Raw genomic sequence first — 107,427 nt, 5'->3', positions numbered from 1 at the left:
TCTTGAATATTTAATAGGAAAGCTGTCTCAGTTTCCTTCCTTTTGTTGCTATATCATGTATGAATTGAATAAATTGTTCCAGAAATGTAAAAATTTTATTAAAATATTATAATCTTCGTGTTATGCTATTAATTATAATGGTTTTAAGGATCACTTATGTTAATATTCCTTTTAAACAAAGGTGTTAAAGTTTTGGACCATCATGTATTATCTGTCAATATATGTAATAACATTTATTTGTCCAAAATTTTCCAGAATCTGAAATACTTTAAGGGCCATGCTTGTATTACTGTATTACTATATTATTTTGGGTGAGAATAGTTTTAAAGTTGATCTCTGCAATCTTAGAGAATTCTAATCAGTTTTTTGTTGTCTAATCACCGAGTTATAGCTATAAACTGCTTTTATGACTCTGCTGTCCCAGAAGTGTTGTATAAGTTTAGATGTCTTTACTTTAAATGGCATTTTACTTCAAATATTTTTTGAGAGTTTTTAACCTGCTTTTTATTATTTCCTAGGATCTTTCTGTAGTGTCAAATGTTGTTCCTTTCTGAGCCTGCCAGCTTTAACTTTTCTTTTCTTTTTCTTTCTTCTTCTTCTTTTTTTTTTTTTTTTTTTTAAAATAGAGACAAGGTCTCTGTATATTGCCCAGGCTGGTCTCAAATTCCTGGGCTCAAGTGATCCACCCACCTCAGCCTCCCAAAGTGCAAGGATTACAGGTGTGAGCCACTATGCCCAGCTTCTAATGTTTTTTAGGATTAAAAACAATTTTAATTTTAGAGCATGTACCTGAATAAAAATTCTAAACAATTCAGATGGATAGAAAATAAAAGTACAAGTGTTTCTGCCTGCCATCCACACCAATTTCACCTCTTAGAGGTAACAGCACGTTTCTTGCTGCTATTTCTTATAATTTAAGCCAAATTTGTTGTTTTATGAATGATAAGCAATTTATCTCACTTCATTCCTTCTCACCATTTTTGGTTTTAGTTCTTCATTAGTTCTCCTTTATAACTTCAGTTAATAATTTTTTTGATCCATTGATTTTAAATATATTTCCCTAACATTGAGGAAATGACCAACCTTGTACTTCCCTTCCAACTCATTACTGTCCTTTACTGCCTAACTTCTATTAAGTTATACTATTAGTTTATATAATAAGTTTTAATAGATGTATAATGTTTTCCCTTTATATTGTATATTTATTTGTATATTGTATATACCGTATACTGTATATTTATTCTAAAAACTGCAAATCAGTAACTAGCAATCACACTATGCAAGAGTATGCACAGTAAAACCAGGTGATTTATCTCCTTCTCTGTATCTATCTTATATCCTTAAGTCTGTGCTGATTTAAGCAGAATGTTTTCACACATAAAGACCAAATGGATTCTTTCATAGCAAGCCGTCAACTTCCCCAAATCATGCCATGTGTCATTTGCTACATAATTGGGTCATGGCTTCTGCAGATTTTAATGGTTCCTGGAGTACGTAATTGCTTTTCTTTCTTTCTTTCTTTCTTTTTTTTTTTTTTTTAAATCTTCAAATAGAGACGGGGTATTGTTATGTTGCCAGGACTGGTCTCAAACTTGTAGGCTCAAGCGATCCTTTCCGCCTCGGCCTCCCAAAGTGCTGGGATTACAGTGTGAGCCACTGCATCCAGCCTGATTTTATTTCTTGACAGAAGAAAAATGCTTGCTTTACTGTAGCTTCTTTTAATCAACTATTGAATTACCAAATTTGTTCAGAGTGCTTTTAGCTCTCATCATGAGATTCCAGAACTATATTCTCGTCTTTATTTATTTTTCTTTGACAGAATTGACAGGAAGAAAAAAAACATGTTCTTCACTCTAACCCCGAGATCATTTTATGCTTCTTAATCAGCTTCATCAAATTTGGACAAAGTGATTTTTAGCTGTCATCTCGGGATGTATTTCCTTTGTACTCCTTTTTTTGTTGTTGTTTTGCCGCACTCTTTCTTGAATTTGTCTTTTCTGTTTGCTAAAGTATATTTACAGGTGCCTTTTTTTCCCCTAGAAAGGATGGGTGGGAGATAAACTAGGAGTCCTTGTGTGTCTGACAAGGCCTTTATTTTTTCCTCACACTTTATTTTTATTGAGCCTGCAGCTCTAGGTTCAAACTCATTTTTCTTGAGAATTTTGAGGGCATTTCACTATTACCTTCAAGCATCCAGTTTTGCAGTAATCCGGGCTAGAAAGATTCAGACCAGGATAGAAACAATAGAGATGGTGAGATATGGTTGGATTCTGAATATATTTTGAAGCAAGAGCTAAAGGAATCTGCCAGTGGACTATGAAAAGAGTAGGGCCTGAGCAGCTGAATGATGGAGCGCCTTCAAATGAGATTGAAATGACTCCATGTTTTTTCAGTGAGTTCCTTCTATTGGATGTTGGTATTGTTAATACAGTAGTTATTAAAATGTCTTATAATGTCCTGTTAACGATTAGTACTAATGCTTCTGTACTTGGTGATGGTGCTCATAGAGTTACTACTAGAATAAGAAGGCCAGAAGACTTCGTATTTATCTAAGTAAAGTCCCACATAACTGTCTAGAAAATTCCAGATTATGTAGCTTTATATGTTAGGGGGTCCCTGAAAAGAATTTAGTTTCCAGACCACAGATTGACTTTGATGGTTAGGATTTTATAAATACATCAATTTTTAGGTACTTTGGCATGATAAAGTTGTATTATGATTAATAATAGCAAGTCTTGATTCGAGGCTTACTCACCTGAGGACTTTGGTATAAAAATGCTCTTTTGCTCTTTTTCCTGACCAATTTTCATTTTGAATGCAATAAGGGCCACATTTGATAAACACTGAAATGCCACAAGTCACATTTCTTGATTGCATTCTGCCTCAGCCAGAAATGGACTTGTTAACTCAGGCAGAAATTGAATTATTGAGAAAATAGTGTATCAGAAGGAAGACTTTTGGGTGCTGAAAGTCTTTTGTATTTTCGTCCAGGTGGTGGTTTCATAGGTGTTTACATGTCAGGTTGCATCCTTAAGATTTGTGCCCTTTATATGTCATCCCTCTATTTTTTTAATGGGAAAGCTTGAGAAATAGACTTGGAAAATAAACAGAAACTAAGAGGGGCTAGGTCGTCAGAATGACAGCAATCAAGGCTGTGCCTGGTTACGACGCCGCTGTTGCTGTCACTGTCACTAAGCAGCCCCACGTTCTCCCCACTGGAGTGAGTGAGAAAACATCCTCACTCTGCATTATTCCTGACTGAGAGTTCCGGACAGAAGCATGAGTTTGTACTCCAGCTTCCAGGAGGCAGAGAGGAATTAGCTTGCATCCTTTCTTAGAACTTACATAGTAAGTAGATTCTATGACTGCAGAAGGAGATTTGGATGCTGAGCTGGCAAAACAGTGACACACACAACACTTTCCTAATCTTCCATCTGAACCCTGTTGCTGCAAAATTGGAGTCTTTCTTACCCCATCCCTCCAGTATATCCCAGCCATCAACAGGTCTGAGTGTTGTGTGTCTGAAACTGTATTGGAGTTTGTCACTGCTAACACACTAGTCCAAGCCACCATCATCCCTCAATCTCCTAGTTCTTCTCTGCTATCACTTTCCCCTCTCCACACCCACGATCCAGTCTCTTCATGGAAGCTAATGTGAAAAAGATAAACTGCATCATTTCCTAGGCCTTCTCCCTTGTTGCCCAGCTCTAGCAACACTGGGGACCCTCATTCCTGTCTGAGGCTCTCTGCTCTTGCCATTGACCCTGTCTGGAAAGCTCTTTATCCAGATGTTAGTTAGGTAGCTCCTTTTTGTCATTCGCTTCTCTGCTCAAATGTCACTTCAAAGAGCCTGCTTCTGAACAGCCTGCTCTGAGAATAAGGGGAAGAAGCAGATGGAGAGTTCTGTTTCTTGTAACAAATGCTATTAATAAACACTTATGGTACTATCTGACTAAACTGCAGATATTTATCACTTTGGTAAATGTTTACATTTAAACCAAATTTAAGAAAAATATTTGAAGAACTACACCCACATCCATTGTCACTTTTTGTCATATCACCTGGGCTTATTTTCATCAAGGCTTTATCATTATCTGAAATTATCTCATTTATTTGTTTATTCATTTATTGTCTACGTCCACTCTTCTAGAATGTAATCTCCATGGCAGCAGGGACTTTGTATATCTCGTTCATTGCCATATGCCTAGGGACTATAACATAGAAGCTGTTCAATTAATTGTTAATCAGCGAATGACTGTAACAAGACTTGAGAATGGTTGTCTTTTTGTTAGGAAAAGACTAAGTATTATAATCACAATGTCTACATAATTTTAAAAATATTCGCTCCTGAGTAATAAATTATTTGTGATTAAGAGAGTAATGTTATTTCTTTTTAAAAAACGACTTGTCTTTTTTTTGTAGTTAAAATGGTCTTGGGAAAATTAGTGACTACAAGTAGGTGGGTGGGTAAATTTGGGATGATTTTTTGTAGTATTTCTTTGCTGCAGAATGCAGTCTAAACATTTCTGTGATATGTATATGAAAATGCACATCTCACCGTAACAAAGGAACATCTTTAAGAAATATTTTGTTAAAATGCATCATTTCTTTATAGAAATCATAAAGAGCAAAATATATCCTCTTAGTTTTGACCTGATTTACTTCATATACACTTTCTCTGGAACTGGAAAAAACTATTTTTCATTTTGTTAAAATATTTTCATAAAACTTGAATGAACCCTGTAAGTAGAACTCTTCCTTATTAGAAAAAATAGCAGAGAAACCACTTTGAGGGACAGGCACTACATTTAATGTTTTTATTTTCCTCAATGCCAAGTGTTTGTTTTAAGCAAGTGAGAAAATGCGTAAACATTGGCCTTGGGTTGGGTTAACTTCATTCTTATTTGTTTCATAAGGCCACTTGACATGCTTTTAAGTTGTTTGGGTTAATCTTGCCTTTTTGCTTAATGGAGGTATAGATGTGGTAGAAACTTGGTGTTGCCCTCTATTTTCTATATACTTTGGAAATTCCACTCTTCAAAATAATTTTCCAAAGAGAGTTTAAAATTTCAGCTTCAGAAAAGTGCAATCCACATTAAATGAAGAAACAGGAAAGCCCCTCACATTCAAGACTTTTTTTGTGTGAAAGTTATGAAACAGCATGCCTGCAGCTCACATTTTTTTCACACATTGAACAGTGACCCCTTGTTCTTGACTTTTGTTCAAGAAACGAGATGCAGGTTGCCAGCCTGTTTGCGTCTGTTCTTGCCTTTTTTCCCCCTGTGGCCATTGTAAAACCCACTCTTTAACCTAAGAGCAAGTTTGAAACCTTAGGTAAGTGAAAACTACTTGTCTCGGTTGGTAGATAAGAAATGTCAGAGCATAAAGTGCCATCTGTCCAAGGTTATAAATCTACATTTGATCTGTACTCTATATCAAACTCACCTATAAAGCCAAGGAAATATACATAAAAGAAGGCACACAGTGTCTTTTCCCTCAACATTTATGAACACTTTCAACTACATAGAAAAGTTGAAAATTTTATGGTGAATACCCATATATCTAGCATCCAGATTCTATAATTTATAAGCTTTTTGTTAATTTGCTTAATCACATATCTATCCATTATTTGTCATACTTTTTTGTGCATTTCAAATTAAGTTGCAGGTATCAGGACATTTCACAGTAAGTGTCATTTTGGAAGCCAAAAAAAAGATTCAATTGTTGGTGAACTTTGTGTGATTATAATTAACCTCTAAAAGATCTGTGGTATTAATTCATCACAAATCTTAGAATTCATCACTGTTAGAAAGAACCAACATTGCTATTAATAGCCTCTAAAAAGTAATGGATATTTTGAGTATCTTGTAATTATTATTATTATTATTTTGAGTCCTGTTGTGTCACCCAGGCTGGAGTGTAGTGGTGTGATCTTGGCTCACTGCAACCTCTGCTTCCCGGGTTCAAGCAATTCTCCTGTCTCAGCCTCCCGAGTAGTTGGGATTACAGACGTGTGCCACCACACCTGGCTAATTTTTGTATTTTTAGTAGAGCTGGAGTTTCACCATGTCGGCCAGACTGGTCTTGAACTCCTGACTTCAGGTATATCTTGTAATTCTTACCACATTACTTTTAGCTATCCTAGACTTCCATCATTCACAGACAACCTGCACAATTTCTACCATATTTAAATACCATGTGTAATATTACTTTCTTATTTTCTTTAAAGTTATTTTTTCAATTGAAAAAAATTGAAATGTAAAACTTCACACTGTTGCCATATGTGGAAAACCAGTATCAATTGTTATTAACGAGTTAAACAGTTTTTTCTATACACTAAAATGAATTCATAACTATTAAGATAATTAAGGTGTGAGCTCTATGTACTGTTATGTACACCTTAACATGCATACCACACTTCGGGAAATACTGAGTTATAATCTCTGCTATGGTCTGGATATGGTTGGTTTGTCCCCAGCGAATCTCTTGTCAAAATTTACTCCTCAGTGTGGTGTTTTGGGAGGTGAAAGTTGTTTGGGTAACAGGGCAGATTCCTCATGAATAGATTAATACCCTCCCTGGGAGGTGGAGTGAGGAGTTCTCACTGTATTAGTTCCAATAGAGCCAGTTGTTAAAAATAGCCTAGCACCTCTTTGCACACTCTCCCTCCACCACCACCCCTTTCTCGCCATGTGACCTGTGCATATGCTGTCTGTCCTTCACCTTCTCCCATGAATGGAAGCAGCCAGCAGCGCTCACCCAATCTTCAACTTTCTGGCCACCAGAATCATGAGTCAAATAAACCTTTTTCCTTTATAAATTACTTAGCCTCAGGTATTCCTTTGTAGCAACACAAAATTGACTAAGATAATCTCCATCTTTTGTATCACAAATGTTGGGCACAAGAAAAGTCAAAGCTGCATTGAAAGTTGAACACATAGATAACACCAGTCTGTTTTCTTTTTAAGGGACAAAAGCACCTTGTCCAGGTAAGACACTGGACTAGCTCCCATCTGGAGCTGGCGATGGCGAGAGTGAAAGGTCTCCTAACGCAGGGTTGGGGAGGGTCTGTCTGCAGTCTGAGATTGTGTCCCAAATGGGGCCCATTCTTCATGAACCCTGTAGGTGCCACACTGGCAGGAACAGAGCCAAAGCCCAATTCTTACAGCCTGCATTTCTGCCTTGAGGACTTCTCAGTGCTGTTTCCCTGAACACATTTTATTTTCTCATTTTGTTTCCTCTCACACTGTTAACCCTCTCCAACCAGCATATTTTCCCCTGAACTACCAACATAGGGTTGGTAGGAAATTAACAAAAACTTATCTTTCCTTCCTAAGATTAGAACCAGGGCATAGGAGCCAGACATAGAGATCAAAATACCAAATTTACTTTTGATAAAGATAAGCCGGAGAATATGGCCTGAGTCTATGGCCAAGTGGGCTTCTTCATACATCCTCTGTGATCTGATCATCCCCACCTAGTCACTGGTGGAGTTAATGGAAAAAGGCCTCTCCCGGCATGGGCAGAGCCTGTCAGCACCATAAAAGTATGTATTACCAACAGGCTGGTGTGTGGTGAAAGAATGCAGAAGGCCCCTAGCCAAGCATGCTCAAGTTCTTCTCAATTCACTACTCAGATGAGTCATTCTTTGTGACTTGGGGAACAGTAAATGAGGGGTTTTTTTTTTTTTTTTTTTTTTGAGACGGAGTCTCGCTGTGTCGCCCAGGCTGGAGTGCAGTGGCGCGATCTCGGCTCACTGCAAGCTCCGCCTCCCGGGTTCACGCCATTCTCCCGCCTCAGCCTCCGAGTAGCTGGGACTACAGGCGCCCGCCACCACGCCCGGCTAGTTTTTTGTATTTTTAGTAGAGACGGGGTTTCACCATGTTAGCCAGGATGGTCTCGATCTCCTGACCTCGTGATCCACCCGCCTCGGCCTCCCAAAGTGCTGGGATTACAGGCTTGAGCCACCGCGCCCGGCCTTAAATGAGGGGTTTAAAGAGAAGCTGGAAGTGGTTCTCTCATGCTCTTTTACCTTGAGAAGCAGCGAAATCCCCTCCCTTTTATGGAAATGGTAAAAGTACAGGATGTTATCCTCTAAAAATGACCTCCTATTGTTTCCTCTTAATAAAGGACCAAATTGTCACAAGATAAACTTTGGGACCCTTCTGTAAATGGAGTAGGAAGTGGAAATGCTGAACTGCACATAGGCAGCCAAAAAAAAAAAAAAAAAAAACACATAAAGATTTTCCAGGTAATCACTAGGCAATTGCTGCCATGGGGCACCCAGTTAATTTGCAAAGTGGCCAAAACAGCATATTCTCACCTCTCTTGGTAAATCCTTTCCCCTCAGGCCCCCATGGCCATGTGCCACCTCTGGCTGCCTTGGGCCTCAGATATCCCAATCAGTCTTGCCTTTCCTTCCTGTGCCCAACAGAAACTGTCTCCTCCTTCTCTACCTCCAGGGAAATCTTGCCTTCCATTTGGTTTTATAATCTTGCCTGGAAGAATGTGGTCTTATCACCTGATTCAAATACTAACGTGTTAATGATGGATAGGGTTTATTTGTACTTTATTTTAAAACGGAAGCATATTAAACTATGCCTAAGAAAGTGCTGGGGGTACTCCTTAGGTTCTCCTGGTTCTTTTTGCTAACTGTGGGGTCCCTTGATGCTCCTGCTACAGTTCCATGTTATGTTCACCTCTGAAAGACTGTTGGCTTTTGTATTAGCCATCTCAACTTCTCAGGTCTACTTTCATCCTCAGCCAGTAGGGAACAGTACTTAAGCCATTATCAGCCATATCCTTAATGCATTTAAACAGGGCCTAGGTCACAAGGGGGTTGTTGGGCTTCTGACAAATCACCTAGTGGAAATTCTATGAAAGTCAGAATTGCATATGTAAATTTTTTAAATATACATACGCATACGAAGGACTAACCAAAACAACTTTGAAAGAGAACAAAGTTGGAGGACCAACATTATCCAATTTGAAGGTGACTTATAAAGTGACAGTAATCAAGATGGTATAGTAATGGCATCAAAATAGACAAATCAATAGAATAATAGTTCAGAAATAGATTCATACATATATAGACAACTGATTTTTGATGAGACAATTCAGTGAAGAAAGAATAGTCTTTTCAACAAATGCCACAACAGTAGAATATTTCCATGAAAAAAATGCTTTAATCCACATCTCATACCATATGTGAAAATGAACTCAAAATACATCATAGACCTAAATGTAAAGCCTAAAAGTATAAAACTTCTAGAAGAAAACCTTGGATTATGCACAGATTTCTCACCAAAGACATGACACATAAAAAAAATTTTTTTTGATAAACTGAACTTCATCAAATTTACAAAAGTCTGCCCTTTGAAAGACCCTGTTGAGAGAATAAGAAGATAAACCACAGATTGGGAGTATACATTTGCATATATCTGATAATGGCTGACATCTGGGATGTATAAAAAAATTCCAAAACCTCAATAATAATTTAAAAAACACTCCCCTTGCTCCCTGCAATGAGCAAAATACATGAACAAACACTTCATGAAAGAGTGTATATGAATAGCAAATAAAGACATGAAAATTAACAACTATCATTAGTCATTAGGAAATGCAAATTAAAACTACAAAAAGATAACACCACAGGGCAATTAGAATGGCTGAATTTTAAAAGAGCGACCCTACGGGAAGAATGTGGAGGAAATGAGACTCTCATATACTGCAGGTGGGAACGTAAAATGGCACAACCACTTTGGAAAATATTTAGCAATATCTTAAAAAGTTAAAAACATACATACCACAGGATCCAGACATTCCATTCCTAGATATTTATCCAAAAGAAATGAATGCATATGTCTGTAAGGAAAACTTGTACAGAAATTATCATAGCAGACTAATTTGTAGTAGCAAGATACTCATTTGACAAAGGTCTAATATCCAGAATCTACAAGGAATTTAAACAGATTTACAAGAAAAAAAAACCATCAAAAAGTAGGCAAAGGATACAAACAGACACTTCTCAAAAGAAGACATTTATGCAGCTGACAAACATATGAAAAAAAGCTCACCATCATCACTGATCGCCAGAGAAATGCAAATCAAAACCACAATGAGATACCATCTCACGCCAGTTGGAATAGTGATCTTTAAAAAGTCAGGAAACAACAGATGCTGGAGAGGATGTGGAGAAATAGGAACACTTTTACACTGTTGGTGGGAATGTAAATTAGTTCAACCATTGTGGAAGACAGTGTAGCAATTCCTCAAGGATCTAGAACCAGAAATACCATTTGACCCAGCAATCCCATTACTGGGTATATACCCAAAGGATTATAAATCATTCTACTATAAAGATACATGCACATGTATGTTTATTGCAGCACTATTCACAATAGTAAAGACTTGGAACCAACCCAAATGCCCATCAATGATAGACTGCACAAAGAAAATGTGGCACATATACACCATGGAATACTATGCAGCCATAAAAAAGGATGAGTTCATGTCTTTGCAAGGAGATGAATGAAACTGGAAACCATCATTCTCAGAAAACTAACACAAGAACAGAAAACCAAACACCGCATATTCTCACTCATAAGTGGGAGTTGAACAATGAGAACACATGGACACAGGGAGGGGAGCATCACACACCAGGGGGCCGGGGGGCTGGGGGGCTAGGGGAGGGATAGCATTAGGAGAAATACCTAATGTAGATGATGGGTTGATGGGTGCAGCAAACCACCATGACACGCGTATACCTAGGTAACAAACCTGCATGTTCTGCACATGTATCCCAGGACTCAAAGTATAACAAAAAAGAAAAAGAAAGTATATTATCTAGATGCATCCATTTAAATTTAATGGTTATTAAATTTATTAAACATACTTACAAAATATAAGTAAGACATGAATTAAAAAAAAAAAAAAAAAAGAACAGTGCCTGACACTGCAATAAGAAATGATAGCTATTACTATTAGGAGTGTGGCATCTATTAACAGTTTCCACCAGTAAACACAACCATTGTCAAATAATAAAGATCTGTTATAAAAATATTCAAGCAACAGAGATCTATTAAAAGTTTTATCTTTGCTTCAAAATAATCTGGAGTGAGGAGTATAGATTAAAGATTAGCCATGTACTGATCTTTATAAATGCTGGGGCTGGTAAAATCCCCTCTTTGCCTTTCACACTTCTCCCTTCTCCCATTCCATCCCTCAGAAGTAAACATAATGAACACATTGATGGCTACACTTCCAGACTTTTCTATACATACAGAGAAATGTGAATGTTGGTACAAATACACATACACAGTTTTACACAAGTGGGTCATATTGGATATATTGTTTTGCAACTTGATTTTTCCCTTGATAATTTGTAAACCTCCTTTCTTGTTGGAATGAAGAATGTTCCTTATCACAGCTGAAGAGTAGGTACTTGTCTGATGAACATATTTTGCCATTTTCCTAGTGATGGGCATGTAGATCCCTTCCACACATTACAATTTTGTTCTGGTTAATATTTTCTTTTTTTTTCTATTTCTTTTTTTAATCATCTGTTTCATTTTTCCTTTATCTATTTTCTCTCTTTAGTACTAGAAGTCTACACTTCTGTCAGCTTCTAGGTTAGCACTCCCCACCCACTGCTTCCTTGAATGCTCTGAAGACCAATGAATTCTTTATTCTATGAGCCCGACCTTTATAGGCCAAAAAAGAGAGAGAGAAATAGCCAAGTGAATTTCTACTACTGTCACATTTAAGTCACAGTGCAGGCTACTTTTGCTTTCCTGAGAAAGTATGTCAAGTATTTTTTATATTCTTCTTTAAAAATTATTTTCTTTAAAACCTTATTATTTTCTTGTTCTTTTTTCTTTTTCTTTTTCTTTGCCAGCAGAAAGTGAAGGAGACACACTTTCAAGTTTGCTTTTTAATTCACAAACTCAACATTTTTTCTTTTCTGTTTACTAAGTCACACAGTTTCCTTGGAGGCAGACCTTTATGAGTCCCTTTATTAATGTTTTGTCTTTTATTTTCCATATAAAGTAGTAAACTAATAAAATCTTTATTAGAATTTCTCTCCAACTTTGGAATCTTTTTATGAGGTTGTAGGAGCCTGAATAATGGTCCCAAAGCCATCTGTGCCCTAATCCCTGGAACCTGTGAATGTTACCTTATGCGGCAAAAGGGAGTTGACAGATTTAATTAAGTTAAGGATTTTGAGATGGGGAGATTTTCCTGTATTATCTAGATGGAGCCTAAATGTGGTCACAGGAGTTCTTCTGAAAGGGAGGCAAAGGGAGATTTGACTAAAGAAGAGGAGAAGGCAGTGCGCAGGTGGAAGCAGAGATTAGAGTGATGCGGCTATGAGCCAACAAATGCCCACAGCCCCGGGAAGCTGGAGAAGGCAAGGAATGGGTTCTCTCTCTCCACTGGAGCCTCCAGAAGGAACTAGCCCTGCTGGTTTCAGACTTCTGGTCTCTAGAACTGTGAGAGAACAAATTTCTGTTGTTTTAAGGTACAGAGTTCATGGTAGTCTGTTAAGAAATGAATATAGAACTCTATTCACAATGTTCGGTAATTAATTTTGCTTTTTTTTTTCAATTTGTTGCTTGTTATTGTTCTTGTTAATTGATTTTCTTCCCAGTAGTTTGCAGGCCTCAAAACAAAGTTATATATTTAAAACTGATGATAAACAATGAGTTTATAATAGCCTTTCATAATATAAGTAGGGGCTTGCTTAACTCCTCACCTCACCTGTTTTTGCCTTCCCCACTGGCACTCTAGCTGCACCAAACTCCTAGGGCTTTGCTTTGATACGGTCCTGAATCTGCAGTCCCACTCACTAGAGGTGGTTTCTGCTATTTAGAGTTTTTTTTTTTTCTTTTTCACCTTTATCAGTTTTTAAGACATGTAGCACTTATTTCCTGTTTTCTTTTCTAGGTATTTGAGTACACAGCTTATTGTGTCTGCTGGATTGTATGTATTAAAGGCAGGGATTTACTAGACACTATACTTCCTTATCATCTTACCTGGAACAAAGTAGAAAGAAACTATTTGGGAGGTAATTTCCCAAATAATGGCCCCAAAGAGATTCATGCCCTAATCCCTGGAACCTGTGAATGTTACCTTAAAGAGCAAAAAGGATTTGATAGATTTAATTAAGCTAAGGATATGGAGAGGGGCAGATTGTCCCGGATTATCTAGATGAGCCCTAAATTTAGTCACAAGGATTCTGCTGAAAGGGAGGCAAAGGGAGATTTGACTATAGAAGAGGAAAAGGCAGTGTGCAGATGGAAGGAGTTATTGACACATTATAGGTATAATAACTAATATTTACTGAGGATCTATGTTTCAGACACTGTACTATGCATTTTATATATTCTGTCTCAGTTTATCCTCACAAGAGCCATGTGAAGTGGTTTTCCAGTTATCCATTGCTACATAGTAAATTGTCCCAAAACCTGGTGACTTAAAATAATGATAGCATTGGCCGGGGGCGGTGGCTCACACCTATAATCCCAGCACTTTGGGAGGCTGAGGTGGGCAGATCACCTGAGGTCAGGAGTTCAATATCAACCTGCTCAACATGGTGAAAACCCGTCTCTCCTTAAAAAAAAACAAACAGCCAGGTGTGGTGGCGGGCGCCTGTAATCCCAGCTGCTCAGAAGGCTGAGGCAGGAAAATCACTTGAACGCAGGAGGCAGAGGCAGCAATGAGCCGAGATCACACCACTGCACTCCAGCCTGGTTGACAGAGCAAGGCTTCATCTCAAATATAATAATAATAATAATAATAATAACAACAACAACAACAACAACAATAAATGACAGCATTTGCTTTGCTCACCAATCTGTGTTTGGACAGGTCGAGGCAGGGAAAGCTCATCTCTGCTCCGCTCAGCGTCAGCTGGGGTAGCTCGAAGGCTCAGGGTTGGAATCAGCTGAAGGTTCATTCACTGACATGCCTGGTGGCTGACACTGGCCATGGGCCGAAACCTTATTTGGAGCTGTTGACTGGAACACCTCCATTCTCTGTCTCCACGAGCTGCCTCACAATGGTGGCTGGGTTCCCAGGGTGAGTGCCCAGTGAGAGAGCGCCAGGTGGAAGCTGTCTCACCCTTGATGACCTGGCTTCAGGTGAGATGCAGCGTCATTTCCACGGCATTTTGTTCTTTGAGGCAATCACAAAGTGCCACCCAATTTCTAGAGGAGGGGAAATGGAGTCTGTCTCTTGATGGGATGTGGCAAGAACCTGTGGAATGGGAAATGTTGCTCCACTTTTGAGAATTCCTTCTGCTGCAGCAGAAGCTTGTCATGGTTAAATGATTAAAGCTTGTACGTGGCTGAGTGCTCAACATTCTGACTGCAAAGCCCAGACTATGATTCAGATATTTCTCTTACTATGTGACTTTTAAAACTGTTAATATCACATGATCAATTCCTTTTATAAACTCTAAACGAATTCTTATATGCACTCTTTATTATTTTTAAACAAAAATTTTTATTGATGCACATAGATGTACATAGTTTCAGGGTACATATGATCATTTAATACATTTACATAATTTATAAGATTAATCAGTGCATGTGGAATATCCATCACCTTAAATATTTGTCTTTATGCCCGAAACACTATTCTCTTCTAGCTATTTTGAAATCTACAATAGATTATTATTGACTATAGTCACCCCACTAATCTATTGAACACTAGGTCTTATTTTTTCTATCAAACCATATATTTGTACCCATCAATCAACTTTTCTTCACCCATACCACCCCCTCACCTTCCTGGACTCTGGTAACAACCAATCGATTCTCTATCTTCATGAGATCCACATTTTTAGCCCCCACAGATGAACTAGAACATGTGATGTTTTTTTGTGCTTGTTTTATTTCATTTAACATAACCTCAAGTTCCATCCAAGTTGATGTAAGTGGCAAGATTTCATTCTCTTTTATGGCTAAATAATATTCCACTGTGTGTACCACATTTTCTTTATCCAGTCATCTGCCGATAGGCACTTTGGTTGATTCCATGTTTTGGCTGTTGTGAATAGTGCTGCAGTAAACATGGGAGTGCAGATGTCTCTTTGATATATTGATTTCCTTCCTTTTGAGTGTATACCCAGTAGTGGGATTGCTAGATCATATAGTAGTTCTATTTTTGGTCTTTTGAGGAAGCTCCAAACTGTTCTCCATAGTGGTTGTACTAATTTACATTCCCACCAGCAGCGTATAAGAGTTCCTCTTTCTCCACCTCTTTGTCAGCATTCATTATTGCCTGTCTTTTTGATAAAAGTCACTCTAACTGGGGTGAAATGATATTTCATTGTGGTTTTGATTTGTATTATTCTGATGATTAGTGATGTTGAGCATTTTTTCATATACCTGTTGGATTTGTCTTCTTTTGAGAAATGCCTATTCAGATATTTTGCCCATTTTTTAATCCGATTGTTGTTTTGCTATTCAGTAGTTTGAGCTCCTTACATATTCTGGTTATTAATCTTTTGTCAGATTGGTAATTTGCAAATATTTTCTCCCATTCTGTGGGTTGTCTCTTCACTTTGCTGACTGTTTTCTTTGCTGCGCAAAGCTTTTTAGCTTGATGTAATCCCATTTAGTCTATATTTACTTTGGTTGCCTGGAGCGCTGTTCATTTTTCCATAGGAGGACTATATATGAATTATTTTTCAAATGTGTATAGATACTGTTGTGCTGCATAACATACTAATTCATAGAGCATTTTTGAATTTTTGGTAGTTTTTTTATCCAGGGAAAGGGAATAGCATTTTCAAGGAAGCAGAGGTGAGAGGGTATAGCATGTGTGGAAAACAGCGTGGAGTGAAATGGCCAGAGCAGAAGTAGGGGAGAGCAAGGCTGTAAGAGATGAGTTTACAAGCAAGCAGGGCCATGCCACAGGAAGGGAAAGAGCTTAGACCCAATCACCGAGGCAAGGAGGAGCCATTGAAACGTTGTAAGCAGGGAAGTGATGGAGTTCAGGCCTGATGTGTGTGTGTGTGTGTGTGTGTGTGTGTGTGTGTTTGTTTGAGACAGAGTTTCACTCTTGTTGCCCAGGCTGGAGTGCAATAGCTGGATCTTGGCTCACTGCAATCTCCATCTCCCAGGTTCAAGCGATTCTCCTGCCTCAGCCTCCTAAGTAGCTGGGATTACAGGCGCATGATACCAAGCCCGGCTAATTTTTGAATTTTTAGTAGAGACGGGGTTTGATGATGTTGGCCAGGCTGCTCTCAAACTCCTGACCTTGTGATCCACCCGCCTTGGCCTCCCAAAGTGCTGGGATTACAAGCGTGAGCCACCGCGCCTGGCCTTTGATTTTTAAATGACCACTTCAGCTTCAGTGTTGAGAATTTAAAAGCATAGGATTTGGAGTGATATGTAAATCTCAATTCACCCACTTACTGCATAATTTGAATTTGTTTAGAATATTTTATGCTCTTTCACTTTGTAGACGCAGGTGATTTTCAATTCAGGAAAGGTTTTTTTTTTCTTTTGATATCTTTGGCTTTTTAATTTTCCTGGCATCTTATTAACAGTGCATAGATTTAAGTTCAAATCCTGGGTTCCAACTGAGAGTTGGGCACATCTGTTCTAGTAAGACAGAGTGCTCTCCGATCTGCCCAAGTTCATCGGGAGGGGCTTAGCTAATGGCATAACAAATAAAACCTGAAGTCTCGGTGGTTTAATATGATAAAGGGTTATCACCTGCTTGCGAAAAGTCTGATACAGAATGAGAAACTATTCTCTACTTTGTAAATTATGGCCTCTGGAACACATAGCAGGGGGAGATAAAGCTGGAAGTTTCCATGAGATGAGTTAAAGTCAGGCCTGGAGTGGCTTCTGTCACTTCCACCCACATCCCGTTGGCTAGAATTCAGGCTCCAATCTGACTGCAAGGAGGCTGGCAAATGCAGAGGTGCACGGGGGATATTTGACCAGCACAAGTGGTTTCTGCCATCTCCCTCTTCATCCAGATTTTCTGTTACTCTCAATCAATTAAAATTGAGATTCTCATAATGAACGGATGCAGTTTTTTTGTTCCAAATTCTGTCTACAGCATATCATTTCTGAGGACTAGACGCCTCTCCAGTACTCCCTACTTACAGCCCAGGTGTTTTTCTGGAGTTTGCCCTCTCCTGATGCTAAGGTACCTGTTAGAGAAATGCAGACAAAATTCCAACAGTCTTAAAAAATAAAGTGTACGATTGAGTAATGGCTACATGGTTCCCTGCTTGACACGGATGGGTTGAAAGGAACATACAAAGTGTCATCCTGCCTTTTAAATAGGTGGATGTCTTTTATATGACCATGTCTAATATTTTTCCCTTATTTCTAAGTTTCAGACTTTAAGATCCATAAAATTGTTTTTATTTTTTATTTTTTTCTACTCTCATCTGCTGAAGGGACCCACATAATTATTAAACTAAATTAATTAGCTACTAATACATGTAAATTATTTATCTAGTAGAGTAAGAGAATGGATATCTTGGTTAGCTGATTTTTTGGTAGGTACAAAGTTTCACCATGTTGGCCAGGCTAGTGTTGAACTCCTGACTTCAGGTGATCTGCCTGCCTTGACCACCCAAAATGCTGGGATTACAGGCGTCAGCCACCAAGCCAGGCCAAGCTGACTGTTAATTAAGCACTATCAGGAATTACAATGTAATAAAAATATACTACAATAAATATAATTAAACTTCCTTTGATAATTCAAAAGTCACCTCAGAATCCCAAAGCAGTTCAACATCTATGTAAAATATTTTAATATGTATTTTACATATTTTTAAAGCACTTAGACTTTACAAAGTACTTTCATATGTTTATATCTTATTTAATCCTTATAATTCCATGCAGTGGGATTTATTATCCCCATTTGTTGGATGAAGAAATGAATCAGAAAGGTTATTTACCCAACATTACAAAGCTTGAGACGAGCTGTCTTTATACTGATGACCATCAGTAATTATTGTCAGTCCTGCAGACATGACAATCTGGCAGAATTCTGACATTTGGATGGACCTTGAATTTAGTTATACATCTGATGATAACTCCTTAATAAAAAGTTGCTTATTTGTCTTTTGTTGTCATAAGTGTTCATTACAGAACTAGGAAATAATGAAGTTCTAGCTATTGGTTGTTAGGATTCTGGATAATTGGGAGTTTATTCTGTTTTGTTTTGTTTTTGAGACAGTCTCATTCTGTCCTCCAAGCTGAAGTGCAGTGGCACAATCTCAGCTCACTGCAACCTCTGCCTCTCTGGTTCAAACGACTCTTGTGCCTCAGCCTCCTGAGTAGATGGGATTACAGGCACACGCCACCATGCCTGGCTAATTTTTTTGTATTTTTAGTAGAGATGGGGTCTTGCCAAGTTGCCTGGGCTGGTCTTGGGGTTACTGGGGTGAGTGACCATGACTGGCCTGTTTTTTGTTATATTTAGATCCATACAAACTTCATTATAAATGAACAACTGGTACCAATTCAATTGTTAATTTAGCTTTTTTACTAAGGCTGAAATAAAGTACACACTTTCTTTTCTTTTTTTTTTTTCTTTTTTTTTTTTTTTTAGACAGAGTTTTGCTCTCATCACCTAGGCTGGAGTGCAGCGGCACAATCTCGGCTCACTCCAACCTCCGCCTCCCTAGTTCAAGCGATTCTCCTGCCTCAGCTTCCTGAGTAGCTGGGATTACAGGCGCCCATCACCAGGCCCAGCTAATTTTCTGTATTTTTAGTAGAGACAGGGTTTCACCATGTTGGGCAGCTGGTCTTGAACTCCTTACCTCAGGTGATCCACCTGCCTCAGCTTCCCAAAGTGCTGGGATTATAGGCGTGAGACACTGTTCCCGGCCAAAGCAGACACTTTTTGTATTTTAGATTTTACTTAGCATTATTTTCTAGAGTTTTTTTTTTTTTTTCCTCTAAAGGGAATTATTATTCTTAAAAATATGGTTCCTAAGAAGTACTGGAAAATGCATCTCTAGTTAACAGGGAAGAATGTGAAATCTTCTATTTTACATATTCCTTTTCCTTAAGAAAAAAAGAATAAAAACATCTCAGAATTTCACATATACAGATGAGTTTGGGAAAGCTTATTTTCTGTCTTTAAGTTTGGAGCATTGGCATTGTAGAAAAACACAACCTATATTATCTGTCATACTCACCGTCTATGTTTTCTATGTCATATTTGTTAACAAGAAAGCATTCAAAAGCAATTACACAACTTTTAAAAATCCATCGTTTCCCAATAAGCTCCCAAGGCTGGTTTTGCTGGTGTGCAGGGTTCTACTCTGACAGTGTGCGCTGTTTCACATTAGCTCGTGGCCCTCAGAGAGCTCATCAGCCATGGCAGGAGGAAATTCACCGCACAGGGGTTCATCGGCCCTTCACTAACATATTTAATTTCCGTTGTGAGGACCTTGCTCAGTTGCACAGATCTGTCCTGGCAATGGCAACCTAGCAACCCGGTGGAGCGGAACCAACCCTGGGCAGTGCTCCGAGGTAGAAGGGTGCAGGGAGACGTTAATTATTTACAGTGCTGGATTAGTGAAGCTGTGAAGAGCACCTAGGCCACCATCCACTGGAGTTAATTGCCTTTTCATCTGAAGCGCACACACACAATATGCTTATCTGAGGACCTGAAAATATGCTGGTTTAATTACCTGTTTCTTGACGGATAAAAAGCAATTTGTAAAGCTGAATGATCATTAAATTTAATATAAATTAATCAAATATTAGAATGATCAATTTTCTGAGTAGCATTATCAGTTCTGCAAAAAAAAGCTGTTCAAATTTATTTAAAATTTATGTTAAATACTATGTCCAACACTTGTGGTCTCATATTAAAATGATCAAAGGCTAATATTAAACCAGGCATGGACAGTCACTGCTTAAGTTGCATTTGAGTCTGGGAAACATTCCTGTTATTATTAGTAGCAACAAAAAGTTAAAATCAGAGATTACTACATAGAACAAAGAGGAAACACTATAGTTTCTCTGGGGGGTGTGTGTGTGTGTGTGCGCGCGCGCACCTGTGACCAAGCAAGAAAAGGCAACAACATTCATTAAGCCAACTATATTCCAGGTGCTTTAAATACATTGTCTTTGTGCTAGGTATTATTATTATCCACACTTACAGACAAGGCATCTGAGACTTACGGGATAGTGCAGTTTGCCCAAGGTGATGAAGCTGGGATTTGGATTCAGGTCTGCCAGGACCTGAAGACCCCTGTCTTTTCACTACACTGTAGGCCAGACCAAATGACTTAAGGTCCGAAGAAGATCAGATTGGCTCACAGTGGGTGGTAGGGGAAAGGGTTGGAGCTGTGGGGATTGGAAGGAGGCGTACCGGTTAACTCCACTTTCATTCACACCTGATATTCCTACATCTTCAGTACAGGTGGTTAGCATCTTCACTTGAGCCTCAGCTGTGTTCTTTACTGGGATTCAGCATGCCTGGCCTTGTCTGCCAAATGGAAGGTCTGGGCCAAACAAAAGGACCTTAGCTTAAGGGGTTGAGGAGCCTCGGAGAGAACTCATCCCAGAGAAGGAAGAGACATCACTATGATTTTGTCTGTTTCAAAGTCTTAGTGTCAAAGAGAGGTATCATGAATAATTAAATCATGCTGAGTGGTCTGAGATGAATCCTATCATCTTCTGTCCTTTCCTCTTTCCTTCCATAGGTACCAGACCTGCATGAGCTCTGAAGGCTCTCCCTTGCTTCTTGCACCTCTGCTTCTGCCTTGGTGTTTGCTTCTTGCTGAACTTGAACTAACCCAGAAGCACTGTCCCAGCACCTTCCCCCATGTTACAGGCCATTAGGTAGCTCTAGCATTTTTGAGAGAATGGAGCCCTGAGTGCCTGGTGGTTGTGGTCTTGAACATGTGTGACTCCACCTTCATCCCAGGGGCCACTGGACACACTTGGGGGCACTCTGCAGAAGGCTAGGCTACCTGAGAAGCAAGTGGGGCAAGGTCCCATGAAACCTGGGCTATGGCTGCTTATGTGACTGCATGGTGGACACAGGTGATGAGACTCAGGAAAACCGAGGTTATAAACACACAATGAAAATACCACACCAGGTCTGGGTGTGGTAGCTCAAGCCTGTAATCCCAGCACTTTGGGAAGCCAAGGCAGGTGGATCACTTGAGGTCAGGAGTTCAAGATCTGCCTGGCCAACATGTGAAACCCTGTCTCTACTAAAAATACAAAAATTAGCTGGGCATAGTGGCACATGCCTGTAATACCAGCTACTCAGGAGGCTGTGGCAGGAGAATCACCTGGGAGGTGGAGGTTGCAGTGAGCCGACATCGCGCCATTGCACTCCAGCCTGGGTGACGGAGCGAGACTCCATCTCAAAAAAAAAAGAAAAAAAGAAAAAAAAAATCACACTGAACTGATAACAACTGCTATCATAACCATAAGGAGCCCCATGTTTAGTTTCTATAGCAAGAATGTTACAACCATTTTGTATTTGTAAATTAGGCAAAACATATTTGCTGCTTGCCATATGGTAGCCACTATACTAAGCTTTTTATTTGCTAACCCTAAGGCAGACACTTATTCAATATCCATTACTCCAGTCCTTTACTCTAACAACACCCTGCTTTTATTTGAGACAACAATGTGCTCAGCCTCTGGTCATGGTTTATGACACTCAGTCATGACCCTCCTGTTCTCTGTAGTCCCAGCTTCTTTTCACGAAGGGAGGGAGACTGGGTTATGGAACACACTTCTAGAAGACTACAGGTGAAACCCCTCATGCCTTTCAGGACTTTGCTCAAGTGTCACCTTCCCTTACCATCCTGTTTAAAATGATAGGCCCTGGCACATAGAAGGCACTCAATATATTTTTTTAAAGTCAGGTGTGGTGGCGTGTGTCTGTAGTCCTAGCTACTCAGGAGGCTGAGGCAAGAGGATTGCTTAAGCCCAACAGCTTGAGGCTGCAGTGAGCTATGATTGCACCACTGTACTCCAGCCTGTGCAACTGAGTGAGACCCTGTCTCTAAAGACAAACCAACCATTTTTTAGAGTGAACTCATGAAAATAAAATTAGAAAAATCTCTGGAGAAGGTACTGAACAGCAAGCACAGATGCCCAGGGAGAGGAAGATGCCTGGCATGTTTGGTGAACAGGAGGCCAGCATGACTGGGATGGGGTGATGGAGGGGAGAGGAAGGAGGGATGGGACCAGGTGACAATGGAGGGCCTGCCTGCACAAGGGTTTGCAGGGCACAGAGAGGCACTGGGATCATACTCTGAGTGATCATACTATGAGGCTGAGGAAGGACTCTGTGCAGAAGGATGACAGCATCTGACAGCATCAATTTAAAATTACCATCTGGTTGTGGCTGAAAGAGACTGAAAATGACAACACAGAAGCAGGGAGAACAGGAGGCTGCTGCAAAATCCAAGTTGGTGATGATGCAGCTTGGACCATGGTGGTAGCAGTGAGGGAGAAGAGAAGTGATCAGGTTTCGCATGCATACTGAACGTGTAGTCAACAGGACTTGCGGACAGATTGGATGTGGATTGTGAAAGAAAGGAGATGAAGGATGACCTTAAGGCTTTTGCCCCAAGCAGCATCATGGCTGGGAGGACTGCTAGAGGAATGGCTTTTGGAGGGAAACATCAAGCACTCAATTTTGGACATGTTTAAGTTTGAGATGCCTATTAAACATCCAAGTGGAGATACAAAAGGTCAAACAGATACACATCTCTTGATTTTAGAGAGAAGGTCAGGTCACAGAGGTAGTATTTAAAGCCTTGAGAGTGGATGAATGCACCTAGAAAGTGAGTGCAGAAAAAAGAAAGAATAAAAGAAGTTCAAGTGTAAGGATGAGCTCCGGGAAACTTCAATCATGATGACAATAATATGTGCCAGGCACAGGCCCCTTATCTGCAGGTGCTCATTTGCCCCTTACGTAAATGCTGCAAGGTAAGTTCTCTCAACCTGACTTGATGGAAGGGGAATCTGTTTCACAGAGCTGGGTCATCTGTTCAAGGGCACACAGGTGGTTAAGAGCTAAAACCTACCCGACAAAGTTTTCTTTCCTCTAGCAATCTAACTGATAAACCTTGGTATTATCCTTTGTCTTCCCTTCCCCATCCAACCAGCCATTCATTTCTACTTTCACAATAAGCTTTAGTACAGGGCATCCTAATCCTTTGCCCTGAACAATTCCTCCTGCCTCCATTATAATAGGATTTCTTGCCATGAGACTCTTCCCCGCTCTAGTTCATTCCTTGTTTCCTAAAAATAAAGCTGTTCGGGTCAACTTCCTGTTTAGTCCTTCTATTCATTCCTCATAAATTCTAATCCAGCTCCTTAGCTTGGTAAACAGGAGTCTTCACAATCTGGCTCCAAGCTCTTCTGTGTCTCAGTTTCACATACTGTTTTTGCTTTTTGGTGCCTACGCTAGGCTTGACCAGCATAGGCAGAAAAAGGCAACTGCAGTACATGATGTTAGGCACCTGATGGTGTGCCCTGTGTCTTGTTCCACAACTCAGAGGAAAGCTTTCTGCTTGTCACCATGAAGTATGATGTTTGGTGTAGTATTGTTTTACACACCCTTCATCAGATTACAGGAATTCTTTCTGTAGATGCTAAGAATGTATTGTTATTATCATGAATGGATGTCAACTTTTATAAAATGTTTTTCTGCATCAGCTTGGCATCATAATTTCTCTCTTTTGATTAATCACTGATTTATTTTCTACTCTTAAATTAACCTTACCTTCCTTGGATAAACTCAACTTGGTCTTCATGTGTTAACCTCTTTAAAATATATATATATGTATATATATATATTTTTTTCTGGATTTGATTTGCTAATATTTTGTTTAGCACACAGCCCTACAGTTTGTGCAGTGACCCAGGGGAAGCACTTGTTTTGGAAAGGTGGCCAAAAGCAAGCTGATAAGTAGGAGCAGTTTGATTTCCCCTTCTGCCTGGGATGAGGACCTCTGCGTGGATGGCAAGGATTGGGATGGAGGGGACATCCAAAGTTCTCTATTATTATAGGAAAATAAAAATTTTGTTATTGAAAACATTCATTAAAAAAAGAACACTTTCATATTCAGTACAAAATTCGGCACATATTTGGTACAAAAACTGAAATAGATCTCATTGTTAAAATTCAAAAATTTTAATAGCAGGGAAATAAAAGTCTATAAATAAGCCTTTCTCTATACACACACACACACACACACACACACACACACACACACACACACATATATATATGTTCAGCTTGCCAGTTCACCTGACATAAAAAAACAAATAGAAAAAGTCCCCAAAACACCCCTTCAGGAAGCTTTTTTACATCACATCCAAGTATGACCCCTTCTCTGTGACTTTGATTAGGCCAAGGTTGATAAGAACGGTCTTTTCCAGTTCCAGATAACTCTCATAGTCCATTTTTAATTCAGCCTCCATTTGTTCTTTTGACTTCTGATATATTTTCTAGGGGGGGAAGAAAAACAAGACATCCTTATAAAACACTGATATCTAAAAATACCAAAGGATGAGAAGGGGCTGTTTGTGAATAGTTGACCTGGCTGCTGTTTTCTGGAAAGGATTGGATGGAGGGCAGGAAGGCAGGAGGGCAGGTGGGTGGGAGGCAGTCAGATGTGCTGGGAAAGGAGGGAGTGGAGGGAAACATGGTCCCCAACCACTCTCTCTCTCTCTCAAAAACAAATCCCTTTTTCCAGCCTTCTTCCCTTGTTTCCCTTATGTAGACTGGAGGGTGACTAATAGCCTAGAGGTTGCAGAATTCTTTTGAGATCCCCCTCTTCTGAGCCCCATATGAAGGGCATAGCTTGTGGATCACACGGCAATGATTACTCTTCCCAGGCTGAGTCTCCAGCTGAAATTCCAGTTAGGAAAATTCCCATTTCATATGCGATTAGAGCAGTGATTATTATTATCCTTTGAGGAGGGAGCTGTATCCAGATTATATGTTTACAAAGAGATGGATGTATGATTTTCCTGAAATCTGTGTTGAACTGTACAGCCTCATCCTGGCACCTGCTGAGCACTCATACAGGCCAGCCTTGCTGGATGAACATGTGAACACTTTCTATGTGCCAGTCATTGGCTAAGTGCTGTAAATATTTTAACTCATTTAATCCCCATTGCAATCTTCTGAGGTTGTTACTGTTTCCATTTTCCCCTTTATCAGCCATTGCTTAGAAGGAGACATTTCTGACTAACATTAGTTGTTTTTACTTAGTGACTTTTTTCTTGTTCTAAATGTAACAGAGGAACCCTTTCAAATTCATTCACATATCTACAATCTATTAATAGTTCCAGCGAAAATTTGAGAAGTGGTGGCTTTACTTAAAAGAGGGCACCATATCAAATGGAAATGAAGTAACAAGAAGTTGGGAACGTTTTGGAAATTGAAAAGTATAATACAATTTAAGGTATTATTATTACAATATTCAGGTGTTTAAAAAGTATTTCACATGCAAATTATTTTTGGATTATCCACAATTCTACTTGCTCCCATTGATGTAGATAATTAGGAGCTGTTGCTATGGTATTTAAACACTCATAATAGTCATGGATAACTGCTGGAGAAGGGGAAGGGTGGCAGATTATCTCCAATAATAGAATCTCAACAAACTAACATTTGTTAAGTGTGCAAAAGAACAAAACTAAGATCAATTTGTTTGTAGCAGTGGAATGGAAAGAAAGGTTAATAAATTGGCATTCTTTTACACTTTGTCTCCAAACATGTTTTTGAAATGAGATCCTCTGCTTTTATTGCACTAATTAGTATCTATCAATAAGTGATAATGTTAATCTATTTGCTAATGCAGCACATTACAATATTTCCACATGCTAATGCTTTTCTTTTCTTTTCTTTTCTTTTCTTTTCTTTTGAGACAGAGTTTCACTCTTGTTGCCCAGGATGGAGTGTAATGGCAAAATCTCGGCTCACTGCAACCTCGCCTCCCGGTTCAAGAGACTCTCCTGCCTCAGCCTCCCGAGTAGCTGGGATTACAGATATGCGCCACCACGCCAGGCTTATTTTGTATTTTTAGTAGAGACAGGGTTTCTCCATGTGGGTCAGGCTGGTCTCGAACTCCTGACCTCAGGTGATCCACCCACCTCAGCCTCCCAAAGTGCTGGGATTACAGGCGTAAGCCACCGTGCCCGGCACCACATGCTAATGCTTTTGAGACTGAGGGCCTCATGTGAGTAACTGTGTTTGAGGATGTATGTATTTGGCTATATGGAACCTACAGATGGGATCAATGATGAAATGTTGGTAACAAAAGAGCAAAGGAGAGAGAGAGCAAGAGGGAAACAGAAATTGAGACTGAGGTGATCTCAAGTGAGAAAGACAGAAAAGCCTAATTCACAGAATGTTTAAAAGCCCAAAATTCCAGTGGGCAAGGGAAGACCAGCAGAGTCACAGATTTCCTATCAAACAGGGAGAAGCTGAGAAAGAGGGGCACGGGGTGCTTTAGAGCTTAGGTTCTTTTTTGACAGAGTTTAGGATGGATGTGCCCTGTACCAATCTCCTCTATTTCAAGTTTCATAGCTTCAGCATATTATATACAGTAAAATTCACCTCTCTCTCCACCCCCTCATATCTATCTATCTATCTATCTATCTATCTATCTATCTATCTATCTAATCTATTTATTATTATAATAGCTCTATTTACTGAAAGTCTATTTGTCACATTCTTTAACTGACAGCCTTACAGTAATCTTAGTTACTAGTATTCCCATTTTCAAGATAAGAGACCTGAAGCTCAGCAAAGGTGACAGCCTTGCTCTAAATCTCACAGCTAGTAAGTGGCAGAGTTGGGATTTGAGCCCACGTGTCTTGATTCCATATTCAACTCCTTTTGCACCACCTTCTTTAATGCATTATTCACCAGATATTAAAATTCTATAATGAAAGCATTCAAATTTTGCATTAATGTACCTGTACTAAAGGACTTTGAAATTATAGAAAATTTCAGAAGCTTAAATTGGACAGAATCTCACTAGTTGTCTAACTGGCAGTGAGCTAGGAAATCAAAGAAATGCACTTGACTCTCATGAGAACAAGAGAAGAATGTGAAAAAGTATAACTTTTCTACGGAAACTGTGGATTAAGCCAAACAAATATATTTCCACTGGTGTTCAAGGAAAACATCTTTCATTTCTGAAATTTAACTTACAACTTTTTTCTTCGCCATTTCTTGTTCCATTTCTTTCTTTTCTTGCTCACGAATTTTTTTGCGCTGTTCTACGTATTCCAGATGCTTGACTTCTCTTTCAAAGTAGTGGTTAATACTTGTCATCTGTTAGAAACAGATGCCTGTGAGAGGGTGACATGCAGGAAGCCCCCATGACCTTTACAAGGCTCTGTTAGAATTTCTGCTGCTTGTAATTAGGTAGACGACCTACCTAATTTACCTCCCTAATCTACTTGATCATTATCTAATGATCATCTACCTAATTATTATGTAGATATCTATTTTGTGATACTTTAAATCTCTTAGGTGAATATAATTTGGAAATTGTACTCACAGGTCTACTACCTGAGGAGCTGGCACAATTCAGGGGCTACTGTGCTAACGTTTAGGGCTCTGTGACTTGGAGGTTTCCAAAGTAGGGCTGGAAGGAGAGAGCTGCAATTCAGGGGTTGCTTTCCCCCCCATTTCTTCCTTCTTCCTTCTAAATCTGAGGGAAGTTTCATATCATCAATCAAACTTAGAAAACCCAGATGAGGATCTCAATGTAGATCCTAGAGGGACTGGAAGCAGAGCTGAGCTCCTGGTCCCTGGAGGGCTTCACGTATTGGCATAGAATAGAAGCAGGAAAGTCAGCAGAGACCTCGGGGAAGGCAACCAGGGGAGAGACAGCCTTTTGCCTGCCAGTAACTAGGCCGATGTTTGGACTTGCAGCAGGCTGAAATCTGTATGTTTAATGTTCATTGTATATACGTTTATATATTTCTATTCATTGATCTTTTTAAAGCCTCATTGTTAACATTGTTTGAAACACTTGGGTGGTGGGTACAGGGTGGGGGGTGTAGAACACTGCCAGTTCAGCTGTGTTGCCTGCTATATTCCAACTTGGGTTGGGAACCGGTGGGGATGGGTGATGGAGAGATGCATGAACATGTCAACTGGGCCCTCAGGGAAGGGTATCACTGAAATCAGCATCCTACACTTCGGTTACAATAGGAAAAGTGACATTTTCTAATTATGAATCCCCAAGTCATTATTCTCTCAGAGTCTGGACTTCATTTACTTGGTTTCCTTCTGATGTCATGTTTGGGGCTTTTTTTAAAGCTTCAAACTATTAACTCATACAACAGAAATACATCCTCTTATTTACTGTATGAGTCTTTTGTTCTCTTACAGAGGAAAAATGCTGTCATTTCTTTTTTTTTTTTTTTTGAGACGGAGTCTCGCTCTGTTGCCCAGGCTGGAGTGCAGTGGTCAGATCTCAGCTCACTGCAAGCTCCGCCTCCCGGGTTTACGCCATTCTCCTGCCTCAGCCTCCCGAGTAGCTGGGACTACAGGCGCCCGCCACCTCGCCCGGCTAGTTTTTTGTATTTTTTTTTTAGTAGAGACGGGGTTTCACCGTGTTAGCCAGGATGGTCTCAATCTCCTGACCTCGTGATCCGCCCGTCTCGGCCTCCCAAAGTGCTGGGATTACAGGCTTGAGCCACCGCGCCCGGCCAATGCTGTCATTTCTAACATTTTTTTAAAAGACACATCTCGGCAATATCTGGTCACATTAATTCTCAAAGTCATGTTACTAACCTCATTGGTGGAAGGGCGACTTAATGTCCAAGGAATTTCTAATATATGCAGTGTTCCATAATAATCAGCTATGGCTATAAATTGCTGTTTAGCTGAAAGATTTAAAATAAATGGGAGGAAAAAATCAGCAAACAGAAAACCATCTTAAGCAGTTAAACATGAAATATGTTTTTGTTTTGTGTTCTCCCAGAGGACCTACTGTGATTCCAATGATCTTGGCATTTTCATCAGATGTTCATGGCTGGACCATGTAAACATGTACAAGTCATTTTTTCCAGCTGATGAAATGAAAGCTAAGACTGAGCCTTTGTTGGCCCCCCCTGCTGCCTCAAAACTTGTATTTCTGGTGACTGTATAAGGAATATGGCTCCTGGCTGAAGTTGACTATCTCTGTGACTGGACCCACTGGGCATATTTGAGAAGAAAGCAAGGAGAACACATAGAAAGATTTTCAAAGAAAAGTCATGAAGTTCATTTTCACCGAACACAGAAAGGGCTAAAGGGTACCATTATCCAGAAGAATTTCAAAGATGTAGCCAGAACCACAGGTCTTATTGTAAAAACAAGTAGCTTCCTTTGAACATTTAAAATGGGTATAATATGCAAAGTGTTTGAGATTTTTAATCTTCTTCTCCTTCTTCCTTCTTCTACCTTTTTTTTTTTTTTTTTTTTTTGAGACAGGGTCTCCCCCTGTGGCCCAACCTCCTAGGCTTAATCAATCATCCCACCTCAGCTTCCTGGGTAGCTGGGACTACAGGTGCATAGCACCATGCCCGGCTAATGTTTGTTTTATATTTTTTGTAGAGACAGGGTCTTGCCATGTTGCTCAGGCTGGCCTTGAACTCCTGGACTCAAGTGATCTTCCCACCTCACTCAGCCTCCCAAAGTGCTGGGATTAGAGGTGTGAGCCACCATGCCCGGCCTGAGAATTTTAATTTTCTATCTCACTGTGTGTGTGTTCTTTTCCTTTTTAGTAGGTCTGCTTCAAATTGCAAAATCCTGGATTCATAATCCCTGTAGGTGTACAAAGCAATGTTTTACACCAAAGTGGGAAAAGATACTTGGGTGGTACATATGGCTAAGCAGTAGTCTGAATGTGACACTCAAGATGCTGAAGACTGAGTTTCCAAATCTAAAATTTCTGAGAAATGGATAGCAAGAGAATTTCATGCTGTATACCTTTGGAAACAATGGAAAACTTCTTTTAAAAAAGGCAGGTGGGTTACAGTGATTCACCCCTATAATCCGAGAATTTTGGGAGGCTGAGGCAGGAGGATTGATCACACCACTGCACTTCAGCCCAGGCAACACAGCAAGATGTCATTGCAAAAAATTAAAATAAAATAAAAAGAGGCAAACATACTGGATTTACATAGAAATTACTACTTGGGTGAAACAGAAAAAAAAAATGGAGACAAAAGACATACATCACATTTCTATAGACACATCCTTGAATTTATGCTTGCTTTGTTATATAGTACTTTTTCCTCATAGTTGGTTCACAGGTTAAAGCTTAATACATACATATATAACCCCAGATAATAATTTTATCTTATGAAGAGAATTGCTTGATATTAGCCAGGGGAGAACCACAAAAGTGATATAATATTAAAAATATGATTTGTAATGAAAATTAAAGAAACAAAATTTATTCCATCTGGGAAAAAAAACAGCAAAAGATCACAAAGATCTAGGGCTCACCCTGTCTGACCCGGAGAAGAGGAGAAGGATGTTTCCCATTGTGTGGTTCAAAACCAGCCTCTGCCTGACACATGTCTCAGAAATCATTCTTGATGAGGCAACAGTGAGAAGAGCTCAGGTTGTGTCCAAGGTTTGAGAGCAAGAGAGAAGGAGAAGGAAGAGGAAAGATGGGAAGGAAAGGGAAGAGAGGAGAATGAAAAGGAAAGGAAGAGAAGGGAAGGGATAAGAAGGGATGAGCAAGAAGAAAAACAAAAAACTAAGAAATAAACATTGGAGGCTTTTCGGATGAATGTCAAGATGTTCCTGAGTTACCCAAAAATGACTTAGTTTATTTAGTTAGAATTAACATACGAGAAAAGATCCAGGGTTTGATGCAGGTGATCATAGTTATGCAAATGTTTTGAGACTGGGCCGGTTCATGGGTTTTCTCCAGAAGGTCCCAGATATCAATATATCCATCTTCTCGGCCGATATAGAAAACTCCGGGCCGAGTCAGGGACCAGTGGCCTGAGGTGTACCTTTTTGGTGCACAGCATGACTGAAGGAGAGGTCCAGTCTTTAAACAAATTTTTAAAAAGACAAGATTTTGTTATTATCTGAGGGAAATTCACTATGAAGCACAACTCAAGCTAGCTATGATCATATAACAACAAAATTATGCCCACAGGAAGTCTTACTTCTCTTTGTTGTAGGGTTTTTACATAACACCAGCTTTTCTTCCCTGTTTTCATAAGCCATTTTTAGTTGCTTTTCAGAAAAGTTTAAACATTCCAATTAAGTTGTTGAAGTTTCTAATAGTCCCGCTTCTAAACCCACTACTGCTTCTAACCTTACGACTATTTCTGTGGAAATTGGTGGACATTAGACAAGTAAAGATTATAAGGACATTCTGCTTATGCCTTTATTTTGCTGTCAGATATCTGCTTCCCATGGAAACAGCTCAGTAAACAGTAGAGAGTAAAACAAATGAAAAGTCTGCCAGTTCCAGCTGTGTACTGCATGTTGAAAATCGACAGCAGAATTGGCAAATTCTCATATAAAGTGACTTCAGATGGAAGCAGTTGATAGCCTATAAATACACTAGGAAGAGATTTTAGACCATCTAAGCATCATGCAATCATCCTCTCTTTTCTCTACCATGGGGTAATCTGTCTTCTTTGGGAGGTTTTCAAAAGTAAGAACAGAATGTGCTTTCTACCCACTTCAGGCTTCATCTACTGACCAGGGGTGCTCCTTTGCCTACTTATATCTGCAGGGACTACACTAAATCATGGAGCTGTCTCCCACCCTCCAATATATGCATAAGAGACTTTCCTGTGAAGAAACAATGTCACAGATTCATGGACTCTGTGGAGGTGACATTTCAAACTTGTTCTTCTTGTCTACTTCTCCCAGCACCTTGAGTTTCTATAACCAAACTCCTGACCTGGCATAGTCTTTGGACAATCATGCCTGAATTTCCTTTTTCTTTTTCTTTAACTACAAAACTTACTAATTGTAGGAAAAAAAAAAAAATCAAACATACAGAAGTACATTGGCATAAAGCAGAAGTTCTTCCGTTGATGGCCATTTAAGTAGTTTCTAAATCCTTTTCAATGATAAATATACAGTTTTTGAGTATTTTTATATGTTAGAGTTTTAGAAGTAGAACTGTTAGGTTAAATATATATGTATATTTATTTAATATGTATATATATTTAACCTAACAGTTCTACTTCTACATATATATGTATACCAACTTTGAAACATATATATGTGTGTATATATATCCACATTATATGCCTATATACATACACACATATATGTCAAAGTTGGTATACATATATGCACATATCCATATATAATATGATATAATGAAATTATATGCATAAAAACATATATATATAGTTTCAGGCTTTGATAATCTCAAATGGCTCACCAAAGAGACATGTCAACTTACAATCCCACCAAAAGTACTGATTTCCCCACACCCTTGCTTCACCGGATTTTATCAATCATTCTAGGTTTTGGCAGTTTAGCTCCTATCTGCCTAGATCCAGCCCCTCTCCTAATCCTGACCACACTCTTGCTGCCTCCCTTTAACCACTGTTTGTCCCTGGACAGGCGAGGCTCTGCCTGCTGACATACCCTCAGCTTACTCACTCCCACTTTCTGAACCTGCTAACATATTCCTGGTGCAGAGGGAAAGATGACAAACCCAGAGTTTCTCCTTGCATTTCAATCAGAATTAGGCATCGCATCTTGTATTTTCCAGGGAGGAAAAAATGCAAGTCAAGTCTAGGTGTGGTGGCTCACACCTGTAATCCCAGCACTTTGGGAGGCCGAGGCAGGTGAATCACTTGAGCCCAGAAGTTTGAGACCAGCTTGGGCAACATGGTGAAATCCCTGTTTCTACAAAAAACGCAAAAAAATAGCTGGGCTTGGTGGCGTGCACCTGTGGTCCCAGCTACTCGGGAGGCTAAGATGGGAGAATCACCTGAGCCTGGGAAGTCGAGGCTGCAGTGAACAGAGATCACGCCACTGCATTCCAGCCTGGGCCACAAAGTGAGACCCTGGCCCCCACCCCCCCAAAAATGCCAGAGAAGTCAACTGCCCACAGTAGATATTCCAAGACTGTTAAGTTTCAGAGAACAAGGAACTTATAAACTGTTTTCTCCCCTCAGGAAGGAAAAACAAATGATTGTGTTTTCAAAAGGATTACAGTGGCTCTGCTGACAAGCTGGTGTCCCCGCCATCTGTTCTAATTTCTCTAAAAAGTGTCCCAAAGGTACTATTATGTCAGAACATAACAGTTGCTCTTGTCTTTCTCAATAACAAAGGATCACACACCCACACCTCCATTTTGCAGGCAACTTACCATAACACTTTCTTTCCATATGGCCACGTTCCAACCCCCAACCGTGAGAATAATGTCATCGTAGAAAGGTGATCTCTGAATAGTGTGGACAATTCCGTCATGAATGGTGTGGAGGTTCACTGGCTTCTTTGCTGTTGGAGTGAAAGAAGGCCATCTCATCTTTAATAACACTATTTGCATTCCTGCAGTGAAGAATGGACAGACCTCCAATGGACAGACAGGGCCCCATGAATGGCGTCTGGGAGTGGAGAACCAGAGACCAGCTGGGATGAATAGATCTGTCAGGGGATGGCTCCTTCTGTTATTATGGAATGTCCAGGGAACATCCCATCAAGGCCAGTTTTCAAGCTCAAATGAATACTTTGTGTTATTCATTTACTCATTCATTAATTCACTCAATTAGTCAATAAATATTTATAGATTGCCTACATGTAATAGCAGGTACTGTAGCTGGCTGGGTAGACAACAGTTAGTAAATGAACATGATTTTGCCCCCAAGGAGCTTGCAGTCCAGTGGGAAAGATAGAATTTCAATACACACATCTGAAAGTATACAATGTAAAAATTGTGAGAAGTGTTGTGAAGGAAAAAATATTACAAGTAAGAATAACAAGGGGATTTGTAATTTAGACTGAAGGGTCAGAAAAGGCTTCTGTGAAGATGCGTCATGTAGGCCTGAATAGCAGTTGAACATGGGAAGATTTTGGTGTGAAGGAACGTTCCAGACAGTGGAAACAACATACACCAAAGTCCTGAGGAGAGAAGTGTTTAGTGCTTTTATACACTTGAGGAAGGCACCCCGACTGCAATCTGGTCATCTTAGAGTGAGACATGAAACAAACAGGGACCAGGAGGGTCCAGGCCATGCTGGGCCTTGTAAGACAGGAATTCAGATTACATTCTAAGTGTTGTAATGGGTCCTTTAGGTCTCCAAGTGAGACAATTTGACTGACATTTCTGAAAGAGCCTCTGGCTGTTGTGGGGAGAATGGATTAGAGGCAGGTAAAAGCAGAGGAGGCTGCAGTGGCAGTTCTGGTGAGAGAGGATGGTGGCGTGGACTAAGATGCAAGGGAGAAGAAGGGATAATCAAGAAATATTTGTGAGCTAGAATTGACAGGACTTGGAGACAGCATGAATAGGAAGACAGAGATGAAATGCTGAGAATAACAGCCACGTTTCTGACAAGAGCCACAGCCCTTCCATTTGTTGCAAGTGGGAAGCCTTACAGGTTCAAACGTTAAGATCAAGAGTTCACTTTAGCCTCTGCCCCAGGTCCCAGGGTCTTCCTGCTTCTCTGGTCTCTTTACTCAGATAACAGGAGGATTCTGCTTGGATTTCCTCTCCCTGAGAGTTGGCTGCAGAACTGAATCCTCCTAATTTCTTGTTACCCACAACCCTATGCCCCAGGCATGACCATAAAAACATATGGCTGTCAAGGCCACACCACAATGTCCAGCCACTTTATACTAATGTTTTCTGAATTTTATCATATTAATTGCTATGTGAGAGATGGGGTTTTTCCTGCAGAACACTCATGGCACATTAAGCAGAAAAAGATGTACTAAATCTTGTAAGAAGCTTGTAAAGTAGGGTTTCAAACAGGTATTTTTCCACTCAAGTTCACAGTAGCATTATTAGCAATAGCCAAAATGTGGAAGGAATCCAAGTGTCCCTTGAGGGATGAATGGATAAACAAAATGTAGTATATGCATACGATGGAATAGTATTCAACCTTGAAAGAGAAGGAAATTCTGATCCATTCTACAACATGGATAAAGCTTGAGGACATTATGCTAAATGAAATAAGCCAGTCACAAGAAGACAAATACTACATGATTCTAGGGTAGTCAAATTCACAGAAACGGAAAGTAGAATGGTGTTTGCCAAGGGCTGGGGGACCAGGGACAAATGAGGAGTTAGTATTTAATAGGTATGGAGTTTCCATTTTGCAAGAAGAAAAGAATTCTGGAGATTGAGTGCATAGCAACGTGAATGTACTTAACACCACTGAACCATACTTTCGAAATTGGTTGAGATGGTAAGTTTTATGCTTATGTTTATTTTACCACAGTTAAAACATTTTTTTAAGTAAAAATAAATAAAAATTGTAGCTTTTCTGGATTAAAAAAAAAAAGGCTAATTTTCCTCCAACCAAACCCCTTGCTTGAAGAGAGCACAGAAGACATACTTCTGAGGCCATCTTGAAGTGATCTAGAAGATTCCTGGTAAGGCTCAAGACCCTTGGAAACCAGCAGCTTTCTTCTTGCTGCTGCTTCTGTTTCTCAGAGCCTGGGTTTGCCCTCCGCGTTAGTGAGGCTTCCTTAGACACCACCTCACTCCAGGGAGCAGAGCCCTCTAAGAACTGAAATAATTACCAATGATAGCAATGTTGACAATCGTTAATGTCTGCACTTTAAAATAACGTTAGATGCTCTCAGCCCATAAAAACTTTTTCTTTCTTTTGTCCTTTGAAAGACCTTAGTGTCATTCAGCAATGAATGGAGCTGTCCTTAAATTATTAAATGGACTGCCAGAGCCTCCAGACCAGGTTATTATTAAAAAATGAAAAAGCCATTTTTCAAAGCCATTATCTAATGCTAGAGGCAACATAGAGCAAACTAGCTGTGTTCAAATTCTAGTAATGCCACCTACAGTAGCTACCCACAGGGCTGCTGTGAGGACTACATGAGTTATCCATAGAAAGTGCCTAGCACATGACATGTGCCGATTTGTGAGAACAGTATATGACATGATTATGTCAACTGCCATCATTCAGCCTGCATTTATCTTGGCTTGTCACTTAGAACATCTGGAAAGTTTGTTTGGGCTTCCTTATCACACACATCTCAGTTAAGGTAATCTGTCTCTTAGAAGTTTCTTCTTAAAAACCTGTTTGTCATGGGCCCCCTCTAAAGCAGTTTAGAAGTTGGCTGTAGGATGAAGTGGCACCCCAAGAAAATCTCTGAGGCCAGGAGGAATCAGTGTCCCCTGTGCACAACCAAGTCATGGCATCAGGTCCTCAGCTCATGTCCCAGGGGCATGGTAAGACTGCTCTCATGTTCTATAATGCCTAGCTTGCAGTATGTGTACAATGAACACTCATTAATTGTTGAATAAATAGATATATGAGTAAGCATAAAAGAAGTTGAATGTAATTCATTATATCCAATATCTAATTTTGAGTTCAGCTTTAAATCATGAAATTGGGATTGAATGGAAAGTGGAAAATCAGTCTCTGTTGTGTGTGCACTTGGCCCTCCCTAGAATCCATCTAATCCTCTCTCAATGCCTCACTGTTGTCAACAACACACATTTGAGGTTCCAGTCAGGGAAGAAAGTGGGAGTATTTTGGCTGCAAGATTAAATGGCTACCCTGGAGGCACGACTGAGAGTCTTCTCAGATCTTATGACAGACTCTGATTTCTGGTACCACACTCAGTAGGAGTGAGGCCAGGAGGTTACAGGTGAAGACCTGAGCTCTAATAACTGTCCCCTATAGGCTGTGGCTCTGACCTCTGGCCCCTGTCAGTCACTCACACTTCCACTCACATGATTGACCAGATACCCTTCTGCAAAGAATCCAGCTGCTCTACCACATTGCTCCCTCACGGTGTTCTGAAGCCTTCTTGCCAGCCTTTGTCTGCCTAGCAGTCCCAGGAGCTACCTCTTCCTTTGCTTATGGTTATCCCAAACTGTGAAATGCATTAAAATATATTTTAATGCTATGACAAAATTCAAAGCTTTAAAATGAGTAGTTATAATTGTAGTGAACCCCAAGGCTCTGAGCTTGCTAGAGATAGGGAGCTTTGCTCATTGGGGTGCCTGTATTCCTGACTGCAATTCCTTCTCACACCTGAATGTGACCCACATGCTTCTGCTCGCTTTTCAGAGGCCCAGGTCCTGGGAGCAGCAGACATAAAGACACAACCTGTCCTAGCCTCAAAGGAGGGTCCTGCAGTCCCTTTTCCTGTACTCTGCTGGGGTCTTCTAGATTATCATACATTTTGCTTGTAATCTAACTGACTCAGATTTTCCACATAGATGAACTATCAAGTTATTGAATTATTGAAACAGGATTTTATTTTTAAATTAAATCACTCAAGTTTCTCAGTCATTTAAGCAACATATAGGTCAGTGCTCCTCAAATTTTGCCATGAAAACAAACACCCTGGAAAATGTTATTAAAATCCAGATTCTGATTCAGTAGGCCTGGGGTAGGATCTAAGATTTGTATGTGTGTTTTCAGAAGTTCCCAGGTGATGACTATGGGGCTTATTCAAGGCCTTCACCTTATTAGTCAGTACCTTAGGAGCCCTCCCTCCCATTAGCAAGACCAGGCTGATTCTGTACTGCATAAGATTCCTTTCAGTAGTTTAAATTAAAAGGAACATCTTATTAATAACAGGGCAATCACAAAACTTACGCATAAATCGGCCAGTTTCAGGGTCTCTTTCCATTTTCCAATCTGTGTATATCACTTCGCCTTCCTAAAAATATTACAGGTTCCTGATCAGTACAATGACAACTTAAGAGACAAAAGACCTCACACTCATGTGCTAAGATTGACTGTTAACCAAAACAACTGCAAAACAACAAGTCAATTTAATCAAGTAATTTGATCCAGTGGGGGAGAAGGAAAGCCTCAAAATAAGTACTCAATTTTATATTGAAGAAACAATGAGTTTGTTGTGTCTTTATCCACATATAATGATGTGGAGAACATGTTAGTTCTGCAGATACTCCATCTGGGACAAGAGTCCCAACCACCGGGCATCCAAAGTTTTTGTTGTTGATCCATAAAGGGAGGGATCAGCCCATGTTATTCAGTGATTACTTTTCAGCCCATTAGAAAGTCAATTGTTAATAAATATTTGTGGAATAAGCGAGAAAGTGGGACTATGAATGCATACATGGTAGTAATTACTACTTTTCAGGTTGAGAACAGGAAACACAAAGTTCAATCTAAATAAAATAGCAAGTTATATGTATTCTTGTTCTGCCTCATGGCTGTTTTAAGGAGTGGGGAAGGCAAATGAACCTGATGTTAAGAAGAGGAAGAAACAGTCATGCAAGGGGGAAAGACAGAGAGCACCGATGAATTACAGAGGTGGGAGAAGTTTATAGAAAATAATTAGTCCCTTGCTGTTATCGGATGGATGAGGAAACTGAGACTTGGAGAGGTTAAATGACTTGCTCTAGGTCACCCCATGCAGTCTCCTAATTCTATTGTTTCTTCACTGGATGAGAAGAGAAAAACACAGGAGTTTGTATAAAATGGGGGATGGATTGGGATCTGTAGCAAGGAAGGGGAGATGACAGCACATTTGATTTATGCAAAGTGAAGGATAAACTCACTGGGGACAAGGTCACTCATTCACCCATCTGAGCTTTTATTCATCTATGCTAATTCATTTAACAAACAAGGACTGTATTTGGTGTTGGAAATTCCAAATCCAAGGACAAGCCCTTTCTCCACTAACGGTCCTCACAGTCTAAGGAAGCAGACAGATGGGTACATGTTTTGCTAATCCATGGCCATGTTGCACATCACCCTCAGGGATACCACTTCTTGAGCACTCAGTGCTTGCCAGCGTTCTTAGGAGCTTGATGGATGTGACCCTCAGCCCTCACCAGAATCCTGTAAGAGAGTTACTCATATCTCCTGGGTCTCATAGCCAGTACATGAAACAATGAAATTGAACCAAGTCAACGAGGACTAGCTGGAATCAATTTAATAAATATGTGTTGAAGTAACCTAGCTGCAAACCTTTACATCCTTCTCTAGCCACTTCTGTAATTCTGTTACCCAACTCCACTTCCCCAACCCCTGTGTTGACATTCTTGGCCCCACTGCTCAGGCCCTTTTCATTTCTGGGCTGGCCCACCTGAAATCACCGCCTGCCTGGCTTCTCTCCCTGCAGGGTTCCACTCCCTTCCCTCGCCCCATGCCAGCCAGTCGAGACCCTAGAGAGGCTTCCCTGAAGATCTCTATCCAAAGTAGATGGATCAGCTGCATCACAAGTTGGTAGAACCTTCCACTGGAATGCCAACCCCACGAGGCCAGGGAATTTTGTCTGTTTGTTCACTGCTATATCCCCAGGGTCAAAACCAATGCCTGGCATATATTAAATGCATAGTGAGTATCTGTTGAGTGATGAGTAAAGAAATTCCAATTAGGGCAAGGCCTCCAAAGGCAGGCAAGAGTTTGTATTAGGAGAATGAGAAAAAAAGGCTGGGCATGGTGGCTTGCGCCTGTAATCAATCCCAGCACTTTGGGAGGCCAAGGCGAGTGGATCATCTGAGGTCAGGAGTTCAAGACCAGCCTGGCTAACATGGTGAAACACTGTCTCTACTAAAAATACAGAAAAAATTAGCTGGCCGTGGTGGCACACACCTGTAATTCCAGCTGCTTGGGAGACTGAGGGAGGAGAATTGCTTGAACCTGGGAGGTGGAGGTTGCAATGAGCCGAGATAGTGCCACAGCACTCTGGCCTGGGTGACAGAGTGAGATGCCATCTCAAAAAAAAGAAAAAAGTAAAAAGCAGAGCTGCCACAGTGAGTGAGAGGGAGGTTGGTGCAGATGAGGTAGAGAGATAGGCAGCGGACAAATCTTATAGGCCATGGTGTGAAGAGTCTGGATTTTATTCATGTTGTACTGAGTTGTCACTGAAGAGTTTGAGCAGGGGGTATCATGCTTTAATTTCTGCTTTAAGATCTTGCAGTCATTGATCTTTCTAAATCTGATCTGATGGTGTCATTCCCCTGCTTTAAAAACTTTGGTGCACAAAAAGACAAATATTGTATAATTCCACTTAGATGAGGTATCTAGAATAGTCACATTTGTAGATACAGAAAGTAGATGGTGGTTACCAGTGGGTGGGGAAAGAAAGGAAGGGAGAGTTATTGTTTAGTGTGTACAGAGGCCCAGTTTGGGATGAGGAAAAGCTCTGGACATGGATGGTGGTGATGGCTGTACAATACGAATGTACTTTTCCAACAGATTATTGACCTTTGGGAAAGGAGTTTCTTAATACCACTGAATTGTACATTTAAAAATGGTTAAGATGATTAATTTTATGTTACATATATTTTACCACAATTAAAACAATTTTTTAAACTTTGCTGTGAAACCCAAGTTATAAAGCACATATTTATTTGGTAGTATCCCATTGCTTACTAAATGAAACTCAAATTACCTAACACAGCAGGAAAGGCCCTTCAGTATTGGATTCCAACCAAGCATTCTAGACATACCTTTATCTCTCACACCAAACTATTTCACTATCTCCAGACAAATCCTGGACTTTCATAACTCCAAAATATTGTTCAGGCTGTTATTTCTGCTTGAAATTTTACTCTCAACCCGATCTTTGAGATTCCTTCTCAACCTCCAACGTCCAACCAGCCTGTGAGTCACCTTCCCCAACCTCCTTCTTCCTATTGGAATGGCCTCTGGACTGGTGTTGATGTTTAACATGTGTCTGCTCCTTGACTAGGCAGAAAGTGCCTTGAGGAGAGAGGGACCATGCTATTCACTTCTGATCCCTGCACCCAGTGCTATGCCTGAGACGCAATCATGTTCTCCGGAGCTTGTGGAATTGATTACTTTCCTCTTCATACCAAAGGGTGGACGTAGATTGCATTCTGGTGAGACTGAGCTATGACCTCTTTCCATGGTGACTTGACCTGGGAAAAATACTCTGTGTTTCAGGGAATGAGAGTCATGAGTGAAAAGAGCATCTCTGCCTCTGTATGACTGTAGATAAAGTTCTGAGACTCATTTCTTCATTTATAAAATGGCAATAATAATATCAACCTTACAGGATTACTGGGATTAAATGGGATATAATTTGGAAAATAACTTGGCACAGACACTGATACATAGAAAATGTCCAGTAAACGTGAGCTCACTTTGGTTATTATTACAGTATGTCCTTAGAAAATGGTAGCCATTATCATTATCATATCCAATTGTTATTTATCTTTTGAATTGAGTGAGTTTTTTACTGTCTTTGTAAAAAGACAGTAAACACAATCTCCGTAGATTGTGTTAGCCCAACAAAGCAGTATAGTTTCTTAGTAAATCTCTAACACTTAGTATGGTTTCTTCCAAATGATAAAGGTATTTGATGAATATTTATAGATAGAACAATATATTATTAGTTTAAAAGTATGCAGTTTTACAGATTTTTCCACATGTGTTCAGGAACATTTTAAAGGTGAATTTATGAGGTATCAAAGTTAAAAATATTTAATGCAAACAAGCATATTAAAATATGAAAATGGTATAACTTTTATGTCTTTACATAGCAAAAATGTACAACAGATATTGTTATAATATATTTCAGTATAAATAAGTATTAATTTTAAAAGCAGATAATCCAAATTTACCTCTGTTCCCACGAAGAACTTTGTGCAGAAGTCATCTATTGGCTTGAGAAGATTGGCCACCCCACTTTCCAGATTATGGTATGGGTTCATTTCTTCTGCCTTCGCTGTTTTGCTCTGTGCTAACATTTTGTCTTTCAGAGGAGTGTGGGTAGAAGGAGTACATACTTATAGTGAAACATCTTTTAAAATGTAGACAGTTTACATTTTCTGCCCCTTGCCACCTACATTTGCCCTATTCCTTTCCCAATGTAGTAGGCATAAGTCCAAGCATTTTTAAATTTCTAATTTAGCAAAAGAACCCTTTTTTGTTCCAAACCAAACATCAATGACTGTACCGTATTATAGCTCTAGCTATACACGCACATAGTGTAAGAGCATCGCTAATTCAGGGGCTGAAACCAAACATCATCAGCAACCTATTTCTTTTTAAAAGTATTTGATACTACTCTGTTTTAAAAGTCTTTTTGTAATCTAAAATTAATAAATGTTATTTATTTAAGCTTTGGAGAACAGAGAAAGGCGTGAGTAAAAGAACAAAATCATCCATTATTATGTCTCCCAGAGATAATATTAAAGTATTGTGACTTTTCTTGTGAATCCACTTTAAAAAAAGAAAATTGGATCATCTACTATTTCAGTTTTACATACTGCTTTTCTATTCTCTTAAAGCTATGTCCTAAACATTTTTCCAGGTAACTTACTAGTTTTTCAAAAATATGATATTCAATTCCTGGGAAAGATGGAAGAGAAATATATGCTCATAAAACCCTCCTCTCATCACACTTCTTCAATATGTCTTCTGAGTTATATTACCCAAGAGGAAACAAAAAATCATGAAACCAACCAACAAACAGGCAAGTGAAAACTAAAACAGGAGAATAAAACTTCAGCTGTACTAAAAAGACATATTACATTAAAAAAATCTTTAGCATAATTCTGGACAAAACTAAAAAATGATTTAGTTGGTATAGTCAACCAATACTTTCTTTGTTTGGGATCTACACGTTTTGAGAGGTATCTTTTCCCACTAAGACAGACATCAAAAACGAGTATCAAAATGAGCCAAACATCGAACTAGATCTTTGAATAGCTGTACTACAAAGTGTAAACCAAAATTTCAAACATGACTGGGCATATTCAATCACAGTATTCTCATTAAAAGATATTATTTATAATACATGTAGGAAGAGCAAAAAGGCATTTTGTACCCATTTAATATATACAATTAAAATCATTAAAATATTTATTTCAAATTCTTCACTCTCACTCGGTATCTGTTCCTCTCTTTTTAAATCATGTACACAAATATATTAGAGAAGTAGAATATATATATCATTTATAAATACATATACATACATTGAGAATCCGTACTTAAAAATGTTAAATGAGGGGGTATAAGATTAGAAGTGTGGAGCCTTCTGGTCTCACAAGGGGAGACAAGACCCTGATCTATAGGGTTACAATTGATAATGAAAAGGAAGAGGCAAAGGTGAGATAAATGTAAAGGAAAACATGATTATCTTGAGTGAGAGACTGGAAGTGGAGGCCTGAAGAGAGAATCAGGAATGACTCAAGTTATCAATCCTGTTCTGGACACATTGACTTGGATAGGGTAGACTGGGTTCAAACCCAGGAGACAGTAAGTGTCAGATGGAGAATTCTCGGCAGAAATAAAAGTTAGACCCGTGCAGGTAGACTGTGTTACCAATGAGGAAAGCACACAGCTGAAGTTAAAGTTCAAGGTATATTCATGAGTAGATGGCAGCAAGGTGAAATAGAGCCAGGAAAGGAGATAGAGGAGGAAAAACAGAAGAAGTAGCAGGATAGGAAAATCACAAATGCTAAGAGAAGTGTGAGCTCCAAGAAAACGGGCTGAGTTAATAGCATTTAATGTGTAGAGCAGGGGTCTGCAGCCCCTGGGCCACAGATACTGGTCCATGGCCTGGTAGGAACTGGTCAGCACAGCAGGAAATGAACAGCAGGCGGGCGAGAGAGCATTACTGCCTGAGTAGTATGTCCTGTCAGACAGCAGCAGTATTACATTCTCACAGAAGCGCGAACCTTATTGTGAACTGCACATGCAAGGGATCTAGGTTGCATGCTCCTTATGAGAATCTAATGCCTGCACCCCCACCTCCCCCTACCACCCAGTGGAAAAATTGTCTTCCACAAAACTGGTTCCTAGTGCCAAAAAGGCTGGGGATGGCTGTGGTAGAGTCAAAGAAGGTGAGGCCAGGGAAAAATGTTATTAACTACGTTTATTCAGAGTTGACAGGAATAACTTTGGATACTTAGATTCAAAATCATCCTCATAGGTCATGGATTTCCCATCCTTTGAGATAGTAATAATAACAGCAACTGACATTTATTGAATGCTCACTACATGCCAGGCACTAAAGTGTGTGCTTTATAGGAACCATTTCATTCAATCCTCACAAGCACTTCCAAGATGGTTATGCATTGATCCTCCTCCAAGGATGAGTAAACTGAGGCTCAGAGAGATTAAGAGATTAAGCAAGGTCTCACACATGGTAGCTAACATTTGCTGTGTGTTGACTATGTGCTATTCTGAGAGCTTCATGTATAACTCACTTCATCTTCACAATACCCTATAAGGTAGTTCTCTTTACTATTTACTCCCCTAATCTTCCTCACTCTATTTTCACATGGATTTAAAAGCAAAAAAACAACTAAGGTACAGAGAGGTAAGGTAATTTGACTTGGTCAAATAATACATTGTGGGTTTGGGATTTAAACCCAGACCATCAACTCCAATGTGGCTGCTATGCCACATTGCTTAGAAGAATATATGTCAGGCTCTAAAGGCTATTCCAACAGAGGAATTCCAAAAGCATTTAGAGCAAGGGTTTCCTTATCAGAATAAATACAGAATTTCTTAAAGTGACCACTTAGACGAGCATGGGTTGTCATGGACCTACAATGGTAGATAAAGGGTGGGTGGTCCCTGGCCACTAGATAGTGACAGGGTACCAGACACTGACATTAAGTCTCAACAGGCCTCAAGAGAAAATGGGATAGTGAGGACTTGTGATACACAGTCAAAGGAGAAACCAGTACAGGATCAAGAATCAAAATGTGATCAAGAACCTTATGAGTATATTCTAGTTAAGAGTGCCAAGTCTGGCCAGAATGGGTGGATAGTTGGCAGTGTGATCAAAGGAAATTCAAAATACCATAATTGATCTCAAAGTCTTGAAAGCTGACAATTTACACAGGAGGCAGATCATGGCCATAAAATGACCTTCCCCCTAAGATCAGGAACAAAACAGGGATGTCCACTCTCACACTTCATTTAACATTCTGGAGGCTCTACACAGTGCAATCAGGTAAGAAAAAAATAACCATCCAGATTGAAAAAGAAGTAAAACTGTCTTTATTTGCAATGACATTATTATTTATATAGAAAACTCGATATGTCTAAGAGAAGCCACTATAACTAGTAAGAGATTTTAGCAACATTTCAGGATACAAAATTAATATTCAAAGATAAATTATAGGCCAGGCGTGGTGGCTCACACCTGTAATCCCAGCACTTTGGGAGGCCAAGGCAGGTGGATCACCTGAGGTCAGGAGTTCAAGACCAGCCTGGCCAACATGGTGAAACCCAATCTCTACTAAAAATACAAAAATTATCCTGGTGTGGTGGCGCATGCCTATGGTCCCAGCTACTCGGGAGGCTGAGGCAGGAGAATCGCCTGAACTCAGGAGGTGGAGGTGCAGTGAGCCGAGATCACACTACTGCACTCTAGCCCAGGTGATATAGCAAGACTCCATCTCAAAAAAAAAAAAAAAAAAAAAACAAAGATACAAATTGTAATTTTATACACTGGCAATGAACAATCGGAAATTAAAAAATTTTAAGTACCATTAACAAGAGCACCAAAAAATATGAAGAATATAGAAATAAACCTGTCAAAAGAGGTGAAAGACCTGTACAATGTAAAGTATAAAACATCTCTGAGAAATTAATGACCTAAATAAATGAAGAGATATACTGTGTTTATGGGTTAAAAGACTCATTTTGTTAGATGCTAATTCTCATAATATTGACCTACAGATTCAATATAATCCAGTTAAAATCACAGCTAGCTTCTTATGCATAATAAGCTGTTCCTAAAATTCACACGGAAAAGCAAAAAACTTACAACAGTCAAAAACTACTTTGAAAAAAAAAGGTTGGAAAATTAACACTATCTAATTTCAAGACAAATTATAAAGCTAGCATAATCAAAACAGTGTGGTATTGCTCTAAAGATAGGTCAATGGAACAGAATAGAGTTTAGAAATAGACTCACATATATATGGACAAGTGTTTTTTGACAAAGGTGCAAAGCAGTTCAGTAGAAAGAGGATGATGTATTCAACAAATAGTGTGGGAATACCATATACAAAAAAAATGAACTTTGATCCATAACATATACCAATTACAAAAATTAACTCAAAAGAAATCATAGTCCTAACTATAAAACCACAAAACTTCTAGAAAAATTGGGAAGAAACATTGTCAGCTGTGGTATAGGCAAACATTTCTTAAATTCAACACCAAAATCATGATCCATAAAAGAATAAATTGATAAACTGGACTTCCTCAAAATTAAAAACTTCTGATTTTCAAAAGACTGCTAAGAGATGAGACAACAAATCACAGACTTGGAGAAAATATTTAAAAATCACATATCACTGGTCCTGAGAAAGAACTAGTATATAAAATATATTAAGAATTCTCAGACTTCAATAATAAGAAAACAAACAGGCCAGATGTCGTGGCTCACGTTCATAATCCCAGCACTTTGGGAGGCCGATTTGGGTAGATTGCTTGAGGACAGGAGTTCGAGACCAGCCTGGCCAACATAGCAAAACCCTGTCTCTACTAAAAATACAAAAATTAGCCGGGCATGGTGGCACATGCCTATAATCCCAGGTGCTCAACTGGCTGAGGCATGAGAATCACTTGAACCCGGAGGCAGAGGTTGCAGTGTGCCGAGATCGTGCCACTGCACTCCAGCCTGGGCGGCAGAGAAAGACTCTGTCTCAAAAATAAAAATTAAACAAACAACCCAACTGATAAATGGGCAAAATATTTGAACAGACGCTTAACCAGGGAAGATATACGGGTGGCAAAAAAACGTGAAAATCTGCTTGACAACTTAAGTCATTAGTTAAGTGTAAATGAGATCTGACTATGTATATTTTAGAATGGTTAAAAGGATTAACCATATCAACTGTTGGCAAGGATGTGGAGAAAATGGAACTCTCCATACATTGCTAGTGGGAATGTAAACTGGTAAAACTGGAAAATGCTTTGGCAGTTTCTGAAAAAGTAAAACATATACCTGCCATATAATACAACCATTCTATTCCTAGGGATGTACCCAGGAAAGTATGAAGGCATATGTCTATACAAAGACTTGTATGTGAATGTTTGTAGAAGCTTTACTTGTAATAGGCCTAAACTAAAAATTCAAATGTTCATCAACATGTGAATGGATAAACAACTGTTGTGATCCATACAGTGAAATGCCACTCTGTAATAAAAAGGATTCATTCAGACAACATGAATTAATTCTAAAATAATCATGCTAATTAAAAGAAGCCAGATTGCTGCATATGGTGGTGCATGCTTGTAGTCCTGGCTACTCAGGAGGATAAGACAGGAGGATCGCTTGAGCCCAGGAGTTAGAGGCTGCAGTGAACTATGATTATGGCCCTGCACGCCAGCCTGGGTGACAGAGTGAGCCTCCATCTCTTAAAAAAAAAAAAAGTATATACTGTATGATTTACATAAAATTCTAGATAATGAAAACTAATGTATAGTGACAGAAAGTAGATCCGTTGTGGCCTGGGAGTGAGGGAGGTGCTGGAGGGAAGCATCCCAAAGGGAATTCCTCTGTGAATAAACTTTTGGGAATGGTGAATATGTTCATTATCTTGATTATGTTGATGGTTTCACATGTGTGTACATATGTCAAAACATATCAAATTGAACACTTTGACAACATGCAGTTCATTGTATGTCAATTATACCTCAGTGTGGTTGTTAAAAATGAATAAAAACCCCTCACACTTTAAAAGAGGTAATGATATCCTTCTTATAAACTGGATAAAGGTAGTCACATCCTCTGGGCCACCTGTTTTCATTAGGTTAAAAAATAATACTAGGACACTTAATAAAGTTATCTTTTTACAAGTTACATTAACCTCTCTCAGCCTTGGTTTTCTTAATTATAAAATGGTAATGAAAATTCCCAGCTTGTAGATTGTTGTGATCATTAGCATCTGTTTTTGCTCACCATCATACCCCTGGGGCCTAGCACAAAGTAAGCAATTCATAAATATCTGTTAAATGAATGAAAGCATGTGCAATAGTAGCATGGTACCTGAACCATGGCTGGAATGCAATACATTAAAACTAATGATTGAATACAAAAGAGTAGGAAAAGAAGGAAGAGGAGGAGAGGCGGAGAAGGAGAAAACTCCCATTAGATTCCCTCAAGAATGAAGCAGGCCCTAATAGAGAAACAGCATTCAATGTTTTAATAATGCTTTGAAAATGTCTATAAAAGTTTAGTGATTCAATTTTTTTTTAGCATGAGGTTTTGGGTTATATCAATAAAACACGACTTCAAAGTGAAATTTTGCTCAAGCTGGGCATTAGGTATGTGTAACATGTTGTTCTTAGATATCCTATCATTTAACGGAACATTGAAAAATTTATAAATGGAAATCCTTTTGATAAGGCAAATGTTTGGGAAATATTTCAATTGCTAGTTATTCTCGAACATTTTCATTATGCATTGCTCTCCAGGTGCGATATTCATGCATACCTTTATCTTAATAGTTTTGACAGCTTATATGTGCGCCCTTCAATTACTTCAACAAAGATGTGTGGGTTGAGTTGAGATAGATTTAAAAGTCAGTTTTCTTTCTTTATTCAGTTTTACCTTGGTGCCGTATAAATATTATTTTTAAAAATTATATTCTAATTGAGAATGGTAATTTGTTTCTTGATACTTCATAACTTATTTTGTTAGATTTCAGATGTGTTCCATCTTATAGCATTATTCTTTGAGCATATAACATATTCATTAAAGTGGGCTTCATTTTCTTTTAATGTAATGAGTTTCTGAAGACACATAAATGTGCTCAATAAATATTTGAGAAGCTGAAATGAACTGAATCTTTTTTGTGTATAGGCGATTTTAATGTGTTGGCAATAGCTATTATTGCCATTATAAAGTTCCACATTTGAGGGTTTGATTTTCTGTATTCTTTTTACAAATTAGACTATCCTAGCGAGTAACTCACGTTACTCATAATCAGCTACTAACACTCAAACTAGTAAATGTTTTTGTTTTTTTAAATAAGCAAAAGCAGTTACCTTGTGTTTTGCAAAGAAGATGGTCTTCATTCAGGCTTATCTTGGTTGGACAGTGGTCTAAACTTGTTTCACCCTTGGACAGCCTTAACTTTTGGGAGAACATATAGCAAAGATTATTTCCACATATCCTGAAATTATCCTTGGGTAATTTATTGTTGCCTTTCCCTTCTGCTCCCATATTGAAGGAAACCCACCGCCTTTTTTTTCTTCCTCCCCTTTCCTCCCTCAAGTTTCTAGTTTCTTTTCTCCATGGAATGCACCTAAACCACACTTCTAAACCCAGCTACAGAAAGGAGCTGGTCTGAGGACACATTTCCACATCCCAAATTCTCATGTGTCATTTTCTTTCTGAAAAATGTCTTGTATTGTATTCCATAATACATCCTTAGTAGTCTTACTATAAAATAATAACTTGTTACCCTGTTCCCTAAATCTTTCAGTTAAGTGAGACTCCAGAAAGTTGTGCAGGGACCTGGCATCTGCTTGGCCACCTCCAAGTCCTCCCAAGCACACATGCACTGGAGTTCCAGAAGGCCCTGGGCCTGCACTGCATCCTGGTGGCTGGAAAGAGCAACTGTCACACTTCACAGTTTTCCCTCACAGCTCCCTCAGCCTCTTTTGCTTCAGGATGTTTGTCCACATGCTATGCAATTATTCTTAGATGAGTTTGGGGTTGTTTGTTTGAACGATTCATAGCTCAGTAGATCCTACCCCCATTCCCCCAAATTTATAATCTTCTCTTTCCAATTCTTTCCCAATTATCTCAGCAATATTCTTATTCCTCCATGTTCTCTCTTCCATTGGGAGCAAATACAAAATAATATAATTCTTGTGATATTTATAAATCAGAAGAAAAGTATTAAGTTTAAAATTAAAACTAGACATTCTAAAGAAAGAGAGCCATTAAGTTTGAAGTCTGTTTATATTTTCCACACACATCTTGTCCATAGCCATATTTTTCTCAAATTAAAACTGCTTTTCTTAAAGCTCTGCCATGTGAGATAAATACAAACAACTTCTCATTCAGTTAATTTTCAGTTTTGTTTGGGCATAGGTATTATCAAGCTTTCTGTGGTCTAATATCCCAAAAACATACAGAAGGAACAATACCAGTTCCTTCTATTGATAGGCAAAATATGCAGAATTTTGGCTACAGTGGGGAGGAAAACTAGCTTTTCTGAGCTAACTTGAGTACCAACCAAGTTTCAGGCAACTGACATGCAATTGAATAATTATTACACAAACCATTTGGAAATTGTGGCTTGTTTATATATGAAATATCGATCTTGAGTTCATGATGATTTTGATTTCTGCCTGGATCTAAAGAGACATCAAAATAACTTGTGTGGGGGAGGGAAAAAAGGGGGACAAGGGTTGAAAAACTACCTATTGGGTACTATGTTCATTACTTGGGTGATGGGTTCAACAGAAGCCCAAACCCCAGCATTATACAATATGACCATGGGACAAACCTGCACGTGTACCCCCTGAATCCAAAAATAATAATTAAAACATAATGAGAGCTTGAAGTTTTCCCAGGAACTCTGAAACCTATCATTGTTATTGGCACAGTTAGAATGACTGAAATGTTTTTCTGTTCCCTTTTTCTGTATATCGCAAACATCAGCTACGCCCGCAACCATATACTTCTTCACTATCAACTTTTCGAAGTAAATCTATGTAAATCATTATGCAATATATACAATAACATGTATCAATTAAAACTAAAGTAAAACTAAAAGTCCTCTCAATCAAGGAATTTATTGGTTGAATAAACACAAATTGTACAGTCTTGTGTTAATTTGAGCTGCTCTACTTTCAGAGAGTGTGTGTGTGTATGTATGTCTATGAATGCAAAGTAAATAGCGTATTATGCAAACAGGATGGACTAAACCCCACATTACTTACCTTAGTGAGAGGTTTCCAGGAGAGATCTAGATGCAAAAAAGTAGATGGCACATCAAAAGGAATTTCAATACTTTCTTCCTTCTTTTTCTCTGTTGTTTGGGGGGTTAAAGGTTTCTGTGGTCTAATATCCCAAAAACATATTGTGCTAAAAAAAAGTTTATATATATATTTTTATTAAGTATAAACAAGAGGTGCAGCCTCAGGACTACCATTAATGCTGCTACATATTAGCATTGTGACCATGGCTATATTTTAATGTATCTGAAACTAAGATTTTTATGAACTGAGACAGCTTTGTACTTCATATTTTAGAGAATTAAACTGTTTGTTGGGTTGTTTAACAGCCTCCCTCATCTTGGGACTAATAACATACATAAGAATTGAGTTTGAAATTGACGCAATCTTTTAAAAATACAAGTTTTATTTAGATATAAATCATATACTACAACATTCATCCAATTAAAGTGTATAATTCAATGGTTTTCAATATATTCACAGAATTGGGAAGCCATCACCACAATCAATTTTAGAAGATTTTCGTCATGCTCTCCCACCTCACCAAAAAACCTCACGCAGATTAGCAGTCACTTCCTATTAGCAGTTTTTACCAAGCCATCCCACCAGTCCTAGACAACCACTGATCTGCTTCTTAGCTCTATAGATTTTACTATGCTGGACATTTCATACATTGAATCATATATGGTCTTTTGTGACTGCCATTTTTCCCTGAGCATGTTTTTAAGGCTCATTCGTGTTGTGGCTGGCAGCTATCAGGACTTCATTCCTCCTTACTGATGAATATTCCATTGTATGGATATACTACATTTTATGTATCCATTCATCAGTACATTTGATAAATAAATTTGAATTCCACACACCCCCACCACAGCTTTTTGTCTATTATAAATGCTGCCAGTGAACATTTGTGTATGTTTGCATTTCTCTTGGGTGTATCTAAGACTGGAATTGCTGGGTTAAATGATAACTCTGTGTTTAATCTTTTAAGGAACTGCCAGATTGTTTTCCAAAGCAACTGCACCATTTTTACATTCTATCAGCAATGCGTAATCACTCCAATTTATCCACATCTCCGCAGGTTCACCAACACTTGTTGCTTTTGGTCTTTTGATTATAGTCATTGTAGTGGGTATAAAATTGTATTTCATCAAAGGTAGTTTGGGTTCTTTTTGTGCTTTTGTTGTAATATCTAAGAAATCACCCCTCAATTCAAAGTCATGAAGATATGTGACTATGTTTTCTTCTAAGAGTTTTCTAGTTTTAGCTCTTACGTTTAGATCATTATTCCATTTTATACGTTTGTATATGGGATGAGATAGGAATCCAACTTTATATTTTGCACGTGGATATCCAGTGGTCCCAGCATCATTTGTTGAAAAGATTATTCTTTATGCATTGAATTGTCTTGGCGTCCTTGTTGAAAATCAGTTGGCCAAAGATGTATGGGTTCATTTCTGGACTCTCAGGTCTTTTTCATTGATCTATGTATCTATCCTTATGCTAGTTCTAGTACATCTGTCTCTATTACTATAGCTTTGTAGAAAGTTTAGAAATTTGGAAGTGTGAGTCCTCCAACTTTTTTCTTCCTTGACAAGATTGTTTTGGCTATTCTAGGTCTCACTATGTGCATTCCCCTGATAACTAATGATATTGAGCATGTTTTTATGTGCTTATTGACCATTCGTGTATCTTCTTTGGGGAAATATCTACTGAGAACCTTTGTTCACTTTTTAATTGGGTCATTTGGGTTTTTATTGTTGCATGGTAAGAGTTCTTTCATATATTCTGGTACAAGTCTTTTATCAGATATATGATTTGTAAATATTTTTTCCTATTCTGTGGTTGTCTTTTCAATTTATTGGTAGTAACTTTGAAAGCTCAAAAAGTTTTAATTTTGATGAAGTACAATTTATCTATTTTTTTCTTTCGTTGCTTGCACTTTTGGTGTTTCATCAAAGTCACATAATCTTAAAAGTGATGTAGTGAAAATAACATACACAGAGTTGGATATAATGTGCTTTGTATACAGTAGGCACCCAACAAGCCAAGTGTTATTTATCCTTATTCCTTCTTCCTCACAGGTTAACTATAAAAGTCAAACGAGATAATACATCTTAAAAATTTTTTTAGAAGTTCCACACATATACGAGTGCACTAAAAATAATACTCTGTATATGTGTGCAACTTTATAAAGAATGTTCACATACACTATCTCATTTGATTTTCATAACCAACCTGTGAGGAATATGTTTCTGATAATGAAACTACAACACATTATAGTGATACTTGTATTAATTAAGTATATTTAATACTAATTATACTAGTCTGTGAAATTAATTATATTCTTTGTATCATTTATGTGAAAACATATAATGAAAATGGCTAAAAATATACCATATTAGCTCTATAATTTCTATCACTGAAGTTATATATAATCTGATTAATAAATTTAAGATCTATTAAATAACTTAGATGTGTAAGTTAAAGTATTAAATAGCAACTCAAGGAAGACTAACAAATTTTTAAATATAATTTAATCAATATAATTTATTCATTTAAATAATGGATAAATGGTTAAAATTAATAAAAATATTAATCATTTTTATATTGTCAAATTGAATTCTTGAGAAAACACCACAAGTGACACATTAAGATCTGTTTTTGGCCGGGCAGTGGTTCATGCCTGTAATCCCAGCACTTTGGGAGGCCAAGGCGGGCGGATTACGAGGTCAAGAGATCGAAACCATCCTGGCCAATATGATGAAACCCTGTCTCTACTAAAAATACAAAACTTAGCTGGACATGGTGACGTGCACCTGTAGTCCCAGCTACTTGGGAGGTTGAGGGAGGAGAATGGCTTGAACCCAGAAGGTGGAGGTTGCAGTGAGCTGAGATCACCCCACTGTGCTCCAGCCTGGCAACAGAGCGAGACTCTGACAAAAAAAAAAAAAAAATTTAAAAAAATTTTTTAAAAAAGATCTCTTTTTAAACATGCTTATAGTTGGTTTTAAATTGTTCTTCAAAATGATATAGCACTTCTTAAATCTTATAGCATTAATTAGCATCATTCATAAAATGGCTTTACTAAATACAGACAGCATCAGTTCAACTTTCTATATAAATTAGTTACACATTCTTCATTAATGGAAATTTATTTTGTTATATTCTGTGTTATAAGACTCTTAGCATGGCTGAAGTATAAAGGTTAGGACTAATGGAGTTTTCTAGGTAACTGAAAGCTTTTCTAAAAGCACAAACTTTATTTTTTTACTTTAATAATTTTTGAAGGAAATGTTTCCAGAATATCCCCATATTTATATAAATAATCATATAAATAATAATTTAACCAACCAGCCTTCTTCCTTCCTTCCAAACTCAAGAGCCATCATTATAAAGAAACAACTCAGGACCTATGTCAATATGCTTTTAAATGTTCTCCTAGTATAGCTTTACATTCTGTTGTTTACAATCAACATTATAGCACAAGTGTTTCCCTATGAAATCATAATATAATATAATTTAATTGTTCCATGATATTTCATATGGCCCTATGGGTGATGTATTGTCTTTGCCTCGGGGACAACTTCCCCCTTTTCTTTTCTTTCTTTCTTTCTTTTTTTTTTTTTTGAGACAGAATCTCGCTCTGTTGCCCAGGCTGGAGTGCAGTGGCTTGATCTTGGCTCACTGAAACCTCCGCCTCCTGGGTTCAAATGATTCTCCTGCCTCAGCCTCCCAAGTAGCTGGGAATATAGGCATGTACCACCACGCCCAGCTAATTTTTTGTATTTTTAGTAGAGACGGTGCATTCTAGTGGTTCTTTGGGGAACCACCCTGTTCTCCATTACATGTAGTCAGGTTGGGATCGTCATTCAAGGTGCTCTGTCATTTCTTCCCTGGCTAAAGGGGTGGGTTCATGATACAGTGGGAGCCAGGCAGATCCCTTCCAGTTAATTTGAATCTTGAGCAGCGGGACACAACGATTGGCACTGATTCATTCAGAGAAAAGGGGCTGGCCATTTGTTCCTGCTACCCAGATCTCTGGGGCTATTTTCAAGGTCCAAGCCAGTTCTTCCTTTGATTCAGGAACGTCAGTACTTACTAGCTACAATATAGGACATTCAGTAGTGCTATGTATAACTCACTCTATATTTAGTCAGCTATAGGTGGAATATGAATTTGCCTTCAGAGCCTCATGTTTTCTTTTCCTTTTTCTTTTTTTGAGACAGAGTTTTGCTCTTGTTGCCCAGGCTGGAGTGCAATGGCGCAATATCACTCCTCATGTTTTCTATCTGTAAATATTTTTCAGGGTTGTTGCAAATATAAAGATAGTTAACCTATTAAAGCACCCAGTAGAGTATTGGCATAAATATCCAATACATTTATTTCCAATAAACTTATTTCTTTCCCTTAAGTTAGCCACAGTAAGTTCTCATTGCCTGTTGTCACAGAATCTTCCCCAATACGTGCTCACAGGATTAATCACGTCTCCCTCATCCCTGGCCCGTGGCTGCTGCTAACATCACTTGTTCCTTCTCCCGTCACTCCACAACTTCTTCTGTGGCATATGATATCGTTGTTTCCACTGGAGTCAAAGCTGTTTGGAATGGGAAAGTTTGTCCAGTATTTGGATGCTAGATAAATGATATTATTCTTCATATTTCCTGTTTCATTTTGAATTCTTAGTTCTATAAACTGGGAGATGTAATTTTATTTAAGTAAATCTTCTTCAACGTAGCTACCGAGTTGTTTGTAAGAACACTTTTTATAAATATACAATAAAAATGTAAAAACTTTTCTACTTTTAAAAAGAAGCTTTCCCAATTAAATGTTGTAATCTTCAAAATTCCTAGATAAAATTGAATATAAATAACATATATTACAAATTTACAAATATGAGAATGTGAAGAAGGAGAACTATGGATAATACTATACAACATTATCAACCACAAAGCTTAGTTAATTCTTCTTTACATATTTACCTCTATAAAACAATTTTTAAACCAGCAACAATCCATAACATTCTTTCATTTTGTTATATTAGATTTAATTGCTACAATAAATATTAAGGAGAAGACGACACTGATTTTAGGAGCACCTAAGAAAAAACAACATGTATGAAAACACATTAGGAAATGTTTGGGCCGGGCGCGGTGGCTCAAGCCTGTAATCCCAGCACTTTGAGTGGCCGAAACGGGCGGATCACGAGGTCAGGAGATCGAGACCATCCTGGCTAACACGGTGAAACCCCGTCTCTACTAAAAAATACAAAAAACTAGCCAGGCGAGGTGGTGGGCGCCTGTAGTCTCAGTTACTCGGGAGGCTGAGGCAGGAGAATGGCGTAAACCCAGGAGGCGGAGCTTGCAGTGAGCTGAGATCAGGCCACTGCACTCCAGCCTGGGAGACAGAGAGACTCTGTCTCAAAAAAAAAAAAAAAAAAAAAAAAAAAGGAAATGTTTGAAACAAGACTTACCAATCTGCTGAACATGTAACAAGTTGACAGCATATTCCACTTCGATTCTCAAAGACGGAGCCCATTCTGTTAATCTATTTTTCAAACATGAAAGAGAAATAAAATTGTTTTTCTCATTGCTATTTACCTTTTAAATTCTTCTCTTTTTTGTTTTAAATGTTAATAAAAGAACATACCGGCCGGGCTTGGCGGCTCATGCCTGTAATCCCAGTATTCTGGGAGGCTGAGGCGGGGTGGCTCACGAGGTCAGGAGATCGAGACCATCCTGGCTAACATGGTGAAACCCGTTTCTACTAAAAACGCAAAAAATTAGCCGGGTGTGGTGGCAGGTGCCTGGAGTCCCAGCTACTTAGGAGGCTGAGGCAGGAGAATGGCGTGAACCAGGGAGGCAGAGCTTGTAGTAAGCCGAGATCGCGCCACTGCACTCCAGCCTGGGCAACAGAGCGAGACTCTGTATCAAAAAAAAAAAAAAAAAGAACATACTACTATCTCAGAAGTTTGGGAAATAGTTTTTAAAATTAAATACTGTTCTGCAATATATTCTCGTCTAGTCTTTTGTCACAGAAACATTTTTACATAGTTGTAATTAGAATGCATATAAATTTTTATACTGAGATGTTTCACTCCACATAATTTGAACATTTAACTGTATATTCATAAATTTTATATATATATATATATATCTAACTATACAGTATTATTTTCAGAAAGCATCTCACTCTGTGCCCCAGGCTGGAGTGCAGTGGCACAATCTCAGTTCACTGCAACCTCAACCTCCCAGGTTCAAGTGATTCTCCTGCGTCAGTCTCCTGAGTAGCTGGGATTACCAGCATGTGCCCACCACGCCCAGCCAATTTTTGTATTTTTAGTAGAGACAGAGTTTCGCCATGTTGGCCAGGCTAGTTTGGAACTCCTGGCCTCAAATGATCCACCCACCTCAGCCTCTGAAAGTGCTGGGATTACAGGCATGAGCCATACGCCCGGCCTCATAAATTATTCTAATCCTTTTATAATATACGGATGATATACCACCATTTCATTATCCATTATTATTAGAAATGTAGGCTCTGACAATTTTTCACTGAATCGTACAGTAGAACATAGGTGCTTTTATGAGGTTGCTAAGCAGGTAAGATCAATGGGAAAGAGGCTAAATGTTAAATGAGACACCAAATAAAAGTGTGCCATGACTGTTGTAAGACCTGACTTTTTTATAATTACGGGCATAACTGCATGCACACAGAGGATTCACAGGAGGGTTTATGGTTCCTCAGGTCCTAGAAGGTCCAAAATTCCAACCCACTAGCTCTCAAAGAAGGCAGCAGGCTTTGAGACAACCTGTGAAGATGCCACTCTGGAATTGAGAGGGAAACACATGACTTTCCCCAGTGCTCTAACCTCCTGATAAAGCTGATGAGCAAAATAATAAACAGAGGTGGGGCTTCTAGCAGCAAATGAAGTTAGGTAAAAACAGGGGTGGGGAAGGTATAGGTGGTGCCCAGGTCATGTCTGCAGGCATCCAGAAGCCAGGCAACCACAAACCTGATGGACATCTCTGTGGCCTGAACTACCAACTTCCACTCATTCCAGAACCTGCATGGTGTTACCTCTCTCTCTACTGAGGCTTTTCTGCTATAATGAAGTCAGAGACCCCAGAGATGTGCTTGCTCTGGGGTTTTATGTTTTAATGACTAAAACTCCAAAAACATAACAGTATTATAGAAGTTTGGAAAACAGAATATTTTAGAATCATATATAATTCTGCCTTACAATCTCTTCCAGTCTTCTTTCCTGGAAACACTTTGACATGATTTTTCAAGGTATGCATATAATTTTGTATCTAGATATACAAATTGGATCATTTCTTAGTATGAATTCTCTAAAACTGGAATTACTGGTCAAACAATTTGAAAATCTGGATGACTTAAGAACCACCTTGACTAACTGCATTCCAAAAGTTTTATGTTGAAATCAGCAATGTGTTCTGGTTTCACCACTTTATTCTTTTTTAATATATTAATCAAATTTTTCATTTAAAAATTAAATAAATCCAAAATGGCACATTATTGTTGCCTTACTATTAATTTCTTTGATATTAGAATGGCTGAATGATTTTCATGTTGATTTATTGTTTTATTTTGTAAGTCTTTTGCTTATTTATCAAAAATTTTTATATTTACCATATTTGGTACAAATATTTTCCTCCATTTTGCTATTTGTTCTTTACTTTTTATTTTTTATTGATGTATAGCAGATGGACATATTTTGGGGGTATATATGATATACTGATACATTCATAAAATGTTTAAAGATGAAATCAGGGTATTTGGCCTATCCATTACCTTAATTATTAATATTTTTTTTTCTTTATACTAGGAACAATCAAATTATTCTCTTTTAGCTATTTTGTAATGTATAATAGATTATTGTTAATTATGGTCACCCTACTAATCTATCAAACACTGGGTCTTATTTCTTCTATCTAACTGTATATTTGTACACCCATTAATTAACCTCTCTTTATCCCTCTCATTATTTAATTTTTTTTTTTTTTTTTTAACTTAGAGATGGGGTTTAGCCATGTTGCCCAGGCTGGTCTTAAACTCCAAGTCATCCTCCTGCCTCAGCCTCCCAGTGTTGGGATTATAGGCGTGGATGAGCCACCATGCCCGGCCTCTCATTATTTTTTAACTTAGAAATTTATATTTGTACATTTTGAATCTGTCAGTCATTCCTTTCTGATTTCTTTCAACATTAATTATCTTTGAAAACTATCTTCATTCCAGAGTCTGATATTCTATTTTGATTTACTATATTTTTATATGATTTGTTATCTTCTTTTTTTTTCTTTTTTTTTTTTTTTTTTTTGAGACGGAGTCTGGAGTCTGGCTCCACTGCCCAGGCTGGAGTGCAGTGCTGCAATCTCGGCTCACTGCAAGCTCCACCTCCTGGGTTCACGCCATTCTCCCGCCTCAGCCTCCCGAGTCGCTGGGACTACAGGAGTCCGCCACCACGCCCGGCTAATTTTATTTTTGTATTTTTAGTAGAAACGGGGTTTCATCGTGTTAGCCAGTGTGGTCTTGATTACCTGACCTCGTGATCCCCCCGCCTCCGACTCCCAAAGCGCTGGGATTGCAGGCGTGAGCCACTGTGCCCGGCCTGTTATTTTCATTTAAATTTAAAATCATCTCAATGAAATTGCATGCATGGTGTGCGTTGAAATGGAAGTGATATGAAGTTCCTTTACTTGTATTACAACTCCCATTATTACATGTAAACTTTTAATATATCACAGAAACTATATGTGGGCTGTTTATTTTGGTTCATTATGACTTTTAAAAGTATCATTGCTTTGCATCATCCATTTGAATACCTCTTACAACTGGTATAATGATAATCACCTCTTACAACTCTTAATTTCTCAGAATATTCTTGATATTTCACCTGTTAATTCTTCAAAGTACATAGTAGATCTTTAATGCCTTTGAGGGAAACATTTGGGGAACTTGCCAGTTTCCAAATTTATAGACCCCATGCTTTGTGAGGTTATAGTCAAGTAAGTATACAACCATAAAGACAAACGCCAATGCAGAAGCTGGGCAGTCAGCTGGGCTCATGGACTGCACAACTAGTTTTCACCCACCAGCCTCTCCGCACACTCAATTCCAGATTGTGCCCAGCAAAATTACATGGTATGTCACAGATCTTTAGGGTTCCCTTCCCCCAAATATCTGAGATCATAAATCTTAAAATCATACATGCTAAGGGTATAAATATTTGCAGTTCATTTCTACACATCAAGCCCTCATTTTCTCCACTATTGTCTTTTTCAGTGTTGACACCATCCACATTTTTTAGTTAGAAGCCAATTGAGTTGAAAGATTGGCCTTATTCTTACTCCAGCTTAGATACCGGTCTGGCAACAGTAACCCAATTTTTTGATGCTTAGTTCCTGGTTATTTCACAATTTAAGTGTAAATGAATTGTTGACTTGAAATATCTTCTTTGCATAAAATCTGAAAATGTATAATTCAGCAGGAGAAAAGTATAAGGCCATCAAGTCTCACCTCAAATGTGTCAGACAGCCAGTGTATATCTGTAATTACTCTCTTATGTCCATTTTCTATTGAAGAGACTGCACAGTGTCTGATATACATTGCTTCTTTATTACTCTCCGGTTCAAGGAGAAACATAGGCTGAAAAATATTAAAAGAAAGTTAAGTGCTAATTTCAGAGGGCTGATGAATGAACTCATACTTTACTCATCATCCCAATTAAAATTAACAATTTAGAGATATACTAGTTCAAGGAAAATCATAAATTAGTGTTTCTATATATCATATATTTAGGGAATAGGATTATCTACTTTCCCCTTCAGTTTGGTCTAAGACTGTATCTCTAAACTTAGCAAGTATTATTGACCTACTCCATAAAGAATCAATGAGACATCTCATTCTAGAGGGAGTATTTCTTTGTGCCTATAGAAGGCCTCATCTCACCATTCTTTGGTAAGAGACTTGTTGATGTTAAGGCTGAAGAATTGAGCTGGAGTAGATGTGTAATATGGTTGGTAGGTATGGAGTTGGGAGCTGAGGAATCTTCTCAACCCTCTTAACAGAATCCATAGCCCCACAAAACCATGGTGTATTATCATCAAATATGATGTAACCCCTTCATTTTATACATGAGAAAAGCTATCCTGCTGAGGTGAGGTGGCACGTCCAAACTCATAGGACTATGGTCCACAGCCTGGGTATCTGCTCTTCTGTCCAGTGCTCTTTCAATCACTTCACTTTAGGCAAGTCACATGGTCCCTTCATTTCGTTTAACAATAACAACCAGACAGAACTTCATATCCTTGGGTAGATGGTGCAACTTGATTCATTGTGTTTTAATCAAGGGCCCACATAAAAGTGATTCAGAGCGTGTTCACAAGCACAGGTGAAGGCTTGGGAAATAACATTCTTTTATTTTTTCCTTTTTTCTCTTGAGTTTTTATTAGCCTTGGCAACTATATTATATACTTTTCCATAAACTCTTAAATGGAAAAACTTGCAAATGAAATGTTCTAAAAAGCTTACCTTCAGTGTGGCTTTTTTACTTCTACTACCACCTGCCTTAATGTTTTCTATGCGATCTGCATGTGCGGTGATATCCCACATGACAATCTAAAACAGAAATAAATGTTATCATAACCTTTTCAGAAAATATCTAATTGAGTCTTAATTTTCTTTTAACTATTGGTTTGTAGCCTGATAAGTCAATCACCGTAGGGGATAATCAAATTTAGCTTGTGTCTTAAGTAAGTCAGCAATTTTTAAAGCTAGTATAAAAATGTTTTCTTCTCTGTAAAAGTATCTTTAGCATTTTCATTTTTGTGCTCACATTAATAAATGCCAGTATTTTTTAAAAATCCAAAATAAATGTCATGCAATTCCCTTTGCTTTGGGAAAAGTTCTTCCTCTGTTTTTGGAAATGTGCTGTGATTGTAAGGACCGTTGCTTTGGACCCAGGAAAAAATAGCCCATACTCCAGAATTGAGTACAAACACCCGACTGTCCAAAGAAGACTTGGAAGTGATGATTTCGATTTAATTGAATGGCCAACTCTGAATTCTTATGTATCTAGATGGCCATTTTTTAAAAAAAAGTCAGGATAAGGTAGAAATGTAACACTAAATTAGGTTTCCAATGACTAAAAGGTATTTCAGTACACTAAAGTTTTAACAAAATGTTAGGAGTACAGAATTGTAAGTGATTTTATTTTCATCACGTGCTTTTCTGAATATTCTAAAATAAAGTCACGTTACCTTTGTAATGAGCGAAAAAGGCATTTCAGGATTTGCAGGGCTTGGAGGATGGGCTCTGAGTCATTATGACCCTCAGTTATTGTTGAACAAAACTGAGGGAGAAAAAATTGTTTTCCTGGTTATTTTGGTTCTGGATAAATGGACATGGAAGCTGCAGGCATTTACATTTTAACCGCAAGGAAGTTTTTCAAGCCACACACACAAAAATCATATACCCTTTTAATGGTCAAACCCACTCAGTCACAATGAATTTAAACTTTGACCATAAAACAGCTTTACGATTGTTTTGCTTCACTAGAGAAACAGGATATTGGAGGATAGGATCTAAATTTGATATTAGATAACTTAAAATGAAGATAAAAGCAAATAGTATCTATCTATCTATCTACATATAATCTATATATATATATCTCTATCTATCTATCTATCTATCTATCTATCTATCTATCTATCTATCTATCTATAAATTCAGTGATGTATGTACGCTTTCTAGTGAATTTCTGTTTAAGTTCTGGATCACCCCCTAACTCCTACTCCCAAGGAAATTTCAGAAGAGGCCTTTTTTTCCAAGAGGTAGTAATGCTTGTAGCTTTTGTTCTTCCATGGAATCTTATACAATATGTAGTTCGGTCCCAGCAACACAAATAGATTTCACCCAGTTCTGTCTCAGTTTTGAAGCTGAGTTACCCCGTGAACACCTCAGGAGTTGATACCATGTGTAACACGTCTCTATACCCTGCTTCCTGGTGTGGTGTCTGGCACACAATTGGCATGCCTTCCTTCTGCTGAATTGAATCCTTAAGTCCAAGGAACTGCCAAATCAAAACTTATTACCAAAGTTTGTCTACATTAATACATAGCTGAAAAAATTCCATTTAAGTACCTGCCCATTGATACAGCCTCCAGCAATGATATTAGGATCACTCGGACAGAACTTGAAGCAGAAGATGTCATCTGGGCTCTCCAGCATTAACTAAAGTAAACCCAGCAAATTCATGAAAGAATGAGAAAACAGATTAAGATCATGGCTAGAAAATAATATTAAGACAGTTAAAAGTCTAATTTTATAGCTATCTATAAGCAAGGTATGTAGAGAGTCTATTCTCAGAGTTCTGCCTCTGAACTAAAAGCTGCTTTTGCTGAATTTTATTGTGCACATTGGCCATATGAGGGACAGTGAGTATGTTCTCAAGGGGACTCAGGTATCCCCCAACCCACCCCTCTAGAAACAAACTGTAGTTATTTTGGGAGCATGTTACAATGTTTATAAACAAAAAGACTATGAAATTCATGTTCCTGAAAACCATGGAAAGGAAGCTCTGTGAGGACAGGATCTGTGTCTGTTTTGTTGCTTGCTGAATAGTGAGCCAGGCACTCCTGGAGTGGAGAGGAGATCTACAGGGTAGAAAGGTTAGAAAACTCTAGTGAGAGAGTGGCACTGTTTTTGTGGCTGATAAGAAAGGGCTAGAGATCTTTTATTTTGATCTCTGGGTCTATAATAATTAAAGTATTTAGAATCTATTACAGTAAAACTACCTTAATTCAAATGAATTGGGGAAAAGGAAGAAGCGGAGGCCAGGGTTTATTAGGGAAAGTCTTGATTATGCAATACTTTTTAGAAACAAAATATTACTATATTTAAAACATTGAAATAACTTAATCTAACACTATATACCACCCACCCACTAAGCAGATGTCTTATTGAGCAGACCATGAAAACTAGAACCCTGTGTAGCAAACCCAGCCTTCAGCCTCATTTTATTTGAATTGCTATGTGTTTTGGTTGGTTTGAGTGGGGTTTCTGTGTGTTTTGGTTTGGTTTTAGTTGAGCTATTTAAAATTGGGCGATTTCATACAAAATTCCAAATTTCTCAATTCTCTTAACAATGGGATCACCTGGCAACAAGAGGGCAGCCAGCCTAGAGACAGGTAATGCACTCTCCAAGGCCGCAGTCCATACCACTCCCCAGTGCTCTCCCACACACTCACTTTTATTTATTATCCAGTGATCCTTGGAATTGAGGAAACTCATGTGAAACTAAAATCTATTTGCATTTGACCAACTGGTATTTAAGTAAAGTCCATAAAAGAGTTTGTTTTAAAAATAGTTTAAACATTCTTCTTACAACCTTTGAAAAAAATAGCATGTTGATTTGTTCAATAAACAAATTGTAAACTTTAGTTTTGCTCAAACTGAATGATGACAAGTTCTGCATTGAAGAAAGCCTAACTTTATAAATGTTTACAACATTACGTGATTATAAAGTACTTTGCAATAAAAACTGCTAAAGGTATACATGAAAGTAGTATTTGAAAATTTAGGCTATATGGGCAACTCTTCCTAATTACCTGAGGATGTATAGGATCAGAGAAGCTCCAGAAAAGAATCAGTGATGGCTGCAGCAATAATTTACCAGAAAAGTGAACTCTGTCTTCAAAAGAAAGTCGCACGGCCACCGACACAGCTATTAGCCCTGATTGAAACACAGGTAGAAATTAAAGTTGGCAACAACTATATATGGAGAGATGTCTCTAGCTTTTGCTTTTCTACACAGCCACTCTTCATTTTCACTTTGTCCATAGGAGACCAAGAGTTTTCTTAGAGCTCTGTTGGCTAATGTGGTTGCCACTAGTTACATGTCACTTATTTAGCACTTGAAATCTGGCTGGTCCAAACTGACATGTACTGTTAGTATAAAATATACAGGGGACTCAGAAGATTTTGGAAGAAAAGAAAATCTTGTTTTGTTTCTTTTTTGTGAGGAAAGGGCCAGTGGAGGATGAAAGGAGGAAGAAAGAGGACAAATATCTCTCTTTCCATGTTTCCACCTTTGCACAACCCTACCTACCTCCCTTGGCTGCTGAGCTCTTTAAAGGAGGCACATTTCCTCTCTTGTCTAGTCGTCAGAAAGGCAGTATTAGGAGGAAGAAACTTAGCTTTGGGAGAGCAACAGGCCCAAGCCAAACCCAGACTCTGCATATGCCACCTGGGTGACCTGGGCAAGTCACTTCCCTGAGTTGAGCTTGGGTCCTTTTGTTGTGAAACAGAGATGATGACAGGTGTGTGTCCTACAGGGTTGTTGGGAGGACACCTGACAGTGAAGGTGTGGAAAGCACATGGCAGGTACCTAGTGAGCACAGAGCAAATGGAAGGTGTCTTATTGACATTGAGCTAGTTTTCAATTTTACATATGAAAGCAACAGACAATTTCAGTGTTATCACAAAAGGGGATCCCCATCATTTCCATCTCACCATAGATAGTTGGGTGCCACGAGACACAGGTAATCATTTTCTCCATTGGGCTATGAAGGTCGGTAAAGGACTGGTACTCTTTCAGGTGGGTATCAGTCTTGTCCCCAAAGGTGCCTTCTTCTTCTGCGAGGTGTTTCCAGTCATCAATAAATGTGTTCGTGATTTCATTTTGCTGCAGGGCTATTTCAACACTAATTTGTAAAAATAAAAAGCAATTAAGATATTGGATTTTAGTATCCAATAATGTGACTATCTTAGCAACTCCTCCTCCTTCATTTATACTGAACAAAAAATAATAATTCTCAATTATACTTGGCAATAATGATTAACCTCATTTGAAATAAATGACTTAAGAGAAAAAAAATCATGGTGGCATGTTACTCAGAACTTCGAGCAACTTCATGATCTGCCTCAGTTTCCAAGCCAAGGCTGTACTCTCTCCAGGTCAATGCCTGAGCATGCAGCTGCAGGGATGGCTGGACCTGGCCAGTCCTCCTTGTGCAGCACTCCCACAGCAGGCGTCTTTGCTCTGGAGCTCCTGCTGGGTAGGCTGAGAATTTGTCTGATGCTCTACCTTCCTGGTCCTGTCTCCTACTCCTTTATTTTTCACAGTGTAATCCTCAGTAAACTTCTGCCTCTAACCTGATGTCATTTGCTTCCTGGAAAGCCCCAACTGTCACAAATGGCAATTTTCTTAGGCATATTCTGTACTAAATGATCACTTATCCTAAACAGGATAGCCCCAATACATACATAATTCAAAACAACAAATAAGAAATTCCGAACAAGGGAAGAATTGGAATTTAGAAGTGTGTGCATGTGTGTCTGTGTGTGTGTGTGTCTGTAGTTTTAGTTGTCACAATGCCTGGGAGGTGCTACTGTGTTTAATTCCATTACCAAACCTCCTTCAATGCATGAGACAGTCCCCAAAATGAAAAATTATCCTGCTAAAAATACTAATATTGTTCCTTTAAGATACCATCTGAGTGCTAGGATCATTTGCTAATAGTTAAGGATCTTGGTTTGACAGGCTCCTGCCTTAAAATAGTTCCTATGATAATGATTGTCCCTCTTTATGCTTAGGTCTGAAAGCTCTGCATTCTCCCAAAGTTGCTAAGAGCCTCCCACAATTAGAATGCCACCCAAGGTTTTGCCCTAATGATCAAAATTGTAAACTTCTTGGTTTTATATAGGTGTGGTAAGCTGAAAAAGTGATTCTCAATTATGAATTTCTTAAAATAAGAAAAAAACCTTTTAGATAGTTCAATATAAACAGTAAAAATAGATACTCCTAAAATATAAAAAAGGGCACCATTTGATACCCCTGTCATTGATCATTACACTGATCATTGGCTAATTGAGTCCTCTCTTGGTTAAATTCTTCTTGTACTTCATCTTTCAAAATAGACCCCTTTCCTAAGACCTGGCCACTTAAAGTGTGGTCCAGTGACCACCAACATGACCTGGGGCTGTTAGAAATGCAGAGTCACAGGCTCCACCCCAGACTTACTGAGTCAGAGCCTGCATTTTAACAAGAGTCCTCAGATGATTCATAAGCACATTGAACACTGAATAACCCTGTGTAGAGGACTATCGAGACTTAAACAGTTTCCAGTAGAAGCATTAGTAAGCATTTTCCAAATCATATTTCTTTCTGGTTAAGCCTAAATGAGAAAGGAATTCTCATGAGAAAAGTTAAAGATGTGGCTTTCGCTCTGGTTTCCTGATTCTACCTCCTCAGCCAGAATGGGGAAGTAATTCAAACAGAAGAAGTGAAAACACATCTTTCCTCTGGTTTCCGGTTTCTTGCTTTCCTGGAACCATGTGGCTCCTGAGAGTAACAAATTGGAGGCTGGTAAAACTGTTGTCTAGGAATTTTAACTCTGAAAGGAAGGTTTCTTAGTTGTTTTGTGAATCCCCCTGAAGTTCCTCTCTCTCATTTCATATCATTGTCTTCTTTTGCAAATAATGCTTCCCTTAAGTTTGTTTTAGATAAAATTCTATGAGAAAGAAATTTCCCATTTCTAAAAGGGCTTTCTTCCAGAACAAAATCAGGCTTACCTTAATTAAAAACTACTGAATAAACCTTAAGCAGTTTTAAAGCTGGAAGTTACATTTGCAGTGATGTAAACATGGGTTTCTTATTTACTCTTGGCCAGTGCTATTATAATTCCTGTGCCAATTTTCCTCTTTCTTCTTATAGATCTGGCTTCTCCTTCCCACATCTCAGGGAGGGAATCATAAAGCTGTCCACTATTGTTTTCTTTATAAGCATGGCAATTCAGAGGGAAGAATAAAAGTCCAGGTCTAAAGATAATATACAGTGTGGATTTATTTTGAACATTTTTTTATTACCTCAATATCTAGTTTTCTCTGGATATTGATTATATGTAAACAAACTTCTCATTTTTATTATTCTTACAGGAAAAATTGTAATGACTACTAAATTTTGATAAGGGGAGGGGGAAACTCAGGTTTTCTTATTTCTACCTCATTGCCCATATAGGAAAAATTATAGCATCCTTCCTGTGAATGAGTGGTAAATAATGTTCTCTCTGAATCATTAACTGAATTTTTGAGCCAGAGTCTCCCTCGGTATAGGTAACAACTTTGAAAGTTGTTGGAATATTCAGGATATTTAATGCAGTCTGAAAGAACCAATGACATTTCTTAAAAATAAAAAAACTTAACTTGGGCTATATATGAACTTGACTACCAAGTTTTTCATTTTGGAAAGAAACAGAAACCAGCCTATCGAATATAACAGACAGACTTGTCCTCCATTGGATCCACTTCTCTAAACTCTAGTATCAGCTTGATGAGAACTTGTCAAGTTGTTTCTCTGGTTTAGAAGCCCCAGAACTCTACCCAGGGTCCTACTAACAGCTTAGGGTACATTTTGAAGATGCTTCTCTTTCAAAGCCAGTAAGAGTGCAGGAACACAGGAATTGGTGATAAGAGGGAAATGTCCAAAAGACATTTGAATTAAATTCAGGTTCTCATCTACAAAGATATTTTTGCAAATACTTATCATCATCATAACGTCCACAGCATTCTCCTCATCCTACAAAAAGTTAATGAAGAAGAGGAGTTAGGAGTGGAGAAAAAGACTTACATAAAAGTAACCATGGTAAATACAAGTAATTGTTAATTTGCAATTAGGAAAACATCCTCACACACTTAACTCTTCACACTGTTTGATGTGGCCTTAGCTTGAGAGGGCTAAGATGTTGCATAGCAATAGAAAGGAAAGAAATACCGAGAATCTGTAGAATGTGTCATACCTGACAACTGTCTTCATACTTTTTATCTAGATACCATATATGAGATTGTTTATTTAAACCTGTTATTCTATGTAAACATATACATTTTATGTTTTATTTTTAAAATTTATAATACGCAATTTTTTACCTTATGGAAGCATTGTTAAGAAAATCAACCAAAGGCTTCGATTGTTTGAGTGTCTCTTTTTCCTCTTCTGAGAATTCTCTTGGATAATATTGTGTAGTAGCATTTTTAGGATATGTCCTAATATATTAAAAGAAAATTCAATACCAAAGATTAGGTCAAAGAAGAGCAAATATGGGCCACAACAGGTCAAAAGTGTGTCTTTGTGACAATGATGTTAGGATATTATCTTATTTTATATTTAAATTATGTACATTGAATTTTCTTTATCCTAGACAACTGATATTGACCACTATTCAAAGTCTACATGAATTTTTCTCCAACATAATCAAAAAGATCTTGTTTTTGTAAAATTTTTATTTAGAAATCATTTCAAACTTACAGAAAAGTTGTAAGAAGGGTATAAAGAATTCCCATACACCCTTTACCCAGATTCATCAATTATTAATGTTTTGCTATCTTTATCGTTCTCTCTATCTCTTCATTAAGTCAGTGTCCACCTCACCCCCTCGTGGGACATTTGGCAATGTCGAGAAACACTTTTGGTTGCCACAACCTAGACATGTTACTGGTGTCTAGTGCATAGAGCCCAGGAATGCTGTTAAACACCATACAAAGCACAAGACAGCCTTCCCTCAAAGAGAATTATCCAGCCCCAAATGTCAATTGTGTTGAGGTTGAGAAACTCTGCTCTAAACATACAAAACCAGGAATAAGATACATTTCAGCAGTGATGGTGGCAGGAAGGCTTGCTCCATCTAGTATGCTCTTAGTGGCCTCTGTATGTGAACACGTCATATGGCATTGTATCTCTGGGCTTTATTGTCAGTCTCAAGTACTAGACTGGGTGAGCCCTTGATCTCGGCATGTGGAACTTGGAAAAGTCACATGGCACAATCATTAAGAGTGTGGACTCTGGTGATTGGCTGCCTGGCTTTGAAGCCTGGTTCTATCATTTACTAGCTATGTGACCCCGAGCTAATTATCTAACCTTCTGTACCTGTTTTCTCATCTATAAATGAAATTCTTAAAGTAGCTAGTTCATAGTGTCATTGTAAGGATTGAATGTGTTGATACATGCAAAACTTTAAAAACAGTGCCTACCACATTTTAAGTGCTCAACAAAATACTATGTAGTATTTGTGTTTGTTGAACAAATGTCAGTACAACGCAGAATGTCTCTGTGAGAGGTAATATATCAAATGGAGAGTAATCAGACAAAGCGGTAAAGGGAGTTTTGAGTATGTTTACTAGAATAATTCATTTTTTTCCCCTTGTTTAGGTCAGTATCCATAGCAGAAGGAAGAGTGGTAGAAAGAAATATTAGTATTGGAACCAGAGAGACCTGGGTTCAAATCTCAGCTTCACCTTTTAATTTCTACTCTCTAGACAGGGTTAACTAAAAAAAAAAAAACAAAGCCAGGTGCGGTGGCTCACGCCTGTAATCCCAGCACTTTGGGAGGCCAAGATGGGCGGATCACGAGGTCAGGAGATCCAGACCATCCTGGCTAACATGGTGAAACCCCGTCTCTAATAAAAGATACAAAAAATTAGCCAGGCATGGTGGTGGGCGCCTGTAGTCTCAGTTACTCGGGAGGCTGAGGCAGGAGAATGGCATGAACCTGGGAGGCGGAGCTTGCAGTGAGCCAAGATCACGCCACTGCACTCCAACCTGGGCAACAGAGTGAGACTCTGTCTCAAAAAAAAAAAAAAAGATACGTTTTTTGGTGGTTTTATCAAAGTAGCAACATGCCTAAGAGTCACTCTTATTTTCAAAATATGATTTGTTTTGTTGTTTTTCAGCTAAACTATTCATTATTGCTTCAGGTTTAAATCATGCCCAAAACATTGGGCTTTCATTTTTAACCTCTTTTTGCTTCAGTTTCTCTATTTGTAAAATGGGGATAGTGCCTACCTCAGACAGCAGTTGTGACGATTGAGTTGATGTGTGTAAAGCACTTAGAAGAATGCCTGGTATGTGGTGGGAACACTAGGCATTTGCTTTCACTGTCATTATTCTTCGAACTTCATCTTTGATTTTTCTTGACTCCCTCCAATATAATCACATATCCTACCTTCTCCACCTCATACCAGCTACCCTTCCTAATTTCCTGCTTGAAGTACCAGCCTTCTCCCAGTCATCTAGGTTTAAACCATTTGAGTTCCTTTTAATTCTTCGAAAAAATTTTTTTTCATTTTGTGGGTCAAGACCTCCCTTATTTCTCATCTGTTTACTCCTTCTACGTAGGAACACTGCCACTATTATTATTATCCATCTGTATTCTGAGTCTACCTACTGAGTCTACCCTGGCTGACTCATTCTTGGGACTTGTCTGTACCCTAGTAGGAACATAAAATAAATCTCTGACTGGCTTGACTTAGAAATTTGTCTCAAAATTCAAGTTCCTTTGGTACTAATATATCACCTCTCTCCTTCCTCTCTTGCACTCACTTCTTGATATTTATGGATGTCTGATGTCCTCCTTCCCTGCCAGGACTTGACTACCAATTCTTGCCTTTCTCTTTAACTCCTCTTGTTTTGGCCTGTCTGTTCATCTTCTTCTCTTGTTTCTGACTCATTTCTTGGCCCAACCTTTGGAGTCCGTATATATGTGCCCTGACTTTATCATTGCATTTTCATGGTTTTTAACCTGTTAGTTCACATAGATCTGAAAAGTATCTTCTGTATTGCATTCCATGTTGCTGAGCCCTGCTTCTCCTGGTCATGACCTGTCTCATTGTATATTTCATAGCTCTTCACTTAACAGTGAATTCAAGTCTGTCATCATTCTGTACATTCTTCCTTACCTATATCCTTTTCTTCCTGTTTTCCCTCCTCCATTCCTTTCTCCCCACCATTTAATAAATATATGCCAGGAACTGTCCTAGGAATTGGGAACATAGCAGTAAAGAAAATATACAAAGTTTTTATCTCACAGAGCTTAAATTCCAAGGGCAGAGTGAGGAGAAGAGAGACAATAAAAAACACAAATCAAGTGATTATAGCACAATGGAGAAAAATAGAGTAAGGGGATAGATGGTAATGGAGTTGTTACTTTTTTTTTTTTTTGAGATGGAGTCTCGCTCTGTTGCCAGGCTAGAGTGTAGTGGCATGATCTCGGTTCACTGCAACCTCTGCCTCGCGGGTTCAAGCAATTCTCTTGCCTCAGCCTCCCAAGTAGCTGGGATTACAGGCACACGCCACCACGCCTGGCTAATTTTTGTATTTTTAGTAGAGACGGGGTTTCACCATGTTGGTCAGGATGGTCTCGATCTCTTGACCTCATGATCCGCCCACCTCAGCCTCCCAAAGTGCTGGAATTACAGGCGTGAGCCACGGCGCCCAGCTGAGTTGTTGCTTTTATATAGGAGTGTCAGGGAATGCCTCATTTGAGCAGAGATCTGAATGAAGGAGGGAATAAACACAAGGGAAGAGCATTCTATGTAAAGGACTTGTAAGCGTAAACACATCATGTATGAGTATGCATGGTAAATCAAGGAATGAAGAAGCCAGTGTGGCTGGATGGATGAGCAGGGAGAACTGTGGGAAATTAGGACAGAGGGGTAAAGGGATCTAGATCATATGAAGCCTCGTAGGTTCCTTTGGGATGACAGGCCATTGGAAGGTTTTGATCAATGACATGATCTGACTTGCATTTTAATAGGATTACCAGGGCTTCTCTATGGAGAACAGAATGCAGGAGAGAAAGGATGGATAGAGGAAGTCCACTTAGAAGGAATTACAGTAATCCAAGCAGGAGATGATGATGAATGGTCTAAGGTAATAGCAGTGGGTAAATTTTGAAGATAGACCCAACAAAATCCAAAGCTTTTGGTCTGAGTAATTAGAAGGATATCATTACCATTTACAGAGAGGAGGAAGATTCAGCATGGGCAAAGGCAGGAAGAGGTGGAACCGCAGGTATTCTGGGAACTGGAAACCCTCATAGGGCTGGCACACAGAGAGCTTGTTTAGGAACAAGGGATGATGGGGCTGGAGAGGCAGACAGTGTCTCGTCATGGAGGAAGGAGAACCTCATATGCCATCCTAAGGGCTCTGGATGGATGTATTTTTTAAGTGATGGAAGCCAGAGAAGAAACCTAGACAACGAAGTAACACCATCTGATTTGATATTTAAGAATGATGACGGCCGGGCGCGGTGGCTCAAGCCTGTAATCCCAGCACTTTGGGAGGCCGAGGCGGGCGGATCACGAGGTCAGGAGATCGAGACCATCCTGGCTAACATGGTGAAACCCCGTCTCTACTAAAAATACAAAAAACTAGCCGGGCGTGGTGGCGGGCGCCTGTAGTCCCAGCTACTCGGAGGCTGAGGCAGGAGAATGGCCTGAACCCGGGAGGCGGAGCTTGCAGTGAGCCGAGATCGCGCCACTGCACTCCAGCCTGGGTGACACAGCGCGAGACTCCGTCTCAAAAAAAAAAAAAAAAAAAGAATGATGACTTAGGAGGTAGAACAGAGCAATGAGGGACAACTGTAATATGCCAGATGACAGATGACCAGCACTGTCATGATTAACAGCATCACTCATTTTCCTACTCCAGTCTTTACAATCTTCTATACTTGTATCTCATTTTCCTGTTACGATTTTTAAAGGCATTATTGAATATAATTAGATCTTCCTGAATTGAATTACTCTGTGGAGAGCTATGTGTCATCATCATTAATCCATTTCTATTTATTATAAAGAGCTCTCAAAATAATAATGGAAGTTATCAGATTTTACTGTAACTGGCTATAAAATTACATACACCCATCACATACTTACCATTTTGTCTGAGTGCTTATGTCCTTTATTTGGGGGATTACTTGCATGCCAACATCTTTTTCAAGTTGTTTAAGGGTAAAATTTTTATCTGGGTAGGCTGTACATTCAATATAGGCATCTTTTACACTGGAAGCATTCTGGTCACTAAACTTAATTGGTGCACCAAATTCACTTCGTTTTCGAGAAATCATATATGTAATCTGTAACACATGTAAACAGTAAAGGTAACACAATGAAGTTCCTGAAGAAAAATTGACGTGTAGGCAATGTTAGTACTCTGCCCAGATCCGCTCAGAGCCCTTTGTGTACTTTCTGTGAGCGCCTCCAGCTCTGTGTGCTTTCCATTCGCACAAGCAGCACCTGCTCCTCCTCTTTGGAGGGCTGCTCTAGGGCTATTAGGACCACTTTGCCAGCAGGTGCAAAGAACAGGAAGTAACTAGTAGTTTCATCTTGACTAATGGTAGACTGGCAGGAGGGATACATAAACCCCTCTCCTTGCCTTCTGTTTGGAACAACTCTGAGGTGTAATTTACACTCCAGAGTTCTTCTCCGGGTTTGGCTGAAGCGTTCCCTCTGCAGACTTTTGCCTGAGAGCGCAGCCTGGCAGGGTTTCCTCCATATCCCTGTTCAGCTGCTTGTCGTGTTCTCTTCTGGAGCACTTTCCTAATAAACCACTCACACACAATTCCCCCTCACAGGAGTTCCTTTGAGAGAGAATGCCGCTATATTGGCTTCCTACAGCTGCCATAACCAAGTACTACAAATAAGGTGGCCTAAAACAACAGAAACTTATTCTCTTACAGTTGTGGAGGCTAGAAGTTTGAAATTGAAGTGTTTGAGGGTTGTTTCCTTCTGAAGGCTCTGAGGGGGAATCTGTTCCCTGTTTCTCTCCTGGCTTCTGGTGACAGCCAGCAATCCTTGTGTTCCTTGATTTGTGTATCCATCTTTTGAGCCTCTGCCTGCCTCTTTACATGCCATTCTCCCTCTTTGTCATTCCCCTGGCCATCTTATCACAAGGACACCAGTCGTATTGGATTGGGGCCTACCCTACTCTAGTATGACCTCATCTTAAATAGTTATACCTGCAATGACCCTATTTCCAGATGGAATCACATTCTGAGGTGCTGGAGGTTAGAAGTTCAATATACCATTTTTTGGAGACAAAATTCAACCCATAACACCCACTTAAGACAATGACCATTCTTCTATAAAAGCAAACCAAAACAGCACACCAAAAACTATCCCTCCACAGCAAACACAGTAAACCTTATGAATTTCTCAGGAATAAGGGTTGTTCAGCTACGGGAGGTAATGATTACAGATCATATTTAACCCTCTAACCTGCTTTGTAGATTCCGTAACTGATTCTTCCTCAATTTCTTTTTCACTGCCCAAAGAAACCCATGGTTTAGAGACAGGTGGTTTATAAATATACACATCTTCAGGAATATATTCTTTATATTCCTCTTGTTCTTCTGATACTTCTGGGGGCTAAAGTAAAATAAATAGCATTCTACAATATATGCCCAAGTTTAGGTTATAGCTATATGTACATATTTTGCAACAAACTTTACTTTAATATAAATTCATTAAGCACTTTCTTACTTTTTTTTTGTCAATTCATACTTTTGAATTACGAAAAGGAAACAAAGCAAAAGAAAGGAAAAAGAAAAAAGAAAGAGATCTCAAGAATATAGAAAGAAGAAAAAGACAGTAGACAAGAAGGTATATATATATACACACACACACATCTCTATATATAGATGTGTATATATATACATACACACACACACTGCTGCTTTATTTGTAATAGTAAAAAAAAAATCAACCAAATGAATATCAATAGAGGAATGGATTGATGACACTGTGGTAAAACCATAAAATAAAATTCCATAGAGCAGTTATAATGAACAAATTTTTTCTACATATATATGGTATCTAAATGTACTGATACTTATAGATCCTAGAATTTTATAATTTGGTGAAAAATGAAGTTGCAGACTGAGTATAAAAATGATACAATTTTTATGTGAATGTTAAATTAATAAGACTATAAAATCCATTATTTGTGGAACATAAATATATGGTAAAAGTATAAAACCACAGACAAGAACAGTATGTAACAATTTAGAATAATGGTTCCTCATAGGGAGGAGTGAAGAAAACGGAATTAGGGAGGATACGAGAGGGAGTGGAATATTGTCTGTAATTTTTATTTATTTTGTTAAAAAGTTTCAAAGTAAATATAATAAAAATTAATGTTTTAAAATTCTGGATACTGAAGTGTAGATATTTGTTATACTACTCTCTAGTTTTTTCTATACATTTAAAATATTTCATAACAATAAGAAATTAAAAACAGAACAGCAATCATAAAAATAAAATTGAAAATGTTAAGGCTAAATGAAAGATGATTTTTAATTGTAAACCGTTAGTTTTTATTTATTTTTTTCTTTTTGAGACAGGGTCTCACTCTGTCACCCAGGCTGGAGTGCAGAGGCATGATCATGGCTCACTGGAACCTCCACCTTTCCGGCCCAAGTGATCCACCCATCTCAGCTTCCCAAGTAGCTGGGACTACAGGCACAAGCTACCATGCCTGGCTAATATTTTTATATTTTGTGGTGGTAGGATCTTGCTATGTTACTCAGGTTCATCTGGAACTCCAGGCCTCAAGTGATCCCGCCTCAGCCTCCCAAAGTGCTAGGATTACAGGCATGAGCCACTGTGCCCAGCCTAGATATTTTTTAATTATATGGTTTCCCTTTATTCTTATTACTTATTGGACAGCCACACAAACCTCTCTGTCATTCTCAAACAATTTAACCAAACCTCCCAAATTGCTTCCTTCAATTTGACCAAACAGGGATGGAAGATCAGAAAGAGAGTCTCATACATCTGTTACCTTTCTTGCACACCTTGAACAAAGGGCTTTACCTATATGAATCCTCATGAAAGCCCAGGAAATGTGCAATAATGGTGTCACCATTTTACAGATGAGAGGCTCAGTAACTTACTCAAAGTTGTGGAGATGGCAAGAAGAGAACTAGGAAAGCAGTACTCCAGATTCACTGTTTCCTCTCTCACGATGTCAATGAAGGGCAAATCTGTTACCCTGAGATACTTGATTTAGTTCATCCCCCATTTACTACTTACTTATTCTAGGTGCCAGAACCTGATCTGGGTCCCAAAGAAACCAAACTAAACAAGAATAATAATCACTATATTTAGGGATCCTTCAGAGGTACCGCTTCCGCTTCCTTCTGCTAATCAACAAATTGCCCAGCCTGGGCAACATAGTGAGACCTCATCTCTACAAAAAATAAACAAAATTAGCTGGACGTGGTGGTGCACGCCTGTAGTCCCAGCTACTTGGGGGGCTGAGGTGGGAGGATCACTTGGGCCTGGGAGGTTCACGTTGCAGTGACCATGATTGTGCCACTGCACTCCAGCCTGGGTGACAGAGCAAGAGCCTGTATCAAAAACAAACACAACCACAACAAAAACAAACAAATTACAAGGCCTTGGGGTTTGCTCACATTTAAATAGTTTTCTTTGCCCTCTTCAGTTCCAATAAGATAAAAGTTAAGTCCATATTTGAAGTCTTTGTCATAAACAAGCAGAAGCTCATTTCCAGGATATTCCTACAAAAATATAATTGAGAGAGGAAGTTAATGTTCAGTGGTCACTTGGTTTATTTTGACACTAACACAAAATTCATATTTCTCTAATCAACCAATTATAGAAGATAACCGTTGTGCTAATCTATGGCTGATAACATCAAAATGCAAAATTATTTTATTAACTTTAAAAAGCTCTTAAAAATATAATGCATCCAGGGAAATTTACATGCACTTTTACTTCTAACAGGAAAAAAAAAAAAAAGCAGTTTTTGTTTGGTATTGTGCTCTGTAGCATGCTTAGAGATAAATCAGAACCAAAATTATGAATTAAACAATTAAAGTGGAAAATAAGGATAGATTCATATTCTAGTTAAAACTGGGCAAAGGCGGAGCATGGTGGCTCATGCCTGCAATCCCAGCATTTTGGAAGGCCAAGGCGGGCAGATCACTTGAGCTCAGGAGTTCAACACCAGCCTGGGCAACGAGGCAAAACCCTGTCTCGACAAAAACAACAATTAGTCGGGCATGGTGGCCTGTGCCTGTGGTCCCAGTTACTCAGGAGGCTGAGATGTGAGGATTGCTTGAGCCTGGGAGGCGGAGGTTGCAGTGAACCATGATTGCGTCTTTAGCCTGGGAGACAGGGGTGAAACCCTGTCTCAAAAACCAAACCAAAACAAAACAAAAACTGGGCAAGGATGACTTTTTCTGGGTGTGGGATTAGATAACAAGTCATTGATGGAATTTTGCTTTTCACAGAGGATCATCAAACAGGATTCCCACGCAGGGGTGGGCAAGCTAGCACTTGCCCAAAGCAATGGGGCCAGATTTGAACCAACAACCTCTCCAACTTTTGTTATTATGTACCAGGAACTTCTTGAGGTAGGACTGAAAATGAAGAGGGATATTGTGCTTACCTGGACAATTTTTTTGACTGGGTGGAAATCAGATACTGCAGCTCTGTTGCGCAGGTCCTCAAAAATATCCTCTTTATTGATAAGCTTATAAGGTTGTTCATCTGTGATATCTTCATCTATTCGGCAGTTAAATATTTCCTGGGTCTTGGTGGTTAATACTAAAGGATAAATTTCTGGATGACCTAGGAAAGACAAAGTGGAATGTAAACATTAAATATGACCACTTAAAATATTAGCATTAGAAAACATGCAATTGCTTGGTTTTAATAATGATCTTGGTTAAAATTTTAAGACTTTAAAATTATTATTCTTGTATTTAAAGTAAATATATCCATTATTTTTTAAATGCCAAAAACATTTTCTAAAAAATAAGAAAATAACAATGTCCCATAATACTACCTCTCAAGAAGAAAAACCTCTATTAATATTTTCCTTCGTTTGGCTGGATATGAAATTCTGGGTTGAAAATTCTTTTCTAATTGGCTAGCCATAAGTAGAAAGCTGAAACTGGATCCTTTCCTTACTCCTTATACAAAAATTAATTCAAAATGGATTAGACACTTAAATGTTAGACCTAAAACCATAAAAACCCTAGAAGAAAACCTAGGTAATACCATTCAGGACATAGGCATGGGCAGGGACTTCATGTCTAAAACACCAAAAGCAATGGCAACAAAAGCCAAAATTGACAAATGGGATCTAATTAAACTAAAGAGCTTCTGCACAGCAAAAGAAACTACCATCAGAGTGAACAGGCAACCTACAGAGTGGGAGAAAATTTTTGCAATCTACTCATCTGACAAAGGGCTAATATCCAAAACCTACAAAGAACTCAAACAAATTTATGAGAAAAAAACAACCCCATCAAAAAGTGGGCAAAGGATATGAACAGACATTTCTCAAAAGAAGACATGCATACAGCCAACAGACACATGAAAAAATGCTCATAATCACTCGCCATCAGAGAAATGCAAATCAAACCACAATGAGATACCATCTCACACCAGTTAGAATGGCAATCATTAAAAAGTCAGGAAACAACAGGTGCTGGAGAGGATGTGGAGAAATAGGAACACTTTTACATGGTTGGTGGGATTGTAAACTGGTTCAACCGTTGTGGAAAACAGTATGGCGATTCCTCAAGGATCTAGAACTAGAAATACTATATGACCCAGCCATCCCATTACTGGGGATATACCCAAAGGATTATAAATCATGCTGCTATAAAGACACACGCACATGTATGTTTATTGCGGCACTATTCACAATAGCAAAGACTTGGAATCAACCCAAATGTCCATCAGTGACAGACTGGATTAAGAAAATGTGGCACATATACACCATGGAATACTATGCAGCCATGAAAAGGATGAGTTCATGTCCTTTGTAGGGGCATGGATGCAGCTGGAAACCATCATTCTCAGCAAACTATCACAAGAACAGAAAACCAAACACTGCATGTTCTCATTCATAAGTGGGAATTGAACAATGAGATCACTTGGACTCTGGAAGGGGAACATCACACACCAGGGCCTATTATGGGGAGGGGGGAGGGTGGAGGGATGGCATTGGGAGTTACACCTGATGTAAATGACAAGTTGATGGGTGCTGACAAGTTGATGGGGGCAGCACACCAACACGGCACAAGTATACCTATGTAACAAACCTGCACGTTGTGCACATGTACCCTAGAACTTAAAGTATAATAAAAAAATATATACTTTTTGCTTTATTTTCTTCTAGTCACTCCAAATATACCTCATATGAACTTCTAAATACTGCTTTTAATATTTACCATTATGTCACAAGTATTTTACAATGACATTAAGTAATCTGTCTAAAACATTATTTTAGATGAATTGAGTTCTATAGCATAATTTTAAACCATTCTCGTGTTGGTAAGCATTCTAATTTCTTTTCTTGCTTGTTTCCAATTATTGTAAATAATTCTACAAACAAATATCTAGTTTATAAATTTTTATTGCATTTCAAATTATTTTCTTGGGATAGATTTAAAAAGTGAAATTATTGGTTGGAAGGTATGACCACTTGTTTAGGCTTTCAGCCTGTATTGCTTTCCTAAAACACCCCAACCTCACCCTCTCCCCTGCTGCTCTCTCTTACCAGGTGACTGGCTTTCTATTTCACAGAGAAAACAGGGTCTGAATAGCACTGAATCCTGCCGGGTCCTGCAGCCCTGCCCACCTGCTAATTAAAATGGGCACCACCTTTCTGCCCTTATGCACTCAGAGGACCTGCCCTCCTCAGCCCCAGGGCCCCATAATCTATTCCTTTCCTTTCAGCTTTTCTTACTTCCATGCCACTTTCCCTCAGCATGCAGATTTGCTCAATGGTCTCTCATTTTGAAGAAACCTTCCCTTAGGGCTGATCAAGGCAGGTGGATCACGAGGTCAGGAGCTCGAGACCATCCTGGCTAACACAGTGAAACCCCATCTCCACTAAAAATACAAAAAATTAGCCAGGCATGGTGGCATGTGCCTGTAGTCCAGCTACTCCGGAGGCTGAGGCAGAAGAATGGCGTGAACCTGGGAGGCGGAGGTTGCAGTGAGCCGAGATCACACCACTGCACTCCAGCCTGGGTGATAGAGCGAGACTCTGTAGAAAAGAGAAGGGAAGGGAAGGGGAGGGGAGGGGAGGGGAGGGGAGGGGAGGGAAAAGAAACCTTCCCTTGAGCCTTGAGCCTATATAGGGATCTCTGTTCTTTAGGGCTTCTCTTTTTCACAGTCAAACTTACTGTTACTCAATTCCTCACATTTTTCAAATAGTGACTTCTCGGTTGTATTAATAAACCCTTGGACACAGGAAAGTGGGCAGGGAATCCCTTTCCTCCCATCTGGCTGCCAGTCCCAGTATTGCTCTCAGAAGAGGAGAGAGGAGAGGTTCAAGAGGCTTCCATCCCTGGTCTTCCCATGCTTTCTTTGCACCCCAGGCCAGTCCTCAGCAGCAGCATGCCCCAGGAGGGTGGACACTAGAGGACAAAGGAGCATTTTGCCTGCTGCCCTTCCCTTTCTCAAGCCTTCTTCCTGTTTTCTTACCTTTCGTATCACTATCATCAGCCACACAGTCTCAGCGCTGCATCTGCCCCCAGGACTCTCTTCCCAGCTCCCAGGATCCACTCCCATCTCCTCCAGCACTCACGCCCCTGGATGTCAGGCCATCCTCCCTCCAACTGCTCAACAGATGTTCCAGCAAGGGGAAAAGTGTATGTGGCCTCTCATGTTGGAATTTTGAGCTTATTTTCAAATAGAAATATTTTCCACCACCCCAGGGGCTCTATGGTACAATAATTCAGGTAATTTGGAGGTTTTAAATAACTGTATGCATAACACTGATTATATGTGAAAGTATATTTCTAACTGCAGTCAGTTCGCCTGACATTGGGAATTCAAGTTGTTCATGAATGAAGGACAAATTATACACTTTTATCTCCCTCAAAAGACTAACCATAACACCTGGCACCTATGAGATGCTCAGTAAGTAACTGTTGACTTGATTCAAATCAAGTGCTCCTCTGCAAACAGACTGCATTTGTGTGTCGAATGTGTAATAAAAGTTCTATAGTTCTGCCTGAGAAAACCACAAGGTGGGACTGTGAGACTCACACTGTGCTAGTGTAGAAAAGAAGGCAGCTGTCCCTCATAAACAGAAGCATTCAGGAAAACCAGAAAGCTTTCTACCATCCACGACACTGGAAAGACAGCACCAAAGATTGTTTTCTGTGTTATCTGCCCCTACTAAACACACACTTCAAATTCTCCTGGCTTGATATATTTCACACACACAAAAAATGATCCTTTCACACTAATTGGACTTTTTCAAGGCAACTCTACTATAGGATCTAACATTCCTTTATCTAGAAGTCAGTAAAACTAGTGGACTGTTTCTGGTTCAAGTTGGCAATCAGTGATAACTGCAGATAACTGGCAGCCAACAGATCACACAAAACTTCTATAGTCCAATACCATAACGCTCCATCACCATGAGAACCCAAACAGGGCAAGGCCTGATGCTTCTGGCCACCCCACAGGGTCACCAGCCAAATACTATAAAACAACTGCTATTGGGTAGGCTTTGAGGCACACACTGAGGACAGCACCATAGGCTACAGCAATGAGGCTACTGTGATCAGCAAGGAGATGGGCTCACTGGAGGCTTGAGAAGAGTGGGAGGCTGGTTGCTCCAAGGAGTGTGAGACAAGTGTTGGTGCAGAGAAGGCCCCTTCAGGGCCTTCTGAAGCTGACTGAGGCCAGGAGTGCCAATCACAAGGACAATGTCTGCAAGGGCACTTCTATGGTGCACCTACTGCTGCCAGGCACAGTTTTAAGCACTTTATGTGTATTATTAACTCATTTAGTCTTCACAACAACATTCAGAGGTGGTTACTATAATTGTCTCCATTTTTTTTAGCCGAGAAAACTGAGGGCCACAGAGTTCAATAACATGACCGAGGTCAGCCTCTGGGAGTTGAAAGTGGTGGTACTGGGATCAAAACCAAGGTCCCTGAACTCTACTATGTTATGCTTTCTCTCTATGTGGACACAAAAGAGCCATGGAGAGGGTCCTGCTTCTCCACACATAGACAAGGAGGGAACAGAGATGACGTTCCATAGGATCCAGTGAATGGCAGTTATTCACCTAGCAGGAACCAAAGGCAGACTCAAGCTCTACACAATTCATGCCTCAGAATCTTATTGTGTGCACACAATAGAAGATTATTCAATATAAATCATAGGTTACACATATATTGTCCTACATAATGAATGTTATTTAAAATAACCCTCATACATTTCAACTACACATTCTTTTTTTTTAAACATCTTGGTTGCTATCTAGTTTTTTTTAAAAACAGCTTTGCTGAGTTATAATTGACAAATGATAAACTGCATACAATATGTACAATTTGATAAATATCTGCACATACCCCATGAAGCCATTACCACAATCAAGATAAAGAACATATCCATAAGACCCAAATGTTTCCTCCTGCCCCTGCCTTCCAATACACCTCCTTCACCCCCAAGTAACCCCAAGTAACCACTAAGCTGTTTTCTTGTCACTATAGATTAGTTTGCTTTTTTCTGGAATATTTATAAATGTACTCTTTTTGTTTATCTTCTTTCACTTAGCATAATTATTTTTGAGATTCATTCGTATTGTTGAATGTAGCAATGGTTCATTCCATTGCTGGCAAGTATTCCATAAAAGAAAAAAATCTTTAAGATTTTAAAAAAGAAAATCTTAAGAAAGCTTTAAGATTTCTTGGGATTTTGGCTGTGGGTGTCATATCTGGGAAATCTTTGCCAACTCCAAGGTCACAAAGATTTTCTCCTATGTTTTCTTCTAGAAGTTTTAGAATATTTGGTTTTACTTTTAGGTCTATGATTCATTTTGAGTTAATTTTTGTATATGGTGTGATGTATGGATTGAGTTCACTTTCTTACTTATAACTATCTAACTGTTCTAGCATCATTTGTTGGAAAGACTATCCCTTCTCCACTGAATTACCTTTGCATCTTTGATGAAAATCAACTGACCATGAACATGTGATCTATTTTTGGACTCTATTCTCATGGATTAATCTATTTATCTGTCTTTATAGTATCTTTTTATAGTACAAAGAGTTAACATAAACATACTTTGTGACAGTCCTATGTAAGGAAATGTGCATGTACTAGTAATTTAATTTCCACATCAATCTTTTGAGGTAGATAGTCCATCTTGCTTTTCAGATGAAGAAGCAGAGGCTCAGGGAAGTGAAGTCATCTGTGGCCATAGAGTCACTAAATGACTTTAAGTAATAAGTTTATGACTTAAACCAGGTCTGTCTAATTTCAAAGCCTGTGCTATTAACCACTTGTGGCAAACAGAATAATGTCCCCCTAATATTTTCATGTCTAATTCCTGAAACTTGTTAATATGGTTTTGTATGTCCCCACCCAAATCTCATCTTGAATAATTCCCATGTGCAGTGGGAGGGGCCCAGTGGGAGGTAATTGAATCATGGGGGCAGGACTTTCCTGTGCTGTTCTCATGATAGTGAATAAGTCTCACGAGACCTGATGGTTTTATAAAGGGAAGTTTTCCTATACATGCTGTCTTGCCTGCTGCCATGTAAGATGTGACTTTGCTCCTCATTCACCTTCCACGATGATTGTGAAGCCTCCCCAGCCATGTAGAACTGTGAGTCAAGTAAACCTCTTTTTTCAAATAAATTACCCAGTCTCAGATATGTCTTTATTAGAAGCATGAGAACAGACTAATACACTTCTGTATTGTTACCTTACATAAGAAAAGGGACTTGTAGATATAATTATGTTAAGGATCTTTACTTTGTGTTGTTTTTGTTTTTATGTTCTTTTTATTTATTTATTTTTCATTTTTTTAAACATTTATCCCAGATGTTGAAGGTTAAGGATTTTGAGGTGGGGAGATGATTGGGCCTTTGAGATTGGCCCAGTGTAATCCCAGGGGGCCTTATAAGAGGGCGACAGGAGGATCAAAGTCAAGGAAGGAGATGTGACAAGGGAAACAGACGTCATAGAGAATGAATCAAAGATGCTATGCTGCTGGTTTTGAAGAGGAAGGAAGGGGCCAGGAGTCAATAAATACAGTGGCCTCTAGAAGCTGAAAAAGACAAGGAAACATATTCACCCCTCAGGGCCTCCAGAGATAATCAGCCCTGCTGACACCTTGACATTAGCCCAGTGAAAGTAATTTCGGACTCTTGATTTCCAGAACTGTTAAATAATAAATTTATATTGTTTAAGCCACTAAGTTTGTGGCAATTTGTTACAGCAGCAATAGGCAACTCGTATACCACTACGTTGTATTATAATTTGGACACATTATTTAATATTTGGGAGTCACAGAGCACCTTCATGTCTCTAATGGCCATGATAATGCCTACTTTATAGAGCTAAGGCAATGAGAAGAGTGGGCCTGGCACAAAGTCATTGCTCCACAAATATTAGCTATGTGTAAAAATTATATTTATTCTCCAGAAACCTCTGGGCATTGCCCTGTGAGGCCCTTAGGACTGACAGTTTTTTAATTAGCTTATTGATACTTTGGTTCCTTCTTAGAAAAAGAGATCTCAGTTTCTTGGAGCATGACAGCCATCAGCCCTGAGTAACAGTTGGCAAAGTCAGGGCCCCACCATGAGGAAGTCAGAGGGGTCCTGATGCTACCTGAGGGGAGTCTGGGAGTAGAGACAGGCTTGAGGAGAAGGGGATGCTAACTCAAAACCTACACTTGTCTCACCATAAAGTTCTGAGGTTAGTTTTTTCTTTCCCTTAAGCAAACATATTCCTATTTTTCAGTTCATTTACTTTCAATGAATACATCTCAAACCGCGCCCCTTTATCAGGTTCATAGATTTTCTTACCAGTCAATGCATTTAGTCAAGAAATATTTACTGAGCACCCACTATGTGAAGAGCATGGTGCTACTGCCAGGGTATCCAATCTAGACAGAGAGACAGATATTAAATAATAAAGTACACTCATAGATACAAATTGTAGGCTGGGCATGGTAGCTCACACCTGTAATCCCAGCACTTTGGGAGGCCAAGGCAAGAGGATCCCCTTGAGCCCAGGAGTTCAAGACAGCCTGGGCAACATAATGAGAACCCATCTCTATGGAAAAAGAAGAAAAAAAATAAAAAACAAAAATAAATAAAAACAAATTGTGATAAGTGCTATTTGGGAGAAAACAGGATGAGAGATGGAACTAAGAAGGGTAGCTGTGGTGGTCTATTTAGACAGGAACAAGAGACAACACAATTCATTCACTCATTCATTTATTCAGTAATGAGTTATAGTGCTGTTTGCCATGATTTGGCCATGAGTTCAGTGTTAGGGATCAACAGTATACATTAAATAAGGAGTATTTAAACAGAAATACACATAAGACAAGGTTATGTATTGACTAGTTAATGAAAATGTGACCAGAGGCTCATAGGAACCTAACCCTGTGTTTCCCCTAGGGGTAATAGTTCAGTATTGGCTAATTCAGTATTCAAAGGGACTGTATAGATTCCAGGAACGAGAATTGACTGTACTTTAACTTCAGAATTTTAAGTGCTATGAAAGCAATTAAACAAGGTAATAGGTGACACAGAGGTCAAGGAACATCTCTTCAGGAAGTGAGATAGTGGTCTAGATCTCAACGATAAGAAAGAGAAAATTGCATAAAGGGAAGATCTAGCTAGGCATCAGGGGCAGCAAAAGCAATGACCTTGAGGCTGGAATAAATTTGGAACATTCTGTGCTAAGCAGGGCTGATGGGCTGTAGGTTGGCAAAGAGGAGGAGGAAACAAGGTCAGGACCACTTGAGCACAGGAGTCAGGACCACTGTAAGGTGTGTCCAATGGCAAAGAAAGACCATGGGGGAGTTTAAGCAAGAAACACGAGTTTAAGCATGGTCAGGCTGCTGTGTGCCCAGTGGACTGAAGGAGACTGAGTGGAAGCAGTGATATCAATTAGAAACCTCGGGAACTAAACGATGTGAGGAGTGCGGAGGTTTGGACTAAGGTTGCAGATGGGAAGATAATGCGAAGCACATGGGTTTGAGATATATTTTAAAAGAGGTGGAATTCACAGAAGTTAGAGTGGTTTGGAAGGGGTAGGGAGGTGTGGAGGGAGAGAGAGAAAGAAATTAAAGACGACTCCCATGTTTCACTAACTCAATAAATACTTATCGGGCAGCATATTCTGCCACAGGCACTGTGCTGGGTGCTGATAACAGAGCCACTGACATTAGCTGACATTCTCTCACTTTTTCCCTGCCTCCACACTCTACACCTCTGCCCCTCTCTACCGCCCTGACCCAGGTCATCACCATCTTTTCCCTGGATTGTTGGAAAAACTTCCTAACTAGTCTCTCTGCTTCAGTCCTTGCTCCTGCAGTTTGCTTCACAGTAGCCAGGACGACCTGACCCTTTAAAAACATGTGAGATGGAGTCACTCTTTGATTAAATACTACCAATATTTCCTCATCCCATATGATTAAAAGACAAAATCTTTACAGTGGCCTACAGAGCTTTTAAGTCTTCCTCCTTGTCCCCCTCATTGTCTCCTTTCTTTTTTAAAAATGAAGTGTGTCATCTAAGTCAACTCGAAGAGAGAGGTTCCCCCTCCATCCCACCAAAAGAAGTCTTGTTATAATAAGATTACTTAGCCTTTCCATGTAGGAACAACATTAGGTTAGTTGTCTAAGTTCTAGTTATTTGCTTAAAAACCAGCCTCTTTCCTTGAAATAGTGGCATCTTAGCGTGAAATACAGATAACTACCTATGAGCAAAAGTTTGAAAAAATACTTACCTGATAAAAGTCTTAAGTTGCAGACTTATAACACTTTATAGTTATAAAAGGCCTTTCAATAATCATATAATGAATTTTTAATGAACTGCTTGGTCCAAGTTTGTTTCTCAGTTTGAAATTCTCTACTCTTATTTTTTCTTTAAAAAATTTTTCATTTTATATTTTAATTAGAATAGTATCATTTTAGCCCATGTACATTTTGATTGATCACTTCAGTTTGTAGTATTCCTGCTTGCTTACTGCATAATTAAAATATTATAAAATTGAGGACGTAAGTTGCAAATTATATTTCCACTTACCCATGCTCTCCATATTTACTGGTTCCATGTCTTCACTAGCTAGAATATAATAGAAGGAAGTCAAATTTACATTTTTGAATCAAATACATCTCAGTTTATTATAGTCTTGTTTTCTTTTTCTTTTGAGATGGACTCTCGCTCTGTCGCCCAGGCTGAAGTGCAGTGGCACGATCTCGGCTCACTGCAACCTCTGCCTCTGGGGTTCAAGTGATTCTCCTGCCTCAGCCTCCTGAGTAGCTCGGATTACGGGTGTGCGCCACCACGCCTGGCTAACTTTTGTTTTTTTAATAGAGACGGGATTTCACCATGTTGGTCAGGTTGGTCTCGAACTCCTGACCTCATGATCCACCCGCCTCAGCCTCCCAAAGTGCTGGGATTACAGGCGTGAACCACTGTGCCCGGCCAGTTTATTATAATCTTTACCAAACCTCAAAACACAAAATATAAGTGCAAATATACAATGAAGAGTTAAACTATCTTGTGAATAATTAGAGAAAATCTGAATAATTGTCTTTCACACTGTTATCTCTTAGTGATATGTTTACTACAGCATTCATTATATGGCATTTAATTGGTATCATAATGAAATTAGTCAAAAGACTAATCCGTAAGAATGAATCTCCATATATCTTATTCCTCATTCATTTGACTTTATGACACAGGAATATTTTATTTAATTTGATATGTAAAACCATAATCATTTTGCTTCTAATATATATACAAATACTCCACAAAAAAATCCCATTCAATGAAGAAATAATCCTACCAGCTAATATTGGCTTTGGGCTTTTTTTGCGACGTGATGACTTTTTCTTTCGTTTTGGAGCCATGGTTCTGGCTTGGGCTGCATAAAGAGATGATATTATTAGTAAATTATTACAGTTTGCAAACAACTTACAATTTCAAATACTAAACATTATCATTTAATAAACATAAGAACATGTTTTCTAAGTTTCACCCTGGGCTAAATCAACCTGTATCTTCCTAGAACGGGTGATCTGTGACAAAGGTTTATTGCAACAACAATCTTACTGATGAGATCTTACTGTTCTGGTGGAGCCACTCAGCTGAAGCACACTGTGGTGACCTGCCAGAACAAAGTCTCAGCCACAGGTCCTGCCATGGAAGTACAACAGAGGACCTGGCTTCCCTGCATCTCACTGAAATTCCCATCCCAGGTAGCTGCTCTGTGCTACCTTTTGCTGGGCTTTCCAACAGGTAGTCCAGCTACAAAGACAAGATAGGCCACTGGGAGTGATAGGCCCACAACATGCATATGCATATCTAATTTTTAAATTAACGTAATTGAGATCATACTTTTGTCTTAGGATGTGAACACATAACCACTAAGGCCTTATTTGGGCTATCAGAGAGAATGCCTCCAAAAGTTTTCCATGGAACTGCTCATCAATTTTGACAGGATACAACACTGGCCAAGGTCACCACCATGACATCAAATCCTTGTCATCTCCGCCATGCTCACCTTTGTCCCGTTCTGTTTAAATGGTTAGGAGTGTGACTGCAGGAGCCTGGTCAGCAGAGTTTTTAAACAGGCTCTACTTTTTCCAGCTGAGTGACCATGGGCAAATTACTTACCTTCTCTAAGTCTCAGTTTATTCATCTATTTAATGGGGATAATAATAAAATCCACCCCACAAGGTGACTGTGAAGACTTAATGAAATGAAGTGTCATCAGTCAACTCAATCATCTCTGACTGGTTTGTATCACTTTAACAAATCAACACAGACTATTATTTCACAGCCCATGGTCAAAATATCAAAGTTTTATTTTATTCCTAGATACTCAATCACAAAATCTTGTCCAAAGTGTGGCTGTGAGTGTGTCTGTGTTTTTGTGTAAACATCTTTGCTTTAGATTTTCTCTTATGTATTTTTTAAATAATAAAAATAATAGCTCACATTCGTGAAGTGCTTACTATGTGCCAAGCACAGTTCCAAGTACTTTATATGTATTTTTAATTTAATCTTAACCACATTAAAACATTTTTATTGACATATAATAGTTGTACATATTTGGGGGTACATGTGATATTTTGATACATGTATACAATGTATAATGGTCAAATCGGCATAACTGGGATTATCTATCATCTGAAACATTTATCTTTGTGTTCGGAACATTACAATTCTTCTAGCAATTTTGAAATATGCAATGAATTATTTCCTACTGTACTACTAAATACTAGATAACCACATTTTATTATTACTATTATCTTCGTCTCCATTTTATAATGAGAAAACGGGGCCCCAAGAGGTTCAGGTGACTCTCCTGAAGGGACACAGAGCTCAATGGGCACTGGTGTCAGGCTGTGAGCCCAAGCAGCCTGGCTCTAATAGCCACATTCTTACCCTCTGTACTAGATGATCCCTTGGATTTCAGTGATAACTAACTGCTGTGCTTCATTGCAAATGAAACTATTTTAAATCATTGTCTTTACCCAGGAAGGAAGGATTTTTTTTTTTTTTTGAGACAGAGTCTCACTCTGTCGCCCAGGCTGGAGTGCAGCGGCGCGGACTCAGCTCACTGCAACCTCTGCTTCCTGGGTTCAAGCAATTCTCCTGCCTCAGCCTCCCAAGTAGCTGGGACTAAAGGCGCGTGCCAGCATGCCCGGCTAATTTTTGTATTTTTAGTAGAGATGGGGTTTCACCATATTGGCCAGGCTGGTCTCGAACTCCTGACCTGGTGATCCACCAGCCTCGGCCTCCCAAAGTGCTGGGATTACAGGCATGAGCCACTGCGCTCAGCTAAAACGCAGGATTTTATTATCTAATCAATATTTTATGATTCTGACAATTTCTATTTTTAAGATATTCTGCAATGAATGGATCTGATTTAACTCTTTAGGCTATCAAATGTCCTCCATATCACTTCCCAGTCTTAGCATATTTCAAATCTTTCATCTATTCCTTTTTTCAGAAGATTCCTTATCAATGTACTCCTTCTCCATATGCTATCCCAGCTGCGTTTTAGTTTGATGTAAAATACTGGAAAAAACTTTCCTTTTTTTCTCCCCCAAGACGCCTACTCTGTCGCCCAGGCTGGAGTGCTGTGGTGCACTCACAGCTGTAATCCCAGCACTTTGGGAGGCCGAGGTGGGTGGATCACAAGGTCAGGAGTTTGAGATCAGCCTGGTCAACATGGTGAAAAACTCTTAACACCACTTAGCCTCACCCTACGCACACACCATCACCACCACCACTATTTATTCCACATATATACATTGAGTGACTATGCTGCACCAGATGCTATCCTAGGTGTTAGGGATACAGCAGTGAACAAAACAGGCAAAACCCCTTGCGCAAGCTTACAATCTAGGGGAAGAAAGATGAACAAATAAAGGAGGAAAATATAATTAGTATTTTAAGTGGTGAGAACTACTAAGGAGAAAAATAAGGTAAAAAAAGGAATTGGACATTGGAGTAAAGACTTGAGAAAGGAGAAAGCAAGAAACACAGATATCTGGGAGAGGAAGAGTATTTTCAGGTGGAGGGAACAGTATGTTTAAAGGTTCTGCGGCAGGATCATGCCTGGCATATTTAAGAAAACAGCAAGAAGGTCATGATGGCTGGAGCAGAGTCAGGGAAAGACTACAGGCAAAGCTGGTCAGAAAGGTGATAGGGATATATTAGTCAGCTTTGCTGCACTAACAAATGACCCCTACATCTCAGTGACATACAATAACAAAAATTTATTTCTTCTCATGCTATGCACTGTAGTGTGGATGAGCTGCTGCAAGTCTTCTTATTCCGGGACCCAGGCTGAAGAAGCAGGCCCTATTTCACATGTACCACTTTCACAGCAGAGAAAAAAGCAGGAGAGCTAACGGAACTACATAATGCTTCCTAACTTTCTCCTTGGCACTGACATATTGTGCCTCCTGCTGACATTCTATTGGCCCAAGCAAGTAAGTCAATCCTGATAATGGGGGAGGGATTCTCTGCCTGATTGGCAGTAGGTGGGAATGTATGATCCTCTTACAGGTACGGGAGGTAATGGCTGGGAAGGATATAATTGGAAACAACTATATAATATGCCACCAAGGGGTCTAGGTCATGTATTAGGACCTTGGCTTTCACTCTGAATGAGGTGGAGAGGTACTGGATGGCTTTGAGCTGAGAAGTTACTTTACTCCATCTGTCCCACAATTTAAGGATCAATATGGCTGCTGTGTTGAAAAAAGACTGCAACAAGGAAAAGGCTGAAGCAGGAAATCCAGTTGAGAGACATTTAAAAATCCATGGAAGAGATGAGAGTGCTTAGATCAGAGAGGTGAAAGTGAGATGGGAAAAGTGATCGGATTCTGGGTATGTTTTGTTAAGTAGACCCAATAAGATTCACTGGTGACTTGAACATATCACTTATGAGAAGGATAACATCAATGAATTTTGCCTAAGAAATTGAAAGCATGGAGTTGCTATTTATTGAGATGGAGATCCCATGGAAAGAGCAGATTTGAAAGAGAAGTTCAGGAGTTCATTTGAAGGTATATGAAGTTAGATTGCAAACTAGACTATAAACTCTGTTAGCATGGGGATTATATTTTCTTTCCAATTTTTGTAACCCCTGTAACTAGCACAGTGAACATACTAAAAACAAAAAACAAAAAACAAAAAACAAAACACTTAGATTTATAACTCCTTGGTCCTCCTTCCCTTCTGCCATGCTTAGCCTACGAATTTCCAGTCTAAATGAAAGGCTGCTGCCTAATGGTCTGTGGAATAATCTGTATGCATGCTGTATTACTTTTCTCTTAATGCTGTAACAAATTACCACAAATTTTGTGACTTAAAACTACACAAATCTACTATCTTACAGCTTTGTAGTTCAGATGTCTGACACAGGTCTCACTGGCTTAAACCAGGGAGTCAGCAGGGCTGCATTCCTTTCTTTCCAGAGCCTCTAAGAGAGAATCTGCTTTTCTGCCTTTTCCAATCTCTAGAGCCCACCAGCATTTCTTGGTTTGTGGCTCCATCTTCCAACTTCAGAGTCAGAAGGGAGAGTTAAGTCCTTCTTACATAGCATACTCTGACCTCTCATTTCTTTTTCACTTTTAAGGACCCTTGTGACTACATTGGGCCTACCTAGATAATCCAGGATAATCTCCCTATGTTAAGGTCCACGATCTTAATTTCATCTGTGACTTTACTTCTTTGCCATGTATGGTAACATATTCACAGGTTCCAGGAATTAGGAAGCGCTGCCTTAGAATTAAACTTGAATATAGGTATCAGTTTACAATCATCCCCCAAATAATCAAAGTAAACAAGTGTCCTGTTCTTTTCAAACGCTGCTATTAAATGCTCTGTAGATAATTTGAGTTTCCAGTTTTCAGGGAAAACCAAAGTCAAATTTTCGGCAACAAATTAGGCACTAAAATTGGAACATGCATTAACGCGTGCTGCCTTACCTGAACTGCTCATTTACTACTTTCACAAACGTTAATTGATTACTGTCTAAATTACTGACTGGTGACTAAGGGCAAAGTGACCTAGTGACTGGTGACCAGGTACTAGTGACCAGGTTGTTCTAAAGGCTTTTAGGGGTCTTAATTCTTCTTCATTAAAAAGCATAATATCTCCATTTCTAGGCACCACAGACAGAAACATTCATAAGCGGAAGTGAGCCAGGTGAATATAGTCTGAACTGAAAGGAAAATGGTTACTTTGGGAGTAGCCACCTTATATTGTATTTCAGTTTCAGGCAAAATTTTGCAGTTTATTTTAGTAATTGTAAATAATAAAAATCCTACCAGCATTATGTATGGAAAATAAATCACTTTCAATTGGGGGTATCGAAACCAAATGAATAATATACTCTATAACTTCAATAAACACATTTATTCAAGGTTTTTTTTAATGTAGAGCTTTCTTTTTAAAAACAAATTCCCAATAAAAGATATTACTTTCAAATTATAGCAGGACTTACTGAAGTTTTTTTCATAAAATTAATTGAATATTTCATGAATGTGTTACATTTAACAAACCTTTTTCTATTGAGTTGCTTATTAAAAGATTATGAAAAAATTTTCAATACCCAATCCTACTTTACTAAGATTACTTTGAAATGTGCATAACATTTTTTCTGTTCCCAGCTGAAATCAATTTGTAATTATTAAGAGCAGCAGAAGAGGACAGGCGCGGTGGTTCATGCCTGTAATCCCAGCACTTTGGGAGGCTGAGGCGGGCGGATCATGAGGTCAGGAGATCAAGACCATCCTGGCTAACACAGTGAAACCCCCGTCTCTTTTAAAAATACAAAAAAAAAAAATTATCCAGTCATGGTGGTGGGCGCCTATAGTCTCAGCTACTAGGGAGGCTGAAACAGGAGAATGGTGTGAACCCAGGAGGTGGATGGAGCTTGCGGTGAGCCAAGATCACGCCACTGCACTCCAGCCTGGGTGACAGAGTGAGATTCCAATTCAAAAAATATATATATATATATATTTCATCTACTCCTAAAATAAAGGTTGTGCCTAACGCAGTGGCTTGTGTTTTGACTGGTTTTCAAACCACTAGAGCTGAGTGGATTTCAAAATAGAAATTTTGGAAGGTAACACTTAGAAATGTTTAAGCATTTTTATTAAAAATATTTTTGATATTAAAACTACTTATTTTCTTTGTAAATTAATTTACCCATTTCAGAACACCTTTTGCCATCAATGCACAAAGGTCACATTTTCTAGATTCTATGTTAACAGCAAGAGACATTAGAGGTTGACAAAAGTGTATATTGGGTAAGTCCCCTGCATAACAGATCAAAACCTGTGATGGTGCACCACTTGATTACGAGGACCACTGCATTCACAGCTGTCTACGATCTGCTTCCAAACTAACTCTCCAACTTGCCCATGACTGTATCCTCTTATGATGCTTCTATTATTCAGGAGGTTAACTACTATAGATGAAGGCATAAGTAACATAAATTAAATTGTCATAATACAGTGATTTAAACAGCTATTAATTGCCTCTCTTCACTTTATTCATGTAATGCATTGTGAAAGTTGTCAGAATCAGCATGGAGCCACTTGTGTTAAAAACCCTGACAAACAGAGCTAGGGAAGGCCATGAAGGGAGTGTATGTCACAAATGCTAGATAACAAGAACTATCACAAAAGACTATACAAAACCACAACCTTGCATAAAGGTCATTGCCACTCTACACACACACACAAAATACTACTGCTAGGATATCTGCCCAGGAACTGCCTGTCCAACCTCAGACTGGTGCCACCCTTGTCACTGATTCTGTAGCCAAGGATAACTATCTGAAGACAATGATATAATCCTCCTCATTTTTCCTTTAAAAACCTTTGTCTTCTTTTATCTCCCTGAATATGCATATAGTTTACCACTGCATGTGTCTTCCCATTGTAATGCATATTCCCAAATAAACATTTTATTTTAGAGAGTCCCCCTCTCTGTTTGCTATCTAGGTTGACAACACACACCTGTTTACATACTCTCATTTGTTGCCTGTGTGTATGTGTGGCTTATTCCCAGCCAAGAGATCTTGATTATGAAAGGCCTTGTAGCACTGGCACCTTCTCTTTAACTGGGGTCTTCCTTAAAAAGTCTTATCTTCTCAGATCTTCTTCAATTAGCTGACCTCATCTAGCTGGTCATCATTCTCTTTCCTCTTCCCAAATAATTTACAAGCTCATCATGCTGGCCTTCCATTTTTCTATATTTATTCATGTATTTATTTATTTATTTTAATTGAGACGGAGTCTCGCTTTGTTACCCAGGCTGGAGTGTAATGGCGTAATCTTGGCTCACTGTAACCTCCGCCTCCTGGGTTCAAGTGATTCTCCTGCCTCAGCCTCCCAAGTAGTTGGGATTACAAGCACCCACCACCATGCCCATTTTTTAAATCTATTTTTTTAGTATTTATTTATTTATTTATTTTATGAGACAAAGTCTCGCTCTGTCGCCCAGGCTGGAGTGCAGTGGAGCGATCTCGGCTCCCTGCAAGCTCCTCCTCCCGGGTTCACGCCATTCTCCTGCCTCAGCCTCCCGAGTAGCTGGGAGTACAGGCGCCTGCCACCACGCCTGGTTAATTTTTTGTATTTTTAGTACAGACGGGGTTTCACCGTGTTAGTCAGGATGGTCTCGATCTCCTGACCTTGTGATCTGCCCGCCTCGGCCTCCCAAAGTGCTGGGATTACAGGCGTGAGCCACTGCGTCCGCCCAATGTTTTATTTTTTAGTAGAGACGGGGTTTCACCATCTTGGTCAGGCTGGTCTTGAACTCCTGATCTCAGGTGATCTGCCTGCCTTGGCCTCCCAAAGTGCTGGGATTATAGGCATGAGCCACTGCACCCTATCTTTTATTTTATTTTTAAGAGATGAGGTCTGGCTTCATTGCCCAGGCTGGTCTAGAACTCTTAGCCTCAAGCAATCCTCCTGCCTTGGCCTCCCAAAATGCTGGAATTATAGGTGTGAGGTACCTCTCCAGCGATATCTTTTAAAACAAACAAACAAACAAAGATTTAGAATAAAACCCAAGACTAACATCTTGGGTCTCTGGTAAATGTGTCTCCAAGAACTACTGATTCTCAGTAAATCTTCACTAAGACCCTGGTTAAGCTTCAAGATTCTCCTGGGCCCTTCAGCCATATTTTGGCAAGTATACAACATCCACCCCTAGAGACAACTATTCCTGCAATGTCTATTAGTCTATTCTCTCATTTCTTTCCCTCCATAACTATTTCCACTACTTTCCAAGATTGAATACTCACTTATTTGAGTAGATCCTATCCTATTACTTCTCCCTTCCAAATATCTCCCGAATTCCAAGCCCTCCTCTCCCACAGCCTCCTCTGGTTCAGGTCTTTAACACGTCCTCCAAAACTGGAGCTCCAACCCTGTTTTGTGCCATGAACCTTTGGCAGCCTGGTGAAGCCCATGCATCAAATAAAAACATGGAATTACAAAGAAGACAGATTATATGGAAATATAGGTATTAAAATATTTTAAAAATCATGACATAATAATTTGTACTTCTTTATTAACACATTAAATAACAAAATCTAGCAGTGGTTCTAATAACTACCTTAATTGTGAGGTAATGATGAGGATAAATAATATATTTACAATCTCTATAATGTAATATGAAAAGAGTTGGCGGCAAAATCACAGGCCTGTGAATACTACTGTGGTTTGTTACCAATTGCATACATTTCAATCGGTGGTTAGTGAAAATAAATATGTAATTTTAAAAATCCACAGATTCTCCTCCCTGGATCCCCTGCCCTAGATCATGGACACTTAACTAGCCTCTCTGCCTCTGTTCTGACCAGAACAACTACTCAAGAGGCCAACCTCAGAGCACTCCAAAAATGCACCTCTTATCAAGTCTCTTCCCTGTATAATGACTTTTGTGGGTCCCTATCATTCACAGTAGCATTCTCTTCCAGATTGTAGAAATGGAGCTCATTTGAAATGCATTCCTGGACCTCCTTTGATTTTGGAGGTCTGGGGTGAGCCTGGGACTCTGTATTTTTAAAAGCACTGTGAGACAGTCTTGCACTGGTGGTCTACACACCAGACTTTGCAAAACAAAATAGAGTCCGAACTCATGTAAGTATGGCCTTCGATACCTTCACAGTCTGCCTCACCGTGTCAACCCTTCCAGTTCTATTCCAGCCTCGTACGGTTTCCATTCATTCCCAAACAGTCCAGGACTTTCCCACCTCCCTCTCTGGAGAATGGTCTTCCCTCCCACCCCTCCTGCTGCTTCTTGTCCACACCATACAGGCATCTCTCTGCTTGCTTCAATCTTACTCATCATTCAAGGTCAATAGGAAGGTTTTCCCCAAAGCCTGAATTCTCCCTGACTTCGTCACTCAGGCTGAAACAATCTTGTTCTCCCTGACACTTTCCAATCATACTATGTGTAATTATGTCAGGTCTCTGCAAAGGCAGGGGGCTTCAAACTCAGAGCTTCCTAAAAGATTGCTGTGAATTCGTTTAGCATTCACCATACACAAGAAGAAGGAGAAAGTATTGAGCAGCAATTTAGGTACTAGGTAAACTAGTCACTAGGGGAATAAGACAATGTCCTTACTTTCAAAGAGTTTGTGTTCCCTGTTCATCTTCCTCACTGTTTATCTACTCCAGCCCCTTCTAAATAGTCCTGAAGTAATCTATTTCAGCCCACATTAATCTTTTATTCTTTGACCCCCGCCCCTAGACGGATAATCAGAATCAGGCTATTTTGGCATTCATTCATTCATTCACTCACTCAATCATGGTTTATTGAGCTCCTACTATGTGCTAGGCAATATGATAGTCACTGGGTATATGTAACATGGGAACAAGAAAGTAATGCCCTCAAAGTTCTTAGAGTGTCGTTAACCGCTCTCTCGTTGCTATTTTTGTCTCCCTCGCTAGGCTGGAAGCTCTTTGAAAGCAAGGAAAGACTTGTATTTTTTGTAGTCTTCACTGCCACTAACCTAGCACATTGCTGACACAGCGAGTGTTCAAATACCCTTGAAAGAGTGAGTAAAATACTTCTTTTCCACGCCGCCTTTCCCATTCAGAGCTTCCCTTACCTGATACTGCTGATCTGAAGGAAAAGGAGCCTCTTCGCAGTGCCCTCGGGAAAAGCTCCTTCGAGAGCTGGAGGTGGGAGTTTGACTCTCCTCTCTCAGAATAACAAATCGCAAGGGCACAAACCGCAGCAACTCTGCCGACTGTTGCTAGGACGCATCCGTCGCTAAGAGAAAAGAGGCGATTCTTCTGCGAGATTGACAGAGAACCTCTACCAATACAGCGTCCTCTTCCTAACAGTCTCTTTCAAAGCAGGCTTGTGATTGGATGGCACGATGTGACGTCACTTAACGCTAACGGGTGAGGCCAGCAGCTTTCCACTACTAAGGAAAGAGTTTTGTGGCTTATGTATATTGATGACAGTGGCCCGGTCCGACCCCAGGTCTGACAGTCTCGGTCCATGCCTCACACCCACCGCAATCTCACCCAGAGAAGAATATTTTTGGGGTGTGGACCCTAGGAACCAGGAGAGGAGATGTTAAGAAGTCTGCCCACTCAGAATCCTTTCGGGCAGCTTTCCTGCCCATCCTGGAGCTGGGCCCTCCTAGGGAGTGAAGAGGAAGCTGCGCTCCACTGAGTGTCGTGGGCGCCCCAGAACCCTGATGGATTACATTTCCCTCTTGTCAGAATAACTTTTGTTTGTAATTTGATTCAAGCTTAAGTATGAGTCTCCGGGGAAGAAACTTGAATCCGTGAGTAACCCAAGGTTCATTTTAACTGTGATTAGAAGTCCTGTGGGATTCATACAGTGAAGCTTAACTCTCTGAACACTGTTCTCCTCCTTTCCCTTAAAAAAACTTATAACTGCCTAATTTGTACAGTGGCAGAATTTAATAAAGTAATTTAATTGGCTGCTGTAATTGGTCTAAATTAATTTTTACACTCAATTTAAATAAAATAATTGAGAAGAGGCTGATCATTTATAACATATGAGACTTTGGGGGCTGGTGCTGTGGCTCACGCCTGTAATCCCAGCACTTTGGGAGGCCGAAGCGGGCAGATCACGATATCAGGAAATCAAGACCATCCTGATTAACACAGTGAAACCCCGTCTCTACTAAAAATACAAAAAATTAGGTGGGCATGGTGGTGCGCGCCTGTCAGTCCCAGCTACTCTGGAGGCTGAGGCAGGAGAATTGCTTGAACTCGGGAGGTGGCGGTTGCAATGAGCCAAGATCCGTCTTAAAATAAATAAAGAAATAATAATAATAACTTCCTAATTTGTAAACTGGCAGAATTTAATAAAGCAATGTAATTGACTGCTGTAATTGGTCTAAATTAATTTTTACACCCAATTTAAATAAATCTTTAATTGGGAAAAGGCTGATTATTTATAACATATGAGACTTTAAGGATCCTGAATGAAGATTTTTACATAATGTGCAGAAAGATCATATAGATTCTTTCAAATTTCTGAAAAATTTGTGTTCACAAAATTCAACCAAATTTTACAATACAAATTATGAAGAAAAAAAAAAACGGAAAAAGAGGTATTATCTAAACATTCTGACAACTTTTTTCCAGCTTGTCCACTCCCAGGCACTGGAAGATTTGTTTTCCCCTGGGCTCAGTCTTGAGTCTTCTTTTTTTAATCATCGCACTCTCCTGGTGGCATCAGCATCATATATTCCCCTTAGCTTCAGCCATCACCACTAAACACGCCAGACTTTCATTTCTACATTCTCAGCCTAACATATCTCTTAAATTCCAGACCTGAATTTCCTTTAGCTACTGGACATTTCCAACTACCTCTCTGGTTCAGTTCATGTTGTTTAATAGATGCTAAATAAAGATTAAATGTAGTGAATGAATGAATTGCCATAGCACCACAACTTAGCAGAGCCAAAGTCAACTCATCTTCTTTCAGGAAACTGTTTTTCCTTCTTTATTTCCTACCCTAGGTAATAGCGTCATTGTCCATCAGTTGCAAAACGAAATCTGAAAGTCATCCTTGACTCCTCTTCTACTACCCACAGTCAATATATCATTAAGTCCTGTCATTTTTCTTTCTTAACTGTCTCTCAAATAATCTATTTTCTCTTAGCCATCCTCTGCCTCTGCCTTATTTCAGATATGCCTTGTCTCTCACCTAGACGGTAGCAATAGTCTTTTGACTTGTTCTCTTTCCCTCTAATTTATATGCCAAGTTGCCACAGAATTTTCCAAATCATAGTTTGAATTCTGACATCACCCTGCTTAAATATGCTCAAGCTGGCATATGAAACTCTGTATAAACAGGGTTCTGCAAGACACTGGAAATAAATCTGAAAGGTAATTAGTTATTTTTCTAACCTCATTTCCTGCTTCCATCCCCAGCCCAACCCACATTTTAGTCCACTGCTTCTTAATTGAAGACCCGTAACAGCCAAGGAGCAGGAAATCACAGGAACCGGGAGTGAGTAGTAGGTTGATGGAAAGAAGGTCTATAACATGACATAGACTCCTGCAACTGAGATATATTTGTTTCATATAAAGAATTTATGAAGTTTTTGCACTTGGCTCTGCGACGAATTCATGTTTGTTTCCATTTTTTAGAAAATGTCTAAAGCTGCTATTAACTAAAATTGACAGAAAATTGAATAAACACAAAGAAACCTTAGGCAACTGTGACATGCTCATCCTTTGCACAGCCCCTGACATACTGCTGTGCAGGTCCAGGAGTGTGTGGGTCTCAGGTTGAGAGTCAGAGCTCTGGTTACACAGCTCCTGACTGGTCCCCTGTGCTGTGCTGGGTTACAACTGTGTGTCTGCTTATCCCGCTCCCTCCATTTCTGCCTCTACCTCCATCTGCAATGCCTTTCTTCATCCTCATTACTTGGTAAATGACTATTTATTTTTCAAGACCCAACTCAAATGTCACCTTCTCTGTCCAGCCATACAGGCACTCAGTAGAATTAGACACTCTTTCCTCTGTTTTTCCATTATAGCAAGTATTACATTGTGTTGCAATAGCTTGTTTACATAGATGTCTCCCCCTCTAGACTTTAAGGCAGGGATGGTGTCTCATTACTTTATATTTCCTTTACATCCTTTATATCACATTGTGATATAGTGTCAAACATAGATTTTGGTTTGTTGTTGTTGTTTAGAGAGGGGATCTCACTATGTTGCCCAGACTGGTTTTGAACTTCTGGGCCCAAGCCTTGGTGTCCCAAAGTACTGGGATTATAGGTTTGAGCCGCCATGGCCGACTGGACATAGCTATTTAATGAAGCATATATTTAATTATGTAATTGATTTACTATTCTTGGAAGTAAATCTAAAAGAAGTTCTCTAACAGAAGCTTCTTTGTATTTTTCTAAATAATTTGCTCTCCATAAAAAAAATCATAATCCTTCACGGTCAGATTTAAGGAAGAATTATAACCTTGTGATCTGGCTGAGACAACAAGCCCTTCTGTCATCTTTTCTTTAGAGACATGCCAAGGGGATGTCCATTTGATGGAATGAGTCATAAGTCACAATACCAAGAAAGTTAAAAGTTAAATTGGAAATGTTTAGAAATTTCTTCATGTTATAAACTCATGATTGATTGACTACCTATTCTTTCATGGGAGTGGTCAGAAATGAAATATCATCATGGTAGCTAGTGAATATGTCCATGCTCTTCCAGGGGAGGTTGAACTGAATTTCCCTGAAACTTGAAGATATATAAAAATAAATTTTAGCTTTATTGATTCAGCGAACATCTAAAGAGTCAAGAAGTCATAATTGAAAATATTTCCCTGATTCTTTAAGGACATCTTGATAAGTTTCAGATTGGGTTTACAAAAGGATCATCTGATAAATTGACATGAGGTAGATTTTTACTACTTACTATTTTGGTGAGTGACTCATCCTTTTTGTGGATTATTTTTTAAAGAGTTAGCTCAGAAACTAGGCGAGGAGGACCCTATTTTGTGCCTGGAAGGGAGAAGTTTCCTTGTTTGAGCCCTAAACTGCTGGGATTACTACATATTTTCCAAGCGCTTGGGGAAACTACCACAACCTATTGCATGAGGAAGCGAGAAGCATTTGAAGAGTACTCAGCTTCAGAAAGGAGAAAGAGACAAAAAAGCCTGACCCTGGGACGAAGATTTAGTTGTTGGAAGAAAGGGCCAATTTTTGCAATTCTAGAAAAAAATGGACTAGAACATTAATGAGAAATTAGGATCTATTCAACATTAAAGTCAGGAGAAAGGCATTCTTAACTGCACAGAATGGCTTGAGTCTACTGGAGACTAAGGAGGACACAGGCCCCACGTGGCTCCAGAATTGCTGGCCCTTCCCATAAGAGAAGGCAGGGCTCCAGCACTCATCTGCAGTCTGCAGGCAGCAGGTATCTCCAGAAGGGCCAAAGAGAGAGCTGTGGAGGTAAAAACAGGGCCACGTGGTAGCAGAGTGAACTTACTTGTCAATATGGCTGAGACTTAACTCCCTACACCTAGAAATAGTTGGTGGTGGGAGAGTCATTGTATGGTAGTGATAGACCTACAATATCATAAAGCATTAAAAGTCAGTGAATATCAGTTTTACATGTACAATTTTTATTGTCATTAGAACACTTAAATATTGTTTAAAGTGAAGTCACTCAACTATTGTATTTAAATAAGGAAATTATGTTGAAGCCTAAATTTGTCACTTTCTGCATAGGTGGCATTAAACAAGTTATTAAACTCTCTAAATCTCATCTGCAAAATTTGGGATGATAATGCTTTCATCAGAGCCAGGCCAGATAAAGGGCAAGAGCAACCACATTGAGTAACCAAGGGTGAGGGCAACCAATGCTGCCCTAAGGGGCATTCTTCAAAAGATACCAAACTTCCCTATAGTGAATTGCGAATAGGTTGTCAGTTAGTTTGGGTTTCCAAAGGGAAATTTTTACAAGCCAGGAGAGACATAAATGTATTCTTCTCTCAACCAAATAGCTCCAGATTTGAAATAAAATCTATGTTGAAAAATTTTGCCATTAAAGGTACCAATCATGAGGGTCAACCAAAAGGCAATACTCCCATTCCTGAGTTCAGCCTGCTTTGATACCTACATTTTGATTTAATTTTTAATTTTTTCAAGACGGAGTCTTGCTTTGTCACCCAGGCTGGAGAGCAGTGGCATGACCTTGGCTCACTGCAACCTCAGCCTCCCAGGTTCAAATGATTCTTGTGCCTCAGCCTCCTGAGTAGCTGGGATTACAGGTGTGTGCCACCACATTCAGCTAATTTTTTTGTATTTTTAGTAGAGATAGGGTTTCACCATTTTGGCCAGCCTGGTCTTGAACTCCTGACCTCAAGTGATCTGCCTGCCTTGGCTTCCCAAAGTGATGGGATTATGGGCATGAGCCACTGCGCCCGGCCTGATACCTATATTTTGAATAGTTTGGCACGCTCCCCAAAAGTTGTCTAGTTTGGAAAAGTGTGTTTTTAATAAGTTATTTCAAATGTAAAGAAAGGATATATATGTTTATTAACAGAAATCAATTTTTCCCTATTTCCACTAGAAAAACAGTGAACACATTTTTAAGGGGTATTAGTATGAATGGATGCCAAATTACTAGCCTGTCCAGATTGCCCACAGATTTTAATCTGTCCCTTCCTCATAGCATTGCCATGAAAAACCAGATAGTGCCTCAAATGTGGCATATTCTCAATGAATAGTTGTGGAACCAGAATTAATCAAAATTCTGTTCCAAATGAATGTATAGACATTACCTCTGTCCTTTAGTGACTATTAAAAGTAGATTTGAATATCCAACTGTCTACAAGACATTTCCACTTGGATGTTTAATACATAGTTATCTAAAGCCTGGCCTTTCCTTCAATGCCAGCCAGGAAATATTTGCTACTAGACCACTAGTTTATGAAATAATTGTTACCCATCTGCAGTAAAAGTAGTACTGAAATTGGGAGTTTAAAAACTTTTTAGCAAATTGACACAGTAACTTCATGTTACATATGAACAAAATTGAGGTTTGTATTTCAAACGTCCTTATTTCATTCTTTTAGCAATTTATTTATGTTGTAATTTTACAGAATTATTAGTCTGTGAAAGAAATGAAAACAAAACCAAATCAACTAACCCTTTAACAGATAGTCTGAGAAGCACTTTATAGACATCTCAAAAACACATTAAAAACTGAACTGCTGGTTCTCCCCAGATACCTGCTCTTCCTGCCCTCTTCTTCATCTTAGCTGATGGCAATTTCATCTTCAGGGTCACTGCACAAACTTAAGAGTCATCCTTCACACCTTTTCTTCCATCCTTCACACTTTTAGGATATATTTTCAACATTGCAGTCAGAGGGATGCACTTTTAAAACAAGTCATATCATATCAGTCTTCTGCTCACTACCCTCCAACAGCTCCAATTTCACTCCATTTAAAAGCTAAGGTCCTCACAATGGCCAAGGTCCAGCATAACCTGGCTCCTGTTATTTGCTTCATTTCCTACCATTACTCCCTGCAGCTCACACCACTGCAGACATACTGGTGTCCTTAAGGTTACTCAAACACACTAGGTAGGCATCTCCTCTTTCGCATTGGCTGTTCCCTCTGCCTAGAGAACTTAAACAAGATATCCTTCAAGTTTTTGCTAAAATGTTAACTTCTCAGTGAGGCCTACTCTCCACTCTTTTTAAAATGCCAACTTCTCAGCACTCCTCGTTCTCCTTTCTCCGCTTTATTTTTACTCATACTATTTATCACCTTCTAACACACTGTGTACTTATGTTTGACTGTTTTTGTCCACTAAAATGTAAACTCTACAAGGGCAGGGATTTTTGCCATGCTTACTTCTCCTGTCCCACTGTCTAAGTCTATGTTGGCATACAGAAGGTATGCCACAAATGTTCATTAAAGTATTTGGAACAAACACCTTGGAGAGTAATTTGACAGTTTATATTAACTAAAAATGAATACCTCCTATAATCTAGCAATTCTACTTCTGGATATTTACCCTAGAGAAAATTTTACAGACATGCATAAGAAAATGATTCATGGATGTTCACTGCTGAATTTTTTTGTTTTTTGTAATGGCAAAAGATGGCAGCAACCTAAATGTCCATCAGTAGTGAAATGCATAGAGTGATATGGTATAATCAATAAAATAGCATACAGCTGCTAAAATAATCTTGAATGAATATAGCTTAAGACAAAATGGTAAGTGTAGTGTTAAAGATTAGGTACAGAGCAATGCTATCTTTGTAAACAAACACATGCATGAATGATTCCTATATATAATGGGAACACAAATTCAAGAAAAGTATTACAAATGGACTGAAATGATTCACACCAATTCATGATAGAAGGTTACACTCGGGGAGGGTTGGTGTATTAGTCCAGTCTCACACTGCTATAAAAACACTACCTGAGACTGCGTAATTTATAAACAAAGGAAGTTTAATTGACTCACAGTTTCACATAGCTGGGGAGGCCTCAGGAAACATAATCATGGCAGAAGAAGCAGGCATCATCTTCACAAGGTGGCAGGAGAGAGTGTGAGTGTGTGAAGGAGGAGCTGTCAAATACTTATAAAACCATCGGATCTCCTGAGAACTCACTATCATGAGAACAGCCTAGGGGAAACCGCCCACATGGTCCAATCACCTCCCACAGGGTCTCTCTGTCTACAGGTGGGGATTATGGGGATTACAATTCAAGATGAGATTTGGGTGGAGACACAGTCAAACCATATCAGTTGGTTAACTTTATAATGCTTTATTCCTCATAAATTAGGAAGGCCAAAAACAAAAGAAAATGTAAAATGTGTTCAATTTGGGGGGTTGTGGGTATTGAATAGCATTAATGTATTGTTATTTTTGTACTTTTCTGTATTTGAAATTTTCTCAAAATTAAAAAAAATCATCTTCTAGACTGTAAGATCCTTAAGAACAGCAACTATATTTTATTAATATTTTCATTGACAGTATCTAATACCATTACTGGAAAATAGGAGTCCTCAATAAATACCTGCTGAATATGTATGTGTTAAATAAATAAAAATTTTATTGAGAAAAAAAGAAGAAATTAAGGGGAGAAAGATAAATGGTACAGATGTAAGAAGACAGAAAGGTGAAAACTATTTTGGGTTTACAAATGTGTGATTTAATACCCACGCCTCCTGACACTTTCAGCTGAGCTACCTTACTCTAAAACAGATAGGAATTTTGAATACGAAGATAAGGATATGAAAAAAGCTCCCTTTCATCCAGCAGATATGAAGAATGTCATAGGGATCTACTGGCTTGAGATTCAGGAGCAAAAAATTGGAATTCTTGAAATCATAAGTCACTTTGTAGTTTTCATAACACTTTACATGTTTTAAAAACATAATGAGTAACCATAATAATAAACTGAATCTTTTCTGTGCTCGGATTATACTAAAAGTTTCAGAGGTTTCTTTTGGTTTAAAAAAGATAATAAAAGCATGATTTATTATTATTATCAGCCGACATACTGAAGAAGAGTATGTATTTGATTATATATGATAATGATCACTACCTGTCATAGATATTTCATAGTAAAAATCATTAAAAGAAGGAAGCATTAATGCAAAATAAATTCCAAATAAAAAATTCTAAATTTTAATTAAAAATAAGTCTTCAAATGACAATTTAAAACATATAAAACAATTTCCTTATCTGATATATTTCATCTTTGCTTTGTGACAGATATTCCAGATGAGAGAAAATTTCTCTCATTTTGCACTTGATGTCAGTTCACTTGTTAAACGTGCTTCCAAAGTATTATCAGATTGGACATTGGAGTATCTGTTGCTTTATATAAGCTCATTTACTTTTTTAACAATAAAAATATTTTGTTTTACAGAGAACGATACCCTTTAGTGAATATTCAAACTCTGGAAAATGCAGAAAACGAGATTGGGTATTCAAATACAGTCACGCATAGCTTAA

General features: G+C 38.9%; 1 protein-coding gene across 1 annotated transcript; it reads right to left on the bottom strand.

The window, feature by feature from the left end:
• Positions 1 to 24,146: 24,146 nt before the first annotated feature.
• WDR63 (WD repeat domain 63) lies at positions 24,147 to 98,714 on the bottom strand. The gene is made up of 24 exons (XM_025401514.1): positions 98,544 to 98,714; positions 88,737 to 88,814; positions 87,971 to 88,009; positions 78,331 to 78,512; positions 77,333 to 77,437; positions 75,135 to 75,284; positions 73,794 to 73,993; positions 69,012 to 69,128; positions 65,601 to 65,791; positions 64,697 to 64,821; positions 63,231 to 63,320; positions 61,620 to 61,706; positions 60,606 to 60,734; positions 56,539 to 56,612; positions 51,051 to 51,195; positions 49,143 to 49,230; positions 41,744 to 41,874; positions 37,776 to 37,839; positions 33,353 to 33,483; positions 30,847 to 31,051; positions 28,795 to 28,886; positions 27,199 to 27,321; positions 24,251 to 24,479; positions 24,147 to 24,200 (listed from the first exon to the last, which is right to left on the bottom strand). Exons 2-23 carry the CDS (start codon positions 88,798 to 88,800, stop codon positions 24,336 to 24,338), a joined length of 2,676 nt encoding a protein of 891 aa, XP_025257299.1. The 5' UTR covers positions 88,801 to 88,814; positions 98,544 to 98,714; the 3' UTR covers positions 24,147 to 24,200; positions 24,251 to 24,335.
• Positions 98,715 to 107,427: the final 8,713 nt, after the last annotated feature.

This window comes from Theropithecus gelada, chromosome 1 (assembly GCF_003255815.1).
Source record: "Theropithecus gelada isolate Dixy chromosome 1, Tgel_1.0, whole genome shotgun sequence".
Taxonomy (NCBI): domain Eukaryota; kingdom Metazoa; phylum Chordata; class Mammalia; order Primates; family Cercopithecidae; genus Theropithecus; species Theropithecus gelada.
The sequence above is the reverse complement of the archived record's forward strand: the minus strand, read 5'-3'. Positions and strand labels throughout refer to the sequence as shown.

Bases quoted from the DNA above. Each gene is read 5' to 3' on its own strand.
- WDR63 (XM_025401514.1), bottom strand. From the start codon at position 88,800: ATGGCTCCAAAACGAAAGAAAAAGTCATCACGTCGCAAAAAAAGCCCA. The intron at 77,438-78,330 runs GTAAGCACAATA...ATATTTTTGTAG, and splicing joins CAGTCAAAAAAATTGTCCAG to GAATATCCTGGAAATGAGCT. The intron at 60,735-61,619 runs GTAAGCTTTTTA...AATATTTTTCAG, and splicing joins GTAAAAAAGCCACACTGAAG to CCTATGTTTCTCCTTGAACC.